The 144,179-nt window shown below is 48.0% G+C and overlaps 3 protein-coding genes, 1 non-coding gene and 1 pseudogene across 4 annotated transcripts; 3 read left to right on the top strand and 2 right to left on the bottom strand.

Annotated features, from left to right (window-relative positions):
• Nucleotides 1-36,670: 36,670 nt before the first annotated feature.
• Nucleotides 36,671-46,935, bottom strand: LOC144172102 (tubulin beta chain-like). Its single transcript, XM_077701005.1, has 4 exons — nucleotides 46,661-46,935; nucleotides 37,935-38,033; nucleotides 37,437-37,666; nucleotides 36,671-36,899 (listed from the first exon to the last, which is right to left on the bottom strand). Exons 3-4 carry the CDS (start codon nucleotides 37,507-37,509, stop codon nucleotides 36,703-36,705), a joined length of 270 nt encoding a protein of 89 aa, XP_077557131.1. The 5' UTR covers nucleotides 37,510-37,666; nucleotides 37,935-38,033; nucleotides 46,661-46,935; the 3' UTR covers nucleotides 36,671-36,702.
• Nucleotides 46,936-69,578: 22,643 nt separating this feature from the next.
• Nucleotides 69,579-69,652, top strand: Trnat-cgu (transfer RNA threonine (anticodon CGU)). The gene has a single exon. It is a non-coding gene; the product is annotated as a tRNA-Thr (tRNA).
• An 8,684-nt stretch (nucleotides 69,653-78,336) lies between these two features.
• LOC144155242 (uncharacterized) lies at nucleotides 78,337-83,895 on the bottom strand. The gene is made up of 4 exons (XM_077686566.1): nucleotides 83,769-83,895; nucleotides 82,318-82,405; nucleotides 79,580-79,691; nucleotides 78,337-78,696 (listed from the first exon to the last, which is right to left on the bottom strand). The coding sequence occupies exons 2-4, from the start codon at nucleotides 82,358-82,360 to the stop codon at nucleotides 78,528-78,530; spliced, it is 324 nt and encodes a 107-aa protein (XP_077542692.1). The 5' UTR covers nucleotides 82,361-82,405; nucleotides 83,769-83,895; the 3' UTR covers nucleotides 78,337-78,527.
• A 10,562-nt stretch (nucleotides 83,896-94,457) lies between these two features.
• LOC144155243 (ranBP-type and C3HC4-type zinc finger-containing protein 1-like) lies at nucleotides 94,458-115,545 on the top strand. Its single transcript, XM_077686567.1, has 5 exons — nucleotides 94,458-94,674; nucleotides 97,407-97,640; nucleotides 98,775-98,932; nucleotides 99,907-100,018; nucleotides 115,187-115,545. The coding sequence occupies exons 1-5, from the start codon at nucleotides 94,606-94,608 to the stop codon at nucleotides 115,541-115,543; spliced, it is 930 nt and encodes a 309-aa protein (XP_077542693.1). The 5' UTR covers nucleotides 94,458-94,605; the 3' UTR covers nucleotides 115,544-115,545.
• A 1,659-nt stretch (nucleotides 115,546-117,204) lies between these two features.
• Nucleotides 117,205-136,664, top strand: LOC144160784 (uncharacterized; annotated as a pseudogene).
• Nucleotides 136,665-144,179: the final 7,515 nt, after the last annotated feature.

Below are 144,179 nucleotides of genomic sequence, written 5' to 3'. Positions count from 1 at the left end.
GAAAACTCCAGCGAACAAATACGCGTCCGCCTCGCCGGGTCGCGTATTCCCAAACCATATCCCGTAGGGGCCAAGGCCGACCACACCCCCTTCAAACGGCGACGTCACAGCGTGACGTCACTTTCTCTTCGTGCGCGACTTCATGCAACGTGGATTTTTTTTTTTTTTCTCGTTTTAGGCGGCGGCCGATGGTTTCGCTCCGTGCACGAGGCTGGAGCTGAGGCGCTGGGGAGCTGACGCACATTTAGTAAAAGTTAAAGGCCCAACCACATGCAGCCTACTTTCGGCGTTTTCTCGCGTGGCGACGCGAGCTGACGCGCGAGCAACGCTGATGTCTACGCTCTCCAGATATCGGCGTCGACGCAGCGCGAGAAAGCAGCGGAAAGCTGGCAGCAGCGGTCGGGTTTCACGCCCTTCTCATGATTTGGGGTCATTCCTTTCAGCAGAAGAGAATGAATTTCTTTTTAACTTGCGGTTATCGGCTGCCTTGAGACAAATTGCAAGCTATTTCTGTTCGAAAGAGCTCATTCAGTTGTGGCTTGTTTGGTTTTCATCGGGGAGATCGGGTATTTGCGATAGCTTTTTTTCAGTTATATAAGGGAGCTCTGGCTACGTCGCCTGTAGTATTAGCATGATGGGGCTCGGTTGCAAGATTGGTGCGTGACGACCAAGCCTTATCAACGCCAGAATGCTAGCGGCGCATGCCATTCCGTTCGTTGCTACCGTGGCTTGCGTAGGGAAGACCGAGGTTTTGCGATGGCTTATCTTGACTCAAATAAGGGGGCTGTGGTAACATCGCTTGCAGTAATAGCATAACTGCCCTCGGATCCAAGATGGCTGCGCAAGAAACAAGCGTTACCACGGCTCAAATTTCTCAAACATGACCAAAGCAAATCACTCGACAATATTCATTGGCAGCCTCTGTTAGGGTACCAAATTCTTGGGACCCACGTATTTTTATGGCGTGGTTGAGCGGTTGCGCGCTTGTACGCTGGCGTTTTGTTTTGAAAGTCCATGGTTCGAATCTTGGCGAAACCTCTTTTTTTTTTTTTTTTTTTTTTGAGCGACCGACGTACGCGTGTGCTTTCGACCGATTGGGAGCAAACGTTCTGCGCTTCGGTACGGAATCCAAAAGACCACCCAAGATTAAAAAAAAAACATTTTCGTCTTCACTGTAATTATCGAGAGTGTTCGCTTTCAGGAGCGTAAACAATGACCACATGTACGTGAAAAAGCGTCCGCCTGCGCGCGCACTTAGAGCACCGCGCCCAGCGCTAGCTTAACTAGGAACAGGATGGAAGACGAGCATCTGCAGGCTCGCAAGAGAGTGCGCAGAGTGAGAAGCGAGAACAGGTATGCAAAGGTATACTTCGTGCTTGAAGCTTCCCAGCGCGTACGTCATGCTCGCGCACGGAGTGAAACCATCGACCGCCGCGAAGCTGCGCAACCACAAAAGACCCAAAACAAATTTTGTCGTAACTTTAATGAGAGTGCTTTCCGAAACGTATAGGTACGAAAAGGTTAAAGTCCTAACCACATGGACGCGAAATCACGCGTCGCGCGAGCGTCGGCGTCGTTCGGCGGCAACGCGCAGACACGGGCACTTTCAATCGCGATTGAAGTGAATCGCGATCGAGGTTTCGAACGCGCTGGACGCCGCTGCCGCTGCTGGCACCTTTCAATCGCGATCGAGAAGTTGCACCGGTTGCATTCGTGTACGCCAGATGGCCCGCTTTCCGCTGCTTTCTCGCGCTGCGTCGACGCTGATATCTGGCGAGCGTAGACTTTAGGCGTTGCTCGCGCGTCAGCTCGCGTCGCCACGCGAGATAACGCCGAAAGTACGCTGCATGTGGTTGGGCCTTTAACTTCTACTAAATTTGCGTCAGCTCCCCAGCGCCGCAGCCCCCGCTTCGCGCAAGGAGCGAAGCCATCGGCCGCCGCCCAAAACAAAAACAAAAAAAAATTATCCATGGCGCATGAAGTCGCGCTGGAAGAGAAAGTGACGTCACGCTGTGACGTCGCTGTTTGAAGGGGGTGTGGTCGGCCTGGGCCCCTACGGGATATGGTTTGGGAATACTCCGCCGGGTCAGGTCTCAACTTACAGATCCGTTGGCTGTCGCTGCAACGGTTTGAGTCACCGAGAGCGAGACACCCACGCGGAAGGCGAACGTAATAGTAGGCTCTGCCACAAAGCACAAGAGCACTGCACGAAGCTTAAAGCACACGCTAAAATAATAGCGGCGCGCTGAATCGTAACAGCAGACAGACTTCACGGCATGACGGCACTGAACTCCTCCTCGCAGCAGCTGCCGAACTAGATCCTGAGCGCTCATTCTGCCTGTCATTAGTTAACTTCGCATGTCAACAAACTGTTCATGCGCGCTACATTCTTCCTTGAAGCTGCCCCTAGCGTGGACGCCTCTGGCTTTCCTGTCTGTTCCTGGCATGTACAAGGTACTCGCGTAGATGTCGCTGTTTTTCATCTCCAGGTGCTGAAGCTGCTTCACCTTAACGAGGCTCGGGTTTTCCGGCTGCTACTACCCACCAAGAGTGTGAGTGGTCCTTGTGTTGCGTTATCTGCGTGTTTCACTGGCAGTGGAGGAACCCTGAATTGCGCTTTGGCTCCATCACGCGAAGGTGAAACTGCACCCTCCAGTCTCAGATGCTTGCTACCGCGGCAACGTGGGAGGGACCCTGAGCTGTAATTTCTGTGCCAGCCCATTTTTTGTGTTCGGATCTGTATGGTCCTTTGATTCATATAAATAAAGCCTTTGCAATTTTCTTGGTCACCATCAGTCGGCAATTTTTCTGTTATTCGGCGCTTTGCAGTCCTTTTCTCTTCCAAACCCGGACGATTTTTCATGACCTATGTTTGTCTGTCGGAGATACAGCATGTTGTTATAATCGTTACAATCCAATGGGCCGTCATTACGGACCTTTGTTCCAATAAAATCTTCATTTGGTGACACCAGTTTATTTTTGTGATACCCCTCATTGTTTTCTTTTGTTAATCATTGTGATATAGTTTCTCTTTAGAATTTGTTTTGAATGTATTGTTGTCTTAGTGCCATGTACAAATATGCCAGAATATATCCCAGTACAAAGCAATATGAGTCCCTGCCTCCTTTAATGACGCGTGTATGCGATCACGTCGGGGAGAAAAAAAAATGCCGCAGCGTGCACTAGCGTAACAAGGCTGGAGAAGCAGCAGAGCTGGGAGTCGACCTATCTTCTCCCCGCACTGACAGCGAATCCCAGGAGAGAGGGAGCAGAAGGATTCTAGCTGTGCAAAACCGTTTTAAACCGCACTGCAAAGCAAAGACCATTAAAGTATGTACAGTCTTTTATTCTGTAGCAGTCGTCATCCCTTTCGTCGTCGTCTTTCGACGACCCAGCCGCGTAGGGCAAATCCTCTTGTAGCGCGTCCTCGCCTCCGTCGACCTCCAATTCCTCGTCAGCTGGTCCGGTTGCCGTCTCCACGTGTGGATTGCCTAGGGAAGGCTTAAGAGATTCCTGGACGACGCCTTGAGGCACGCGCTCACGTGTGCTCGCTATTTCTTTTTTCTTTTTTGCTGAAGCCACACCGCGAAGGTGTTGCCCGGTGCCTCGCGCCGGCACGCCACACGGTGGCCGCGAGGCACGCGCTCATGGAAGCTCGGGGTTTTCTGTCTACGCCGGGTGGATTTGTGTGGGCCTAAACTGCTCTGCTGTTAATTAATTGCATGAGCTGTTAATTATAATGTTAATAATTTCATTAACGGCAATAATTAATTGCATGAGCAATCTGTATATATATTGTCCTCGAGGAACTCGATCTGTAATTTCACAATATGTAATTTCACAGTTTACCGAATCGATTGATCGCAGCCTTTTCTGGTGCCTACTCCCAGAATTACGTACCAACGTTTTTCACTCGGTTCGCACCTGGACAGACAGCCGCACCGGCATTCTAATGTAACCGGCTGCGAATTCAGGGCAGCAGGGATTTTTCAGGTATGCGTGTGCGCAGACACGCACAAAAGCGGTGTGCAACAAGTTGCGGAAATCGCAAAATTCGGTGAAAAACTTTCGGTAAAACGTGTGCACCGAACAACGTGTCGATCAGTTATTGCGCAGTGCGCATTAATTTCTTACGATAAGATACACGACTCATTTATGTCCGGTATTTGCAAAATTCTGCTTTAGCTAAATCGCTAAGTAGTGCAGCCACCCAGCTCGCTTGTAACAAATCTTAATTTATCAAACCCCACAAATGAATCAATTTTGGCTGTACAGTGTAACAGAGATCAAAATTGTGCTTATTAGCGCGCTTCCATGGGCTTGAAGCAAGGCAGTTATTATAGAAATGGTGCACTACAGGTAATTGCAATCTGGCCATTAAAACGTTCCTTGACAGCACCTCCTCTGTGCCACCTTTTTTTAGATAGGCCCGACTAAATCGCGACTGGCTGCTCGACGTAATTTAAAACGGTTTTAGCACGTATATTGCTACGCCACGGGCACACGGCCAAAAATGCAGCCATCATGGTCCGAGCCAATGTGGCGACGGGAAAACTTTAACCTTTCCGCCTTTTCAAATCTTTGCACAGCAGCCTTACAACGACGTGAAAGTGAAATAAACGTGTTCTACAAGACCGTCAATGCACTAAACTGCATTGAATTGAGGTTGGGTATATGTCAGCAGTAAATACGAGTCGGAGACTGAGCGCCGCTTGAGTAAACAACCAACACAAGAAACGCGAACGCAAGAAAGTCAGCGCGACACTCGAACGGCGAAATTTGTCAATGACGCATTCTATACGGCCGCGAACCGTGCGTAAACCCTCTGTGCTGTCTTGGAATTTGCAATGCTCTCGTTCGATCCTTTCGCGTTCACGATATATCTTGAGAGGTTGCCGCATAACGCACACGTCAACACCGCGATATGAATACGCCCGAGCGGCATCCACCCCGCACAAACATCGCCTTGTACACAAAAAAAAAATACAGCAAAACGGCTTCACTTAGTGCGTGTTGCTAAAGACAGCATCCCATTTTTGTAACCCGCCGCGGTGGCTAAGCGGCTTACGCGTTGTGCTCTTGAGCACGAGGACGCGGGTTCGATTCCCGGCCACGGCGGCCGCTTTTCTGTTCAAAGCGAAAAGCAAAAACGACCGTGTGTACGATATTACGGGGCACGATAAAGATCCCCAGGTGGTCAAAATTAATCCGCAGCCCTCCACTATGGTGCGCCTCATCGCATGCGTTGCATCGGTGCGTTAAACCCTACAATCAACAAATCCAAAGCTTGACTTTGCCTGGTTAAGTCTTGGTGTCACTTGGTTAACCTTTTATTTAGCTGTAATTATTATACTATTCGTCCAAATCCTGCCTTTGTCTACGGTTGTGGTCCCGCTTCTGGCGTTTTCAGAGCCGAATGGCTCGCTCTTCCTCGGTCTGCGACGGTATGGCTCCGCTTGCCATTCCAGACACTCTCCAGTGAAGTAGCTCGCCGGGGTAGGCCAAGACAGGTTGGTAGGGCCTGAGCTTGTATACCCTGAAGTGACCAAGAGTAGTTGTGCGGCACGCTCCAGAAAGGACAGGAGCACTATACCGCAGACTGCGTCGTAGAACACTGCGTCGTAGAGCTGTAACAACGACTTCATTGACGTTCCTCACGTCTTGCCGCTGATGAGTTTCAGTACATCTACCACTGCAGACAGCCTCTTCTTTATAACATTTATGTGAGCGCTCCAAGAAAGTCCTCTGCCGTCAACTATGCCGGGAAACTTGTGATTCCTCACATAAGACACTCTTTCGTCATTATATACATGCAAAGGGTATGCATACATAGGCTTTCGTGTAAATTCAATTAAGCACTGCGCATTTGCTGCTGGATATTTCCAACCCTTGTCCATGTGGTACGACAGCGGCGAAGTCACCGGTCTCGACGCCGGAGGTCTTCAAAAAAGTCTGGCTATTCTTTAACGAACGCCTCTACGCAAGCGGCTCCGCCACTAGTGCGACAACTATTTCCACCACCGCTACCCCCGCCACCGCCGCCACCACCGCCGCCTCCGACCCTGCAGGATTCGCCGAGGTGTCGCAACGAGGTACAACAAACCTCGCCGGTTGACGCGTGGTCCGGGTGTCACCGATTGTACATCCGTCTGAGCCCCAACGCTCAGTGCCGAAGGAACTCACGAGATCTCCCGCCTAGCAACGAGATCTCCCGCTCCAGCTTCAGATCGGCAATGCGTCGTGGTCCTGAGGTCCCTCATGAATGCCATTCCCACATTGCTCACCAGTTTAGATACACCATCTGCGTTGAGTGCACTTCAGATAATGGAGGACCTGGATCGAGTACTTTCAAGCCTCGGATAAGCAACAGCCATGGCGAACGTGCGTTCTTCATTGAGTGCGGATTTTAAAAAGGCCTCCGTTTTTTTTTTGTTTTTTTTTTTTCATTTTTCAGTGGAACGCCATAGGACTATACGTATTTGTGATCTTCGCCAGTTTGTCTTTATGAAATCTATCCCTATACTAGTCATCTGCGAACCAAACGTATCCAAACCTATTCGGATATCTGGCTATTAACTTTTTTTTTATCAGCCACACTCTGGGAGCCCTCAAAAGTCGCGGTCTTCATCAGACGTGAACTCTCCTACGTTCAGCATTTTGTGCAACCTTAGAGGGGTAATCAGTACGTCTGCCTCACCATCAGAAAGCGTCAGCTCACTTTCACTCTTGTGAGTGCATACATACACCCGACAACTTGCTCTCAACGTAAGAGGCTGGAAGGCATTAAACACAACAGGTCCGTGTGTAATAACCGGTGATTTTAATGCATGCTTTGGGGAAGCCCAAACACCAACCGGCGAGATCGGAGCCTAGTAGCTTTTGCTTCAGACCAAGGGCTGTGCTTAATAAACGACAGAAGCCTCACTTATTTACGTGGAACGACCTACGGCGGTTGTTTAGACTTAACGTTTGTGTCCCGATGCCTACCGGGTCGTGCACAATGGTTCCCAAACAGAAACTCATGGAAGAGCCACCTTCCGACCTATTTAAAGAAAAATTGATTACGAAGTTCCTTCAATCCTAATGTTATTCGGGTAACCGATTAGACGAAGTTCAAATCAAGAATGGAAGACATTTGCCGGAGCGATGAGCGTGAAAATCTAGAGTCCGCCATTGGAAGCACACTCCGAGCCTGCAAGCGTTTCGTCCGGCTGTCTCCAAAAGTGACCGAGTATCACGTGGAGCTGGAGCGCTTTCGCGCTGTTCGTTGCCGCCCGAACGCCAATACCGGCGAACGAAATGCCTCGAAAATTTGAGAATTTGCAGACGAACGCAAAAGATCCAGCGAGAGCATTGCCCAAGTGCCTGCAGAACGTTGGAAATCTTTTTGTAACTCGCTCGACCCTCGCAAGCCTTTGTCGAAGATAGGGAAAACTGTGTAAGGGCTAATGCCTCCCGTACAGCAGCGCTCCCAATATAATGCTCTGGCTATTCACCAGAACCGCCGAGAGCTCGAAGAGGCTGATGACTTCTACGTGAGGATAGCCGGGGCAGCAGGCCCATCTGGACTATTGCTCGCCAGTGACATCCCTGAATCGTGGGATTCAAGGATGGACGTCCCATTTTGCATAGAAGAACTGGAGGCGGCATTGGCTGCTCGCAAGCTATATTCTTCTCGTGGGCCTGATGGAGTCACATATGCTTATCTCTGTCACCTTGACAAGGATGCCCGACAAGCCTTGATGGAATATTTCAACGAAGTATGGTGTGATGGGTCCGTTCTTCAAAAATGGTAGTCTAACCGCCTCGTTCCGGTTCTGAAGCCCGGGAAATCTATGCTGGATCCAATGGCATACCGACCAATGGCACTTGCGAGTTGCGTTGAAAAACTGATGGAGCGAATCATTCTTGCACGTCTTGAGTGGTTCGTGGAGCATTACAATGTGTACCCTGATGTCATGGCAGGATTCCGTCGAGGGCGCTCATTCGTCCATTGACTGTGTTATTGATTTGGTGACTTGTGTGCAGCAGCGGCAAAGTGCGAAGCGCTATGTGCTGCGTTGTTCCTCGACGTGAAAGGGGCCTATGATAACGTGGAACGCGATGCGATTCTTAAAGCACTACAGGCTGTGGGGCTCGGTTGCCGGGTCTACCAGTGGATATGGGACCACCTTTCCGGGAGGTCATTCTTTGTAATGACTGCACATGGACCGACATCAGCTCCCCATAATCACCGTGGTGTTTTATTTATTTATTTATTTTTATTTTGCACATACTGCTACCATAACAAAGGCTTTGGCAGGAAAGGGTACAGTAGTGAAAGGTCAACAACATACATGATCATTCACACATAGTTCAACAAGAGTAGCAGGAGGCCTTGGCCTCGGTTTAACCAATCATAACGATAAGACCTGTGCCGCGACATACACAATGCGACATCTTCTCGACAACAAACTCAAATCTAGAACTCCCTTCCCCGGCGGACACTACAGACGCTCGACTCACAGCCTTTGAAACTCGACTGGGGCGACTTCTCTTAGACATGTGCGAGCAAATAAAGACCAATTTCGCCAAGATTGCCCGACCCATCACCTCATTGGATACTCGGGTTGCTGCCCTGGAAGAAGATTGGCAAAAGCAGACGCAGCACAAGAAACCCAAAAAAGACAACCCTCCGACCATCACTAATACACTTTCCCAATAACAATGGCCGCTCCTGGTATACAGACCCTGACACTGCGTAAATCCCTGACTATCTGGCAATGCTCACTACGCGGCAAGAAATAATCCCCCACCCTTTTCGCGGGCCAACATGCACCGGACCTCATCGCGCTACAAGAAACGTGCACTGATAATATATCCTTCAGTGGATACACAACATTTGTATCTGATCCGACATCTCGCACCGCCATCCTGGTTAAATCCCCCCTAACAGCTCAACAACTCACTGCACCCACGCAACTGGACTATACCTTCGTAGAAGTCATACCACGACGCAAACCAGCCTATTTGTACTAAATATATACAGCTCCCCTGATCACGCCCTACCCGGAATTGACCAACTAGTCAGAACCATCCGCCCAAGAAATAAAGACCATAAATTACTAATCATGGGGGACTTCAACGCCCACCATACTACGTGGGGCTATATCCGCTCCAATAAAACGATGCAATACAACAAAATCAGCTGCATCTTTGCAATACCTTCCAAGTTACTACCTGCATCGGCAACAGTATATCACGGGACACGACCCCAGACTTGACGCTCACGCATAACATCAAAGAAGCTACATGGACAAGGCTCGACGAGACACTGGGTAGAGACCACTATATCATCCAACTTCAACTACCACATAATCCGAACCAGAAGTGTAAAATTAATACAGCCCGTCTCACTAATTGGAAGAGCTTCCGTGAGGCAACACCCGTAGACCCCATCACCAGTTGAGAAGAGTGGACCTCCAAACTACTCGAATCGGCCCAGCAACACAACAAAGAATTGACTCTGACTGAAGATCACCCCGCAGTGGACGCGCATCTTCTCCACCTATGGGACGCCTGCCGTGGCTTACGCAAAAAATGAAAAAAAAAACGCCGCACGTACCGCCGTCTAAAGATTTGCATCGCTAAGCTAACCACAGAAGCTGCAGCACGCGCGCAACGGCTCAGCCAGCAAAACTGGACACAATTATGCGATAAATTGCAAGGAACACTGGGGACTCGACGAACATGGCATCTGCTACGCTCCCTTATGGGGACTGGTACGTCCAAGCAAGCCACATCACACCAGCTTCAACGGCTTATGCACAACTACCAGGGAACAGAGGACGACCTGCTCAACGAACTCCGAAACCCCATTGAAATAAAACCGACCACCTCCCCCAAGACTTACAAGGCCCCGCCGTACACTGGTCAAGCCAATCCTGCCATGGACGAACCCTTTACAATGGCTGAGATCGAAGCGGTGATCGGAAAACGTACCCGCAACACCACACCGGGAAGAGACCAGATACGTAACAAATTACTTCGCAATCTGGATTACATAGCCCTGGAAGACCTCCTCAACTACATCAATGAACACTGGATAGCCGCCACCCTCCTCCACAATGGAAACATGCCGACATTACACTAATTCCAAAACCAGGCAAGCCACTCACCCCCATAAACCTTCGCCCAATATCACTGACTTCTTGCATCGGAAAGAGAGAGAGAGAGAGAACGCCTTTAATGAAAGCTGAAGAGGTCAGCCCCACTAACGGTAGGGCTTGCTACTCCAGATGGAGTGAATACAGTGAGGTGACAGCGAAAAATAGAGAGAAAAAGAAAAGGAAAGAAAGAAAGGGGAGTAAGAAGAGAAATGCACACATATACAAATTGTACATTCTTGCATCGGAAAGGTGTTTGAGCATCTAGTTCACAACCGACTACTTTCACACATAGAAGAGAATGACTACTTCCCCGACACGACACGATGTACGGCTTCCGACCACACCTATCAACACAGGACATCTTACTCTAACTAAAAGAAGACATCAAAGACAACCTCAGCAATCAAAACAAGAAATCCATATTGGCTTTAGACGTCAAGGGAGCTTTTGACAACATCTCCCACGACGCTCTCTACGCTGCCCTGGCTTCAGCAAACTGTGGCCAACGGACCTATGACTGCATATCCTCTTTCCTCAATGACCGCACTGCAACAATAGGCATCGGACACCTTCGCTCCCCCACTTCCTCAACAATACCAAAGGGAACCCCACAGGGCTCAGTCATATGCCCCCTACTATTCGACATTGCCATGAAGGATCTGCCACCTCTCCTTCAACGCATACCAAACCTCAAGCATGCAATATACGCAGATTAACTGACTATGTGGACCCCCATGGGCTCCACAGGCACCCAACAAGACGCTCTCCAAGAAGCAATACAGATTGCCCAACGATACTTGCAATCTCGTGGTTTAGAATGCGCCCCCGAAAAATCCGCACTCCTCACGCTATGTAAAATAACTCGCAAAAACAAGGCACAAACAATCCCGGATCCTGACCTGCACATAAATGGCCAACCTGTGCCTAAAGTATCTCACCTCCGAATTCTAGGCCTCAACATCCCGAAGGACAGCTCCTGCTCTCACACCATTCTTTAAGTACAACAAACTCTGAATCAGTTGGTCAGCCTCATTCGGCGGGTCTGTCATCGCCGATACTGCCTCAAAGAAGCCGACACCACGCGCATATTCCAAGCTATCCTGATTAGTCCAATGACTTATGATGCGCCATACCTAGCCCTAAAAAATGCCGAAAAAGAGAAGTTAAACATTCTGATTAGGCAGGCCTACAAAACTGCACTGGGTCTACCCCCGAAAACGGCCACACGCAAATTACTCCAACTTGGACTTCACAACACATGGGAAGAATTACAAGAAGCCCACAATGTCCCCCAGCTGTCACACCTCAAACTCACTAAAACTGGACGCACTACCCTCGCCCGCTTGGGATACATGGTCCCGCCACCACAGGACCAAAAACAGCGCATCCCTCTCATCATCCGGAAAACCATCAGAGTCGCTCCAATACCACGCAACATGAATCCCATCTACAACCAAGCACGACGCGCCGCCCGCGTCAGAGCCTTGCAAAATAAGTATGCTGGGCAACCTGACACCCGGTATTGCGACGCCTCCCCGTACCCGCACAAACCCGCTCATGCAATCAGTGTAATTGACCCCCATGGAACAGAACTAACAGCAGCAACGATTGGCACTGCAGACACAGAAACTGCTGAAGAACTAGCCATCGCATTGGCCGCAACTACTGCCCCCACCAGGATGAAGAGGAATTCCTCATGATAATTACAGATTCCCAAGCAGCATGCAGAAATTACACTATTGGCCGAATATGTCCCTCCGAGCTTAACATCCTACGCTCTGCGAAGACGAAATCTAACTTGTCTGGACCCCCGGACACGAGTCCCTCGAGGGAAATAAGCGGCGCACGCCGCGGCCCGCGCACATACACTCCTGGCCATTTCTCACGAGGGAAACGCTCCAAGACCTGAGCCGCTGTTAAACTACGCAGACATCTTGGCGCAGAAGATTCCCAGCGCAGAAGATTCCCTGCACCTCATCCCGAACTGGCCCGCCCCGAAGCCACCACCCTGCGCCAATTACAAACAAACTCATACCCGCATGGCACCATTCTACACGCAATCCACCTCACCCTCTATCCCGGAACCTGCAAATTCTGCACCCAGCCCAGCACACTATATCATATGGTATGGGAGTGCTCACAAACTCCTAGCCTCTCCCCAAACTCCAACCCCACCTACGAGCAGTGGGCGGCCCGGCTGACCAGCTCAGACCTCTCCGACCAGCGAGACCTGGTACGAAGAGCAAGAGCAGCCAGCGAGGATCTGGGTTTTCCGGACTAACGAAGACACCCCTCAGGGAAGGTGCCCCTAACATCAGCACCTAAAGCTCGTCTTAAATAAAGTTTATTCCATCCATCCATCGAAGGTACCTTGCACGATCGCTGATTGTTGGGAGCGCGGCTAATCGTAACAATACAGTTGGTGAATTGGGACGACGGTATTTGTCATAGATGGATCTGGCTGCTTTTCTTTGTACACCCTCTAACTTTGCTATACACGCTCTAACTTTGTTCCCAAAGGAGGCGCCCTGAGACCTACACTGTTCAACCTTACACTAATTGGCCTGAATTCCGGCCTTCTAAGGAGGGTTCACGTGTCGATATACGTCGACGATATATGTGTTTGGGAAGCTGGCGTGACTCTTTGGCATATGCGCGCCAGACTGCATAATGCCGCAGACTTGATGACCTCCCAACTACACGGACAAGGGTTGGAAATATACAGCAGACGATGCCTCATCGAAGAAGTGTCCACGTATGAAGAGGAAGGTCGTTGTCTTGAAGCAGATGGTGAGGGACCACTCCATGAACAAGCCGTTTGGTATTGCGCATTTATAGATAGGTAGAAACAATTGATACGTATGTTAACAGTTTTTTTTTGCACCAATGTTATATTATAAAAAGAAGTCATGTTGGCTTAAAAGTAGAGACAAAAGTAAACGCTGTAATAAACGCATCTTTTTTTTCTGAAGTTATCATCAATAGTGATAAACTGAAGAACAGCACCCAATAGTTTTTTCTTATTTATATATCTATATATTTCTTTCTTGCTTTTAGTAACACAGTGGAGCTATCTGTTTTAATTGTAATTTGGAAACTGTATTTTGTGTTGTCACGTTCACTGTCATCACCGTGTTGCTCTATCGTCTGCTGATATATGGCGGACGCAGAATATGCCATGACCATGGGAAAAAGACGGCAGTGACTATTGGTTCTGTGATGCGCTAATAATAGCGGAGAGCTTCCCTTGGCCGTACTGATGTTGCTGCTTCCCTCATCCACCAAAGTGTAAGTCGATCAGAGCGCCAACTAATAAAACCGTAATCTTGTTTTTAAATTTTTTTCTCGCTTTCGCTAATGCGACGATATAAGAGGATTCAGCACGTTGGACTCTTTATAATGAAGAGGCATGCACTGCCCCATTACGCAGGGTATCGAACTGGAACCGAACCAAACCAAAAACCGGAACCGAAATAGTATTTATGTCGGAACTGAACAACCTGAACCGTTATTTCATGAGCCCGCTGAACCCGAACAGGAACTGAACCGAAAAAAGAAATAACGGCTACCGGTTGAGGACATAACGGTTCGACTATCCTTTGTCGATAACGGTTGGTCAATGTCTTTCGGGACCTTCCTCGTTCACGAACGAAAACCTTCGCAATTTTTTGTACACTTTTCCCTTGTAGATGAATTAAAACTCTGTCAAAGCTTCTCTCTTCGTGGTCACAACAGTGGGAAATAATTTTGCAGCAATATTTCAGTGGTATGTTGCTGCTGCTAGCGCAAGCAGTATGCAAGGCTGGGCAACGAAAACGTCACAGTTTCGGCTACCTGCAAGACGTTTGAAGCACCGACTTTGTTTTAAAGCGAAGTTTCTTACGGCTGCCCCCAAGGGTTCCGTCCCGACCATTGGTGACAACAGAAAACTCCCGCGAAGAAATAATAGAAGTTACTGGCACCGCCAGGAATCGAACCTGGAACGAATGGAGAAGCAAAGCGAGAGCCCGTTGTCTTACCGGTTGAGCTACGAGCCTACGCGGAGACGGAGGAGACAGACGGTGCACTCACCGAGCACATCTGCGGTTTACCCCCTGCGTTCTCGCTGAATTCCACGTGATAGCGTCACTCGCTGCCACTGATATCGTCGCCTCCGTCGGTGGCGGTAGAGAGGGGGAGGAAGTGAGATCGTCGAGCATGGGGTTTGAGCTTCCTTTAATTTTATAAAAAAAAAGTTTCCACTGACGTGCTTCACCAATACAATTCAACCAACCACCATTCGTGGATCATGCAATTATTTAACCTTTGTAAAGAATATCTATCTCTTCGAAGTAATAAAGGGTGTAGTTCAGTGCATTTCACTTGTCTCTGGTTTCACTCTTTGTAGAGCCACGTGTGTGCATTCAAGTGACATCGCATGGCTAATCGTTGTGGGTGTCGTTTACAGCTTCGCTTTCCAACCACCTTCACAGGTTGGACTGGCGCGCATTTTTTTCCCTAGCTGGGACTGCGCAGGGCCTATCAAGCCAGGACACAGGGACAAAGAGACTCACAGTTGCAGAGCACGCCCATCCCATGCAACAAGAAAGAATGAAAAAGAGAGTGAAGGAGGTTAAGAAATAAATTTCTAAAACAGAAAACACGGATATAAGGGAGGACTCGTGCCAATGCAAAATTTCAATGGTCAATTCGAAATTGGAGAGATTCTAATCTTTCGAATTGAGAGGTGTACCCTGCATTAGGCAATAGATGTTCGAGTTCACTGATTGCCACTAGAGGTTCCGTGCTGTAGTCTCTAGTACATGATGAGCTGCTCGTCACTGGTGGATGGAACACCCTGTTGTCTTCCATTTGCCTCACTGCGCAGAAGGCTCATAAAATTCTTCCACAAGTTCTGAACGATGGCGACCACAAGCGGCTTCCCCCAACATGACATATGCGCAATCTACGTGCGGCACTGCGGAAACGAGAGTTGCTAACATGTGACGTATTCTGCCTCCACGGAAGACTTAGAATACGTTACGATGTTCCATCCTGCGTCACGAACGTGGTATATTTGTGGAAGAGCGACTGAAAAGTACACCGTCTTCTTCGGCACCTTTCGCCTAGCTTTTCAGTAACAGCCATGAATACGATACAAAAGGGAAGCCCCCCCCCCCCCCCCCCCCCCCCCAGAAAAAAATACCGGTAGACTTGAGAAATATTTCCAGGCGATGACCAGGGGTTCAGTCAAATAATGACGAGCGTGGCCACAAATTTCAACAGAAACTGCAGGAGTAGAACAACAGAAGGTACATAGCTTTCGGCTTCACATTTTAATGAAGCTCTAAGCATCCTCCATAATTTTTAATACTTGGTGAAGACACATTCCTGTGCCTTCACGAAAAAAAGTATCTTTCAGAGAGCCGGGTTTATTTTCCGTTAGTGAAGTAAGACGGTGGTAAATGACGGTGTTGTAAGATAAAACGACTTTCAACGAAACTCAACCAAAGCATCGCCCCGTACCTCCTTTTTATTCGTGTTTTTTAGTTGTATTGCGTTTCTAGCAACTGATGCTTGTAGCGACGCCTTTTATTATCGCTTGTATTTTTGAATTATGCTCTGGAAGCCAGTCGCGGCCTTCATCGCCGTGCTCATAGTTCGTTTCTCCCGCCTTCAGCCAAGAATATTAGGTTGCGCCTGGGACCGACAGATGGCAACAGTAGCCCCGCTGCCCGGCCTTACGCCGCCCTCAATTCCGCCGAAGATCTCGTTCGGCGCGCTACTTCCGATTCCGGTGCGCTACTTCCGATGACTGCTTGCGTTCCTTAACGCATTTCATTAACAGCAGAGATTGCGCATAAAATGAATCGGAGCACTGGAAAGTACATTGAGAGTGTACGCACCACTTCAAACGACATGCGTACAGCAGGCGAGGCGCATGTATACACTATGCGCGTTCCGTTACCATCTGCTCACTATGGTACAGTGAACTAGAATAACTATGGTGGCTCAGTTCCTCTTGTTTTTCCGTTATCATGACGAATTTTTAATGCGTAGCATTTCACAGATAGTAAACTGAAGTTTCGGTAGTTCGGACCAAATTTTTATCGGCGCTTTTCGTACTTCGCTGTTTTTGGTGGTTTGAAAATCGCCTTGCTTGAGCCATCTATATAGGCACCGAAAACTCGAGTTAGCCGGATGACCGCAGCACCAGGCGCGACAGACGCGCGCAACTCTGGGTCGGTCAGGCCTCGTCGTCGGCCTTTATCGCCCACGAACGTGCCTTCGAAAAGGCCTCTAGCATAACTTTTTTAGCGCGCATACCTATAAAATACTGCAGCGATGGCACAAAGGATTGTTGTAGAAGATAGAAGCCTCCAAATAAGACGACGCTGATGGAATAATATCGCCTTCCAGCCGAGCCGTAGGCCAGCGCTCTGTGAAGGTTACTTTTAAAGTGTTGCATTTCACGTATGCAGTGTTCGTGAGGACATAGAACATGTACTGTGTGTGTGTCCCCGTTATGATACCCCGCGGCTATCCTCGAAGACGACTTTGGGACTGCGTGCTGATGCACCACTGAAGCTTTGCGACGCCATTGGTCCATGGCACTCAACTGCCGCGGCAACATGGAGTACACGGGCCTTGGTGTCATTTCTCCATGACTCCGGCCTGAACGAAACCCTGTGAACGTTTGCCTTAACTTTACTACTGTGCTTGTGCTGTGTGTGTGATCCTGCGTCTGTCAGTTTCCGTGTGCTTATTTGCAGTTTCTGTGTCTTCACTTCCTTTCATTTTCACTCCTCTAATGTTCATGTGGAGTAGCAAGCTAAGCTCGCTGCCAGGCTGACTTCTCTTCATCATTAAAGGCATTCCCCCCTCCTCCTCCACAAGATTGATTCATTCAAAATATCGCCTCGTTAGAACCATACTGACGCCACTTTAACGTAAACGTCGCTCACATACCCTATATAATTAGCAAAAAAGAGAATGGCCATACAACCCACTAGCTCATTTCCCGCAGCAGAACCTATGATGTCACATGTGCCAGCTCTGCGATTGGCTGAGGCCGGCAAAAGCATACGCAAATTAGGCAGGGCTTATAACCTTGCCGAACTAGCTATCTGCGCTTCGATTTAGGGCACATTCTTTCTATAGCATTAAGAATGGTGGGATAAACAGTGGGAGTAACGAAAGTGCAAGCAAACATAGAAGTATTGATGCGTACTGCTGCTGGTACTGCGCGCACAGCACTGCGGCACTTTGGGGTTGTTTCAGACGACACTGACCGCTTGGCGTATGCGACGGTGTCTTACGTGACCATATTTGTCGAGCGAATACAATGTTTGACGAAAGGATTATTTTCTACCTGAATAAAAACAAACACGGACAAAAACAAAGCAAAGGCAGAAAACGGCCCGCGGTGGTATGGTGGCGCCATCTAAGCTGATTAAAGGTAAACAAGGCTCCGCAGCCACGGCCTCCGCGATCGGCTGCCGGCGGCGCGCCGCCGGAAGCCGACAGCCGGAAGCCGGAAACCACGGCAGAGTAAATTACAGTTGGCTGGCCACTGTAAAAAGGCGCGCTATGACAGCCCACAGCGTTCTTAATTTGCCTTGGTTGCGCGCTTTCACTGTGTAAGCGCCTCTGAGCTTCACAGAGCCGCATATCCCGCCTGCCACGGCTGCACCATGGAACGTTTTCACAAAAATATATGCTACCTCCCTCCCACCCCCTACCTCTCCTCCCCCAGGCGGCACAGAAAGTGTGCCCGAAGACCGGCCCGTCTATGGCCGCTTTCTGGCATGTCCGGCCAGCATCCAAGTTCTGGCAGCCACTGATCATGCGTTGAACGGCCAACATTCGGCAACCAGCGCTTCGGTATTTTTCCGTCCGCCCGTGTCCGGACGTACAACGGCAGCTAACCGGCTGCCAGATATTCAGTTCTCTTACGGCTGCCGATGTTGAGAAAGAGAACGGCCGAAGTACGGCCTTAGGGCATCCGTTTTTTCTTCGGGAAGCGGTAATCGGCCGAAGCACGGCAAGCGACCGGCCACAGAATATGCGTATTCTTGCGGCAGTTGGTGTTCGAAAGGATACCGGCCGGAGCGCGGCTGCCGTGCATTCGTTGTTTCAGCGGTGAACCGCGCGTCCGGCGGTAGAATATCCGGCAACCAGTGTTATGAAGGATACCGGCCGACGTACGGCCCCAGAATATACGTTTGTCATTCGGTTAGCTGTCCTCGGCCGAATTACGGCAAGCGAATGGCGACAGAATATTTGGCAACCGGTGTTCAAGAGGAGACCGGCCTACGTAACGTATCTGGTTATACGTCATGTTTTCGGCAAACGCCATACAGCCGAACAACGGCACGCGCCTTGGCGCCGAGAATTCATGCACAGACAAAGAGAGAGAGAGAAAATGACCTTTATCAATAAATCCTGCGAGGGGGGCGGGATTCACCACGCAGGGCTTCACCGCCCCCGCCTACCCTGGGCCTCAAGGGGTACCCAGGCCTTGGCTTCGGCTACTAGGGAGCGCTCCCCCAGCAGGAGGGTCTCCCGTTCGCTTCTGCCGGCCCAGGGCTTCCTCGAGCCGCTGGATCGCGTATAGTTGGTCGCCCTCATCCGTCGAGCGGATGCACTTCTCGATGTCCGGTGGTAGCGGGCCGGGGCCCCGCACACCCCGCACAGGTTCGTCACAGTTCCAAAGTATGTGGGCCAGGGTGGCCAGTTCCACCCCGCACACACAGCACACACCGTCGCCGGGAATGTCCGAGCACATGTGCCGGGCCAGTGCCGGCGTCAACACTGTCCCGACTTGTAGCTGTCTGAAGAGCACGCCCTCGTGCCTCCCCAGCCCCCGATGGGGCCGGGAAGCTCGCGGCGTCCCTCCTTGTACCACGCCAGTATCTCACTGTAGCCGGCTAGGGGCTCCATGTTGTCTTCCGTCCGCAGGGCTTGGGCACGGGGGGGCGTCGCGCGGTGCACGATTTCTCGCGCGACGGCGTCCGCGCCCTCGTTGCGGTTGGGCGTACCGCCGGGGAGGGCTCCGACGTGGGCCGGGAACCACCTCAGCGTTGTTACGGTCTCCTTTCCTCTCGGGAGGATTCTCGCAGCCGGTCTTCCGACGCGACCGCGGCTGTAGCCTGCCACGGCGGCTCGGGAGTCGCTGAGTATTGTAGTCATCTCTGGGCAGTTTCTTAGCGCCAGCGCTATGGCTGCCTCTTCTGCCTGTTCGCTCGTGGCCGCCCGGACGCTGCCGGCTGCCACCATCTCCCCGTCGGACGCCCTGACCGCCACGATTGCGTAGCGTCCCGGCTTACCGCCGTACGCCGCCGCGTCGACGTAGGCCGCCCGCTGGTCTTCCTTGTGCGCCTCCGCCAGGGCTCTCGCCCTCGCGAGTCTTCTCTCTTCGTTTCGTTCCGGATGCACGTTCCGCGGGAGCGGCGGCACCCTCAGTGATCTTGCTAGCTCTGCGGGCAGGTCCTCGCGATCTTCCCCGGTCGTCGTTGGACTCGCCCCGACGCTCTGCAGTATCATTCTTCCCGTCGCGGTCGTTCCGAGGCGGGCAATCTGCGCCGCCCGTTGGGCCTCCCCGATTTCCTCCAGGGAGTTATGTATGCCCAACTTTGCCAGGGCCGCGTTACTGGTACATTGCAGCAGTCCCAGCGCCGCCTTGTAGGAGCTCCTGATCGCCGCATTGATCTTGTCTCTTTCGTGTCTCCGCCACGCGTGGAAGGCTCCTACGTACGCGACGTGGCTCAGCACAAACGACTGCAGGAGGCGTAGGAGGTTTGCCTCCCGCATGCCGCTGTGCTTCGTAGATACCTGTTTGACGAGACGGGTGGCCACCCCAATCTTCGTCAGGAGCCGTTCTAGGGCCGTGTGATTGTCGCCCCCAGAGTCTAGGTGCATACCCAAGACTCTGAGGCCCTTAACGTGCGGGACTTCTGTACCGTCTGTTGTTCGAAGCACGATTTTCTCGGCCTCCCCTCCGACGGATTTTCTCCAGTATCCGGTGGGTGGCAGGATCAGGAGCTCGGACTTTTGTGGCGAGCAGCGCAGTCCCGTGCCCCGGAGGCAGTCTTCGACCGTGGCGATTGCCTCTTGTAACGAGTCCTCCATGTGCCCGACGGTTCCCCCCGTCGTCCATATCGTGATGTCGTCCGCATATATCGTGTGACGGATCTGCTGCATTTGCGACAGTCTCTCCGCCACGGGGATCATCACTGCGTTGAACAGGAACGGGGAGATTACCGCTCCTTGCGGGGTTCCGACGCTGCCCAGCTTGCGTTCGTCTAGGGTCAGGTGCCCGATCTGCAGGTTAGCCGTCCGGCCCGACAGAAAGGCTCTGATGTAATCGTACGAGCGCTTTCCCAGCCCGAGTTTCTCGATCTGTTGCAGTATCGCCGAGTGCTTCACATTGTCGAAGGCACTCTTTAGATCCAAGCCCAGGACCGCCCTCGCATCGGTCTTGTGGGGGGTCTCGAGCAGATCGTGTTGGAGGAGCAGCATCGCGTCTTGCGTGCTCAGCCGGGCCCGGAAGCCCAGCATGGACGGTGGGTACGCGCCGCTTCTCTCCATGTGCGGTTGCCATCTGTTGTTCAACACGTGCTCCAGTACTTTCCCCACGCACGACGTTAGGGAGATCGGGCGTAGGTTCTCGAGTCCCGGAGCTTTGTTGGGCTTCGGTATAAGTATCGTTTTGGCGTGCTTCCATTGTTTGGGTAGCTCGCCTCTCCGCCAGCACTCGTTATAGTAGCCGGTCAGGGCCGTGATGGCTCCGTCACTCAAGTTTCTCAGGGCTTTGTTGCCGATCCCGTCGGGGCCGGCGGCCGACCTGCAGTTCAGCTCCTGTACCGCTCGGCGTACTTCCCACTCTTCTATGTCGGCGTCGAGCGCGGGGTTGTCGGGTCCGCCGTACTCGGGGTGCCGTGCTTGCTCGCCTTCGGGTAGGTATTGGTCGTTGAGGCGTTTCTTTACCTCATCCTCCCCGTGATTCTTGATGGCCACGTGCAGGATCTGCGCGAGTTGTGCTGCTGGTAAGACTTGCTCGCCGTTTCGTCCCGCACGCGCCGAAGCAGTTTCCACGTCTTGCCCGCGTGCAGCTGGCCGTTCGCTTCGTTACACACGGCGTGCCACTGCTGCTCGCAAAGCTTCCGGCTGTGGCGCTCGATTTCCCTGCCCAGCTGCGCGATTTTCTTTCCTAGCGCCCTGCTGTGCCTTCTCTGTTTCCACCTGCGCTGCAGAGATTGCCTCGCCTCCATCAGATGCGCGAGTCGGGAGTCCATGTTGGGTATTGACTCGTCGATCTCGATCTCGGTGCTCACACGCTCGACCGCGCTCGCTAGCCCTTCGGTCCACTTTCCTATGTCATCGATGACCGCCGGAGTTTCCTGCCGCCGGAAAGCCTCCCAGTCGGTGATCTTGTGCTTTCGCTTCGGTTCTTCACCCGCGTTGACCCGCAGGGGGATCTCCACTTCTATGATCTGGTGGTCGCTTCCCAGGTTCAACCCCGTGTTTCTCCAGCGGACGTCCCTCGCCTCCGGGAGATAGACGAAGGCGAGGTCCGGCGTGGTGTCCCTGGCCGTAGAGGTGCCGATTCGCGACGGCTGCTGCGGGTCCGAGATCAGCTCGAATTCCGCCGCCTCTGCCTCTTCGAGCAGGTTCCGTCCCTTGGCTGTCGTGCGGGGGTAGCCCAGCTCCTTGTGTGCCGAATTGAAGTCGCCCGCGACCAGCGCCAGCTTGCTTCCGATCTTCTTACGCGTCTTTTGAAAGAGGCTTCGGAACCTCTGGTTTCGGTGTTGTGGGTTACTGTAAGCGTTCACCAGGAAGATGGATTCTTGTTTCCTCCTGCCGATCACCACTTCGGTCGCACACAGCTCCAGCGCCGTGTCGCAGTCCAGGAACTTGTCCAGCTCGACGAGGGTTATGCCCCTGCGAACGAAGGTGCACACCCCCTGAGCCGCTCCCTTGGTGCTGCTCCGGGCGCTGGGTGGCACGGCTTGCACGTTGTAGCCCTGCAACTTCGGAGTTTGTTCCATATGCGTTTCCTGAATCATGATAACGTCCGGTGGCGTTGCCATTGAACGGATGTGTTGTTGCAGTACCGCTTTCCGACACCGGAAACCGTTGGCGTTCCAGTGCCAGATCTTCAACTTGGTGTTATTCTTGTCCATGATCGTTGACCATAGATCTCGTTGATGTGCGGTTGCCTTGGCTGAAAGCCCTTAGTTCCTCTCTCAGGAACTGGACAATGAAATCCTTCATTTCCTCGAATCGCGTTTCCATGCGCTCTTCGAATCTCGCAAATTCCTCTTTCATCTCCTGCTCCAGCCTGCCGATGCGGGCCTTGGTTGTGGCGCCCAGCCTATCGACCCGGTTGGACAGCTCCTCTATTCTCTGATCTTGCTTGTTTAGTCGCTTCTCGATCTTGCGGAATCTCGCACCGCAGTTCAGTTCACCTTGCGAGGCCGGTGCGGTAACCGACACCACCGATGCCGTTTCCTCCTCGCCTCCTTCGTTCATGGTCTCCTCTTCTCCATTCTCGGGTTCCACCTCGGAGATTTTCCTCGCCTTCTTCTGGCGGCTCGCGTCCTCCTCTCCTTGGGTCGCGCTCGTCGCAGCCACCGCCGCTGGCGTCAGCGTGGCCGGTCTTGGCGTCGATCCAAGTCGCCATTCCTCCGGCCTCTGCTGCGTGCTGAGTCTTGCGATCAGCTTCTGCTGTTGTTCGATCGTTGCTTGCAGCTGCCTTATCGTGCTCTCCAGCAGCTCCATTCTCGTTTCCGCGGGCGTCTTGCTCGCTTTCCTGGCCGGCGTCGCCGAGCGTTTCCGCCCCTTGGCAACCTCGGACCAGGCCACTTTGTTGTCACGTGATGAGCTGCGCGCGCCTTCGCGCCGCCCCTTCCGGCTTCCCGAGCGCCCGCGACTGGCGGAACGCTCTTCCCTCGAAGAGGAGCAGCCGCGACTCGCGGAACGCCCCCTTTCCTTCTCTTCGGGGAATTGTTTTCGCGTCGGTAGTTCCGGGAGTTCGTCTTTCCTGGAGAACCTGACTTTACCCTCGTTCGCCGCCGGCTTCCTCGCCGCCATCTTGCGCTCGTGCTCCTTCTTCCTGACTTGGTAGGGGGTCTTGAATTTGTTGGGGCAGTTTCCCGTGCCCGTGGGATGCGGGCCTCCGCACAGTTTGCATCGGGGTTTGCACTCCTGCTCGTGCTCTGCACCCGGGTTCGCCTTGCCGCACGCAAAGCATACCGCCACGTACGGTCTCGGGCATACGTCTTTCCGGTGCCCCAACTGACCGCACGTTTTACAGACCTCTTTGTGCTGGCGGTAAATCCTGCACTTGATCATTGCACCGCAATACTTCACGTAAGGCGGGACTTTGTCCCCCTTGAACAGTACGATCACCGAGAATGAATTCCCAATTCGGTGCGCTTCGAGCGCCGTGCCGTTGTATATGTTGACGATTTTCGTCCGGATCATCTCCGGTGATTCGCTCAGCGGAATGCCGCCGATCACTCCTTTCACAGTATTTTCGGGTGCCGCGGCGTACGCGAACACTTCGTAGTCCTGATCTCCGATTCGGAGACTGCGGATGGCCGCGTAGCTACTCACCCGATCCCCGCTCGGGGTGCTGATCACGATAATATTCTGGGCCACGTTAGGGCAAATCGTGTCCTCGTGCATCACCTCGGGACCGATTCCCGCCGCATTTGCGATCGCCTGTGCCATTACCGGCATCATCGTTTTGGCCACGATCAGACCCCCGCGAGGTCTAAGCACAACGGTGCATTCGCCACGTGGCACGCTCGGCATGCGCGCTGCCCGAGCAAACTGTGCGTTAACTTTCTTAATCACTTGTGCCCGAGTTGGCTGGGTTGCCTTCTTACCGGGCTTGGTCGTCGGCGCTTGCTGCGGAGCGCCGGCGATGGTCGTACGCTTCTTGCCGCGCTGGGTAGCCACCACCCAGCCGGCGACGCTCTCTGAAGTCTCGTCGAACGAGGTTCCGGGGACGGAAATTGCCATCCGGCCCGAGCTGCGGTCCAAAACGGGCTGCGGGTCTTGAGCCGGCGTAGTGTCCATGTCGGGAAGGTCTGTCGACGACATTCCACCCGAGGCCGAGCCGCCGCCGCGGTCCGGCGTGGCCGATGTCGACGCTAAGCCTAGCGGGCCGGTTAGGCCTAGCTGGCTCGCCACGTTGACGGGCACTTAAATTGTCAAAAGTCCGTAAAAATCGACCGGACTCACCAAAATTTGGTATTGCCGTGTTCCGGACGTCAAGCTGGAACTGCCTGTAACGTTTTTGGAAAGCTGAGGCCGACTTGTCCGCAGATAATAATCTTCATTGACGGAGCCGATGCGAAGCACGAACGCACGTTGGCGTAGCACGCCGCACAGACAAAGGAGACCGACCGGTTTTCTCCTGGGGGGAGAAAAAGCCGTTAGTGAGCCGAACGACGGGGACGCGTTTTTCATCCGCTCCGTGTTTCTACGTTTTAAATGAACGAAAACCGTTTGTCAAACAGTAATGAGTGTTCTCGGTGAACGGGCAAGGTGCAAGGACTCACTGGACGTTAGCAGGCAACTTTTTAGGCCAGCGAAATGTCATTTATTGCCACAAGAAGACTGTGCCACACCGACGGGTGAGCTAAGCCTCGCCAGTCATCGCCGCTACCACGCCTCTGCCGCCGGCTTCGTCGACGCATCAGCTCGAAGCTATTCGCCCCCTCAAGAAATGGAGAGCATTGGAGACATCGACCCGGCAGAGATGTCCTATCCGAGATGGAGATGGTTCACCAAAATAACTGGCCTTCAAGGGCGTCGAGCAAGCGGCCACCATGCAGGAGGTAAACCGCCACCATGTCAAGGACTCCCCACCGAAGAAAGGCAAGTGCGAGCAAAAGCGCAAGTTATTCTGCTGACAATTAAACTGCGACAAGAAATATTGCACTATGTTGTTGGTGATAAACGTAGAAGAGACTCCCTCGTGCATTGGTAGGATCAACTTCATGGCCTGCGCTATGTTACTTGATGGGATTTTACGACTGCCTATTTAGAAAAAAAAATTACTTTAAATTTGCGATAACATCAGAGCCTTGTCACTGACGAAGCCTAGCTGTTAATTTAGTTCCGATGTTTGAAGGTGAGCTCAGCTACTCTTGGGATATGACTCATTTGATTAAACATAATCGCCAGCATCCTAGGAAACATGGATTTTGTCAGGATTTTCTTGCTCAACGCAGATTGTTGAGTTCACGTACGATTTGGCTCTTGCAATATATAAGCTTAAAGTGATTGACTGTATATTCTTGGACTGCAAAAAAGCAAATGATGGTGTCACAAACTCGAGCGTACGACGTCTAAAAGTACCTTATAAATTTTTCATTTCATTTGTACAGCGCCTAATTCTTCTTGCAGTCGTTCGATTCATTCAGTTCGGTTCCATTCGCCCCGAGACAATATGGAGCTTTCTCGAACGAAGAGACGGTAACACGATCACTCGCCGGCTCGCCGGCGAGAAAACAACAAAAATAAAACCTCCGCCGCTCCGGTTTCGTCGAAGCTTCCAGTACTTTCGAGGAGGTGCGCGTGGCCTTGCCAGTGCTAAAGAGCGTCGATGATTCTAGAAGGGAGAAGAGTGAAGTTATTCGCTGACGGCGGCGGGCGCGTTGTGTGTTGTGCTCTCCATCTCCGCGCCGGCACGGTTATAAAAAGAGAAGCCGCGCCTAAGCAAACCAGCTACGTTTGGCAGTCGTGATGTGACAACGGCACCGGTCAGTTTGTGCATCACACCATCGGCGACCCGCACCCTTGAGGACTCCAACGTACTCCCGGGCATCGAATCACCGTGATCGTCCCGGACGGCCTGGCCTACAACGAAGCCGCGCTTCCCAGGTAGCCGAATCGCCTCCGACAGCGGTGCATCGTCCGGCCCGGTCGGTGAATATGCTGGGACTCTGTCTCTCATAAGCATCGAACTGTTCGTTTTCTTTTTTTGTTAACTGCTACGCTTCGTAATATTCATTTGTTAGCGCTCCTGTTTGTATCATTTTGTCTAATTGGACTGTTTCTTGTATTTGAATTCCATCTAAGTTGTCTGTCATTATCGATCCGTTACCTCGGGCTTGTGTTTGTAACTTGCCTGTCTAAATATAAGTCTTTGTGCTGTTTTTCGTTCAGGGCTCTTGCTCATTCTTGTCGCTCTGGTCGGCGAAAGCCGCACATCAGACGGCCACCCCCTTTGTCACCTGTGCCCTGTGGATTCGGTGGGGTTTGTTGGCGCTCTGTTGGCTCGACTCCCCATATCTCCCGACAGTGCACCCTAATTTAAGGAACCGGGTGACAGATGGTGTTCCATATCACCTTCTGCGTAGTACATTTCATCCTATGAACTGAATGAATCGGTTTTTGCATTGTTATTACTATTGGCCGTATAGCTTTGTTCAAAAATACTGTGTAGTTTACCTGACTATAGCGAATGAACATGAACGTGATTCCGTATACCTGCAGCTTTATTCGAATTTAATAATATCCTGGTATGCTGATTCAGAAACGTTTTTGGGTGTTAAACAGTGTGTTAACGGCACCTTTACAAGAAAACCTTCATTCCAATTGAATAAGTATATCGTAAATTATGCTGCTCTGACAACGGCCGAGGAATATAAATACCTAGGAGTTTATTTAGGGAGTGGTTAGAGGTTAAATAGGCAGGTTCACACCATAAAAGTTACGGTTGCATATGTTTTTGGCTTTCTGAAACGAAATTTCAGTGAACCTCTATCTAACTGAAAAGAACAACCGTATTTTACTCATGTGCGCTCAATCTTGGAGTACGCATGTGTTTTCGTGGATCCCTACACCAAAGAGCTGGTTGATACGCTCGAAAACATACATAATATGTCAGTGCGATTCGTATTAGGTAATTGGCACGCTCAACTTAGCATGAGAGAAAGTAAAAGTAAACTGAAATGGCAGGACGTGGAAGATCACAGACGAAACCACAGGTTGAACTCTTTTCGTAATATCTATCATTCGAAAACTGGAGTAGAAGGGGATAAGTATGTCCAAGCGCCATTCTACATATCGCAAAGTGGGACCGCTAGCTTAAAGCAAATGATTAACTTTTCTGTAAAGGTGACGCCTTGCGCGATTCATTTTATTTTACATCAATACTGCAGTGTAATTATCTTGCACGTATGATTTCATTACCTGTTTATATTGACGACTTTCAGCGCGCTTTGTAGAATTATTTTGTTATTTTGTCTCATATTTAATGCTTAGTGTTATGTATCTCCCTTCTGTAATGCATGCAAAGGCAAGCAGGCATCAAATAAATAAATAAATAAATAAATAAATAAATAAATAAATAAATAAATAAATAAATAAATAAATAAATAAATAAATAAAACAATGAATAAATAAATTAATAAAAATAAGCAAATAAATGAATAAATACATAAATAAATAAATAAATAAAAATAAAAAATAAATAAATAAACTTCCAGAGGCGCAAGTCTGCCTCCGATAGGTTGAGAACCCTACGCATTCAACCTTGACCAATAAAATATTTATTGCCCTATTTGTTGCAGTATGCAAGGTTACCTATATGCATGCTACCATTGCTATGTTATTGGTTTGAAACAAATTATGTAACTCTAATTTTACGCCTTTCCTTCCGTGAACACAGAGGGATACAACTGCAGCCGCCTGAAGCAGGGCGTCATTCGCAACGCGTCTAGAATTTTTGGAACGTAGTATGACATTAGATGAAAATTAAGTTCTTTTGTACTATTAAGTGGTCTGGACGTAACTCATGAAAACAACATTAAAATAGATTGAAAATGAAAGTACCTGTTCACTCCATCTTAGGATCAGCCCTGCGCAAGATCATCAGAAAAGTTGATCGAGTAGAAAATGTCTTGGCAAGAAAAATGGGCAAAAAATGGACATACTTTTTTGTGAAGGAGTTATATTAAATGCTCCTGAGTGTTTTGTTGAGAACCAAAACGCTTCGTAGAGGCATTCGCACCGGTGTTATATACATCAAAATTGGTCAAGCAACTGTTATAAAATAGTTAATGTAGTCATAGCATGAAAGTGTTCCGGAATATTGCCCTAAAAAAATTGGCTAAAAGCGGCGCAATTTATCTCTCTGAAATTCAACCCACTAAAGTATGCGCCCTCCGCCCCCCCCCCTTCCACCTCCTCTTTCCCCTTTTATTACAGGTAAGCCGCCCCACAGTGGATATCAGGACCTGGACAATACATCTATTCAAGCTCTACAAAGAACTGAATATTTTCTGTGTTCGGCAGTAAAAGAGGCACAGCAATTAAAGGAACGACAATTTGTGAGAACTGTTTAATAAACGAATTTTGCTGTCAACTGAGGCTGGTAATTAAGCAAGGCTGCGCTGAAAGCTTGACGGCTGGTGGTTGCGCGCGAGCTCACTTTGATGTGGCTGCATTGGACCCAAAATGCTGGGTTTGTGCTGTTTCTGCACTGCGCGAATGAGTCATCTGCTTGCGCGACATGCAGTGACCGGCCTCAGTACAGTTAACGTACTGTGGCTGAACTCCAATGCCCGTAGCACGGCCGTATTTCCGGCAGCTTTTGTCCGGCTGGAGTCCGACGACCGTATCTCGGCTTTCCTCCGGCGGCCGTACTTCGGCCGTACACGGGTGGCTTTGGAATGGCCGGAGCCCTACGGCTGGAATCTGGCCGTATGGCCGTAAGCCGGTCGACTGGCCGACGGACACTGGCCGTTGGACAGCCATGGGAGTACGGCCGTATACGGCCAAAAGGCCCACATTTGGACATGGGCCGAACATGGCTGTTGGAAAACGGCCGGACAGAAAATCACCGGCCAAAGTACACCGGCCTGTTTTAGGCCAAACAGTCCTGTGCTGCCTGGGCCATTACCTTGTAAGAGACAACACAAAGAATTTTCCCACCAATTGTCTTTTTTTTCGTTGGGCAGGAAAAAGGGAGGCGACGCGGGTAATGAGGACTTTGAACGTTGAAGTTGCCCGCCGGGCTACTGCCCACGGGCGCCTAATATTTGAAGGGCTGGGATAGTTATTAAGGCATGATTGAAACCGACTGGTATGCAGTTCTGAACATTTCGCTCTTGTGGTACTTTGTAAACTTATGCAGAGGTGAACTGGTTATGTGGCAGGTTGTAGTGGAGAGGCGGGAACTTATTTGGACATCGGGAACTTATTTGAACACATTGGATATTCTTGACAAAAACACAGGGACATTTTCGTTTTCCGCCTCCACTAAAAAAACTGCTTTAGTATGTTTTACGTCGTCTGTAGAGAGGTAGTATTTTGTGTGTTCTACGTTTGCTAAAAATTGCTCTACAAAATGAATTGTGCAACTCCGCCATACAGAAAAGGAATGCGCAGCATCTGCTGTGGACCTGCCCGGAAATGCATCAAACCCGACTCCGGTACCTTTGTGCAACCGGCCTTCACCCTGGCCGCCCTCCAGACCAGTAGCCCTGGGGCAACTTGTTCGTATACCTGTGAACTGGTGTATGGTTATGTCATAGGGCGAGAGAGAGAAGCTCTTTATTAGAAACAGAGTGTTTAGCCGGCGTACAAAATCGACTTTATGCTACTGTGTTAGGGGAGGGGGAAAAGGAAGAAAGGCCCTAGAGAGAGGAGGGCAGAAAAGAGATAAAAGCTTCGAGAGGGCCAACGAACTTAGGTAAAAAAAAGGCAAGTGCAAAAGTCTCGGAGTGAAGAGATTTAAAGCTTTTGAATTAAGCCAGTGTCGCTGAGGTATGAAAACAGAAATGTTAGAGTTAGGCGTTGCTGAGAAGAAGAAGGCCAGGGCCCTAAAATGGTTTTTCAAGTCCCTGGTCCTTGCGTATAACCTATACGTGCAATGTTGTGTAGCAAGGTTGATCTAGAGCCCTTGTAGGCAGGACAGTAGAGTAAAAGATGCTCAGTTGTGTATTCCGATGCACAGTTGTTGCACCTGGAATCGGGAGATAGTCCAATGCGGAAACGGTAGCTGTTGGTGCACGCTGCATTAAGTCGGAGACGGTGAAATAATGTTTCTAGATGACGGGGGAGCTTGTGAGGAAGTCTTTCTTGACGACAGCTGAGGGTCAAGGGAGTAGAGAAACTTGTGGTGGTGGGTAGGATCTGATTAGATTCTGTTTCTCTCTGAAAGGGCGTAGCGTGTGGCCACGGTGGAAGCGTCGTGTTTGGTAAAAAAAATATCCTTCGTATATTTCGGCAGGTGTGGCCTGCAGAGGCAGCGTCATCAGCTTTTTGGTTTCCTGTTATCCCACAGTGACCAGGCACCCACTGAAACACAATATTGTGCCCAGCGCCTACTGCAAGGTGGTGTAGATAGAGAATATCTTGAACGGCAAGTTCATATGTAAGGTGCTTGCCGCTCTTAAGCAGGCACTGAAGGGCAGGTTTAGAGTCGGGGAATATGGTCCATTCATTGGCTCTTAACAGAGGATGTAGTGGATTGCCTCTTTGAGGGAATGTAGTTCAGGTGATGTCGAGGACGTTGGTCTTTCTAAACGGTACGAGAAGAGTTTACTGGTCGACGGGACGAATAATCCAGTGGAGGAACTTTGAGGCAACGGAGACCCATCAGTGAAAATATGAGCCCTGGTGGAATGCAACCTGTGCATGTAGTCCAACGCCACTTGGAGCCGTTCAGCCTGGGGCGTTATCTTCTTAGTTGTCATCCCTGGGATGCCTAAACCTATACGAGTAGACGCTAATGTCCAGGGCGGAAACTGAGATGGCATTGCTCGCAGTGGTTGCGTTGTTTTGGGAAGGGACAAAGCTCTGATAGCATCTCCAAACCCAGAACTCTGGGCCGCAGTGATCCTGTTCAGACAGTGGGGTGTAGGTTGAAGTATATGCCGTTAATGGACACTGGGCGACTCCTGTAACATGAGTGCGCCCAAAGGCAAGCAACGAGCTTCAGCGATGGTCCTTGCACCCGAGGAACCTCTGGGTAAACCAAGACAAATACGCAGGCTGTTCCGTCGCGCCGCTTCTAGCTTCATTTTGTTAGTAGGCGCTGCATGGTGTAGTAAGGAAAGGCTATAGCGTATGAAGCCATCGACATAAGCTTTGTGAAGCTGTAGCATCGAACCGCAATTGCTGCCCCATCGCGAACCGACAAGGTATACCAGAACTTGAGACGTCGCAGAGATGCGGGCACACAGTCTTTTTATCTCAGGCAACCAGGAGAAATTACGGTCGATGATTACGCCAAGATACCTGTGGGTCCGGGCGTACGGGAGGGCTCGCCCACTCAGCAGAATTGGGTACCCATCCATGCGCTTCCTTGTAAACTCCATTGCTACGCTTTTCTCCTGCGATAGGTGAAGTCCACGAGCAGCAAGGTAGGTTGAAGAGTGGTGCGTCGGGAGCGTGCTGCGTACCAGATACAAATGTCGTCTGCCTAAATCGGGATGTTAACTCTCCGCGGTAGGCAGTTTAAGCTGTATGAGAGTCAAATTAAAGAGCAGTGGACTTAAAACGGCTCCTCGTGGAACGCCTTTTTCGACGGGGAAACGTGTTGTGTCACCGTCCGAAGTGCGCATGAACAGCTGACGTCCACCGAGGTAATCCTCGATCCAGGCGTAGAGTCTTCCTCCAAAGCCAAGTACTGCAAGAGCAGTAAGAATGGCTGTGTGTGTGACAGAGTCGTATGCAGCTTTTATGTCCAAGAAAATTGCGATTGGTATGTGGCTAGAATCCAATTGCTCCTGAACTGACGAGATAAGGGTAATTATATTATGAATGGACGATCTGTGCCTACGGATACCATTCATCTCTTGCGGCTAAAGGCGTCTGCTTTCGAGAAACCAGGACATTCTTTTATGTACCATCTTCTCCATCAGTTTTCCAATAGAGTTCAACAGAGCTATAGGCCTAAAAGAGGAATAAAACGTGGGCGGCCGGCTAGGCTTTAGAATAGGAGTAATTTGCGCGAATTTCCAATCACAGGGCAGCTTACCGCTAACCCAAGAGGAATTGTATTCTAGGAGACGGAGCAGGGCATTGTGAGGCAAGTGCGTGAAAGTTGCGTAACTAACGCCATCCGGACCTGGAAAGTTTGCCATAGGGCAACTTTAGAATCAATACGCTTTCAACTTTAAACTCAACCCATGGTATAGCTTGACAATGGCATAATATTTTAGAATTTCTTTGGTTTTCTTCTAATTTGTGAACGCTCTGGTCACGATACCAAAGCGTGGGTATTGACCCTTGCCAGCACATTTGCTAAGGATCAGCGCCTTATATACAGAGTGCCTCTCTCGAGTGCTCTGAATACGCAAGCTGCAAGTAGCTATAGCCATCAAATAAGGATGAAATCGCAGGTTCAGCGCAGTTACCGCTTTGACTCAGCAAAGAACGCTATGCATTAAAACTTAAAAAAAAATTCTGAATGCAGCGGGTTTTCCGATTCTCTTCACATTCCGATTCTCTTCACATTCCGAGAACCTTCCGATTCTCTTCACATTCGTAATCTTCGTAATCTTCTCTTTGTTGTCTTGGTGCGTCGCTGACGACGGAGAAGGAATTTTGGAAAAATCCTTATTTGATGGGCAATCAGTGAGTGGCCGCGTGCATTGCGCACCCACCTCCCCCTTGAAGTGCAAAAATTTTAAGACGAGGTGGGAAGGGGGAGGGGGGCGACCATTACCCTTGCGCAATCTGGTGCACTGATCCAAGTAACACTTTCGTGCAGTGGGCTTGTCTTTATCCAACCGCTTACTGGGAAGCGTACAGACCACAGTTATGCTAGTTTGTTAGTGCTGCAAGCATTTCGCTAGTACGGTTTCAAAAGGCCTATTCTCTTCTTCGTGAATTCACCAAGAATTCGCCAGGTTATTTGAATAGGTGAAACGTAAGTAATCAGGGGCGTGTGCACGTATAACTCTTGCGAAACGTCGTGTACGTCGACGCTAGGCTTACAAAATCAGTATATGAAAATTAACACATTTTGTTTTGTTTGAATTAATCCAGTAATGCTGACCCAAATGCGAGCGATAGGCGTGTGTTCAACTGGAGAACACCCCACAATCGTTATTTATTTATTTATTTATTTATTTATTTATTTATTTATTTATTTATTTATTTATTTATTTATTTATTTATTTATTTATTTATTTATTTATTTATTTATTTATTTATTTATTTATTTATTTATTTATTTATTTATTTTCACCGCTTTGTGAAACATAAGTGCGCTTTTTGCTTTAATGTAAACTTCCAAGCTGAATTCTGCGTTATCGCTTTCACCGCCGTCACCGCCGCCACGCTACGGTCTGCTGCTATGTTACAAGTTCATGCCGTAACCATAGAAAAAAAATCATGCACCCCTCCGTCTAACGATGACGATGGTTGAACGCGAAGCTTTCTCCTGAGGGATTCCTTGGTCGTCGTCTGAGTTTGGACTTCGAGTCACAGACGATCTTGACTTTGACTCGTTGAGGTTGGACTTTAACTCGCACGGATTTTGGACTTTTGATCGTAGTAGCTTTAACTTTGCCCCTTCGTCTTTTGATTTCGCACGAAGCAAGCTTCGCGTTCAACCATAATCGTCGTCAGTCGGAGGTATGCATAATTTTTCTTATTTTGCCCGTCCATATGCACCCCTCTCCAAATCCAAACTGCTTCGACCGTGTCGGAATGGTGAAGTCGGATAGACGTCGGCTTCATAACGCCAGGCACCCAGGTTCGATGACGACCACGGGAAGTGTTTTTTCTTCCACTTCACCCACAATCATCATCATCGTCAGAGAAAGTTGGCTTTCCTGCAGTGCGTTTTCGACGTGACATACGCCCTCAGTGAAACAGAAAGCTTCGCTTTGAAACAATGCCTTCATCATCGGTTCGGTAATTTGGTAAGAAGAGCGAGACGCAACATGACGCTAAATGGCGAGGTGTACTCATTCCTCAAGATCGAAGTCGATGAACGTGGTACATGTCATTTTGCTATTGTTATTTTGCCCTTGTTTCCGATCATGTCACCCACAAGCTTACTAGAAGGAGTATGGATAAACGCAGCGGGTTAGGCTCTATGTAATGAGGCATGTACTGCCCCCTTCTGTAATACACCGAACCAATAACCACAACTGTATTGCGACTCGCAAAACAAAAACATGAAACGTTATTTTTACGCACTCTTATCTCTGACGTTAGTAAACAGCGTTAAAGAGCACCCCATGCAATACGGAGGCTCCTGCAAATTCGCGGAGTCGAAGTTCCGCGAAATTTTTTGCCCCATTTTGAGGCAATGGCAGATGTCATGTCCTAGCTCTTGCCTAATATCACTCGACTTTTACACAGGCCAAAGTTGTCAATGAGTGATCTTCCCGCTGTTTACATGCATTAGGTCTTTTACGCCAGTTACAAGAAGGGTGTGGCCTACAAGGCATGTTTTTGTTGTAGTAAATAGCATAACGCTTCACAAACCGGTTCGGAAGCTGCATTCATTAGGTCCCTGCAACCATGTTTTCTCTAATACAATGGGCTATAAACACTAGCCCTGTGACCGAAACTGGAAATACTGCATGGTCATGTCTACAGACCGGAACTTTAGTCAAAATGCCTATTTTTCTTTGAGTTCGTATCAAGGCTATTTCACAAGCACGAACTGAGGGAACTGGAACATTTTAAGCAATCATTTATTGTGCCTATAAGTGCCTATTTGGAGGTTCCTACGGATATGGGCTTATTAGCACCAAAAATGCATTTTTTTTTTGTGCTTCTGGGTTTCTAGCCTATGCTTTCTGGGTTTATGGAGTATGCTCTGCTTGGACTGTTCTCACTTCAGAAGCCTGAAACTCGGTGGTTGTCGCACCCTGCCAAGTACACCGAGAAGCGAAAATCGTGTTCGAGCCACCGCCACTTCAAGCTGACATCATCCCGAACAACTAGGCCAACAGAGGCACGTACGCAACGACACTGCACAGCCAACCTCTCCGCAGGATGGGCTTGACGCCACCCCTGTCCGCACGAGCTCTTGCGTTCCGTTTGCGTATTTATTGCTAACGCAATAAACATTAGCGTATTTATTGCTAGAGCAATAAAAACGAGCAAAGAAGAAAATTCACGCGCCACTGCCGTGCGCGCGTCGCTATAGTCCAAGACGTATCGCTGGGAGATACCACGGGAATATCTAATGCACGGAAGTTTCAAGGTGACGTCACGAACACGTGCAGTCAGCTGCCGATCACTGGTTCTCCGCCTCACACAAAGATACAGCACGTGTAACACGAAGAAGGAATGAGAGACAGGTTAAGAACAAGCATCTCCGCACTTTTCAAGTAGTCAAGTAGTCAGGTCGCGACAGCCGCGATCTGCCGTTCCGGGTAACCTTCAAAAGCTTTGTGCCCTTGCTCGAAGAGTTAGCTGGAAAGAATCTTGCGTTATGTCCAATGTTGTTGATCGGTATATATTTCATAGTCGCAGGGTGGCGTTATTGCCAGCAGCTCCACTGGTCATCCACTTCTGCAAGTCAGGATGACTCAGGCTTGTTGACCAGAATTATGGCACTTGAGTGTACTATCACTATCCATGAAATTCATCGATGTTTGGAAGAGCTGATAAGGTAGTTCTGTTCCGTCAACGAACAAGTAGCTGCAAAGTGCTCTTCGAGGCACGTTCATGCCTTCAAGCTGCAGTTATCGACTGTGCCTCTTGCACCAGAGCCCATTGTTACCCCTTCAGGAACTTGGCTAAGGGTGGAAAACTATAACAAGTTCCGAGATATTAAGAGCTTTCCAGTAGACAAAACCGCCGCAGCCCAAACAATTCTACACCACGCTACACTTAAACGTGACTTAGCACATTCATTTCGCATTCTATAGCAGAAAGCATTCGGCATGTGGAAGCTTGGGCGCCACTCCCTCCTAATAATGCAGGCCTCATTTCGAAGGCCCGGTACAGGTACGACGCAGTACCCTAAGGACGGGTTGCTGATAAAGGTATTCTGAAGTTCAAATCAGTCTCCGAAAAAAGAATTCCCCTGTTCTATGCTGAGCGCCAAACGTTCAGACATTCTAGATTGAATTGGAACACTGACTATTCTGAAGTACATGCCCGCTCCGCCCACGTTGAGCGTTTTTTTTTTTGGCACACAAATATGAACTAGGAGGAGGTACAAGAAGTAATAAATCAGATGGACCAGGTTTGTCACTGTTGAGGTTGTAATGTCAACTGACCCATAAGGTCACGCAAATTTGTTGAATGGCGACACTTGCGTGGTATATATTCACGAGGAAAATGAAATTACTGTTCTACAGCACAACATTTGCGCGCTTTTTTTTTTAATTAAAGTCAAAAAGTTCGCTCAAATACTGACTTTAGCTATGAATTTCAGCACTATATCTGCCGAAACGGGAGTATTTGACCGCTATATGTATGCCTCAATGCAGCTTCAGTGCCTATTAGAAGCGCCCAACTGATTTTGCATGCCTAAAGTTCCAGTCTGGAGTCGACATTAAGGGGCTGCATTAGTAGCCAAGCACTTGGCGACAATGTGAACTGCTGAAACGAAATTTATTGACAAAACTCAGGAACAAGGGCAACTTTGCGTGTTGGTGTCATTTTCGTCCTCAAATTCTCCATCCTCATCGACCGTTGCCTCCTGGTACTGCTGGTACTCGGAGATCAGATCGTTCATGTTCGATTCGGCTTCTTCCGTGAACTCCATCTCGTCCATTCCCGCGCCGGTGTACCAGTGCAGGAAAGCCTTCCGCCTGAACATGGCTACACAGAGAAAATAGAGCGAGCAGGGTTAGAAGAAGGAAGTACAGGAGAACGCGGGGTAAACAGGAGCATGCACCCACACCAGGAGTTTGTGTGTGCGAGGTGCTGCAGCCGGACAGATTTGCATTTTAGAACTGAATTGGAGTATCTCCTGCGGGGAAAGTAACTGCGCAACGTGGGCACCGCAAGTGCATGCAAATAGGCTATAAAACTGGCTGAGCAGAAGGGTTCATGTGAACATGGGTTCCCGAGCGCGTGAGGTGCACTTGGAGCGTTTTGATAAGTGGCGCTGACGGATTGAGGAGTAGTGGCAGGATTGCCGAAGCTACACCTCCTTCAGGGACCAACAAAAACTTATACGACTGCGATGAAAGCTAAAGCCAAAAGTCACGATAGAATACCACCAAAAACCTTTGTAACTATGTCGACTGGGAAAAACAAAGTTGCGTGCCGAACTGCCGAGACACGCACTGTCTTGTTTTGAACACCGCGTGATCACGGAGGAGAAAAGGCCGGTGCAAGTAAGCCACAGCATACCACTGAACTGCTTGGAGATGCGCTTGAAGAGCTCCTGGATGGCGGTGGTGTTGCTGATGAAGGCGGCGGACATCTGGAGCCCCTTGGGTGGAATGTCGCTCACAGCAGGGCGCACGCACCAAAGACGAAGTTATCGGGCCTGAAAAGCATGCCGAAAGGTCCCGACCGCACGGAGTCCATGGTGCCGGGTTCCAAGTCCACCAGGATGGAACGCGGGACGTACTTGTTTCCTGCAACAAGGTAACGAAAGCACGGCAAGACCACGAACTCAACTGTGGAACCCCGAAACAGCCAGATACGAGCTGTAGTGGGCGACGCTGGGCACGGAAGCACGGCTGCAACCAGTGCAGCACGGGGGAAAAATAGTACGGGCTGTGAGGGATGCCGAAACCGCTTGGGAATTCGGGAGTATACAGCCAGACGAATCGGGATACGGAGCAAGCGAAGATGAACTCCGGGCCACAGTAGAAAGGAACAATGAAAAAAAAAAAGCCTTACCAGAGGCATCATTATAGTAGACGTTTATGCGCTCCAACTGCGTGTCAGAGTCGCCGTGGTGGGGTCGATTCCATGCTCGTCCGAAATCACCTCCCAGAACTGCATATAAGCAGAAGTGAGGGGGGAGGATCTTTCACAACCATGGACACGTGAAGCATAAAGGCGCAATTTGAGCAACAAGACAACGAGGGCACCGAGGTGAAGAGCAATGAAAACTAGAACGGGAAGGGCACTTACGCAACGTTCACTAAGAGCCATCGAATGATTACAGATGTATTGTTATAGTGGCAGTGAAGGAAACTACGGCGAGGACAAGTAGCTCAAAGTGGTGGCAATGACTAACCTTAATCCAACTCGCTGCACCAGCTTGGAGCTGTTGGAAGCCTGTCCCCACGTAACATGTACGCGAGGACAGGAAGATGGCAGAAGTTACTACACACAAAACACAAGTTAGCCTGAATGGGAGTTTCTTGGCTGGAATACGTCTTTTAAACTCCTCACGACAGGCGGCCTGCTCCCACGTGTGGTAGTATGATGGTGGAAAAACTGCCAGTTTACACCGGGGGCCACAAGCCGTCGTAAATAAGCGCATTTACCACGGTTGTACCTCTTCACAAAACGCAGTATCTGGCTGTGATTACTGCGTTTGTCCTAATGGGAGTATTAAAAACTCCCACGCCGCCTCCATTTCCTTCTCCTCCTCCTTCACCCCTTCCTTCTCTACGCGTCCTTACAAAATGGCTGCCAGTTGGTGTCGTGTGAGCTCCAGCGTCCCCGAAAATTTCTTGCCAGTGTGAACTTGCGGTCGGACGAACGGATGTGAAGTGCGTCCCAACAACCGAAGCTCGTTGCGAACATTGTGGAACCAGCCTGGACTTACGTGCGACGGACTGCAACGTCGCCTCCGTGTCACCGACTTTCGAGCCGACGGAATACGCCAGCCAGCCGACGCGAGGCCTAAATGCAGTGATCGCTGAGAGTGGCTCGTTAAAAACAACGTGGTTGTGCCTCTGCGAGGTGGTTGAAGGTAAGATTTTCACGTTTTTTATTGTACGCAACATTTTGGGAGACTTGTGCCCCTTCTAGCGTCAAATAAACTCAACGTGTTTCCCGCGCCACTGCACGGGCGATTCTCCGCCACTGGAGGTGAGCGTTGTGCGTGAAAGACGGCACCATGCCCGAACGTCATTGGGGAGGCCGAACGGTGTGAAAGCAATGCGTATTTGCGCGGGTCTCGAGCGGAACACTCACTCATTCACACTCGCAAGCAGAATGAAAACTGTCCGAACTGTGGACGGTTGTTAGGTGTTTTTGTTAGGCTGTGTCTGTGGCTTACTGGCAAGCGAGGGTGAAGTTGGCCGGTCAAACGTCGCAGGGCGGCCGCTTTTATTGAGAAGTAGGTGTGGTGCCAGCCGCGCCTGCTACGAGGAGGGTGACTGCCGCGTGCCGCCGGCGATTAATTGCTTTCACTGGAAAGGGAGAAGGTCGGGGCCCCGTGGGAGCTCTCCTTTCTCCGTGCGTGTAACTATAACCAGCAAACTCCATTCGAGGGAGCATTCTGTAGAGTCGACAGACGACTGCTTATTTTATTATTATTTATTTTTTTTTTTGAAGGGGGGCACGCGCAGGTGTCACACCGACCGAAACTTTTCCTTAACTTTCGGTGAGGGGAGAGAGGGGCAGTGCGGGGGGTAAAACCTGTAGCTCGTTCCCAGAACACTACACGCAAGGAAAAGAGGGAAAGGAAGCATTTTGAGAAGTTGGTCGCCACAAGGGTCGCGCACCTTTTTGAACAGCAGAACACTTCGTTTTGACGAACTAGTGAGTGCGCAGGTGTCTCGGACAGAAGTGCAATTTTGCGTAGCTTTAAACAAACATTCAGACATTACGGAAAGTTGGACACAAGAGTGACAAGTTCAGCGTCTTTACAGTGCGTTTCTTTTTTTCTTTTTTTTTTTCAGGTCAGATGCACAATATGCTTATGTATTTGTTACCGCAGATTTAAAGCGTTTTGCTATCCCCCTAATCAATGTGCTGTTGTGGCTTCCAGAAGAACGTGCCAAGGGGTGCGGCAACGTCAGCGTTTGGGAGGCAGGTGCAAGCAAACAGCGCACCGACAACATGCTGACCTCATTGTTTGCAAATGGCTTAAATTTTTTTCGTTGAGGAGTGTTGTAGTAGATAAAGTTTTTACCAAGATACCTTGTGTTCTCGATGTAGGTGTTTTGTTGATTCAGTGTTTTTATTGTCTTATTAACGTGTTCACACGTGTATCGTATTCATGTAATTTTTATGCAATAAATTGACTGTGCAGAAAACAAACTTTTCACGTTTCGCCATTCAACGTTTGAAGCGGAAAAAGACTAGAAATTACGTGATCCCCAACGAAAAATAAAAATGCGGCCTGTGCCCTTACTAAAAACTCCCAAATGCAGTAATAAATTCAACTGCAGCGCATATATATGAAGCGCACAAAAACACACACAAAAAAAAACCTCGAATGCGCCCCCTGAAAACTACCAGTTGGAGGAAACAATACACTCCCAATGGTACCCCTGTAAACTCCCATTGTAGTGGCAGTAAAATGAAACTCCCATATGCTACTGAAAAAACTGCCGAAATAATGGGAGTAAGGCGAAACTCCCATTGGAAGGAGTTTTGAAAACTCCGAATTGGTACTGAGTTATGACACAAGCCATTTACTCCCATTCCGGCTTATTTGTGTTCTGTGTGTAGAAACCGAACACCCGACATCGTTTTGTCGTTCCCGCCGTGGAACTAGAGGCCATTAAGGGCCGATGTACTCTGAAGTGAGAAACGCGGGCAACGACAGCTTTTACATAACCCCCCAACAAGTAGACAATTGCCGGAGCATCGCAGCACAAGCGGCAAGTCGGAACCGAACCGATAGGCTACAGGTGATTCCAGCAAACCGACCAAATTAGCTGCAGTGACAAAAAAATCAGTGCCCTTCCACCCTAAGGAAGGATGAGCTGCGAAGGTGGACGCACTCCACGGAGTGCATGAAGGAAAAGTTTTCGTTTGCGAGTGAGCATACTGTCCATTAATTAGCTGAACGAAACGTTGAAGGAGCCGGGGAGGAGGAGCAAACTTTATTAACAGTGAAGTCGAGCGGGATCGTGGTCGGGGTCCTCATTCCAGGACTCCGTTGGTGCGGCCTGCCGTCTTCGCCCTTTCAGCGAGCCGAAGCTGCTTACTCAGGTCTTAGCTGGCAAGCTCACTCTCCCACTGCTCGTGAGTTGCATTAGGGATTGGATCAAGGTCTGGGTTTGACTGGCAGGCCCAAACCATATGGTATAGCGTAGTCTGGCATCCGCAGTATTTGCACAGGGGGTAGTATAACGTGGGGTGGATGGTGTGTAGCCGCGTGGGGTGTGGAAATGTGTTGGTTTGAAGCCGTCGAAGGGCGACTTCTTGTTCTTTTGTTAGCTGGTCGGCCGGCAGCGGGAAGGTGAGTCGTGTGAGCATGTAGTGTTGGGTGATGTCGTTGTATGTGATGAGTGAGTGACGGGTCCTCTCATCATCCTCTTGCGGTGCCCGGCGAGCAAGTTCTCGGGCGTAAGCGTGCACCGCTTGATTACCGCAAAGAGACGAGTGAGCAGGTGTCCAGATAATCTTGACTGTTCTCTTGGGGGGGTTCTGGGTTATGATTCGTGCGGCTACCTTAGAAATTCTTCCAGCCGTGTACGTTCGACACGCCGCTTGTGAGTCCGTAATGATGGTCGTGGCTTGGGTCTGCGTTATGGCTAGTGCAAGTGCCACTTCTGCTTTGAGGATGGTGGACTTACGAAGGGCGACACTTGTAATGAGAGAAGTGGGGGTGGCGACGACCGCTGTATTGGTGTTTGCACGCGCGTAGTCCGCTGCGTCGGTGAAGACTATCGTACTCGAGTCGCCGTATTGTCTTTCGAGGGCCAGCGCCCTGGCCGTGGACTACCATGGAGCTGTGTTTTACTCCCGCGTAGTAGGCATTTCACCGTGTAACACCAATCCTCGATCCCCGAGAGGACACCGGACAAGTCGCATGGGGCAGTTTGACGTCCATGTTTTTAAACTTTCTACCAGCACAACGGACATGTCATCAGTAAGAACATGAACCTATAGCTTCGCGTGCACCCCCGCCCAAACCGTGCACGCCGGCAACCGTGTACCGTAATTACCCGATTATAACGCGCACCTTTTTTCCGGAAAAATAGGTCGCAAAATCGCATGCGCGTTAGAATCGGATACGAAACTGAAACTGCCGAAACAAAAAATTTCGTCCCGCCCATCGCCATCTCAAGATGGTGCCAAAGCTTTTAGCAACGATTTTTCAGACGCAGGATGCATAGGCGCCCAGGCTTTTCTATCGGCGTTCACACAAATAGTCAAATCGTTCCACTTGCGCACTTGATAACAGCAATGGCAGCAGCGGCTCTCACGCGTTCAAAACGAGTGGTCGGCTGAAGCGCGCGCCTCTGGAGAAGTTCGCAGGATGGGCGTGCGAGGCGTGGGCCACGATCCCATCGATCACGGTTGAACGTTCGTTATGAAGTGTGGCATCGCGAATGCGCTTGACGGCACCAAGGACGAGATGTTGTGGTCAGCGGAGAGCGACGAGGAGTGAGATGAGCGAGATTACTTCGAGAAATAAATCGCCCGTTTCTCTCGCATTCGTTTTTCTTGCTCAAAGTTCCGTGCGCTTTACAATAGGAAGTGCAAGTTTTTTCGGTTTTTTTTGCCAGGAAAATCGGGTGCGCGTTAGAATGGGTAATTACGGTATGTGCGCGGATTTAGAAGTGAACGAAACCGTCGAAAATGTCGCTGTAAAAGGCCTATAAGCTAGCAAGTAATATTGGCCCACGTCGGAGGTCCAAGCGGGCAAGTCGCCGTTAATCACGGAGGGATTCGCAGGAACGGGAAGAGCCGGAACTGGAGGACGCTGCACAAGTTGCGCTACTTGTGAAAGAGGCACCGGTGGTGGCGAGGGGAATAGCAGTTGTGACAGAGCGGTCGGCGGTGGTGAGGAGGAGCCCTGGAGCGGCGCCGAGTAAATCGGCATTACCGCAATGAAAACGGGAGTGGGTGGGGTAAAAAAAAAAAGGCGGGGGTATATTCCTCACCGTGCAGCGGCACCGAGGAAGTGACAAGGCGAGAGATTCGGTGGACGCACTCAGGTCCAGCAAGAACATGTTACCAGGGGTTGAGAGAAGGCAAATCGGGAAGAATTTAGTTGACGCGTGCGCGAAGCAAACCTGGATTGTTCGGGCTATACCGTTTGAAATCCGTCGGAACACGGCGGGCAAGAAACTAAGGGAGACGGAAAGTCAAAAGCTTTTACACGGGAGCGCGTTCCGCTGGCTGCATTCACAGTGGTCGAGCGACGGGCTGGCGTGCTCTCGCAGATTGTACGTTCAGCCAGACTCCGTCAAGAATTCTGGTTCAGCGGACACTCGCCAGCGCTTGATCGCGCTGTTGTCGATTGCGGCAGTGACGTCACGATATCTGGAAGTGATTACAGGGAAGGCGCACGCAGATCAGGCGTTTTTTAGCATTTTCAAAAGCGCTGAAATGTACGCACGCTGGAACATAACTACCCCCGCAGATAATTGCACAACCCGGCACTCGTCAGGGATGGTGTCCGCTAGAGGTACGAACTGGGAGAGCGCACCCTCTCACCAGAGAGATGTGCACGTTCTGGAGCGCGTGCCGCACCACGTGTGCCGCCGTAAAGCTTTTGACTGCACGTGCAGCTGAGTAATGAAACCCCACCCGTCATCAGGACCGAGGTTGGTTCTAGAAATACGTTCGTTGTGCCGTTTAAGGAGAAGGCTACGTTCGTGGAAAAAGGAATACAGCGGAAACTAATCGGGCTCGGAGTTTGGGAAAGGGGGGGGAGGGTGTGAATTGATTGTAGGGTTTAGCGCGCCGACGCAACGCAGGCGATGAGGCGCGCCGTGGTGGAGGGCTACAGATTAATTTTAACCACCTGGGGATGTGTAAAGTGCGCCGAAATCTCGTGCACACGGGCGTTGTTGCTTTTCGCCTCCATCAGAAAAGCGGCCGCCGCGGCCGGGAATCCAACTCGCGTCGTCTAAATTTGAAGAGTCAAGTGGAAGGAACTGCTGAAGTGCGAATACCATTACACTTCCCCGGGAAAAATAGTTGTGAATAACGATGTAAATATAAGTAGCCGAAGTGGAATGGACTGGTAGACTTGAAAGATACCGATCAACCTCGTCCGGTGGTTATTTGTAAAGTCTGCTGCCCCTATCGCCGGATAGCAATGCCCCATGGATTTTATTTTGCAATGTTATAACGGCGAAAAATTTTCAGCGAGAAGCTGGCATGTGTACCGATGCGTAGTGACGAAGTTGCAGCCTCGCGAACAAGACGCCAGGCTGGCGCAACGTCCGGAGAATAGACAGCAAGACTGCATTTCGGTCAAGGAAGCACCTCCGCACACGTGTACGTGCGTTGGCCGTGTAGAACCTAAGCTTTATTACTAGTCTTAGACATACAGGGCCTGTATTTGAATTCAAGACCTTGCAATCGAAATTCTACGTTGCAGACTGGCAGCACATTTGGGGGAGGGGGCACTAGAGAACGCTGCGGCGGTAGCAGAACAGAAACGAATTGTGCAGATATGCAGTTTGAAATAGCATAAAAGTTTATGGTGTCCAAATACAAGCAGGGTAACACTGTAGCCGCTGGCATAAATAGAATAAAACCGGCCGCGCATCGCCGTGCTGTGCTACGAATGTCGTCGAAAGACTATCGTGTCTTGCCGCCCCGGTTACGGAACAGACGAAAAGAGACGCACAGAAGCGTCGGTGGGCACTGAGGGTGGAAGTGCGGCGGCGCCCAGAAGCCGAAAGAAGTGGCGGAGTAAGCCGCCGGGGCGAGGCATAGGCTTACGATTGTTTCGTTGCGCATGCGAAACAGAAATATGGCGAAAAGGGGCTGTACAGTGGTGATCTCGCTAAGGGTGAACACGGGAGCACGTGGCCGCCGGTACTATCAGAGCAGCCTAGCGTGCCCAGCGCGAACCATCACGCATGCGCTGTGCGTGCCGAGAGATACTTTTTTTTCAGCGGGCGCACCGCGTCATCGGAGAGTCTGCTCGTCGTCTGCTATGTTGCGTCTCGTCTGCTAATGGTACCTTGCTTTGATCCGAGATTCCGGGATTCTTGCATGAAAATGCCCAAATATAAGAAGGTAAAGGATGATAGTTTTCTCCCGTATATTGAATGAAGGTCGTAGCGCCTGCGCCCCCTTTGAGTGACCACCTTCGAAGCCTTGAATTGCGTGCTTCTATGTGCATTTAAAAGACTTTTTGTAAGCACTTGCGAAAATAAAGCGCTGTGAAAATCTGCGTGATCTTTTGATTGAGTCCGTTTGAAACAAGTGGGTGAGTTACGCTGCTGTGCCGAAACCATTGTACTGGAGCTAAATAACGAATTACCGCTCGCACGGAAACATTTTTCATGTTGATTCTAGCCCGTTTAATAAAGTTTCCACTCATTCATACAGTGGCTGATAGCTCCACCGCTACACGCGCGATAAACATAGCAGGCGACGCGTAGACGCGCCGATGGCGCAGTGCGCGCGCTGAAAGCATAGTCTCGCTCGGCACGCATAGCGCATGCGTGATGTTTCGCGCTGGGCACGGTAGGCTGCTCTGATAGTACCGGCGGCCACGCGCTCCCGTGTCCACCCTTAGCGAGATCACCACTGTACAGTCGAAAGCTTCACAACAGTAAACACGGGAGCGCGTGTCGCTCAGTACATACAGAGTGGTCTAGCGATTGGATGGCCAACTGCCGTAGTTCGTACATTTGGCGGATCCACTCCCCGACAACGGTTGATTGCGCTGTTGGCTGCTGCTGCAGGGGTTTATGCAAAATTTCGATTTTTTTTTTTTGGGGGGGGGGGATGTTTGGGGGGGGGGGGTTGTATAATCCGTAGGCAGGGTGCTTGTGGAATCTTTTTTGGGGGGTGTCGAAGTCCTTCTGGGGGGGGGGGGGGTGTTGGGGGAGTGTGTATAAATCCGTATAAATCCCTGTGCTGCTGTAGCAACGTTAGATACAAGGACACGATTTCAGAGAATACAAGTACCGATAAGGGGCTTTTTTATCAAGCGCGGACGTCAGCGAACACGTTGAAAAGTTTGCTTTTCGCTGCCCGATTGGGTGATAAAACGTGTCATCCTCGGTGACGCAACTAACGCAGCAGGCAGCCGCGCGATGAAGCGCTTTCATGGAGTGCGCCCGCCAACCGCACGAACTGCGAGAGCGCGCCAGCCTCTCACCAGAGCGCTCTGCGTGCATGGAGCAGCACGCGCTCCCGTGTTTACAGTCTTAAAGCTTTCGACGGTAGTACATGGAACAATGAGAAAGAGAAGGAATTGCGGAAATTACAACGCCCACACACGAACCTGCGTTTGCTGCAATGGTCGGAACCAGGCCGTAGCACAGGCATTGTTAATTGGCGTGGCTCGGGGACACCCTTTCGGAACTTTAAGGAAAAGAACAAGCGCTAGCTTGTAGGGTACCGTGAAGCGACTACACGCACTCAACATTAAACCGGTAGCAATGACTGCTCACGCTCGCAAAAAGGACGTGGTCACAAGCCCGCGTTTGCTTTTCGTTATAGGGTTAGCAGTACACCGCCCCAACGGAGGCTACAAGAGCGCCAAAAATGGCTGCAGAATTAAGTAGTCTTACCTTTGCGCCGATTTGGTTACCGCACTGGCCAGCCTAGCCTGGATGTACACGATCTCCCGCATCGTGAATCTCGAAGAACGAAGCAGGGTAGTAAGCACGGGTAGCAGCAAGGAGCGTAGCACAGGCTGGCAAACAATGCGAATCCAACGGCAGGATTCACTGCCGCGGCCTGATTGTGCCCGCTTTTACAGGCACGATCCATGCAACTGCGCAGGCGTCAACCATCAACCAGTGCCCGCGAGCATTTGTACTATTTTTTCTGACCCCTGTAGTGTTCGTAACTGGGGGATTGATAAGCTTGTAAGATTAGCTCTTTTCTGCCGCGGAACTGCGAACGCCGCCCCCAATATTCCTACCACTTAAAAATTGGTTGTTCAGACAAATGAGGCGTTTTTTTCTCGAAACAAGCCAGATACAGAAGCCGAAACTAAATCGGATAAAATTGCAGCGGCAAGAAAAGCTTGGAAACCTTCCCCAAAAAAAGGTGGCAAGAAAATAGTTGAGATAACGCGTGAAAACGTGTACGCAGATCAAAGTTTGTATCGAAAATGAGCCAGATCCTGCTGTTTCACGGATCAAAATGAGCCAAATCCATTTGCCCAATGGGAGTTTGCTTTTGGCTTGACTGTTATGACTGTTTTGTGGGGATTTTCGGAAGTTTTTCTTCTTCTTTTTTTTTTTTGGCTTTTCGGAGCTGGCTTATTATGAATTCAGACGGCAATTAGGAGATAGGCAAGAGATCTGTCCCCAGATGTCAACGACGAAGCGAACGGAAGAAAAAGTGAACGAAATGAAACTGACAGATGTGAAACAATCATTTCATTCCGTCTCACCCGTCCCTACGAAATAGCTCTGGTTATACTTATTTTTTAACTCCAATAATTAGCATTTTAGTACTTAACTAAATAGCCGCCGCTTACAAGTGCTGGCTAATCTCTGTCCCCCCCCCCCCCGCCCCCCCCCCTCCTCCGAAGAGTACAAACCACTTCATTAAGGTGAAGAAGCTGATATGAGCAGCCTTCTTGTGAAGCGTTTTGGAAATTCATGGCAAAACAGCAATGAAAAGCTTGCTCACTTCGTGAGTGCCTTCAGGCGTGCCCAAGAAAATGATCCTAGGGAAGAATTCGAAAAGAGCTGCTAATGGTGCCAAGAGGACTCACCTGCTCTCCATGTATAGTTCTATTGTTTTTGAAGCCCTTTTGCATACTTTTAACGCCTTTTCCACCAAAACTTAATCGCCCAATGCTTGAAAGTCAATTTAAATAAAGTTTTCGTAAGAATGCCGCATAAACTTGAGTGTTTCAATTCAATATGAGCCAAATCCAAACTTATCCCTCCAAGATTGCTGAAATTTGCGGCATAATTTTTATTACTTGTGGCCATAAAGTTCCCCTAGCTGACATGTAAAATATATGATATGGTACTATAACCTCGCAATTCCTTGGGTAGTGGAAGCAAGTGTACGTCTTCGAATGGGATGAACTCCTTACAACTCCCGCTGTGACCTTTGGTTTCCGGCATTTCAGAAGGGGACGTGCCACTTAATAAACATTGAAACGCCATATCAGGTAATGGACGAGTTCGAACCTGCTAGAGATGCATGCATTTGAGGGGCGTGTAATCTGCAGATTATAGGAGTGTTTCGAGACAATTATGACTGGCCGTTGCGCTTCTCGCAACCTTTTTTCGCTTTTTATTGCGTCGCAACCGCGAACAGAAGCTGTGGAGGCGGAGTCGAATTCGCCGTGGTCGGAATAGCTCACGACCTTCCGTTGCTCTGTGGCTGGACTAATGGGCTCGGACGATATTGCGGAGTACACATAACGACGTCAAATGAATAATAAGACTGAGCTGCACGCACTAAGTGGAACAGATCCAGGCCGAAAATTACTTATCGTGAGTGGTATTCCACTGGTCTTCTCCAAGCTAGAAGCGGCAGCAGACTGTACGTACCCATGGGCAGAAAAATGGCACAATTTGCTAAGTATTTCCCGTCCAGTGCCTGACGTTCAGATCTTTCGGGCACATATTTCGCCTACACACATGTAATTAACTTTGATTTGCATGCGGGAGTTTGTAAAACGAATGACGTGTAGTGCTGACAGGAAGAACATTGAACATTAACCTCAGGCAGACAAAAAGCACGAGTTAATCGACACTTGAAGTAAGGGGTGGGACGGAAGCGTGTCTGGTCTGGATGCATTTTCATTAATAATAGGCCAGGACGTCGACCACAACCAATAACTAAGAATGTTTACCGCCCCCCTCCCCGGGAGCCTTGGTGTCAATGAAAGAAGACGCAGAAATGTTCTCCTTATGTACGACCTGCATGTGGCGCATTTACAGTGTTCCAACTCAGCGTGTGCTACGTCGTCTGTATACGTGCAGCGATTCCAGATAGAGGTGTGAAGCAAAATTCTTCTCCCGTGCAAGCACACGCGCGTTGCTTCAGTGTGCCATGTGATGTCGCAATGCTCATAGAGGGCGCTTGATGACATGTGCTTCTTGTTTACATCGTTTTGATGCTGCGGCAGGCGTTTTTTGACGTTCCCGGTCCCTCGTGTCTATGGGTACTGGCAGTCTGCGCAAGGAATGACGTAAACATTGTCGAGATATATTTCATTTTACAACTTTTCCTTCACTTTCAGTAGCTGGTTCCGAAGTTCGCGGGACGGCACATGCGCAGTTTGCACGTATATAATTACCACCCACCGCTGACCCCCGACGCCGAGTGCATGTGCAGGGTCGATGAGATATCGTTGAACCGAGTCAATGAAAGGCTTAGGATGGCTGCGCGACGAAAGTTAATACCCCCCTCAAGGAGAATCTGCCACCCGGTGCCCTGGTTAGTACAAATCCTCTCGTCTCTGCGGAGCGGTAAAACAACTGACCGCTTCTGTGCTGCCTGGTGCACTGAATGAAAGTGCCGGTGCATCAGCTGTTTTTGGCCATCTATTGGTCGTGGTAACTATTGATATTGTATCACTGAGCTAGAACGGGCTATAGCCTTCTGTAATGGTAACTGAACAGGCGAAAACATTTGTTTAAATATATATCTGTTTTAGTTGAACTAACGTAAGAGACTTCAAAAATCTTTTTCGGTTTGGGGGCCCAATATATCCTCCTGACACCTCCCTCATTCCACGTCTTGCTGTATCCTTCTCATCCACAGACACCGTGATGGGCAACATTTCGTTTTGCAAAACCAGGAAATTTGAATGCAAAAACAAATATATGTGCCCAGGTTCACAAAACTGGAAGCACGTGCAATAACGTAAGAGCATTTGGTGATTGGCCGATGCCGTGGCTATCTCGCTTTCGAGGGAACCCACCGCGAAATAGGCACCAGCCAACCACAAACTGCTCTCGCAATATCTTATGTGTGACTTGGTCCACTGAGCTATATAAAGAAGCTATGTGTTCTTTGTGATCGGGGATAGTTTCAATTACACACGTATATATATCTGAAGGGGACCTTCTTTTTAACCCCCGGGCCGTAACGGCCCGGGGGTTAAAAAGAAGGTTTCCTTCACCCCGAGTAATCCGAGTGGCGCTGGCTACCACCCTTAAGTGCAGGAAACAAAAATACCTTAACATAAATACCCGTGAAAGTGGTGGGGAAACAGCTCCGCCGGTAGCGTAGTGGTTATCGCACCACACCGGTATTCTGGAGGTCGTGGGTCCGGATCCCACCCGGCGGGCATTTTTTCACCACTTTCTTTCTGACTCAAAAAATTCTTCATCGCTTTCTATGACCTAACGCATTCCCCCCTTTGCTTTCCGAGGTTTTCTTGACTGCCAACCCTTATTCTATATATATATATATATATCAGTGTGTGAACCGATGACAATACCGCTTCGGTTATGGTTCAGGTTCGGATGAATTCAGTTCGTTCCGGTTCAGTTCCGGCTCGTGTAAATCATAACCCGAACCGGTTCGCGAACGGTTTCGGAAGCTTGAACCGGTTTGTGAACTGGTTCGGAGAGTTAAATTATTAGCGAAGAGAGAGTTAAATTATTAGCGAAGAGCGAGAAACCGTTTTGTAGTTTAAAGCGACCGTAAAAAGTAAATACAACCCTGGTGCATTCAAAATACTGCTTTTTCCCTGTAAAATGTGTGCAAATTTAAATACCACTGTAAGCAATTAGGCCATAAAAGAAATGAATTCAATGAAAATTTACAAGCTACTTCCCTACCCAGCTGCTGTGTTGTCCTTGGGACTACTTATAGCGACCACCGAGGGTCATGTTTGTCTGTGGGAAATACTTTCTCTTGATTCCTTTCCTTTGTTGCTGTTGTTGAAATCGCCCATCACCTTGAACGTTGAACCCCAGAGCTAGGCCTGTGTTCCGACGCGTCACCTCCGTACATTAGCAGAGGACGTGTTTAAATATCAGTATACCAGTGGTATACCTTTTTCACCAGGGGCGGATTTGTGTATGGGGTCTAATGTTGCGGTGCAAAGTTTTTTCGGTGTTGATAATGAGATTTTAATAGACGATATTACTAATAATATTATAATAACATAATAAAATAATAAGAATAATTAATCACCTTTTTTACGCGCCCAGGAACAGGCAATAGACCATTATGAGCGTCCGAACATAGTAATTTCTTGTGTCATTTAAGGTCGCCTAGGGGGGAGGGCTGCCGCGCCCAACGCCCCCAACACGTTCAAATCCACCACTGGTTGTAGCAGAAGGAAAAAATCCTCCAGCAGCCACGTAAATGCTACCTCTGAACTCAACTGCTTGACCATGTAGGGTATTTTTTTAGAAGTCCCCTTCTCGAAGGCGTGAGAAAAATGTTTGTTAAATGTCAACTTTAGATAACGCCCAGTCACACATTATTACTGTGATCATTGGAAGTCATTTTCAGATAGCTATTATGAGTGCGTGCGTCACCATGAATAAGTCTCCGTTCCGCTTGACCACTGCCCTCGCTCCGTCCGCTACGTCGCTGAATCTTCTTACAGAGTGTTCGATTACAAATTGCATGCGATGGAACCCTGCTGGGAAAGCGCTCTTTAATTTGTCGACAGCATTCCTCCCCCCGGAACCAGTAGCTGCAGCAGAGTAGCGAGCTAGATTAGTCAGTGAAGTGCATCTCTGAAAACAAAGCAGCCCTGAAAGAGGCAAAAACAGCAAAACAATGGCGCAGTATGATCGCTGGGCCAATGGGATAAGGAGGGACCTGCCAGCTTTTATGCATGTATCATCTACTTCAGCGCACTTTTTAAAACAAAGCTTTTTACCTCTACCCCCCAAGGGTTCTTTCGCGACCGTACGTGTCACCAGAAAACTCCAGCGAACAAATAAAAGAATTTACTGGCACTGCCGGGAATCGAACCTGGAACTAATAGACTAATAAAGCGAGAGCCCGTTGTCGTACCGATTTAGCTAGGAGCCCACGCAAAGACGGAGAAGACAGGTGGTGTACTCACCAAGCACATCTACGGGTTTACCCCCTGCGTTCTGGCTTAATGCCACGTGAAAGCGTCACGCGACCACTCACACCCGTCTAGCGTCCCTGTCCGCACCTTGCTCATGTGATAAGAGTTACAAAAATTAAAAGAAGCTCACACCAATGCATGGCACGTCACTTCTACGCCAATGTGCTAAAGCCTGTGGTCTCCAGTGTTCACGTAAAAAATCACAGCTCCTTGTCGTCCGCCCTCACGCCAAATCAAGGAATACATTCAAATACTCCTTGATGGCCAGGCTATCATTCCAAGCCCCAACATCAAGATCCTGGGCCTACATCTCGAGGCTAACACCAAGAGTGACGTCTCCTTGCAGCGCCTCAAAAGCAGCATTAATCAAATCATACTCATGATCAGGCGAGTTGCCACCAAGAAGCGAGGCTTAAAGGAATCCGGTACCTTTCGATTAATTGAAGCTTTTGTCCTCTTGAGAGTCACTTATGCGTCAACCCCCTGTCTTCTTCTCGACAAGGAAGACATAGAGATGCTTTATATAATAATTAGAAAGGCGGTCGAGCAGGCCATTGGTCTTCTCATGAGTGCATCCACACAGAGGCTGCTTAGCACGGGGCTCCACAACACGGTGGAACGGCTAATAAAAGGCCATCTTTCAAACCAGAAGGTCCGACTCAGAACTGTGGTGGGTAACCGCATGCTTCACCAGATTGGCTGGGCAGCCCAGAATGTCACTCCGCTTGACGTACTCTCAGACTCTTGGCGACTAAAACTAAAGATGCTCCCTTTGCTTAGAAATATGAACCCCTCACATGACGAGGGTCACCGAAAAGCACGGGCTCAAGCGCTAAACACCACTCTCGGTGGGGATCATGCAGTTATCTACACAAACGCCTCCAAACATTGAGGGCAGCAATACGCCATCATTGTGGCTACCTCCAGAACCAACCTCTTTGCGTGTACCTCGCTTAGGACCCAAGAAATGACGGCAGCAGAAGAGGCAGCCATCACCTTGGCTCTCACTCAACCAGGGGTTCGGAGGGCAGTCACCGATTCCCAGCAAGCCTACTGGAATTACCAGCCAGGTTGGGTGGCCTGACCTGCACTGCGCGTGCTAAAAAACCACTCCCCAAGTGGTTCCATTCAGCTCATCTGGACACCCCCTCACGCTTAAATGAAGGGCAACAAATACGCCCACCCAACAAGCCTGCGCTTTTACCTACCGTGCTATGGAGCTGCACGTGGACAGTCACCCGCTTGTCACGTTCAGGGAGATAACCCAGCATTATCGCCTTCTGAGACAGACCGTACCTTCGCCTTACCTTGACCTTTCCAGAGAACAACCAACTACCCTATGGCTCATACAATCCGGGCTCCTTGCCACAGCCTACGCGTCTTCACTTAATGCATCCGAATCGCTATGACGCTGAATGTAAATTTTGCTCAGAAGCAGGAACAGTCCGCCCTGTAATCGGTGTGTGCGACTTTAGCCCTGAGCACCCTCCTCTCTTCCAGTCAACTACCCAAGTAGAGCAATAGGAGATGCTGCTGTCCAGGCCCTCTCTACTTACCCAGCTTCAGCGGGTGGACAGAACATATGCCGCGCGGACTGCATATGGGCCCCACAGAAGAAGGAATCACTCCCCAGGGCTGCACTCTAGGCCGTTCAGAAATCTGAACAGAAGTATTTCTTCCTCCTCCTCCTCCTTCTCCTTCTCTGCCGCATATCTCGTCGCCTCCGTCCACGGTGCCGAGACGGAGAAGTCAGATCGTCTAACACCGGGTTGGAGCTTACTTTAATTTTATATAAAAAGTTTCCACTCTTGTGCTACACCAATACAACTCAACCAAACACCGTTCATGCATCATGCATGCACTGATTTAACCTTACCAAGAATATCTCTTTGAAGTAATAAATGGTGTGGTTAAGTGCATTTCACTTCTTTCTGGTTTTACTATTTGTAGAGCGATGTGAGTGAATTTAGGTGACGTCGCATGGGTAATCGTTATGGGTGCCGTTTAGTGCTTTGCTTTCCAACCACATTCACGGGGTGAATTGGCGCGATTTTTTTATCCAAGACGAAATACCTAACACTTGCAAGGTTCAGGGATACTTGTTCCCTGAAAAAGGAGAAAGTGCATGCCACATGCTTGCAGTTACAAATTATCATAATTTGGATATGATAAAAAAGGAGTAGGTGTCCACTGTACGCGTCCTAAAAAATTGGCGGCGTATCCGCTCCTTTCGCTGCACATTTCGTAACTGCCATGTAACTGTCTTTTCTCTCTCTCTCCGGCCAACCTCTCACTCTCTTCTTGCCCTGTCTAGGTCCTCCCGATGGTAAACACAAGCAGGATTTACCGAATACAGCTTAAACTTCCCGCGTTCGCTCTGCTGCCGGGCCATCCGTAGGAAATTTTGTTATGGTTGCGAGCCACGAGCCCAAGGCACCAGCGCGATCACTTTTTAGATTTTGTGGTTAAAATAATGTTTTAGCGCCTTGTTTCCTGTTTCATTACGCAAAAATTACGCCTACGTGTATTTTTAATTCAAAGAACCCTGCAAATATCAGTTATGTGTTATTGTCTTGCCTGAAATATCCCTGATGTTTGCTTTTTTTCTGAACAATGTTGACAAGCGTGAAGCATTGTTCCAGCTTTGGTAGTTTGAAATTTTTTTGCCTATATTTCGTGTCATTCAAAAGTTCTCTCAAAGAAAAACTTTTAGCCGGGTGGTTGAATCAACGGATGGACGGACGGACCGAAATTTTTGCGTTTAAGCAGCCCAAGAAAGACTATCGTCTGTAAAACCGACTATTATACCAGGCACCACGGTGCTCGCTGCCTTCTCTGGTAATGACACCTTTCGATATGTTAAGCCTTGGTAAAAAAAAGTATGTTCGAGCAAAATCTACCTTCCCGTGTTTTGCTTATTTGATGGATGAAGACAAAAAAAGAGGAGAAATTATTCTTTTTGGAACTCGGCGCGGAATAATTTAAAAGTACGTAGTGGGCCTTTTTTTATTTTCCCCTGGAAACACACTTCTCAAAAAATAATGTTGCCTTTGATGCCCTGAGGCCACTCCTGTGCTGAAAGGTGCACCGTATATTTGAGGCCGGCAGAGCAATTTAGACCGCATAGGAATCTTTAACCTGCGTCGAAATCTCGACACATAGAAATTATCTTTTTTCGTATACGTCAGAAAAACGACAGCTGGGTTCGGTGATCAAACCCCCATCCTTGGGGTCGGCAGCCAACGACTCTGCCACAGAGCAGCTCTTGAGGGTCGTGCTTGTCAAGTATTTACACTTTCAAGCTGTGCGTCACTTTTTAAGCAAATTAAGACATGCAATAAGCATGCCAATCTTCGTCGTTAGCCTTCGACGTTGCCCAGTGCAGCAATCCTGCGGTTGGAGGGTGCCAAAGCAGTCGCAGCGAGGGAAATGAAAAACCGATGTGTCGTATCGCCTGCGGGCTGCCGAGAGTGTAACACTACGTAACAACGAAGATAGCGTTGATAGTGTTGTGACTGATAAAAAAAATGAAAGGTGAGAACTTACGAAGTCAATAATGCGTGAAACAGAGAGGCCCCGAATGGCGTTGACCGGGCATTATCAACAGCGTATTGGTGGAACCGTTTCGTCGTGAACGGGTAACCGTTATTCTTTTCGGTTCAGTTACTGTTCGGGTTCAGCGGGCTGACAAAAATAACGGTTCCGGGAAAAAACTGAACCCGAACCCGAACCGTTATTTTTTCAGCACGCTGAACCCGAACCGGAACTGAACCGAAAACATAAATATAGCGATTACCAGTTCACTACAAAACGGTTCGACCATTCGTTGTTGATATAGCGCGGTGAATGTCATTTGGGGATTTTTCCTCTTTACGTACCGTGAGCTCCGTGATCGCCCACGGACTTTTACCCTTTAGATCAATCACAACACTATCAACGCCCTAACTGTTCGTGGTAGCAACTGAAGGAAAGAAATGTCCATGAATATTGAAACCGTATTTTTCTACAGACCCCCCCCCCCTCCCCCCCCGGGAATATCTTACTCCCGGTTACGTCCAGGTGGTATGAAACATACGCTTTGCGCTTCAGGTACAGGTCTCGCTGCGGCTATACAAGCACCGTACATCAAGACAAACAAAACCACAAAATCTACGATAAAATAACTAAAGAATAAATCTTTGATAAATATGTTGCGAAACATTTTACTTTTATACATAGCACTAGAAACGAAATTTTACGATACAATTTTCTTGTACCCTTTACACTTTGTTGGCAAGGCAGTGGTCCCATGTGTATTATCCCGCTTAATGGTGATGAATAGAACTTTGATTTCGTCAAAAATGGGCAAGGTATGGTGGGTCATTGGTCACGAGTGGTTGCAATAAGACCATACTTTCCAACGACCTCCAGGGCTCTTGTCATGGTCTAAACTTACATCGAAGGGTCGGTGTTCAACATCGAGCCCTCCCTCAGCTCTGAATGAGGTCATTGCAGACCTCTAAAAGGTGGGTCGTTGGGGCAGCCATACCAAATATGGGCTAAATCTGCTCGCTCGGCATTACATAAGGAGCATTATGGTATCTCTCCTGGATATTTATTTATTTAAACACACTACCAATCCCTCACTGGATTCTCGCAAGAAGGGCATATGCACAACACATGTCATAGTTTTTCAAGCATTGTCGGGTCACGCAATAAGTGGACTATAGTACGCATTATACACTCTACTCGACAGTTAGTATGAGACATTGTGTATGCAACAAATCTAAATAAGGAAGGCATACATTTTACAAAACTAACATACCGTACAGGCTTCGATAATACAGGTTACAGCATTCATCTGCGCATGGGATTACTGATTTAATACTCTTCATTACCAATTTTCTCAAAAATTCCTGCTTGCATGACAAGGAGATACACACATTCACAGGGTGATAACAAGTTATAGTCATATCATGTTAGGTTTTTTTACCAGTCTTAAAAACTCTGTAAAACTCGCCGGTTATATCATAGATATAACCTGCTAAAGCTTTTGAATAAATCAATGATAGTTTATAGGTGTTATCGAATGTATTAGCCTGGAGCTGCCTCCAGGTGCTTTGCTGAATTTCGCTGAGTGATCTATCGGGTGGAGAATATTGAAATCCCTCAAGGAGATTGTGCATAGCGATCTCATATACGTTTTCATGCGTTCCCTCGCCGATCTGAGGGAGAAGTCACCCACTGCCTGGTTGACCAAAAGCCCGTGTAATGAGCAAAAATATGGATGGGCAGGCAGACCACAAGATTGTGGCACATGCAACAGCTACCCACGCCCTAAAAGTGCCTAGTTGTTGTATTCTATTATCCCTCGGGATGCAGAGGGATACTGGGTGATTTCATACTGTGATACGAAACTGCTTACATTACTCTTGGTAATGTATCTTCCCACAAATTCACTTCTGTGTAGAGGTGAAACCGACTTTACAGAGTCTCGTTACATAAGAGAGCGGCTGGAAAGAATGTTTACGCATCAGTAGAGAACTGTCAGAATTTTCGTAGCATTTTTTTGTACATTGTTAATGGTGTAAAAATTCAGGTAGAAGTTGCTTTTTTTATTGCGCCCTTCTGCCACAGGGCATAAGAATTTGTTTTTCCTGGGCGTGAAAAGCAGCTACATACTGAAGTCGCCTAAGTTTGTGGTCGGCGCGATTCCCCTGCTGCAACTTTTCATGCCCATATCTTAAGCCACACAAGCGATGATGTCCTCTGAGTTTCCTGTTAAATGGCAAATGCAGGAACGCCGTTTAAAAACGCGGAGTAACGCTACCGCGTCATACATCCCATAACCTAAACGTAGATGTCACCTGAAACTTTTTTGTACCCTGTATATTTGCATTCGAAATAGTCATTTTCCCGTCTGTCTTGGCTATCACCTTACGATCGTCATCACCATAATCTCGAATCATACTTGCATCGTCTACTGTCGTGACGCAAGGCCAGTGTTTGGAACTCGAGTATGATCCTCGACATGCTTGCCCGGAATTTAATTTTAATTTTGCTCGCATGACTTCACCCGATTAACCGGTTAAAAAATTAATAGCGACTAAAGCATTAATCGATTATTCGGAAGATTCATTGATCAATCTCCTACCCCTAGTTAATATTGAATCTGTTTGAAAGGCTCGGTTAGAAAGAGCCTCCCATAAGTGGCAACACTACAAGGACCCTTACATAAAAAAATAAGTGAGAAAGGCAGCGAGCCATCATTATTCGCCGCGAGCTCGACATGTAGGTGGCGACACCGTCGCGCTGCTAGTGTGGATGCTCCGCTGAGCGGCCCGTAAGAATGCACACTGTGGGCGCGCTTCGTGCTTTTTTCTCGCAGTATGTGCGCACGAAAGGTGCAAACAAGAGTGGTACGCTGTAGTTCGGTTCCTCAACGTTCAATGTAAAGCATGGAAGCGGCAGTCAGTTTTCATTACTACGCCAAAAAAAAGCGACGGCTCATCGGGAATCTCAGAATTGCCGTAATTGTGACAATGAAATTGTACGCTGTGGCTCGTAGCAACCTCGATCTTTCCAGACAATGGCTTTGAGCCTTCAATAAAAGCATAATTAGAAACAAATCAGGAATCCTCGATCTCTGAAATTCAGTTTACAACGGCAATCTCAATCGCTTTCACTGGTAGCATGACGCATTCTTGCATTTGTGGGATGCCCTGAAATGGTAACACTACTTAACTGCCCCGAAATTCTTTCTAAGAGCTTACGATATTTTTTGTGGGTTCAAAAGGCAACATAAAATTACTGAATTTTGATCAACGCAGAGATATAGATGTAACCGCTCTAACGGGTCTTTTAAATTAAATTTTAGCGACTCTGAAGGTTTGATGAATAACGGGTTCGATTCCCGGCCGCGGCGGCCGCTTTTCTGATGGAGGCGAAAAGCAAAAACGCCCGTGTGTACGAGATTTCGGCGCACGTTAAAGATCCCAAGGTGGTCAAAATTAATCCGGAGCCCTCCACTACGGCGCGCCTCATCGCCTGCGTTGCGTCGGCGCGTTAAAACCTACAATCAATCAATCAAATTGATGAATAACGGTTTCAGATCACTTATTTACGGCTTTCGTCGCAAGTGAACTTGCGAATTGAATTGTCAACGCACGCAGTACAATCAACATCTCATGTTTAGCTAGGTTTTAGCAAAGTGACAAGCAGGTTTACAGTGTGCAAACCAAGCTTCTGGGACCTCACAGTGAGCACAAATTTTCTGTTACGGCTGCTCTGTTGACCATCGTTCCTTTTAAAATCTAACAGGTGCCTGCAACAGCGACATGTGTTTGCATTCTTGCGTATAAGGTCACTTACGAACCCTAAAGATGGCAATAAATGATCGAAGTTGCGCTTTTGCAGATGTAGTAAAACATTTCCTTTTTATTTCTCGTTGCGAATCAGCGCAACGGGTTCCCGGTAACTACTTTGTTTTGTAAACTGAATATCGCCTTTGGCTTGGCATTTAATTCTTGAGGATTGGTTAAAAAATGAAATTCTGTGCATTTCTTTTTTTTGTTTTTTTTTTTCGGGAAGAGGGGGGGGGGGGGGTCCTGCCAACGTTGCAAGAACAGAGAGAAGAGAACGCATGTAACGCGAAAAGCCAAACTATGGTTATCAATACTGACAATCGAAACTACACTAGGAGTTGTGTTCTGTAGCGGTGAAAAAGCAGTACTTTAACACGTATTTTCGAAATTAATTAACCCCCATTTGGTCCGAGATTGTCCAGAAATTGTGGTTCGCCTTTTTCAAAAATGTATTGAAAGCAAGCATTGTGGGAAAAAATTAAGAAAAAATCAGCGAGTCAAGGCACACACCCCTCACACATGTGGGCAACAACGTGCATTATATTACACGTTTTCTCCTCTTTCTTTAAACTTAGGTCCACCTTAAGAGGTTAAGACGTGACCATATTAGGCATTTGGTTATGCTGAGTGAGACACGTTTCTGGACAAGGTGATTCATGTCGGATTTGAAAATGATATATATGAAAATGACACACGAAATGCCACATGACAGACGCAAACTCACAACTGCTTAATTTTACCAAAAATCCCCCCTAAATACTCTAGCGCATCCATAGAAACGTATTTTAAATAATACGTAAAATTAGCAACTCGATACAGTTGAATAAATGTTTATTCCTCCTCCTCAGTATAAACACGACTAATGGTATTTATTTTAGAAATATACGGGAAGGACACGATCACACAGGCGCTTGCTGGTGTAAAATACGTGTCCGGTAATGTATGGGCGATAGCTTAGGGGTCGTGTGCAGTGTAAATGTTTTTGTTTGTTTCTTCTATAAGGACACAGCGCAGTTTTACAAGGGTGTGGAATTTGCACGCGTATGCACAGGTCTTGTCGCTTCTTACCCGTTTCGCGTACTAAACTTTTATCCTTTAAATAATCACCACGCCACCTTCAAAAAGCACCCTTCGACGTTCCCGAAACGGCAGACGACTGCACTCAGGAATAGGAAAAGTTCAATGTGTGGAAGCAATTGATGTTCACACTCAAGCCGCGGTGACCACGGCGAAGATGTTTCGCGGAATTAAACCAGCGCATTAACCCGCAACGGCCGCTGATTATTGCGTTTCTAGAGGAAATGCACAAGCAGAGGTAACTATGTCATTGCTTACTGCCAAACGAGCACACATATTGGTTGTTTCGTCGTGTGCAGCACGCGTCTTGCGCCGCACGCAACGTGAAAAAGCAGACGACGCGAGAGCGCCATCCACACTAGGAGCGGTTCGTCCCTCCGCCGCCAGGAGCCGACTCTGTTCGCGCTCGGGGCGAATATTTGCAGCAACTCAAACTATTAGCAGGCTGGGGTACCCAGCAGACTGGTCCCCGTAGAAGTCGCGGGTTAATGTGTGAGTGATCAGCCTCACATTCAAATGCTATGTTCCTGCGCGGCAGGCTGAAAGGCCGCAGCTTGCAACAACGCCAACCTGACAGCGACGCCATCTGGTGACACTTTTCCAGACTCTATGTGGGTCGGCGCCAAGTTCAAAAAGTTCCATTGACTACCGCATCGTGGCACTGAGAAACAAGAGGAAAATAAAACCACATGAAAGCCAAGCATTTCCTTCTTGCTACCGTCGTCACATTTCATGACAATCGCAGCTATACCTGATATTACCTATGCCCATTGGCGGATCCAGAGGGGGGGTCCGGATGTCCTGACCCCTCCCTTAATTTTTGAATTTAAACCTCCAAGATGACCACTTAGACCGCAGAAAAAGGAGAATTGATGACTTGTTGTATTCCTTGTGTTTTTGCTTTCCCGAAATTATAGTGAATAAATAAGGCTCCTCATCCTCCTGCTCATCATCATCATCATCACCATCACTGATAGGAACTGACCCCCCTCTCAGAAAAAGCCTGGATCCGCCCCTGCCTATGCCTTGACACCAAACCATCCTAATATTCAAGTTGCAGGATATTCTCGTCCAGAAATGGCATAATGCATAAAGGGAGAGAAGGCTGAACTGCGGGGCGGGAAGTGCGCAGTATATATAGAAGAGCTAAAGGAGGTGGAAGAAAGAGGAAAGAGCGAACAGGAAAGAGAAGAAAGAACGGGAGGAAAGAGGAGGGCATATGTTTCGCGCCAGGTGAGTGAGTGGGTGAGTGCGTGAAGCGAGATGCGCTCCTCATGACAGCCAGGCTTGGAAGTCAGCTTGGTGGCGACTTCACACGAACGTTAGATGCCTATACGCACCGCAAGTGGGTACACGCCTTCATTTTACTGCGAAGCAGGATATGTATCATCACCTCGCCTCCTAGTTTCCGTTCAAGTGAAGCCGATTCACTCGGCTTCGCGTCGGCGGCCCTCGTTGACCAGCTGGTGATAGTTCTTCTGGCGGAAGAATTATAATAGATCTTAGTGTGACCGCATATAAAGTCTTCCTCTCCCCCGTTCGCCGGTGTACTTCACGCCTAATTATGCGCCCATCCCAGGTTACCGGGTTTGGGGGTGGAGGGAGGGGGCATGCACGCACAGCAGTGCTTAATGCCGCTACCGATGACACACCCGTTGTGGTGGTGGGAGATTTCAACCATGACCGGCTTTATAGATAGCGACCTGCCCATGGGCGCGGATTCCGCCGGCCGAATTTGATATAGCTTTTTTTTTTTTAGTTCTTTCGCACGCCACTGCACCGGCTGGCGCTGCGTTTAATCCTAATTTCTCCGCTGTATACGCATTTGCTCGGCCTGCCATCGTTGTTATTATTATTTTTTTTTTTCGCACGGTGCGTTGTGGTCAGTCTTTGCGATTCACACTGGGGGAAGTGCACACCTTCCGTGGGCTCGACGGCGTGCTCAATTAAGGGTTTTTTAACGCGAAATTATTACTTGGCTAGGATGGTGAAAGCACCCACCCGGCCGGTGTCCACCGAACGCGCACACACACGGATGTCGCCACGCGTTCCTTGGCTTTCCACAAGTTTGATAGCGCGGGTATATCCGAAAGAATAAAACTCAACAAACTATTCAGCGGGTTTTATTCTATAGCACGGAACAGAAAAAAATGAACAGGAGGAAGCCCTTTGTGCTCCAGGATTCATACAGTGCATCAAAATCAGAAGGAAAAACAGGAAGAAGCACTCGACGCGCGGTCAATTCCCACTGGCTTACGACGTATAGCCCGAGTATAACAAAAAAGCTGTAGTTGATTTCTCTGTCATAGGAATCGGTAAAACACGAAAGTGAAATCTGCAGCGAAATCTGCAGCTGAGCATAATTTGCGGGTCGGCGGCTGTCTTGTGGGTGTGCTTGGCGAGCGACGTCCTGCTGGCAGGTCGCTTCGGCAAAGCTGTACTGGCGTGATTTCCGTGACGGATATAACGTCCGTGAAATCTTGGTGTATCGCGGCACAAAACACTTTCGTGTTAAAATATAAAACACGAAAACGAACAACCCTAGGTATAACGTACGCTTTAGTACTAAAGGTTGCTTCCACGCAAGAAGATCCTGTGTGCAAGGCTGCAACCTTTACAGGCAGCTGGCTTCGTTGTACTGGCGTCCCTTCCGTGACGGATATGACGTCAGGGAAATCTTCGAGTATCCAGGAATAAAACACTTTCGTGTTAAAAAATACGAGCGTGCGTCAGCAATTTCCCGCGCAGTCATGGTTCGCCTTCAGCTTATGTAGAAACAGTGTAGTAGCAGCATGAATAGTCATTTTTGAAAAAGTAGATGCAGTGAGTCTGATGCCGAGGTTTTAGGTTATAGTCGACTTAGGCAGGAGGCTCGGCAACAAACCTAGCCAAAAAAAAAAGTAAACCCTTTCGCAAAAGAATATGCCGAAAGATCCTGCAATACGTCTGCATTATACATTCATTGAACATATCGCACACGATTGTATTTGTTGCGTACAGCTGAGCAAGCTTGGAAGGTGTACGGTAAAGGCAATTTGTCTTCACCAGGTTCCGATGGCTTCGGTACGGGTGCAGTGACTCAAACAGATATCGCGAAGATAACGGGGCTTCTAAACGGAACCATTGACAGGGGATGGCTGCCATACTTAAGTTTGTCATTACTCGGGTTTGCAAGCCACCCAGACGGAGCTCCTACAAACGTGGCGCTTTAGTTATGGTGCAAGCGCCGCAGTCGCCGAAAAGGTTGCCGTCGATTAGTGCTTCGTTTGCTGGAAAAAAATTGTGTTTTTCCGCAACAATGATGGCGCGTCCACGCAAAGAATGGTCCTGTTGCGGTGTTTATACAAATTCGAACCTTCCCTGTGAAATTCTGCATGCATCAATTGATCAGCTTTTTCACATGTAGAATTTTTTTTGTCGTTTGCCATTCTTTGTTGGTGTTTTCTAAGATAGAGATTGTACAATTACATGTGCCTGATATGCTATGTTTTTATCTTTCCACTCCTGCTTGGGCCTAATTCTGGCCTGCAGTATTGTCTAAAAAGTAAAAAATAAATAAAATTCGCACGTGCCTGGGTGAGCTTCACGTCAAAAGAAAGCTCCTCAATGTAAAGCAAAACTACAGTTTCCGCATGTTTAAATGCACGAAAATGCTCGAAAATGAAAAATGCTAGTCGAGCAGGCGGATATGGTAGCAGCCTGGTTTACTTGTGAACGTTGGCATTTGCATGGCTAAGAAGCGGTGCTTGATATGTCTGAACGTTGGCGTTTGCATGGCTAAGAGACGGTGCTAGACTTAATCATGAATTATCGTTGCTGCCCGATAGTATAGCTAGTGATCGGTACAATCGGCATTGATTGGTACGACCGCTACTTTTTATGCGAGCAGTCGCAAGCCACACAGCGTTCGAAGCGAAGCTGGCGTGTTTGGGGATTACACTTAGCCCCACGTGACGGAGCGCCATCCCTACACGGCCATTTTTTGGCGTGCCGGCTACCATTGTCGTCGGCTGCGATGGGTAGGTCGCTATCTATAAAGCCGGTCGCGATTTAAACGTGGGAGTCTCATGGCTCAATGTGCCCTGTCAGCTGTCCTCCGCAATCGAGGTGTTTGGGTCTGGGTTGAGTGCTGCACAGACAATAAGATGCCTACGACTTGGCAGTGAAAGGGACACCCACGTGTGTGTGTACGATTCAACCACACCCTTGGCGACATGCTTTCAATGTACAGACCGCAACACACTTGCCTATAACACTCGATCGGCGTGCCGCGGGCTACACGGACGACGCCTATCAAGAACACGCGGTTCGAGAAGGCTGGCTTCTCCTCCTGCGCGGCCACCCTAACACGACCAGCCTGTCGTTGTTCACAGGTTTGGCCACCGCTGCGACCGAGGGTGCTTGAGCCGCCAGGGGCGCTGTCGGCGCAACGGCCGCGAGTCGCACGGACAGCGGGTGTTGCCGTGCGCGCGCCGCTGCTGCGTCATCGTTCATCTGATGCATGGTCTGCTGCGTCTTTGCTTGGCAGGAACTCTGCCACGTTCTGTCAACCTGCTACGCGTCATCGCGTGTATCGCACTGTAAATTTATATCCTGGTGTTGGTAATTTGTCGACGGCGGCGATGTCTGTATTTACTAGTGATGTTTCCATAGTTCAAGTGGCCATGCTTCGAGGGCAACGAACCCACCGAGCGGAGCGCGAACAGATGGTTGTGCGCAATAATGTGTATTTTCTCCCATACAGGGAAAATTTCTCCATGCCTAAGCGGGACGTTGTTACGGTGGTAATTGTAATATAATCATCATCATATTCATTGATGTTAGCATATAATATATGATAAAATTAATGAATATGATTACGATACCTAAGACATAACTTAAAAGTCTTATATGACCTGTCATTGAGCGAAAACCGGTATTAAACAAGCGTCGTATTAAAAGCCCCTTGACGCCATCAGCGAGCCAAAACAGGAATGGGCATATGTGAATGAAACTTCAAAGTAAAAAGAGCGACTAAGCTAAATAAGAGCAATCAAAGTGAATTAAGAGGTATAAGATTAGAATATCAGGAACAAACGGAAATTAGGGAAACACAGCAAATTAACAGGAATCACTATGAGTTAGAAGGAATCAAAGTAAATTAAAATGAACGACTGTGTGAATTAAGTTAGACCGAAGTTAATAAAGAGGTATCAAAGTTAGGAACAGAAATTAAGGTGTATTAAGATCAAACAAAGCTGATTAAGAAAGAATACAAGAAAAATAAGAACAACGAATGTGAATTGTGAGGTATCAAAGTAACTTACAACGTGAATAAATAAGTGGAATAACTTCCATGAAAGTGAATTACCAGGAACCAAAGTAAATTAAGATGAATCAAAGTAAATTACAAAAAAGGCAAAATAAATGCATTGGTACTAAGCGGAATGAGACTGAATCAAAGGGAATAAAAGTATGTCGCTCATTTAATTAAGGTACGTTAAAGTGAATTAAGGTGAATCGAAGTGATTCAACAGCAACGAAAAGTGAATTAAAATGGATCCAAGTAAATTAGTAACAAGGAGAAAGAAAATTGAAAGGTCCAATATGAATAATAGGAGTCAGTGAAAATTAAATTAATTGACTAAGTGAACTAAGTCAGACCGAAGATTATTAACAGGAATAAAAATAAATCAAAGTGAATAAAGGATAAATTTGAGAGCAAATTAAGAGCAATCAATGGGAATTATAAGGAATCAAGGTAAGCTGAAGGGAATGAATAAGTGAATTAAGATGGATGAACATGAATTAGTAGCAACCAAAGTTAATTAAACGTAATATGCAATGCTTGCCGCAAAATTTGAGTTAGAGCGAGTTTATATAGTTTCTCACACGCTGACTCCGAAAATTACATTGAATTTTATCGTACATGAGTCCAACCGTAATTTATCTCGAAAAACGCGCGTGGGTACCGCCAAACCAGGGCAGTATGTAAAGCGCTGCCGACACCTTCTGCCTGCGCAAGAAATGTGCAAGCGCAAAGCACCACGCGCTTGAACAACAGCACCATTGGTCACTTGCAAACGGGTGCTGCATTTGCGCAACTTGACACCACGTGCTCGGCAAAGTTCGAAGACTGTATTACCAATGAGCGACAAAGTGCCGCCAGTGTCAATCAATGCGTAAACATCCGTTCCAAGCACGTGAACAGAAACATGTGGTGCTATGGGCTGTGCGTGCGCTTCAACACGGCAAGCTGTGGGTAACAAACCCAGTCCTCGGCACCAGCCAATTATGGGACCCTCCGCGATGGGTTAGTCACCATCATCGCCTCGGGCTGCATTTTCTCATCTCGATGGCTATTTGTATTTCTGTGACCAGCCATCACACGTAGACACTCACGACGAACGTGTCCTGGCTGTCCACATTGGTAACAGCCGCCAGCTTTATTTCTGTCAGGTACGTAGCCTCGCGACCCTCCCGTCTCGACAACTGGACAAGAAGGCCGTCTGGAGTTCAGGGGATTCCGTTGCCGACCACAAAGGGAGAGACTCGGGTCGGGGAGCGGTGAGCCTGCCAGTAAAGAGGGTCTGTTTTCCCAACGCAGGAACCCTGGCTCAAACGACTGCGGGGAGTTCCCGCCATGGGCTGCACCATCTAGTGGTCTTCCGCGCTCCAACTGCCTGTCGCTAAGGGCAGAAAGGGCAGAAAGACCTCGTGCGCGAGGGGAATTCAGGCCCGCCGCTGCCGTACGCGGCTGTGGACTTCGCTGCGGCGAAGTCGCTGAGGTGTCTCTCCATGTGCAAGCTGGCTCAAGTGCCTCCCCTACTGGAGGAGGCGGTACATAATTCCGCTCCGATATGAGAGCTTCCTCGATTGACCGGGCTGATCGTGCCATCTCCTCCAGGCTCGAGTACTCACGACCGCGTAAGTAAGGTCGGAAGCGCGGGTGGCATCGTCGTAAGACGTGAATCACCATTTCTGCGTCAGACGCACCCGGAATAGATGATTTGAAGAGCTACTGGATAGCTCGAATGTACTCGAGCAAGCCCTCGCACGGGTGCTGTGTACGTGCCTCCAACTCACGGTGGATGCGGTAGTCGTAGCCGGGAGGTAGAAACTCCTCGCGGAAGCGCGCCTCGAAGTCGGCCTAGGACGTGAACGGGGCCTGCAGACGGAACCAGCGACCGGCAGATCCCTCCAGAGCGACCTGCAGGACGCGGGCCAGGACCAACTCGTCCGAGGCACCCAACGCCGCCTTGTATACGGTGAAGTCGCACAGGAAGTCCGCCATTGTCTTGCAATCATCGTAGCCCGTGAACCGTGGCACCGCAAAGCTCGGCTGGAACGATGGCCCGGGCTCGGACCCACCGCTTTCTAGCCCGAGATCTGTCAGCCGGTTCGTGAGGTTCTCGCAGAGGTCCATGGTCGGGTGGAACACGCCGACGAGCCAAGTGGTGTCCGCATCCCTTGCGGGCTCGCGCGAAGCAACCAAGGGGCTCCGACGGGTAGCGGCTCCACGGGCAGAGATGTCCCTATAGGACGAAATGCTCTCGCGCGCCGCGAAGTGAAAACACGGGAAGAAAAAATGGTTATAAGCAACACAAGCCACTAGAAAGGCGCCACAAAGTACGAGTAGGGCTACCGAAAAATCCCGAGAGCCGCTAAAAAACGCGTAAACCGCAGCGGTGGCTCAGAGGTACAGCACTCGCCTCGTATGCGGAAGGTACTGGGTTCGAATCCTGGTGCCGCCGGGCACCCACTGGTTTCTTTAATGGGTACAGGCGTCCCTGGTCGAGTGCGGACCCTTGAAAGGGGAATGCACGCCTGGAAAGCTGCCTTTACCCCATCGAGGGGCCCCTGACCCTTGTTCATCTGGCGGGGCCCCCGGCCATCATGCCGCGTTGCGCCATTGCCGGGGGTGAAAGAGTCTGGCGGCATGTCCTGCCACAGGCGGTTGCGAGTTGAGCGTCCATCGTGGCTGTGGAAGGCACCATGTGAATTCGTGTTCCTTGGTGGCGCCGGGCACCTACCGGTAAACTAGGTACAAGCGACTCCCCGGCCTGGCGCTCGGCCCTTGTGTGGGACTACAACGCTTGGGAAGTTCACCCGGCTTGCACGGGAAATCGCCCCTATGGAATGGGGTGGCTGCAAAAACACACACACACGCGCACACGCACACGCACGCACGCACGCACAGTCTAAAAAAAAAAAACTCAGACTACTCGAAGTGAAGGAGACCTTTTTAAACCCCGGTCCCTGACTCGAGCGTCTACGACATGTAGCTGGCTACCACTCCCAAGCACAGGAAATAATTACCTTAACATAAAATTCACCCGCATTTCCCCGAAGGGGAGCATGGGGAAGTGCGAATGCACGGGTGATGCTATGAGGGGGAGTTATGTTGAACTGTGTTGGCATTCGCCCGTTAGTTGCATTTAACACCCCCGCGTGATCAAGTGGGGATTCACACACCCCGTTAGTCGTTCTCTGGAAATCTTGGCGAATTAAAGTGTATGTTCGAGGAGATCACACACACACGCAAGTAAAGTGAAACGACAGTATTCTTTACCACTCGCCGCCCTTTCGCACGTCCACGTTAAAGTCCCCAACAACCACTACCGGGTCCGAGGGCTTTACGCGCCTGGCCACACTCTCCATCGCCGCGTCCACGTATTCGACGACGTCGTCGCGCGAGATGTTTGGCGCGAGGTAGAGGGTGACGACCACGATTCCGTCGCCCGAGTACGCGTCAGTGTAGACGGCACTGTACGGCGACTCGTCCCTGACCGGCGAGGTGGACACGGCGTGCGACACGAGGTTCGCGTAGACGTGACCGACGAGGTAGACGCCGCAGTACTCGCCCGGACTTCCGCTCCTGGCGAAGCAGCAGTCGTCGATGGGGAAGTGGGAATGCACGGGTGATGCGAAAGAATTCTTCTTGGCCAATCGCCCTAAGTGGGTATGTGGTGCGGATGGACGGACGGCGGTGGACGCGTGATTCAGGGTCGCTTAAGAAGTGCATTCGCACTTAAAATAACCAAAAAAGTGGATGGAATCACAGCCTCGCCGGTAGCGTAGGGGTCATCGCACCAGATGCGTATTCTGGGAGGTCGTGGGTTCGAATCCCACCCGGCGGGCATGTTTTTCTCCACTTTTTTTCGTCCTTTCTTTCAAAAAAATATATCTTTTTCAAGAAGAATGAAATGACGTATCCCCTTTGCTTTCATGGCTGCCTACCCTTATTTCTGTCTTCATTCAACGAGCCACTCATTTTCTATTCTGATTTGCTGTATGCTGTATGCATAAGGAGGGTCTCTGGTCTAGGAGTCTTGGAGCCATAGGTAGCTTAATAAGAGGGTTCAACGTTGGTCCACCGCTCACAACAAGTCATAGACGTTCGAGTCACGGCCCGGGGTAAAAATAAAGGACTCTCCACCCGGTGCAGTCGGAGAGGCGCTAGCTACAACCCCAAAGAACAGGAAATCATTACCGGTTCGGATCCCACCTGGCGGGCATGTTTTTCTCCACTTGCTTTCTTTAAAAAAATATGCCTGTTTCAAGAAGAATAAAATGACCTACCACATTTTCCGCTTTGCTTTCCTTGGATTCCATGACTGCGTACCCATATTTCTGTACACTATATATATATATATATATATATATATATATATATATATATATATAGGTCATGGGTTCGGATCCCACCCAGGAAATTTTTTCACCGCTTTCTTTCTGACTCAAAAAATTCTTCATCTCTTTCTATGACCCAACGCATTCCCTCCTTTGCTTTCCGAGGTTTTCTTGACTGCCAACCCTTATTCTCTTTCTCTCTCTCTCTCTCTCTCTCTCTCTCTCTGTCTATATATATATATATATATATATATATATATATATATATATATATATATATATATATATATATATATATATATATAGTTTGGAAATGAGGGGCTCGTTAGGAAATACAGAAAGAAATGCCGGCAGTCTACAACGCCAAAGAAGGCATAGGGGAATGGTTGTAGACTTTGGCGTTGTAGACTGCCGGCATTTCTTTCTGTGTATATATATATATATATATATATATATATATATATATATATATATATATATATATATATATATATATTAGCAATACGGAACATTTTACCCCATTGCAGCGCAGCTGTACACCAGATCAAAATCTCTCAATCGTGACCATAAAGCGTAGAAAAAGTTGACATTGCAACAAAGCCAACTAACTTGCGAATGCTCGGTCGCTCAATACAATACACATATCTGAAAAAAAAATGGTGTACTGAGTTCCCCGCTACGACGAATCTATCATTACGCCGGTTTCAGTTTCTAGTTCAGCGTAAAGTTGCAAACAACGGGTAATTCCTGTCTGCTGTCGATATATGGGCTTGTACTGGAGGAGTATACATGGTTACAGAAAACGTGTGTGCCTGGTGTTTTCTTCTAAATTTTCCTGACACAAGCGTGACGTTGCTCGCCTCTATTAACTCACTTCTCTGTAAGCTACTCATCTTGCATTACGGGAGGACGACTCTTTCTCTAAGAGTAAGAAAATTTCCTAATGAATTGGTCTGAAATTGCAGTAACTGCACAAGATGCACAGTCCCAAGGTGACTGATAAAAAGCAACGGCTAACATTTTGTACAATAGTTGCATTTATATAACCTGACGTCAACCCTTTTCTTGCTTTCGATGTGTGTACAAGAAATGCGAAAACGTTTAAATATGGGCATCTGAATGACACATGTTCTGAATTCGGAATGATTTTGAAGTGAAATAAAAAAAAGTACATTGTTCTTATTGCCCACACGGTGCTACCGGAGTATGTCGAGCCATCGTTAAACCAAGCAAGAGCAGACGAAGACAGGAAAAGAAAACAACAAGAAGCACACTTGCAGACGATTAGCGCTTTGTTTGGTGCAGCCGTGCTTTTATGTCGTCGTATGTTCGCGCTTCGTTAAAAATACACCAACAAATATCAACTGACCCAGCTTTCTATTCTAGGTCTTCATATAATTAGACGCATAACCAAATTGGTGGCCTCAACTGGTGTCTTAGTGGTTGCTGTAACGGCTAATGTATTTTGATGCTCAAGGGGTAGCGGTATTCGGATTCCGGGCGTTATAGCCGGGTACTTACGGATATAAATACATTGCGCATTTTTGTATAAGGCGAAGCATTCACACGTGTGCGGGATTTCTGCGCACAGTGGAAAGGTAAGGGGGGGGGGGGGGGGGTGGATAAACTTCCAGTAGTCCACTGCGGTTCTCATCAAGCCCCAGCCTGTTCAACGGATTTTAACCCAAAGTTCGAAATTTTATGTTCAAAGCATGAATAAAACTATTTTTCTTACCTTACTTCAAAATAGGTTATACTTACACCCAGCAAGAATAATAGAGGGGAGCAAGCAAGGAACGACGAAACTTTTTTACAGGGTTTAGGGGGGAAGTGTGCCAGGATTCCACTCGTACTTTTTTTCTTATTTGAAAGACGATACGCAGTCTGTATGTACAGTAAATAAAGATATGCGCCTAAAAACGCTAGAAATAGCAAAGCCCTATCCAGTCGTTATGTACACTAAATTAAGATATTCACCTAAATAGATGAGACGTGACAAAGCTCTATATTGCCAAGGGCAATTACTTTGTAGAAACGCATCAGTTTTATAATAATGCGTACTGTGACATGAATTATGACAAAACGTGTGTTGTCCATGTGTCGGTGACAACTGCCGCTTACGCCTGAAAGTAAAAAGGCTTCAATATGCAGTGCTCTAGAAGCTCTCTGCACGGCGCGCGGCCAGCGGAGCCGCCGCTGCGCGCAGCGTGGCTTCAGGTGCTAGCTAGCTGGCGCCATCTATCGTAACCAAGCGCAGCCTGTGGTGGGCTGGAAGCGCGAATTATGAATTTACCTTTTATTTCAATGAAAATTTTTCCATTCTCGCGTAAGAACTTACACATATTGGGATCTATCAGTAAATATATGCTGTTTTTCCAATGCCATGAAATTACAGGAATATGTCAATTTTTTTCTCTTTATCATTATTGCATTTTGCTTGCGGATGCCATATGCAATTGAAAGCCCCCGACGGTAGATAGACTGTGACTCATCAGAGGGCGCTTACATGAGGCTTTTATAACTTTCTTTCTTTCTTTCTTTTTTTTCTATTTATTTATTTATTTATTTATTTATTTATTTATTTATTTATTTATTTATTTATTTATTTCCCACAAAAAGTGGGAGGTTGCCAAGGTAAAAGCCGTTCTGCGACGGCTTGAGGGTTCCTCGGCCACCCGCGGCAACGACGGGCGCCGATCACAAACACATATAGCCGGCATGAACAATTTCAGAAATTATTCAAAAGTACGCGAGAACAATGATCAAAACAACATTTACACAGCTACAACTATAACTACAAGTACAGTATATACGGTTTGCACATACGGTTTAAGTTTGCAAATACCAGCAATAACAAGTTTACATGCTTAAGTCTAACAAGTTGACGACATCAATGAAACAAATCATAATGTATATCCAGAAATTTGCAAAAAAAAAAATACAGGAGCATCTTGTTTAGGTTACAGAAGGGTGGAATAGTAAAAAGAAATACAAATACTATAGGAACGATGCAAATACTACACAGAAGTTCCGCAAAAATAAAAATAATGCTGCTTTAATGCTAATCATTTTTGTATACATTTACCTTATGGGCCCAAACAAACTCGGTAGGCAAGAAAAATTCGAAACTTGCTTGTATGGATTCCCCAGAATTTCGTGGGCAGGCTTATATATCGAATTCGTATTAGGTCGCCGGTTATCTATAAAGCTTCAAACACTACTTAAGATAAATTTCAAGACAGTGAACTTTGTTTTAGTTCTGTTGTATAGCCCATTTACATATCTTGCGTTCACCAAATCAGCCAATCACTACAGCTCATGCCAGGAAAAAACCGCGAGTCCCAACTCATCATCGACGCGGGTAAGTGGTCAATTGAGTTATGACGTGCAAGAGGGGCCGAATTGATACCGGTTACCATCCGTTCATTTTTGTGAGAGAACACAGGTGTGGAACGAACACAAATCACCCTACCCAAGGTAGCCGTTGAAGCACAATGTTTAAATGATTCTATCTTTTAAGGCTATGCCTCTAGTTTTTATGGTGCGGAAACGCAACTTTAAGCAATGTTTACTGCATTTTTTTCTTGAGAAGGTTTATACAATTTTGTTTAGTTTAGTTCATAGGTTTTTTGTATTTTACTTGTACTTCCCGCGTTTATTTTATGGTTTCTCATAGTTGTCAGATTCGGTACAAAGTTCTTATTACTGTAACAGAATGGTGAGCTGGGCAAGTTGGCATGGCGTCATTCTGGGTAACAGCGCGAAAAAAGACGTGGACGAAGGTAACGTACAGGACGAGCGCTGACTCACAACTAGTTTATTCACGCGATCCGTGCGGAAAATAAACGTTTACAACAGAGAGAGAGAGAGAGAGAGAGAGAGAGAGAGAGAGAGAGAGAGAGAGAGAGAGAGAGAGAGAGAGAGAGAGAACAACAAAATATTCAAATCCAACACACTCCCTTGTACCCCCTCTCCTATATCGTCAGCACTCAACACCTTAACATGAAACTCATGAAGAATGAACAGTGGGCCCCACCGGGCTGATAACTGGGATACAAAACATCGGAACCTCAAGAATAACGGCACGTGCTAGCCAAGTGCGCATATTCTTTGTCACACAGCGCAATCGACGTTTGGCTTACACAATTAGCTCCCAATTTCCTGATCTGAAACGCTTCAATGATTTCCCGGCCTGTCTGCCTGGCGTGTCTGGAAAGAACGGTTATTTCTTTACGCTGTGTCTAAAGGCACGTCGGACGTACCCGCAATATTTCTTAAAGATACGTCGGACGTACCCGCAAGATTTCTTAAAGATACGTCGGACGTACAGGGCCCAGAGTGGCTCGAAAGCGGCGTTGCTCGAAACTATCGTGGTTATCTCGAACCATCGACGGCAAAGCCATCACGCGTTTGCTGTATATAAGCCAAGAATCTAACGATGCCTAACCTGACGCAGAATGTATTTTTTTTCCTCGTGTTCTCTAGTTGGACCCTATTTGAAGGGGCGGTTAGAGCCTTCGCTGAGGTCAGAGATGGAATGCGAACCACTACGGGTTCTCGCAAGAGAGAAACAAAATCATGTGCGACGCGAGTATCTTTCTTTTTTTCCCCTCATATGTATCTGTTTAAAGCCATAACCACATGGACGCGAAATCACGCGTCGCGCGAGCGTCGGCGTCGTTCGGCGTCAACGCGCGGGCCCGCAGGAGACCGGCGAAGTCGCGCGCCAGTCGCTGCGTCGGCGGGCGTTGCTGGACACGTATGCCATCCTCTTGAAGTCGTTTATGAGCAGTTATTGTCGCTTCTTGAACTGCAATTATCAAGACTTCAGCTTTAGCAAAAAATAAATCACTTGGAGTCTTTATTTATTGCTAAGTATGTTGGCGGGCAAATATTGAAATGCTGCGAAATGTATCTCGAGCCATCACGGTCAAATCAGAACAAAATAAGATAGAATGATAAACGAAGACGCACCTCGCACAACTGCTTTAGTTGCTACTTGATTTAACCTTCATGTTGCGTACCGACTGCACGTTCATGAATTCAAATTGTAAGCTAAACAAATTTCAGCGCTGCCTTGATACTGAGGTTACCGTCGAACGTCATTTGTAGGTTGAAAGGCAGGGTACTCTGGCACCCTGTCTGTACCCTTTAAAAAAAAACTGATCCAACCTTCACCGCAAAAAAAAAAAAAAAAGAAAAAGCGTCTTTGCTAGGATTTGAACCACGGACTTTCAAAACAGAAGCCCAGCTTTTAACCGCTCGACCACGCGAGGGGACCACGAAGTATAGAGAATTCCGTGTACCAACTGAGGCTGCCCACGAATAGTGTCGGGTGTGCTTTCTTTTGGTCGTATTTGAGAGATTTGAGCAGCGGTAGCTCTTGCTTCTTGCTCACCGATCTTGGAACCGAGGGCAATAATGCTAGTGCTGCAAGCGATGTAACCACAGCTCCCTTATTTGAGTCAAAAAAAGCTCTCGCACATCCCCGGTCTCCCCTGCGCGAGCCATGGGAGCTACGAATGGAATGAATTCTGGCCGTGATAACGCTTGCTCGTCACTCACCGATCTTGCTGACAAGCCACATTTTGCTAATACTGGATGCGATGTAACCAGAGCTCCCTCATTTAACTCACACAAAGCTATCACAGATCCCCGATCTCCGCGATGAAAGCCGAACAAGCCACAAATGGATGAGCGCTTGCGAACAGAAATAGCTTGCAATTTGCCTCAAGGCAACCGATTACCGTAAGTCAAAAAGGAATTGATTGTTTTCTGCTGAAAGGAACGACCCCAAACCACGCGAAGACGGACGCTGCCGCTCGCTTTCCGATCGATGCTCTCTCGCGCTGCGTCGACGCCGATATCTGGCGAGTGTAGACATCGGCGTCGCTCGAGTTTCAGCTCGCGTCGCCGTGCATTTCTGGCGACGCGACGTCGACGCGAGAAAACGCTGAACGTACGCTGCACGTTTGGGCCGAGTGAAACCGCGAATACACCGACGTACTTAAAAAAAGTTTCGCGGATACGTCCGAAGTATCTTTAAAAAATCTTGCGGGTACGTCCGACGTATCTTTAAGAAATCTTGCGGGTACGTCCGACGTATCTTTAAGAAATTTTGCGGGTACGTCCGACGTATCTTTAAGAAATGCTGCGGGTACGTCCGACGTACCTTTAGACACAGCGATTTCTTTAAGCAAAGGATAGCAGCCGCATGCGCGGCAGGGGTGTGCCAGCCGGGAGTAGGTGGTCGCTTTTAGCGACCTTCTATGCTCACATAGGCGAGTGTTGACACAAATTGTTGACACACTTGACATTGTTGACACAAAATTGTTGACACAATCGTTGACACAAAAGTGTTGACACAATTTTACACAATGTTATCTTTGGCCTTCGTTCTGAGGTTATTCTTTGCGAATACTGCAAACGTTTAAGTGTTCTTAGTGTTTTAAAGGAGCCGGGACGCATAGGCTTACTTCTTTATTTAGTAATAATTTCGGTACAACATCCCTTGGGGAATTTTTTATTACACATCTTCAAAAACATTGTACATTCTTCTACCACATCTTTTTTAAATCTTAGAAAGCACAGCGTCAGAAAAAGGCTCCGATAAGATATAATTAAGCGTGCGATTGGTAGTAAAATTCAACACCGAATTTGTATCCTTGCTTTATGACTCGACAAGGACAGAACCCTGAAAATTGTTTGTAGACATTCATATTCTTTAAAGCAATACTCTCTATAAATATCCCAAACTGAGCGAAATTTGTAAAACATTTTTGAAGCAATATTAGGCTTTGTAATCGCTTGAGAAGGAACTTGTGGAAAATGTGTTGTTTTTTGTCCTCCGATATCATGGAACGAATAAAAAATTCTTGTCACAAGTTTTGCGCGCCATCAAAGCACCACATCGTATATCTGGGTACGCCGTGGTGCAGTACTAGGGGTTAATCTAGTCCACACGGTGTTTTTTAACTATGGCGGAATTTTATATTTCAGCGACTATCAGCTACCGTGGCCGGAAATCAAACGTATACGGAAGCACAACGTATTAGTCGCTAAGTCACCGGGCTCAGCAGAAGTAAACGTGCAGTTAGATCTAAGCGTTGATGGGTCGCTCAGCAATTCACATGTTTTTAGCTTACAAAAACACATTGGGGAGTCTGCGAATATATTTGCAAAATGGCAAAATACCTGCTGTGGTTGCGTAAGGCTTAGAACGTATAGGGCCACTGTACGATGTTGCTTCCCAGTCATGGAGGCTGCTATTTCTGCGGAAGGTGAAGCCCACAAAACGTCTGTGCGCATGATATTTCAGCATACACAAAAGGACCCCGTTTGCTGTGAATGAATTCATAAGGCGGCACACCTCCTAACCCAGGTGTATCTTTAATACAACAAGTCCAATTTGATTTTTGTTGATTTTTCTCATCAGAACTTGGCTATTCAAGAGTGCACCGAATATCGAACGCTGCACCTAAAGTTGTCTGATCCTGAAAAACAGGCGTAGGAAATTTTCTCGTTATGCTAATCGTTCCTCTTTTATTTCATAAAATTGATTCGGTTTTCATACATAGCCAACGCAAAGAACTCGCAACTTAATGCTACTTGTGTTGCCATGAACCTGGGAAGCAATGCACAGGCTGAGGCTGGACAACAGCACTAAATGACGAACACCTGCTGATGAACGCAGGATATGAACTCCAGCCACATCGCCGTCTTCCGTGTTTGGTATCCTTACGATCAGAGCGTATCGATGTCACTTTGATACGTGCGTTTGCGTTGACGTGTTATCTTAGAATTCGCTTTTCCTTTACATTTGGCTCTTTGGCGAATGATGTTTTCTAACACCGGGAACAATTTTTTTGCGGCTGCTATTATTGAACATGATTTTGTCTTCTTTTCAGCCCTGTCACATTCCACTTTATGACATTATCTTTATGTTTATACGTTCAAGCAGTGCGGTATTCTTTACTGGAAGGGTTCGGACAAGATTACGGGCAGAACTGAAGCTGAGGCAGCCTCTCATGTACACAAATCGCTGTAAAACGATCGTTTTATGACCTAGCACCTCAAGTATTGAACGACAGTAGTTCGCTCCCTATACTATACTTTGTGAGGCCCGACGTCTAGACTTCCTGTTGGCTTCCAGCCCTTTCAGAAAGCAATGGGCATGTATTCAAGCACACGATAGTGAAGAAATCGACATGTGATACTGTCGTGTTTATTGCGCACGGAACGCGTATGCGATGTAGCGGCGCTTGTCTGGATCCTTTTCCCCTCAAGGTGGATACGTTGGAGCGTATGCGTTGCCGTATATCCATTGCGCCGAGTAACAGCCATCGCGCTGACACGGCGGGGCCCTTAGTGACACTCAGGTGGCTAGCCCCTTCTGGGCTCTTCGCCGCACAGCTCTCGGCCGCCCTGACACTGGTTCGGTTGTAGGCGGCTGGCTTGTCGAAGTTCCTGCAGCTCCTGCATACCGTACGCCTGCGGACAATCCGAGTAACTGGACGCCCGCTTGAGACACTCCGACAACACGTAGAAGGCGCTGAAAAAGAAAATCAAAACAGTCAGCGGTTAGCACAACTAGCTTCCGCCGTTCTCACCATTCGTGTATTGTTTATTTTGCCCGGTCGTAGAGCCCTAGAAGTGTTTCTAGGATATTCCAAGGTTAGATGTGATGTCGCGTAAAAAATATCATCTTTATTTTTTTAAATTATCCTCTCTCGTTATCCCGGGATCGTTTATGTAAATACTACATTTACTCGGTAGCTGATTTTCTACCATTCTCGGCTCTTTGAGCTCGGTCAAAAAGCGTCGTCATTCTAAAAATGCAAGACACGTGCAATTCGATCAGTTTGCATTGTTGAGGTCGTAAATGTTATTAAATTCATTGTGCAATGCCATAATGCTATTACAAATCATTTCTAGAATACGAACGGTAACAGCAATGCAGCAGCACTATCGCTAAACAAGACGGGATGCAATGCACTGTGCCTCACCGAGTGGTATTAGCAGCCTCGGTCACCCGAAATGCAAGAGTGGAATATAAAAGAATTATCACTCTTTGATATACTCGAAGCATGCAAATTTCCGCGAATGGACTTTTGCTGGTGCAAGCGCTGTTGCGGGCGCACCTTAACCGTAATTTTGCAGCCCTTTGCTTTGGCTGTCCCCCAAAGATATCCGAGACCATGCACGCAGCGTTTAGTTATTTTCCGCGCATGTTTGCAGGCGGCCGTCTGAAGACAAGGGCGCTTGGTGGCGCCATATACGCGGCCGCAACATCTGTCCCCCGCCAGTAATCGCCGCACGCGCTCTTTTGTCTCGAGTCGAAATAGCCAGTTCATGAATCCGCCGAAAAGAAGGCGCGGCGCGCATCCGGCATGCGTGCGCGCCAAACGACGCCGAGGGTGAAGTAGTGCTCCCACCAGCAGCTCTGGGAAACGGGCGCCTGTCGCAAATTGGTTTCGTGATTCTTCTTGCAGCGACCCGCATCCCGGTGGTAGCCCATGTGGTCGCAGCCGTAGGCGGTCGTGCACACTGCGAGGCACAAAAGAGGAACCCGCTTTTGTTCGCTCGTGAGCGTTTATCACAAGCAATGGCGGTGGGTGCACAGCGAGAGAATCGTCTAAAAATAAACATAATGTCAAAACACTCTGCCGCAACAGCGAAAACGGCGAGATAAATCGGTATAGCGTTCGATCTGCATTGGCATGAGGAAGGGAATGTGACAGCAGAAATATAAGCCTCTGTTGTTTATAGAGCCCGTCAGGGACGTTAGAGACAGCTGATTCTAGCAAGGATAATTTGCCCGCACATTCTATTAGTTGGGGGAAGTTATAATGGCAGGCGGTGTTCTTAGAAAGGGCCACGTTTCGCGAGAATCGGCCATCGCATGTGGTCGCGAGAAATTACCACCATTAGTTATGAGGTTGCCGGTGCCCTCGCAGAGCTAGGAATGCTTGATTTGCATCAAAAGTGACCTTCCGCAACAATATCGGACTAACTGTGAGGTGGTGCGAATTTTCGTCTTTGTCTGTGATACGGCGTGGGACAATGGACTCTGACAAGGAACTGCATACTTCTCAATGTCACTGTCAGCGTGTCAACCAACACTGCACAAGTGAAAGTGTCATGGCGAACGGTAAAATTCCAGCGTATCTCTATGATCGTCAATTATTTTTTACTAAGTGCACAGGCAGCGAAAAGCTTATAAAATTAAAAATAAATACTGACTCTATAGCTTCTGTTCAGCAAATTACAAGAGTCTTTTGTAAAAAAAAAACCGCTGTAATACGTCTTGCGTGAAAAAAGCCACAATGTTGCTTTAACATCACCATCTTTTAAAGCGGTTTGGTGGAGCCAATGAGATGTAGGAATACGCCATCTAAATTATTCCCAAGAATTACGCTATTCACGCGGCGTCAAAATATGTACACAAACTCGTTGCAGTAAAAATAACAATCGGGTTTCATGTGCACGGCATAAATATGTTGCCTCAAAGACAAATACAGAATTAAAGACACGGGACAGCGCTGACCCGTAGCTTTCCGTTGTATTTGTTTAACGCTATCTTTTAGCACTTCGTATTCCAAACAGAAGTGTGTCACTGTTATTTCACTCCCTAGAAGAGTCACTAAAGGGACGCAAAACAGTTGCATATACACCGAGCAAATTGCATTGGAGGAGGATGTAGAAAACGCACAGAACCGCCTCCACAACTTCCCTCCAAGCCGTCATTTACAACGGTTCTATTGTACACGCTGCTTGCTTCCGTCAACATTTGTTACAGTATGTCTGATCTGCGCACACGTTACTGCGACAGTCTTAAGGGTACGTCAAACCGCGCACTTGATTTAGTACTCTCGTTTTTCTAATTTATAATAATGCAAATGAAGACTACAACCGCAACTTTTTTCTTTCGCTTTCATGGATTCTTTTTCGCCGTGCACCTCTTCTACAGGTCCAGAAATCACGGATATAAAAAGAAATTTAACGTCGGCCACAAAATCTTACGGGACCAATGGAATCGTACGAAGGGAGTGGGACGAAGGCAGTGGAGAGGGAGTTGATATTAGAGAGCCAACAACTATCAGCACACAAAACACGTCTTGCAGGCCGCCAAGACATGCTTTATTGTGAACAGGGAATTTTTCGCCCCTCAAAAAATCACATACAGTCACTGCTCCTTGGAACACTAAACGTCTATAGCCCATAGTGCACCATTTGACGGCACAATCTTCCCACCTTTTTTTATTAAAACCAAAATGACTGAAATTTCCTGCTCAACTAGAGCTACTCATGAATCCACTAGGGAATAGAAAATTGGTTGTCGGCACATGTTTCGAACTCACCTTACGTTATATGTACTTTAGAAGCTTCAACATTTTTTTTTTTTCAGTGAGAGCGAGTTGTCCGGGTTTCGTGTCGACGTGCTTAATTGTGCATCCATACGCAATACGATGAAGCGTACTCACGAAGCCAGTTCAACAAAGACTACGCTTCTGGAAGATGCGAAATACAAAAAAAAAAAAAAAAAAAAAAATTGGTGGGCGGTCATGGCGACGGGAGACGAATCTACAGCGTCAGCTTTTCTGTAATTTGTTCATGTTGTCTCGGGATTTGATTTGACATTGCGTCGATATTACGACTTGATTTCTGTGCACCTTATAAATCGTTGTAATTGCGTTCATATTTCGTCTGTGACGAGAGAGCGGGTCTTGCGATATTAACGTATTACTTTCTTCACGCCATCTGCTATTAATTGACTAGCTCGTTCGCCCTTTCTCTAGCCGTTCTTCGCATGTTGACATACAAACCGGCTGTGGTGCTGATTGCGGATGCGGCCACGCCTTTACCTTCACAGTATGCCTTTGCCACCAGTTCCGGTTTCATATAGATTGAACTCTGACGCTGTTGATTTTTATAATGTTGCCGTGAACGCTCGGAAATTGGGGTGGCACTTCCATTGGGAAATGTCTTTGCCCCTAAGGGTGCACTAAATAAAATTACATTCGATGAACGGTACAGTTATTGAAAGAGAAGTTTTTGCTTAGGGATATAGATGTCATCTGGAAAACAAAACTTATGAAAGGATGGCTTTATCATCCACGAAAGATTTCATTGGGGCTATTTTTTTGTTATAGTAGCTTAAGATGTTACTTACAGACCACCAAAACGACGGCACCGAGGATAAAGCTCGCTTGCATGGCGCTAGGTGTTTTCTTCGAAGGCTTTGTTGTATAGAAAAGTATCTGAAATGAACACCAAAGTTTTGACCACGTTCAGTACCGAATTCGTTCATTCACGCGCGGCCCTCCAATATCGTTTCCTTTCAAGCAACTGCAGCCTCCCGACGAGAAAGTTTCTGCTGTTGATAGCCATTTGATCGTAAACGGGGAGTAGATGTTCCTGTTCTCGTTAATTTATTGTGGCTTTCCTTCGTTTCACAGAAAGGCTCAGCGGAAATACTAGCGTTGATTGTATACCTGTGTGCCTCATGGGACGCGCAACAATGCTCGAAATTGCCGCACAGGTGATGCTCTATTTTGAGGGAAGAGAGACGAACAACTTTTGTACTTCTGACACGGGAAATTTAATGGGGATCGAGGCTGTTGTCATTGATGTCTTCTATAGTCGTACGCGCCGTAAAAGGCTAAGCTCTGTGCCACAGGCGAATCCCGAGTAGCTGATGGATTCCCGCGGCAAATAAATTGCGACATGCGCCACTAACAGCGCCGTGTTGAAGCGAGCGACAAATGAAAATTTTATCGACTACCGGCTCCATGCTGATTTAAATTGCTCTTCTCTCAGGGTACTAGACGGATGTAGAGAATTCGAAGCCGAAACGCGACGGTATTTTTGCCGAGAGCATTGAATCAACTTTCGAATTCGGTCATCTACAATCATCTTGAATAAAATGTGCTCTTGGCCGACTGCGCAAGAAGCTTTTCAAGGGACCCTGCAACCCTTTTGATAAGCGCTTTCAGTCTTTCCTTCACGTCTGGAACGTGAAGGAAACGTCTGGAACGTCTTTCCTTCACGTCTGGCTATAGTTATCGTCAGCCCACAGCGGCACTGCGCGATTGGCTCGTCGCACCAGATACGCCTTCCATTTCTGCTGTGTTCTTGTGGCTTTTTTTTTGTTGTTGTTGTTGTTGCTATCGAAAAGCGTTCATTGCTGCAATTGAAGGAAAACCGGCCTACAGCCGCTACATGGTCTCAGTGACACGATTCGAGCCGTCGAAGAACGTCAAGACCGGAGAAAAATCTTTTCAAGAGAAAAATCTTTTGAGCGAGTTTACAAGTTATCTGATGGGCATAGAGCAGTAATTTTATGGCTGAGGTACTTTGCGACCCCCTAATGTAAGTACTGGGTGTGTTGGGGGTATACCTTGTGCAAGCATTCAAGATTACAAAAAAAAGTTTAAAAAGTGTTGCAGGGTTCCTTTAAGAGCAGCGCTGAAAGCTGCTCCTACTATGTCTAACGCGTAACCCATGGGGAAGATTAACTTGTAGCCAAAGCCAGCCGTCGTTCAGAGCGCGTGTCGGAGATCAAACCACTTACAGCTCTCTCACTGCCCGCACGTCTCATCGCAATACAGCACAGCACCTTACCTTTCGAGCTCCGAAGAACCACTGCTGCTAGGAACGGCATTCTGCCTAGTGCATATGGGCTGGGGAGCGGTTATCCTTGGCAAAGAATGACACAGAAATCAGGAAGTCGGTTCGTGACCGCTTACTCTCCCTCTTTCCAAAAGAACCTGTTCCGAAGACGACGAACGTGGTTTGAGGAAGCGCCGCAGCGGGTGGGACAAATGAACGTGCAGCCGCGGCATTTGGCGTAAACGTGTCATCAATGCACCTACAATCACCTTTGCCTCCTCGTATACGTGGTCGGCGTACAACCGTAGGTTAAACAGGATGTTCGCAGTGGCCGTGGCCAGGCCAGGCCTTGCAAAATACTTTGTCTTCCTCGGCTAGCTTCCATTCGCTTTCACGTTTCTCCCGGATATTTTTTTCTTCGCATTACGTATCTACCCTGTCTGCATTCTTAAGCCGCGGCGTTGACACCTTTTTGTATTAACAGCATCCCGTTCGCGCTGTGGTATTCCAATTTTCACATCTTATGCTGTTTTTTCTTTAATTATTTTTTTTCGTCATACGGATTTCTTACGAAAGTATAGATACGGACCGAAGCCGAAAAATGAAGCGCCCTTAAAAGGCTGCAAAATCTGTTTCTTGCCCTCAGCGGGCCTGCTGTTTTTGTAATGATTCATTCCGGATCCCGATTAACGTTGCTGGAGGCGAACTTTTTTTATGTTGAGCACAGGAATGTACGGAGTTTCATGAAGAACTTCAGTCTGTATGTCACAGAATTTTGTGCGCATCGTCTGATACCTTTCCAACTTTGTAATTAGTTTTTTTTTCTTTTTTCTTTTTCTTATCATCTGGCGTAGCAAGTCAGCGCCATGGCTCGGCTAACATTGCCGTTTCCTTAAAATTCATTCTCTCTTTTATTTTAAAGCTGTAAACTATAGGAGGGTGTAGACATTTGCCAGACGCCGGACAGGATACCAGGATACCCTTCGTATAGTACAGTTTCAGAATTTTGTTTAGTAATGATAGCCAAGTTATCCGCAGATAGAAAAAAACAGTGGCAATGATTATTGCTACTAATGAGCGTTACAGCGGCTAACTTTCCAACTAATTCTTGAAAATCTGTGGAAGGTAGCACAGAGAAAAGAACAAGGACATGGCATAAAGACTAAAATGCTTTTCACGCTGGACAGCATATCTTTAGTACATGCATTGCTAACTTACATCACAGCTTCCACGTAACTTTATTATGTTTACTGCTTCCCTGTAAGTCGATACAACAAATCGTTACACCCAATCGCTGTAATCAGTAGCTGAAGTAAAAAACTGAATATCATTGTTAACATGCAATTTATAACTGAGCGGCATAAACGTGTGAACACTACACCAAAGGCAGATTAGCCACAAAAGAGCATGTCCTCATGGAATAGCGTATTTCTTAATTCTTTCCAAAATTTACTTGCCCTGCTGTTAGATTCAACGAATTTTTTACAATGTACTAAGCTAATGTGCCAATTGAGACGGTTGGTTTTGTGGAATTTTCTTGTTTCCTGGGGGTTGGTTGTATGGGTAGTCGGAAATATATCGCTTCCAGTACGTCAGTATAGCTGTGTACATCTTTGTAACACCGTTGAAAGAAGTTCCTGTTTGTATATATATGAGCGCCTTGGTGGGATATATTCGATGTACTCTAAGCGTAAAAACCTGATTGCAAATTGGGGGTGTTCAAATGTTAGAACTGTTGACGCAACAGTTGAAAAAACAAAATATCAATAATTGTAACGCGAAACCCTTAAATGGCTCATTGAGTGAAAAAGCCGGCGTAAGCGGTAGCGATGGCGTTGGCGTTGGCGCTGGCGCAGATGCTGGCGTCGGCGCCTGTGACAGCGAAACAGCTCCTAGACTACGGGTGTGTGAAGCGTCCATAGCTCGCGGCATTCCATTGCACGCTCTTAAACTCGGCAGTAGCGAAAGGTTGCCGTCCACCCCACTGCACTACAGTTAAGGGGAGGTGGCCGAAGAACGCAGCCGAGTGAGTGAACAGGCAGGCAGCGAAATCCACCACATCTTCGTCAATTCTATCATTACACGTTGACAGGACGGAGCGGAGGCGCAGCGCGTAGGGGACAGATCGAAGCCATTCGAGGGCGTTAAGGCGGACGGCGAAGCAAAGCTTCTGAAGCGGCAAGAGGACGACGCCCCTAGACAGCGCGAGGCGGCAGCAAGCTGTCCAGAACATTCAATTGGACATGACTGCATTGACATTCACAACCAGTAAGAAGTGCTTAGGGGCCCTCGCAGTTATTTTCGCTAACAGAAGTAATTTGTTCTACTTGTATTTCCTCGTCGTGTTTCATACATCCCCCCAACAAAGCTTTAAAAAAATCCTAATTACGCGCCCAAGCTACACCTGGGTTATCATCAGGGTCGCCGTAGTGGAGGGTTACAAATTAATTCAGACCACCCGGTGAGGTGATCTTCAAAGTACGCCGAAATCTCTAGACAAGGGCGTTACCGCTTTCGCATGCATAAAAAAAAGGGCGGGGGGGAGGGGGAGGTGAGGGGGAGGGTGTGATAGACAGACCGCTGCGGCGAGGATCGCACACGGGACGCGGGGCACGGCGGGTACTAAAGCTTAGCCTCTGAGCCACCGCGGCGTGTTCAGAAAACCTTGGAATATATATTCCTATTAGCCAATGAAATGACATTTTTAGATGGAACAAACAGCTGAAGTGCTTAGCACAGGTGACTTATGTACCTGTTTCAGTTGATCCATTCGTTTTATTAAACATTAGTGCTTGTAATTAACACTTTTTCAATTCAATTCAGTTAAGACTTTTTAAATTCAATTAATGCTTTCAGGTCAATTAAGTTAGCTCAGTGCGCCAAAATGTTGTAAACTCAGACCAAATTGGTTTGTTAACGGCTCAAAATAATATGCAAACCTTTTCTGTTGTGTTCAATTCTACTATATTTTCAGCCAAACATTCTGAAAAAGAATACAAATGTTTGTTTGGAATTCGGTGGGAGTTCAGGGATATTGCTAGGGGAAAAAATGGATTCACATCACCTGCCTACATTAATTGTCAACTTAGGTACATATATGAGATCATTTTGATATATATGAGAGTGTGTGTGTGTGTGTGTGTGTGTGTGTGTGTGTGTGTGTGTGTGAGAGAGAGAGAGAGAGAGAGAGAGAGAGAGAGAGAGAGAGAGAGAGAGAGAGAGAGAGAGAGAGAGAGAGAGAGAGAGAGAAGGCTCTTTATTGAAGAAGCAGAGAGGTGTGCCGGCGTTTACAGTTGCCTATATGCTTCTCTGCTGAGGACTGGGGATAGAGGAAGAAAAGGCCCAAGAAAGAGCTGGGCAGGAAAGAAAAAAGGGGGAAAAAACTGCCGTGGACTTCGTGCAATAACGGACTTACATGCATTTGATTTTGTTCTGAGCTCTGGCCCCACAATTAACAACTTCGAAATTAGGCCAATATCATCCAAATGAGAGAACAAACTATTAGAGCTTGGCATTGCTTCGAGGGACGTGACCATGGTCCTAAAAAAATCGTGCGAGTTATTGGTCCCTCTTGTAGACGTTCGATGTTTTCAAGGAAGTGTGATCTCGGTTCCATGTAAGCCGCACATTCTAATAAAATGTGTTCAACTGTTTCAACACAAAAACAATTATCCCAGTGCTGATTTTGCGTCGCTCCAAGCCGAAATAGGTAACTGTTTATGTATGCACAGCTCAGCCGCAGACGCTGACATAACGTTTCGACGTTGCGAGGGAGCTGTTTTCTGAGTCTTGACTTTAATTCTGGGCCAATCGTGTGTGAAAGGCAGCGGATATTTTGCAAGTTATTCGATGAGCAGTTTCTTTCTGTCACCGCAAAGCGGTGAGCCATGGCAGAAGCTTCTGGTTTCGTAAAAAAACCCTTGCGGTATTTGCCGTGCAGAAGGCCTTTGCAGGCCGCTTCGTCGGCTTTTTGGTTCCCTTCGATGTCGCTGTGTCCAGGTATCTACTGCAATTTGATGTTGTATCCAGCAGAGCAGGCAAGGGGGTGAAGGTATGAGATGTCACAGGCCGCGATTTGGTGGGGGGAAAACCTATTTCTCCTCGATATAATTTGCAGAGCTGCCTTGGAGTCCGTGAAGATGCTCCACTGGTGCGGCACATGGCGCAGGACGCAAACGAAAGACGAAACGGCCGCATTTCACCAGTTAGTGGTATGTAAAATGCAGAGGAAGAGTTTTGCATGGTTGATGAACCATTGGTAAATATGAATGTTCTTGCTGAATGCGCTCTATACATGTAGTCTAGAACGATGTGGAGGATTTCTGACTGGGCATAGTCATCTTAGGGCCAATTCCTGGGATACCCCATTCAATTTCTAGGGGAGCAAAGTTCCAAGGAGCCAAATGTGGCGGCATTATTTGTGAGGGCTGGGTTGGAACAGGCAGCGGTATGCTATGCCAAAAGTGCACTCGAAGACTCTCCTGTTGTCTAATTACTTCCAAAGGCAAACAACGTGCCTCTACGGTTCCAGCGCTCGAAGGTCCCTTTGGAGGTACAAGACAAGTGCTTAGTTTGTCATTTTTTGACGCCTCAAGGCTTTTCTTCCTTGTGTCAGATATTTTACGCAGGATACGGAGGCTGTAACGCAGCACTCCATCCACATAGCTCTTGTATAGCATAACCATTGAATGGCAATCACTGTCCCAACGCGAAGCTGCAAGAGATTTAAAAACCTGAGCGGCCGAAGAAATGCGGCTCCGTATCCGTCCGACTTAAGGCGACCAGGTCAAGTTTTGATCTATTAAAATCCTAGAAATTTTTGAATTCGTGCATATGAAAGTATGCACCCGCCTAGTATCGATGGATATCGATCCATATGTTTTCGGTGAAAAGTCCATGACGACGCTCTAATCTGGAGAAAGTTGAAAGGCGCGGGCTGCGAGGCTGCTGTGTACATCGTTCTGATCGAGCAGCACACCACACACAGATATCATTTGCGTGCAGCGCGATGTTCATTCCACGTGGCAGAGAGAGCGAGCAAACTTTATTCGGCATGCTCAAGTCGCAGCCGCGGAGTTATGAGTTCTCGGAGGAAGGGGGTGTTCCACGGCCCTCCGCCGATGGCGGGCTTTGCGGCTGTGCACAAATAGTTTCAATGTGGGCAGCCAGCAGGGACCACAGGGCGACCCGTAGGTTTTCAGCAGGATTCTCTTGAGTGAAATGAGTGTCAGGTTGCACACCAACGGTCTTAGTGCGCCACCTTGTGGTGCACTCTTTTCTGCGGCGTAAAGCACTAATGGAGCCTAATTAGAACCTTGTGTAACGGCTTATTGTATTGTTAATATATTATACAATATGCTTCGAAGCGAGCGAACTTTCGCCAGTCTCATACATAACTTCATAAATTCTAATGTAAGTCCACTGGCTTCCCCATGAATTACACAGCTTCTATACTAATTTATTATTGCTTCATGTATATTCCAATAAATTGCCTTCTTCCAGTATAAAAAAATGATGTTTGACATTTCTCCAGGAAGCTGCCAATTGCACAAAAGGCGAAAACTAGGCCGTCTGACTGAGTTAACAAGCAAGTTAGCAAGAACTCACTTATTTATTCTTAGTGCATTTCTCACGTGGCTATGAACAATTTGTTAGCACGGATAAGTGTTCGTTTATTGCAAAAACATTAGTTGACTCGGATTGTGTACTAGCTGTCGGCATTGTAACCAAAAGATGCACACAAAATGGCCGATGGCGGAAAAAGAATAAAAGTAAACTAATTAAAAAGTAGAGCCTTCAACTTCTGTGAAGATGGAAGACCAGCAAATATGTATTGGTGGATAACTATATTGAGTTGTGTACGGTGACTTAGTACATTGATTGAATAAGGACACATACACATAACTTCCTGAAAATGAATTCGAAATTAGTTCTTACATAACGTATTTCGGGGTAGTATTGATGAAAGGAGAGTTACAGCGGGCACCCGTTGCCTTTATATCTATAACAACGGGACGCCGCAAACACCGAAACGTCTTGCAGCCGTGCATGACGTCAGGTGAGCGGAAGGAATTCTAACTTTGGCTTTGAGGGTTAGATGGGAGCACGAGAGCGATTAGGGACCATGGTTTCGTGGCCCCCAACCATCCCTCGTGCCTACCCCGGCTTCTTCTTGCCTCTGACTCCGGCCGCGGGTCTATGCCACGTTTCTCACGGCCGACAAGTTCGATGGTGAGCGCGTTCACTGCAAGCACGTGACGCTCGGAGCGTATGCCTCGCTGATATCGGTGAGGCTCGTGAACCGTGCAGAAGCGGCGTGCGCTCGTGGAACGAGCGAGGACAAAGCGTCTGCCCAGCGGTTACAGCTTCTGCTCGTACAAGCGCGGTCTAAAACTATATAAATAAGAATTTAGAGCCATTCTACTACTGCGAAGATGAAAGACCAGGGAAGCTGTATGAGTGGGGATAACTATATTCATCGAACACATACATATAACCTGCTTGGAATAAATTTTTCCTTATTTCTCATATAATTTATTTCCAGATAGTGTCGATAAAACAAGACGTTTTCTGTAGACATGCTCCCTTCATGGCCTTGTATACACTGACGGGAATTCTGTAACGTTTACAACTTCACTGTGAACTAATTACGACAAGTAAATGAAACCCGGTCCCTTTGAAGAGTCGTCATAGCGGCCGATTTCAGTGCAATTTTTTTCCAAGATACCTGTATTAAATTTCGAGGTACACAGAATTTTACACTACCTCTGGAGCGAGCACGTGCAGTTTTTTGTCCCCTGGTCTCGATAGACGCACGCAATTTTGGTCAGAACCCAGCGCAAGCCAGCTTCGCTGTAAATCAACCCGGTAAATGTGGGTCTGTATGGGTATTGAACGCAGATCCTCCACAATTCGAATGGAGCCGGCATCCACAACGCCAGTATGGTTCCATGGTTATAGCTTAATAAAGGTTGACGTAGGGGTTGGGTTGCGGCCTTCGACTTGAAGCGTGTCACAGACATGTACAGGGGGCTCCAGCAAACCCCTGCATTAGCAGGCTAAGGACTAATGCAGCTATTAGACGAGATGCAAAGTACGTTGCCATTAAATAACCCGTTAAATGCTTGGAGGTGCGAACGCGAGTGTGTGCTGGCCTGACAGCAGTAGCCCTTTCATGTAGTATCCACTCAAACCTGCGATTTCTGGGTGATGGGCCAAAACTCACAGTCACAGAAACGAAAAGAAGAAGGGCTAAATTGAAGAATGATGATACTGATGACGACGATGACAACGACGATTGTGATGGTGATGATAGGACACATTGGGAAATTGTGCACTAGCGCTTTAGCACTCCCTATATCCCAAGGGAGTGCTTAAACGACCTTGCAATTTTTGTGATCTAGTAATCATGTTTTCAACTCGCGATTGCCTCGTCTGTCACGAATCTTAAAAAAATAGGGTTCATAGTACGAAAGTTTGCGCTGCTTAGCAGCGAAACAGATACAGCGCTTTTCCTCTTTCTTTCGGGCCTAGAAACACTGCGGAAACCAAAGTCATCGCCATCACAGTACGGCACTCAGCGATTTGCTCACTGCAGCACCCACCGTTCCTTACAGCTCATGCTAAAACAGTCAGCTGGATTTTAGCCATGCTCACCCAGAAACTAGGTGTCGTGCAGTTGGTGACACTTGAGCAGCCACGGTGGAAGTCTCGGTCTCCGAGGTGGGGTGACCGAAACCCCCGCCGCAACAGCCCCAGCCGGGTCGCCGGACACGGTCACGAAGGAAGGCGGGGTAGTGTTCAGTGAGGCAGAATATGAAGTTCATTTTTCTCCTAAGTTCCTGTAGGCATAGAAACCATATTTCAAAGGAAATCATTGAGGTGTTCCCCATTAGAAGGATAGGGGAGGACTTCGATCACGCTCACTGCTCGGTATGGTGTCCGTGAGCGTGACACGTTCACACACCAGGAATGTGACTTTTTAAGGTACCTCCTCTGTCTAATGTTTCCGCCATGAATGTCCCGGAGGGGGAATCCTGTTCTGTGCGTCACGAGTGGCGGTTTGAAAACGGCGAGGTGGGACGTTTCGATTTAATGTTTCTCGCTTTCTTTTCCTGCTTTTCTAGAACCCCCCCAAAAAATCGACTAGATGGGAGTCAGCGGTATGGTCTCGTCTGCTTCTGTTGCATTCGACCGCTTTTGTGCTGTTGTTAAGATGTCATCGTGCCATCTTGTCCATGTTACTCCAACTCGACCGAAAAGAATGTTCATTTAGTTCCAGATTCAGTGTAATCAGGTACACATTTATGTACCCCAAAGAATAGAAATTTACGGACCACGGAAGCAGCAATTCTGAGTTATTTCTCTGCCGCACGGCAGCCCGGAGTACTATGCGCGGTAGTTTTCATTAGTCCAGTACTTATACGAGGTCTCGCATGCATCCGACAATTTGCCGGGCTGCTATCGGAAGAGAAATAACCTAAAATTTCCATTTCCTGGGTCTGTAAACTTTTGATCGTAGCTGTACAACCAACACTGTCAGCTCTTATTGAACGATTAAAAAACAAACCACCCCTTGCTTGACCCTGGCATCCGCAGTCCATTGTCGTGACTCACCCGTCCAATGTTTATGGACAGGACGAAACGCTCCCGCCAGACAATTATATCCACCCTTTGCCTTATAGCTCAGTTCATCGCGATACAGGCAATCCCATAAGATTTGCGGTGAAACGCTTTGCACACAGGCAACGCGAGGTTTACCTACGCGTTTAGGGCTATCAAGGGAGTACCAACGTGGACTTCAGAAACCCCCGATTCAATCGTAGCGAGTTATTGTTTGTTTTGTTGTATCGCATGCCCCCCTACTTGACCGTTTAGGCTGCCGCCACGCTACAGTGCTTTCGACGTCGTCTGTCCCACTCGGCGTAACTCAAATTCGATCCACCGTCGTAATGATGTCGTCGCGCAGACGCAGTTTACGGTGGATACAACCTATTGAAAGCTCGGGTTCTGAAACAATAGGTTATTCGGGGGGGGGGGGGGGGGGGGTCGAGAGATGTATAGAGAACATGTTCCCGCTTGCCACCTTTATGTCAGAGGACCGAAAATAGACAAAAATGGACAAAATAGAGCAATTTGTGTTTATACTTGCTCTTTGATTTTGATGCAGTTGATATGCGTTTGGGAAGGTCCTTCTGGGTTATAATAATTTCGGCTGAATTAAGTCACGTTCTTCGATTTTACAGAATGCACCATTAAAAGTAACCATTGCGGGTAGAGTATGCACAATCTGTTCGACTCAAGGAAAGAACACTCTCACGCACGCCCGCCCGCTAACACACACAGTGAGAGAGAGAGAGCGCGCGAGAGAGAGTTGACCAGTGTTTAAAATCATTTATTTTATTTTAATTATTTATTCATGGATACTGCAATCCCTAGGAGGGACTTAAGCAGGTGGGCACAAATGTCCGCAATGGTTACTTTCAATGGTGCATTCTGTAAAATCGAAGAACGTGACTTAATTCAGCCGAGATTATTATAACATAGAAGAACCTTCCCAAACACATATCGACTGCATCAGAGAGCAAGTATAAACACAAATTGCTTTATTTTGTCCATTTTTGTCTATTTTCGGTCCTCTGACATAAATGTGGCAAGCGGGAACATGTTCTCTATACACCTCTCGAACCCTCCCCCGCTGAAAAACCTGTTGTTTCAGAGCCCGAGCTTTCAATACACCAGGCCAACAGATGAAACAATTACTGGCGTTTTACAAAAGTAAGCAAATTGTATGGTGTTCAGTAAGCGTACGTGTTAAGATGACTTTAAAGCAGCAAATCATATCGGAAGAGGAAATGACAGCACACATCTGGCTATCGCTAGCAAAAGCATTCAAGACAAACAGTTCAAATCACCAATATCTCAGTGACAAGTGACGAATAGGTAGTATTGCCATCACCCTGTCCTGATAAAAGAAGCCCCACTAATAACCTTTGTTAGCTTTGCGGTACCAAAATAAATGAAATTTTTGAGTTGCATAGGTGTGTTGAACCCACGCACCTCGAAAGTCGGCATCGAATTGGGCTATTTGTAAGCGCCTTTTCAGACAGGAGAAAGGTGGCGCGAAACACTCGTGCGCCCTATCCAGCCAGGCGACGGTTGCTTTGAGAGGAAAGATGAAGTTTCGACGGATACTGACCTTTACCTTTTCTAAAAAATAATTTACCATTACGTATAATTGCGGCGGAGAAAAAAATAAAGAAGCAATAGGGACACAACAGGAAGTCTCCCACAAAAGCAGTCACTAGGAACACTACACTCAAAGGTATATTACACAAGACGTTCCTACACATTATTGGTTTTTAAAAGATCTTTCTTTCCTTTTCTCTTAAACGTATTCATAGAAAAAAAGAATTTTGTCGATAATCACTGATTCTCTCGGCATCACGCATGTATCCTCGCTTCAAACTTATTTTGACGGTTAGCACCTCTGGTTGACTGGGACGCGTTTAGCAGGTGAGCTGTCGCACTGGGCGGGGGCACTGTGTAAACACGAGTGACGGGGAAACAAGAACACAAATGCGTCGCCAAATTCCACGTTGGCACCTTTGCCTTTCACTTCTATATATTCACCAGGCGCGGAACAGCCTCAGCGCAGGCAGAAACGGGAACCAAGGGCAGCTGGCCTGCATCTAATAGATCACGGCCGCCTGCCAGCCGCGTTCACATTCGTTCGCCCTGCCCTTTCGAAAGGCTCCAAAAGCAGCGCACCCCGTCCGCCCGTGGCACGGTGCCCGCTGCGGAGTGCCGACGGCTTGCCGCGGTCGCCATCGACGACGGCGACGCAGTCATGAGCGCTGCCGCCGCGTCCGCGTCACCTAGCGCGGGGCACCTTCGCCTCGATGGAAATTTTTCTCAGGTGAGTGCCGACTCAAGAGACACTTTCACTAACTGCACGCGGACTCCGCCATGGAGCTGATCGGTGAGCAATCCTTGGCTTTCTTCAAAGGAATGGTCACTACCTCGCTCACCGCGCCGAGAATGTAGCGTCGGAGAGCCCGACAAGTAGGCTTTGCAGGTTTACAACTCTGGAGATCCAAATAAAGATGTTGTGAGCACCTTGCACTGTAGCCAACGCATCGTGTGCTGAGATCGTGGGAAGATAAATCTGAGTGCTTAAAAATCAGGTGGGAGGGGAACAAGGAGTGAAAAGAAAACAAGGCGTTCCTCTTAATTTAAGATTATAGGGGGAAATTATGAAGAGGGATGGCTCGTCAGGCGCTAAAATCTTTCTTTTCTCTTCTTTGTTTTCAGCTTGTGGAACACTTAAGAAGAATGCAGAGATGCTGACTAAGTGATCGAATGTTATGGGCGTCGGTTAAAATGCTTTCTGACCGATCCGCTGCTCCCGCATTTGAGTTTAAATATTTTCAGGGTGGTGTTTACGAAGAGAAAAAAATATTTACGGGCAAAATATTCACAAGGAGAAAAAACGCAACTTCGTGCGTTTTTGTTTTTCTAGCATCATAGAAATTCAATTTGTAGGGCTTGGCTCGGGACGAGCCGCATAATAGAGTAATGCGAGGTCACATTGAATATACTGGCGTGCACAGAATACCCAGGCCGCCTTCAGGAAAATTTTCTAAGGTAACAAAGATTTTCTTTGGACAAATTTTGACGAGATTGTCGAAAAATGTATACAATTGGCTCAGTAGTGCTGCTGATAAACGCTTTCACTGCTTTCCTTGCTCGGAAGCTTAACGGAAGCTATAGTCATCGCGACCCCAGAGAGGTTCCTCATGATGTACTCACCAACGCAGGTACCCATTTTAGCCTGTTCATTGCTTTTGTTGCGATATGTTTAAAGTGCTTTTATATCGGTCATCGAAGGAAGCCAACCAATAGCGGCTATATTGCTTTAGTGGCGTCTTATAAGCACAAAAAGCACATAAGTATGCCGGGACTTTGAAGAACACCTGCAAAGAGAGAAATATTTTTTCACCAAGTTTCTAAGTTGTTTGGTGTGCGCAGAATAGTATTATTTGTTTCGTCTATTTTATACCTAATCTAAGAACTAGACATGGCGATATTGTAAAAGCTTCTCAGACGTTGTAACTAAAACAAAAAGGGCTACAGAGCCCCTTGAACACAAAAATGAGGGCCACAAAAACGGCATTAGGCACTAGGTTTAATTTGAATTGTTTCGAAGAACAGTCGCTATCCTCGAAATGCGCCATTTAGCCGAAACGGTCCGCAGCAGTCTCTGAGCAGTCTCTGGGCCGCCGCGTTTTGGCTGTGGCCTGTGTGCCACAGCCGTGGGTGCATGCGAAACGCCGTCATGCGCGTCCTGCGTATTGGCCCTGCGAACACCGTATTTTTAAGCGAAATCGAAGGCCTTATAATTTGCCGAACTTCTTAGAGTGAAGTGCGTGTGCTTCCACGCTAACCGATGCCTGCCAAGTTTGATGCTCGCTCGGAAGATTTAATCTGGACTGTCTATCGCCCAATGTATGCTAATTGTGTCTGTTTTTCGGGTGGCAAAAGGTAAAAATTGCGGCTTGCAAACTTTATTACGTGAAGGATGTTTGAAGGGCCACTGTACAGTTAGGGACAGCCAAATTTACAACTTTTATTGCCTTACATTACGAAACATGCTGCTTACGGTAGCAGCTGGCTACAGAGTTGTAAAATAAGCATACGGCATTAAGTGTGACAGTATGCACTGTGCACAGTTAGCAATGCGCAATATACAATAAGCAGCGTAGACACAATAAAAATCTAAATCTAGCCGTATCGATTTTACAGTGTGTGATATAGAGTGTTAACAACGCAGGTTTCGATTTTGTGGATGGGTGACAGGTTGTATAGAGACAAAGAACCATTCTGATTTTTAATCTGGCGATGAGGGGTTCGAGGTTTACCTATTCAGCTTTATGCTTGCGAGCCAGAATTCTCCACACATGCACCTCGTTAACCTTCTTTGATGTACGGTCCCGTCCTTGAACTAGTTTACAGTGTTACATTTTGTTTATAACTTGTTGGTTGCAGTGTAGTGTCCCTGAAGCTAGCTGTTGTGTGACTTGGTAGTTTATAGTTCGAAAGGGATGAGCAGGGGCGACTCCACTCACTTTCTACGTGTTCTTTCTTTAGTGGGAACCCAGTTTTTTTTTGTCACTTTTTTTGCTAACCCCCGCTGAAACGTATTCTTTCTGCGTTATTCACTCAAATGGATTCCTCTTGGGGCTTTAGATAGAAGCATGCGCAAGCGCGTAAACGGGTATATGAGAACGCCACAAGAATATTTGTTTCCCCTCTGCACCCCCCCCCCCTTTTAGCGTAGGTAAAAAACAGCCCCCTACCCTCCCATATTGCTAATAAAACGTTGGAAAACCTCCACTTCTGAGAAACGAAATCCTGGTTACGCCCCTGCTTACTCTATGGGATGAATTCCCTGCGTGAAAATGCTGTCTCTGTAACTTTAGTGAGTTTATGGGCTTCGTGAACGTAGGCTAAATTGTCCCGGAGTTTTTTCGGCCACCCGGCGGACGATCGCTCCATTAGCGTGGTGTGCGTATATCTGTTTGTTTGCACGTCCAACTAAAAACCACGAGAAATGATGAACGCGTAGTTATCTGTTTCACTCGTGAACAGAAGGAGCTTGGCTCGGAGAAGGGCCGCAGGAACGAGCAGCTGTCGCCCCTGTACCGCTGCGTCAGAGCCGACTGCTCCGGAAGCTGGCACTGGGACGGACCAGCCACCGAACCCGTGCGCTGCCCGCAGTGCTCGGCGCTCAACTGCCTCGCCTGTCGCGCCATACACGATGGCCTCTCGTGCGAGCAGCACATCATACGCATCATCAGGGCCATGGACAGCGGCGCCTTGGAGGTGAGCGCTCAGGACATCGGCAACTGCGACCTCTCCAATGGAGGGGAGGCCGTTATTCCCACCGACTTTCCCCCTCTCACCGTTCGAAGAGCGAAACTCACCTGGTGGAAAAACAGGAAACAGTCAGCCCGGTACTTTGAGCGGAGGTTGCTGCTTTGCTTCTAGTCCAACAAAAGCGACCCACTGATTGCACCGGCGCCAGAAATAGACCCACTCCTGATTATTTTCGTGTATGTCACTTTTCCTTCGTCCCCCGCGAACGTGAATGCAACTGTTTGTTCTGTCTCCCTTGGTGACAGCGAAGAACTTGGATGTCGCCCTGGCTTGGCACTGAATTAATGTATAGCAATAACCAATCTGTAAAGCGTCGGAGCTGCGGCGGAGTGCTTCCGGTTTTAGGAAGTGGCGGTGCGTTTGCTGTCAAGATGTTTATTTTATTTTAAGCGCTCATTTACCTGTTTCGAAATTGTTTAAAATGAGGAATCTTGTAGTCCTCTAACCGGGAAGTCTCCTACAGTGCAGTGGTTTCCTGAATTGCCAGACGTAAACTGGGTCACTAGCTGTTTTTTTTTTTTAGTTCGGCATGTACGGAGCACCAGCCTGCTTTCGTTTATTGTAGTATGACCGTAGAAATCTGGCCAAGGTCGAACCTTACGGAATGCTAGTTTACTGTCGAATCTGTTCCTTGCCTTCTTCCGAGGGAAATATTTCTAAAATGAGCTTTACGTCGTTTTAAGATAGAATTTCAGTAGGCGGAAAATATTCGAGGGTGGGAAGAGAGGACAATAAGGGGACAGAAAACTGCTGCGACCTCTAAAAGCTTTCCCTAAAGCGGAAGCAGCAGATATACCTGCGCACTATTAATCACGCATGTAAGTCAAGCATGTGTAGCTGCACAAAACACTTGTAACATGTCAAGACCGATTTTTCAGATAGCACAGAGCCGAAAGGGAGACATGCGTTGTGCTAACGCAATCATGTTCCAGTGAGGGAACTGTTTTCTTGCTTCATAAATTTCATGTGTCAGCTTTCGACAAATGATAATATAAAAGTTGCACGCGCGCGCACACAAGCTCGCACTTTCGTACCTTTAGTTCTACTTTCCCGTCATTTTCCCTCTTTCTCATCTGACAGGACTCCAAGGAGAAGAAAAAGCGGCTTCAGGAGCAACTCGATTTGTACACCAAGGACATCGTCAAAACTACGGCGCCTTTCATGTGCCCGGTTTGCAAGTCTGAAGTAGCAGAGGAAGGCGGTGTCTGCTTGAAGAGCTGTCACCATTCGGTATGCAGGTAAGAGTATACCCTGCAATGGTTTATAAGTAATCTAATGTGCATGGAGGACTAATATTTGGCTCATTCATTTAATAGGACATAATATAAGGACATGGTGTGTTAATAAGCCTTTCTGTTACATTTCTTGGTTATTTTATTACCATGCCAACTGAGCAGTAGCCTGTGGCTAAACATGGTTTTCACAGTGAAGACTTTGTCGGCACGGTTACCTTTTACCTTCCGCTGCATCAAAATGCACGTCCCGGTGAAGAGTAAATCCTACTATGACAATATGAATAAGCTGAACGTCGTGCACACCACATACAACGGAGAGCGGAAAAATTGGTGCGGGTTCACTAAAAAAACACAGCGGGCAAAAGACCACGGAATAACACGAAACATGCAGCGCTGTCCTGTGTGGGCTCTTTCAGTTCGTGCAGCCCATTTCTCGCACTGGTGTTTAGCGAATCGTATTGCGAAGATGATACAGAGAGAGCGAGAGAGAGAGAGAGAGAGAGAGAGAGAGAGAGAGAGAGAGAGAGAGAGAGAGAGAGAGAGAGAGAGAGAGAGAGAGAGAGAGAGAGAGAGAGAGAGAGAGAGAGAGAGAGAGAGAGAACAAATAAATGGACAGAGAAACGAGGCAGTAGAATATGCATTCAGCTCGTCCGCCTATAGCTCGTGCAGTTATATATGGATGTCAATGACATCCAAAATCAAATTTGCTTTCCAACTTACCGAAGCAACGGGCTACGCTATAAGGCGCGCGAATTTGAGGGATGTGAATTATAGTCTATAGGGTAAAAGATGCGATGTAAGGTACCTTTCATGCACGCAGTAACACAGTGCACAGTTTATTTTATATTGTCTCACTATAAAGACGCCGCAGCCTATTACCGGACTTCAACCATTGCGCCGCCGTGCAGTGTGTTCGCTGGCTTACGATGGAGCGCCGCCATAATATTCTGCTCCTATTTTTGCCTCCTTCCCTTTAGAACGTGCGTACTACAAGCCATTGAACGGTCAGGAACTGTGGCGGTAAAATGTCCATACTCTGCGAACGGCGTCATTTGTGACATCGATATCCAAGACTCTGAAGTCAGAGCGGTACGTTGCCTTTCTGCTTCCTAGATTATCTGGTTGTAACTATGTTTGAATGCTATCATATGAAAAGCGGAAAACGTGTGTAAGTAAGAAATTGTTACAGTTGTATTAAAACAAGGCGAGAAGGTTACTTCCTTTCCGGGAGGCCAAGGGTATCCTGTGTCATTGTTGGCCACTAGAAATTCTAGCCAAGCTGCTAGATAGCAGCTTGAGTAGAATTTCTATTAGCATAGTATTAGCAAAGATATCTTTGCTGTGCTTGGTGTATAAAGGCCTGTCATAGATGTAAGCATAGCATATTTTGTAATTTGATTTATTACCATATCAAGGAAATCGATAAATTGGCGAATTACACACACGCGCGCACGCCCGCGCACACACACATGCCCCCAAATCATGCCTAATTACTTGCAAAATCTACCTTAAGGCAGCTGCCAGCCAGATGGAGCTATCGTTATGTCATATGTGTCATAAGGAGTAACATGCATAACAATTGAAGCGTTTGTTTAAATTACTGAAAAAATGCTAATATCATGCCTTTTGCATTAGGCCAATGTCGTAACACAGTAAAGCTTCTGGTTCATTTTCACAAACTTTTGATCTATAAAAATTCAACCCAGTTACACCCAGTGTGAAATCTGCAGAAACTGTGGAGCTATGGTTATCTTGTGGTTATGTTACCGCCGGCGAGGTGGTTCCCAGACCCACAAATAGAGGCCGTTGGCGTGTCTTGGAACCGTAGCTTATTGGCTCTTGCTTCTACCCCGGCGTGACGCACGGCCTTCACCAGACGGACGAGAAGGCTCGACTTACAACAACTTTCAAGCGTACCATTACAATTCGAGAAACGTTGGGTTTTTAGCGTTCTTTGTGCGCCCATGAAAAAAAAAGGACTCAGGTGACTTATATATGCTTACGCATTTCGAATGAGAAAGCCATATGACAATGAGAATAGATGAATCGGCCGTAATCCCCTTGCAGAAAGTGTCATCTTCATTTGCCTATTCGCCCCGAAATCGAACGCAGTCGGCCCCTGGCGGCTGTGGGACGAGTGTGCGTCCCGCTCTGGCGTCGTATGCTCGTTGACGTTGCGGACGACTCAGAACCCGTGCCGCGCACGATAAAAAAAAATGACTATGTGTACTTCAGAAGCAGTAAGCAATTGCATAGTTACCTCTGCTTGCGTATTTCATTTAGGAATGTAATAATCAGCGGCCGTTGCGGGATAACAGTTCAGTTCCACGAAACATCGTCGCCGTGGTGATTGCTTGAGGGTGAAACGTATTGAAAACATTATTTAGATGGTTTACATTTTTTTTTTACTGATGGGTGCAGACGTCTGCTGTCTTAGGAACGTCAGAGCGTGCTTGATGAAGGTGGCGTGGTGGTTATTGAAAGGACAAAAGTTCATTACATGAAACCGGCAAGAGACGACCAGAACCGCGCATACCCGTACATTTGCCACACCATTGTAATATTTCGCTAAGTCCTTTTAAAAAGAATAAACAAGCAAAAACAATAATTCTGCACTCGACCCAGACGCTATCGCCCATACATTATTAATGGCCAGGGCGTATTTTATACATGCTAAAGAGCCTGTGTCAGGTAATTCTCAGCGTTCCTTTTAAAAAATAAATTCTAGTTTGGTGAGGCAATGGCTGACAGTGTGCGACATCCTCGCTCATTTTTATGAATAATTTAAAGTATACTTTTGAGAGTATTTCAGGCGGATCATTCGGTGAAATTAAGCAGTTGTGAGTTTGTGGTGCTTTGCCCTTCGTGTCTCATTTTCGTGAATTTTATCTTTAAATCACGACTACAATAACCTCACCCACAAATGCGTTTTTCTCAGAATAGCCGAATGCTTTAAACTCTTGAGATGGACCTAAGTTTAAAGAAGTAAAGATCGCGTCACTGAACATAACCCGTCCAGCCAAGCAAATCACGAATATTTTGTACAGACTTTTCATGTGTCAGCGGTGATATGACGGAAGCATAATTGCAAACGTGTCGAGATGAAATGCATTCTCAGAAACCACTCTCAGCTGGGCCCATCGTCTGCTAGGCTGTTCCGGCTTCAGAGCGTCATGAGAAAGAAAAATCGCCGTTCGCGCACGCTAGTTGAAGATTTGGTCGACTGCACGTTGTAGCACGCATGTGGGCAGTGTGTGTCCCACGACTTGCTGGATTTTGTTTTCTCCCACACTGCTGTCTTAAAAAACCATTTAAATAAAGCGAGTCATAATTTCTTGACAATTTCGTTCCAAAAGGAGGGTGATTAGTTTTCGAAATACTGATGTTTATGTTCGCTAGTTGAAATGCTCCTTTTTCACCATTACGGAACACGATGCGTAGGGTTGGGTTCGACCGTTCTTCAAAATATGTACCAACAGGCCCAACACCAAAATACTCTTCCATGAGATGTAGGTGGACTGCCGTCGTAAGCCACATTATGCAAGACTGCAAGCACATCTCACTGTTCTAGGCAAAGGTTAGATTTGAAAAAGAATACGAATGGTGAACAGCCCAGCATTAACAAAAAATGTGTGCTCACTGTAAGGTGAGCGTCTAAAAAGCTTCGTTTGCAACGTGCACAGTAACCCTGCTAGTCACTGAAAAAATCTATAGCTAGACGTGAGGTGTTGACTGTACTGTGCGCGTTATTCATTTGATTCTCACTTTCACTTGTCGTGAAATCCTTAAATAACTGACACGGCGTTGTTATTCACAAAACCTGTCTTGAATGTCTCTAAACTAAGGCTGCACGTAAAAAACCCGTTTGAAAGTTTGCATTTATATCTTTGGGCTGGTTAAAATTCAGAAACCCTATATTGCCTTCCGATTCTAAAAACAAAAGCAAATCGAAGCTGTTATAAAAAATGGGGGGGGGGGGGGGGGCAGTTTCAGCCTTTCAGGACATCCCACAAATGCAATCATGCCTCATGTCACCAATGAAAGAAGCTGCTGTCGTCAACTGAATTACCCTGACTTGGGCTTCCTTCTTTCTCCATGTTTCTCTTTTTATTTAGTGTTCAAAGTCATACTCTGGGAACAGCTTGCTACAAACTACGGCATATAGATTCCGCGCCATTATTTCGGCTGTTCAGTCATTCCCGATGTGCCCCCACTTTTTCAACGTAGTAATGCAAGCTTATTACTGCATCCATGCACAAATTGAACATTGAGGAACCGAACTACAGCGTACTACTTTTGTATACAGGTTCCATGCGCACATACGGCGCGAAATAGGCACGACAAGGGCCCACGGCGTCTATTCGCCCGCTGCCGCTAGTCGAGCATCCACACTATCAGCACGACGCTGTCGCCACCTACACGCCGATCTCGCGTCGAAAACCCTGTTATGGGGGAATTGTGGGTGGATATGTTGACCTCGTAGCCAAATTGGAACTGACCATGGACTTGTAACGGCAGCAGTCACCGTCATTGACCTTTCGTTTGAGTGGGTACGTGACCGGTCCGGCGGTTATTCGGCACACTACCAGCACTACGCTGTCGCCACCAACACGCCGATCTCGCGTCGAAAACCCTGGTATGGGGGAATTGTGGGTGGATATGTTGACCTCGTAGCCATATTGGAACTGGCCATGGACTTGTAACGGCAGCAGTCACCGTCATTTACCTTTCGTTTGAGTGGGTACGTGACCGGTCCGGCGGTTATTCGGCACTCCGTACCGACCTGCTACGAATCTGTAATGGTAGCTTAATAGAAACAGCATAGCAGTGATAGCACTTACGCGAAGTAGAAGTAAAATATCGGCAGGGGAAGCCACTAGGCTTTCACAATCAAAGCACGGAAGCAGCCGTATGTGTACCTCGAAGCCGTGTTTCGTGTGTCGCAGGTGTAGAGTAGTGAGTAGGTCACTTGCCCGTCTTCGCGCGTCCCCAAGTCGTTTCCTTTTCGTGGCTAAGGCGTTGCGCTGCTGAGCACAAGGTCGCGGGTTCGATTCCCGGCCGCAGAGGCCGCTTTTCTGATGGAGGCGAAAAGCAAAAACGCCCGTGTGTACGAGATTTCGGCGCACGTTAAAGATCGGCGCACGTTAAAGCTGTGGTCAAAATTAATCCGGAGCCCTTCACTACGGCGCGACTCATCGCCTGCGTTGCGTCGGCGCGTTAAACCCCCTCAATCAATCAATCAATCAATCAATCAATCAATCAATCAATCAATCAATCAATCAATCAATCAATCAATCAATCGTTTCCTTTCCCACTGCCGTTTTTCTTTTTCTTCATTTTTTAGTTGAAGCGACTTACCTTGGGACCACCCACCGCTCACAACGCCGGACTTTTCGCATCAGGGGGCACATATGGTTTCACATTAATAAAATAAAGTTACAGTTTGCCGCCGAAGCTCCACCACAGAACGGCGTTCACGGTGTTATTACGTTGCTCGTACCGAAGCTGCTCCTTATAAAATGTTTTGAAGCTTATTGTCAAAATCTGTGCGTGAGGCTTCTCATGCGATATAAGACGGCCTTGGTTTCGCCATGATCTGATTCCCATTTCACTAAACTGCTACGGAGTCAGTACGGCTGTTCGAATGCTTCAAGCCAAAGCGCCATACCGTTTGTTTCCGTAGAGGTTTAGCAATATGATAACCAGATGGCGCCGCCTGTCTGGAGCGGGAGTGAGGAGCCGGGAGCGCGAGCAGCGCGAGCGCTTTGGGCGTCCGATACGGCCGTAACCTTCAATCGCGTGTAGGTTTAGCAAGTGGACCGATTAACCAAATTATGTGAACTTATCACTGATGTAAAGCAAGTGTCCATTGCAAAATAGATATAGTCAGGGGCATTCCTTGATACGGCTTTGGGCGACCGAAACGGCCGTAACCAGTGGCGTACGCAAGTCGGGGGAGGGGTGGGGCATGGCACGGGATCGCTAATATATATATATATATATATATATATATATATATATATATATATATATATATATATATATATATATATATATATATATATATATATATATATATATATATATATATGTATATATATATATATATATATATATATATATATATATATATATATATATATATATATATATATATATATATATATATATATATACTCATCATCATCATCATCACCTGCCTATCTACGCCCACTGCGGAGCAAAGGCCTCTCCCATTGATCTCAAATTACCCCGGTCCTGTGCTAACTACGACCAATTTATCCCCGCAAACTTCTTGGTCTCATCTGCCCATCTAACTTTCTGCCGCCCCCTGCAACGCTTGCCTTCTCTAGGGATCCATTTTGTTTCCCTTAATGACCAACGGTTATCTTGCCTTCACAAAACTGTCTCACGGGCCAATTTTAGTTCATACAGAAATATCCCAGCGGTAACGGACAAGTTTATTATATAAGCTATGACATCGTTAATTACATCACTAACATGTTTTCTTGGGCGCGCTCTGATTCCGTCTGTTCCTGAGACCGCGTGGTTTTTTAGTTTCCTTATCGACGCATCTACTTCAACTGCATTGGTTGGACGCAAAAAAATTGATTGGCGTACGTCTTGGGTAACCGTAACCAGTTCAATGTTTTCTAATGATGTTTCAGCTGGGTAGGTGCCTGCTTTTATAAAGTTCTCATTCATACTATTGGCTAGGTCGGCACCTTGCAAAAAGCCGCCATTCACTGTTATCACCTGTGGAATTTGTCTAGTTGGCTCTGTGTTTGTTATTCGATTGATAGCGTGCCGAACCTTTTTCGGCTTGTTTTGAATGTCCTAGAACATGCGCGCGTGGTATTTGGTTTTAGCCGCTTTTATGGTTTTGTTCTAGGCGTTTCGGTATTTTTTAAAATTTAGATAAGAGATCAGCCTCTCTTGTGTGCACAATGTCGCCATACATTGAATGTTTTTTCTTGTTTTGCGTGCACAAATTTGCGTCAATCCATGGCTTGCGTACTTTTTCATTTTTTGTGATGCCTCCCCGGGGAAACGCGAGATCATAGCATTCCAGAATATACTGAAGAAATTTTGTTTACGCTTCATTCGGCTCTTTTGCGTTATATATATCTGACCAGCAATGGCTTCAACAAGCATCCTGAACTGATTGAGTGTGTCACCTTTTATTTGCCGGCGCAGAACGCTAGCATTTTTTTTAGTGTTTGGTGAACTTTTGAAGTGGCGAAGCAGAAAATGGGAAGATGGTCGCTAATATCGGCAAAAGTATGCCGGAGGTAATATCGTTTTGATTTAGGTTAGATACGCACATGTCCAGAAGTATTTGACAGTTTGCTGTGAGCCTGCATGGTCGGCATGCTGATATAATTTGTGCAACCATAGGTACAGAAGAAATTGTTAATTTCTGAAGACCAGAAGTCACAAGAGCTCATGTCAATGTTAATGTGCACCCATGAGGATAAAGGCATTATTATTGAAGCAAACAAATGTAAGTAACTTTTCTATGAATTCGGAAAACTCTTTTTTATCTCCGGTTGGTGGTCTAGCTGTAGACTACAGAAATTGTGGTACAGAGAGTTCAGTTGTAGAAACGACACTTCACTAAATACACAATGATATGCTATACGGATAGCGATGCAGCTGTTTTAAGAAAAATAAACGAATTAGTAAACAGAAGACACATTTCTGGATTGTACAGTGTGACGGGCATAATCGCGCGGGATCTAAAAGTGGTGTGACTGGAATTAAAGATGTCAGTAGTAGCTTAATAAAGGGTTCTGCTGACACATGAGTAGCGGTGGAATGAAGGCACCCTGCAGCTGAAGTGAGGTGGAAAAGCCCGACTACCGAAAATCCAGAAGGCAGTTACCGGATGGGCTGGGTAAATGCGGCAATCGCAGTTCGCGTGCTGAACATATCGTTATTAACATGTACCAAAGGCGTGAATGCTTGCAATGGGGCTCGCCCGCCCCAAGCACCGTGGGCATGGAAATGGAGACGTCGATTTGAGTTCCGGTGACGGCAAGGGATGGGCCATAATTAACTAGACGTCGGGGCAGTGTCACCTTTGCATTGCAGTCCATTGCAGTGTCACCCAGTAAGGAGCGCATCCTCCTGTGAACACTTCTCGGGGCGCCGCTGCATGTGTATACGGCATTGCTCGATCCATTCAGGGCTTCCTCCCCGAGCTCCAGGAAATGGGCAAGATATATAATCACAAGGGAATTCCCGGGCGGTTTTTTTGTTACTTGACAGACGCTTCTACGTATTCATTCTTTCACCGCATTTCGTTTTCATCCTCACTGATTTCGTGCACCAACATCTGTCTAGGAAGCCTTGAAGATAGTTTCCACTGACAAACAATGACTGCTTAGGCTTTTCTAGCATCACAATGGGAAAATGAAAGATACCAATCAATGGGGACATTGCATTAGTGATCGCCGATATTGATATTAGTGATCCCCAGAGCGTTGGGGAGTTTTAGAATAGGGGGCCCCAACGCTCTGGGGCCCCCAAGCGTCTTGGGGCGTCGTACTGCGCATGCGCAGAACCCAAGCCGTCCTTGGGGTTTTGGGTTTGCGTTTAGCGCGCACGCTATTTTGCTGAAATAGCGGGCGCCCCAAAGCTGGAGTTTGCGTTCTTGTGTCGCTCTCGCAGCCAGCGAGACTATGCTACGCCTGACCATGGCTGAAGCGAAACCTGCGGCTCGTTCCTCGACTCACCCGATCAACTACGACGATCGCTGAGCTGAATTTGTTGATTCCGCGCGTCGTTCGCTAACAATGGATAAAGCAGGTAATCGTGAAGCGTTTTCTGCCTTCAGAAACAGTCCGCGCACACGCCGGCCGCGCCTGCCAGCTCGGCACGCTCAGCGGCTCGAACCGGCGCAGACCACGGTAGCAACCGCTTGTCGCTGCTCTTCCGAATCAATCTGATCGCTAAAAAGAAGTTCCACGTACGAGAAAGTATGTGTTAGTGTGATGAAAAATTGTACTAGGGCTTGTTGTCAGGGCTTATTTTAAAAGCGGCGATCAGATATCTGCCGCGATGCTAAGCCTACGCTGACCGGACGCGGACGTCGGCGATCCGACCGATCGCCGCGGCGCGCGGTGCGCGGAGCGCCCGAGATGGCGCTACCCGCGCGGAAGCATCGAAACAGGCAATGCAGATGTCTTGGTCACCGATCGCTCAAACGGCAGTTATAGCTGAAATACACTTCAACATGCGAGAAAGGGGATGATGGTGCGGTGAAAAGCTGTGTTACGGATTGTCATTCGCAGTTGCACAGATAGCGGCGACCAAATTTCCGCCACGCCGCTAAGCCTAAAGTTCCCATCACCCGAGCCGAGCTGAGCAATGCAAGCCGGTTGCGGGCTGTCGGGGGCGCCCCTCTTCTAAAACCCTCCGCGCGCGAGCGCCTTGCGTTTGGGTTCCCCTAACTTCTTGGGGTCCTAACTCCGGCTTCCCCTCTTCTAAAACTGCCTATTAAAGAAGACGGGTCGCAAGAAACGTGTTACACGTCCGAGCATGAGAAAAGATGGACAGCTTCCGTCCACGCCAGTCATTCACTTGGCGTTGCACTTTCAAAGCCTGCTCAGACCAATGCGATTCAGTATTGCGAAACTGTGAGATGGGAACTCCTAAATACGTCAGGTCCCTATTCCAATCGATTCCCGCGAAGTGATTTGGTGTCGTTCCCCATTCTCCCAACCAAAAGCCACATATTTCCTCGAAGCCCATGTCAGCAACTGAAACCTCGCAAAATTCTTGTGTAATGTTGAGCATTCTTCACGCTTGCCTTGTCAGTACAAAAAAGCGACATCGTCAGCATATGCTAAGATTTTCCCCTCGAAGGACGATAGCGTAAACCCTCAAACATTATTGTCCTGTATTATGCCCATACATAATGGTTCCAGGTATAAGCAGAACAGGAGTGTATAAAGCGCACCTTTGACGAACGGATGAAAGAAGGTGAATTCGTCGGGTTAGTCGACTGTTGACTATCACTCTTGTAGAACCATTGGCATAGCATATTCGAATACCATCGGTAATCCATGATCCGGCGTTCACATGCTGTAGAGCACGGAACCGGAATTGGTGACTGACACGATCAAAAGCCTTTGCCAAATCTAGTTGTACTCGGGCTACTTGGGCTGAAGTACCAGAAACACACTCTAGTACATATCTTGCTGTGTGAATGTTAGTGTGAATAGATCGCCCGCAGATGCCACCTGTCTGGTGGTCACCGACCAGGAGCTCAATGACATTTTACACGCCGCATTTCGTTGGGGTTCGTAGCGCGGGCGTTGACTTTGGACTTGCCCGCGGGTTCTAGCGCGTGCTAACACGGTTCACTTTGGGAGAGATGTGAAAGCCTGCGGACGAAACGGTCCGGGCCGTCCAGTCATGGAGAAATTTCAGCGGAAAGTTCGGAAATAAACAGCCGGGTCTTTTACGAAGGCAGAGAGGCCGCCAGCTCTGCTGTTTCTCCAGCCTTGCACCACTAGTGCAAGCTGCACCAATCTTTTTGGTTTTCAGAGCATGGAAGTTATAACGAGTATTCCCTCAAAGCCAAGAAGTTTCCCTGGTATAAACAGGCTGCAATCGAATAACAATTTAACCGTCGCAGAAGCGCACATAGATACACATATTCGAATACCATCGGTAAGTCATGATCCTGCGTTCACATGCTGTAGAGCACGAAACCGGAATTGGTGACTGACACAATCAAAAGCCTTTGCCAAATCTAGTTGTACTCGGTCTGCTTCGACTGAAGTTCCAGAAACACGCTCAAGTATAGACCTTGCAATGTGAATGCTAGTTTGCATAGATCGCCCGCAGATGCCACATATCTGATGGTCACCAACTAAGGATTCCATTTCTTCTCACTATTCTTTAAGTATAACTTTGGTTATTCTAATCAAGAATTGCGTACGAATAGAATTTTAAGTTTCGTGCCAAAGTCGTGACCATCATTTCTTAAATTCTTTTCAGCGCATGATAACACCTAATTTCATTAGGATTATCAGAATTCTTCAGCGGCTCCTTGCTACCATCTGTCCTGTGCGTTTACTGTATAATCAAAGGAAACGATTTATTACCAATTTCGCTTCTTGTGAGCAATTTCGGTATTTGCTGGGTAGATATGCGACGAACAAAGCACTTTTCGAATAACTTCACTGAATCATGTTTCCGCATTTTCTTGAGAGCAAAATGGCTTTGACCCCCACTCCTTAGGACGCCTGGGAAAAAGCAAATACACTCGATGATGTCGCCGGCCGCAAGCCAAGACGCTCCTTTTGCAAGTAGGGGGGGGGGGTTGCAATATCATGTTTCTGTTTACGCAGTTAGATGGGGTTGGGGGTTGTAGTGGCACAAGTATGTGCAAAAGTACATGACCATGATACACACAAATCATTCTTTTTCAAATTTTATATGTGCCGCTCTTACTAATAGCTGGCAATTAAAAAGACACTCAAGTGATTTTTTTGAGGGCTTATTTATTGCTGCGGTGGGAATCGCAGCTAATGCAATCCTTCAATAAACAACGAGTCAGCATTCCAGAACCTACATTTATACATAAAGCTAGGGAGAAGAGAAAAAATCATGCGTCCTTGGTGGCTGCATTACCAAGTGACGTCTCACTGAAGTGCAATTGAAGTTTGATGATATGTGCACGCAGGGTTTCGACTTACATGAATTTCATCGTATATATCAACGTTTGGTTTGTCCACATGCTGCCGTACAGGTTAAACACGCTTCGACCCGTTCAATTTCGCCACGCGGAGTTGCGAGCGCACCATCACAGCCGGCGCACCGTATCGACGAGGCGGGTGGTGCAAGGAAAACAGCACTTATGAAGGTGCTTTATTCCAGGAAAAAAACTGCGGAAAACAATAAAACTGCGCAAAAGGACGGGACGGAAGAAGAGGACAACAAACCAGGCGCAGACTCACAACTAAATTTATTCAGAAACAGCCTACGCACCTATATACCCTTCCGTGCACATGCGCACAGTCGCATGCGTTTAATCACAAGGACGCGTTTAAAAATTCATACTCACTACAATACAAAGATAGTGACGCTTCGCTAACGCATTTATCACCATTTTTTCGTATATGAAAGGCCTCTATTAGTTCCCTTGCCACCTTTTCCTTGCTCCGGCCCAGCACTGTGGTTTTTTCCAGTTGCGGCTTGCAGGACTTGTTTTCACATTTCTTGCAGTGGTGCGGAAGGTGCGAGCCAGTTCCATTCTTTATTGACAACTGGTGCTCCCTTAGCCAGTCGTTCACACATCGGCCAGTTTGGCCAATGTAAACCTTCCCGCATACAAGCGGAATCATGTATACAACCCCAGTTGCGCAACCCACATACGGTGTGGTATGTCCCTTCAGGCAGTCTTTTTTGTTGTCCGGTCCTCTCAGGATTTTGGGGCACAAACTAGCCAACTTCCGGGGGGCAGAGAATACAACCGGCACTCTGTGCCTGTTGGCTACATTTTTGAGGTTGTGTGCCACCCTGTGAACATAGGGTACAACATAGGGTGCGGAAAGGCCTGCTTCCGTATGGTTCCGCGCACTCCAAGACTGTTAAAAGGGCCATTGCGAGTTCTTGTCTACAAGGTGCTCTGACGAAGTCATGCCATCACAGGGTGCAAGAGAGCTTCGTCGCTCAGGTTGCCAGGCTGCAGACGGCTGGCTTTCCTGTGGTCGTTTTGACTGCGGTAGCCGAGTCGTTGCTACAGAAGGTGAAGGGCAGGGCCGCATACACGACGGACACCCCTAAGCGCAAGAGACCGGTGGTTGTACCCTATGTTCACAGGGTGGCACACAACCTCAAAAATGTAGCCAACAGGCACAGAGTGCCGGTTGTATTCTCTGCCCCCCGGAAGTTGGCTAGTTTGTGCCCCAAAATCCTGAGAGGACCGGACAACAAAAAAGACTGCCTGAAGGGACATACCACACCGTATGTGGGTTGCGCAACTGGGGTTGTATACATGATTCCGCTTGTATGCGGGAAGGTTTACATTGGCCAAACTGGCCGATGTGTGAACGACCGGCTAAGGGAGCACCAGTTGTCAATAAAGAATGGAACTGGCTCGCACCTTCCGCACCACTGCAAGAAATGTGAAAACAAGTCCTGCAAGCCGCAACTGGAAAAAACCACAGTGCTGGGCCGGAGCAAGGAAAAGGTGGCAAGGGAACTAATAGAGGCCTTTCATATACGAAAAAATGGTGATAAATGCGTTAGCGAAGCGTCACTATCTTTGTATTGTAGTGAGTATGAATTTTTAAACGCGTCCTTGTGATTAAACGCATGCGACTGTGCGCATGTGCACGGAAGGGTATATAGGTGCGTAGGCTGTTTCTGAATAAATTTAGTTGTGAGTCTGCGCCTGGTTTGTTGTCCTCTTCTTCCGTCCCGTCCTTTTGCGCAGTTTTATTGTTATCATGGAACACCAACTAGCCCAACAACGTGCTTTACTCAACTGCGGAAAAATTGTCAGAAAGAACGTTAAAAACAATCTCCGCTTGCGAGGTCGAATTTAATCAGTAACACTAAGTAGACGATGTTGGCAACTCACCCTACTGTCCCTTTAATAGATTGTTGAAGTTTCTTCTCTAAGAATTCCCACCGTTAATTGGTCATATTGGGATACCACTACACAGCTATAAACAACGTTCAGGAGCCAATGTTTTCATGTCAGTTACATCAGTAATAGAGAACAAAGTTCGAAACTTTTCCTGCTGGGAAATCAGGCGCGGAACGATATTAGCCGGTACGGGTGAAAAGCACCGGGAGCCGCCATTTAGCAGAAAACACCGCCCCCTTCGACAGTCATATGGAGGAGAAATGATTGTAGTCAGTGCACTCTATAACTCAGATATTTCGGTTTTACAATTTTCCCAAAATATAACTTTTATGGTGACGCAGTAACATGGAGGGCTTTTGTGGGTCTGTTGTGAAAATTTATTTTTTGAGGTCTTGTGAGAGGTAACTTTGCGTGCGTGCGTGCGTGCGTGCGTGCGTGTGTGTGGGTGTGTGTGTGTGTGTGTGTGTGTGTGTGTGTGTGTGTGTGTGTGTGTGTGTGTGTGTGTGTGTGGGTGTGTGTGGGTGTGTGTGGTGTGTGTGTGTGTGTGTGTGTGTGTGTGTGTGTGTGTGTGTGTGTGTGTGTGTGTGTGTGTGTGTGTGTGTGTGTGTGTGTGTGTGTGTGTGTGTGTGTGTGTGTGTGTGTGTGTGTGTGTGTGTGTGTGTGGCGGGGGGTGCATCAATCACAAGCTCCTTCTTGTTGACCCCACTACAAGGAGAAGCAGGCATCTCTAAACGTCAGTTTTAGTTTCAGTTTATTAGTCATTCCAAAAAATTATTACAGTAATAGTATCATACAGACGAGGGTCCCAAAGTTAGCAACTTCTTCAGAATTACGTGAAGCCGATCAACACGCAAAATAAATTAAAATAAAACTACTATAATGTCTACAAATTGCTTCTTTCCACGGAGGGCCTGGCAAAAGCAGCAATATGCATAAAAACAAGACATTTGAAATAAAACAATGTCTACGTCTATAGAAAATACGCCTAACAGATGTGATGCATAATTTATCAGATATTACAAGGCAATGGTTAATGAAGTCCATTGTTTGACGGCATTCCGTCTGCTCAAGCAGCGCAATTGACTAATTGAAACACGGGTCACTGACAAAGTCGACCAAACAAACGATGTGTCGGGAGCGTTCCGGGTTCTTCTTAGGTGCAATGGCTACATACACGTTCACCAGTGATTCTGAAACATATGAGTAAGGGAAAAATAAACGTATGCAACGCAGGAATAACTACACCATCATTTTTAATGCACCTTGAACAAACACAAGTAACACAAGCAAAATGGCTTCCTAAAATGGGAGCACAAAATTTTGGTGTCTGGACATGAAGTACCATAAAGACCTTACAGTTCGCTGGTCGTCCCTTCAAGCAAAATTGTCCACACAAAAACAATCGTCGTGGAATAATTACTGTGTATAATTGCCGGAACCTTTTTGGCAACATTATTGGCTGAGGTTTTCGATAGCATGCGTATTTATGTAACTGGCTCCAGCTTTTCATCTCGTCTTTTCATTTTTTAGGTGACAAAAAATACTATTTGGCCGCTGTTTTGTCACGCTGGAAAGTGCGTCAGGCGTTTTAATCATTTTTCAGGGTACTCATAATAAAATGCGTGTCGGGCCGTTCGAGGAACCGAGTGCCTGATGTTGAATTATCTGGCTTTCCCACGAGAATTATTCCTGCGCAAAAAAAAAAAATACTGGCTGCCGATACTACTCTATAGAAGCATGCATCCAATGGCATTTGTATCATTGAGAAAAGGATCACAGCTACAAACAGAAATAACTATTTTCTTAATTTTACTTCGGACGCTGGTATTAAAACCACTAATTACTAGTTTTGTGGACGAGTGTTGATTTTCTTCTCGTACTTAAAATCACAAGTTATGTGGTTCAGGCAGTCCACACTCACGTCCACAAACCGTTATTGCAGCTTGAGGCACCTGCACTTCGCCGACATTAAGTTAGACACCCTGCCAGTGAGGGCCCAGCGCTAGTGATGCGCGCGATTAGGATTTTCTCCATGTCTCAAATTCTTAATCATGCTCCTCCTCGTGTTAATGAGAAGTGCTGCTCCTCATGAAGGAGGATAACCACTTTTGACTCAATTCCTCACGCTACTCAAGAGCGGGCGCATACCCAGTGCAACGTTTCAAGCACTGAGTATTCATATTGCTGAGACGTATACAAAGTTCTGCAAAGGTTTGTTGAAGGTTTCGAGTACCTCGAGTAGAGTTTTTGCACAGAAGATACCACGGCGACTGAGCGGAAGGTGTCGTGTCACTGATCTCGAGGTCGCGTGTTCGATTCCCAGCAGCGGCGGGTGTTTTTCCGACTGAGGCGAAAAACAAAAACACTCGAGCGTCCGAACTGTCACGCACGTTAAAGATTTCCGGGCGGTTCAAGATAAACCAGTAGTCCCACACTACAGCGTGCCTCAAAACTCATGTGAAGCTTTTGTCCGTAGAATCCTTTTTTAACTTTAGGTTCTTGAAGACGAAGGGGAACTTGACTAACCGCCTTTCTCAACGCTGTGTTTTTCTGCAATACCGCATGGAGATCCTTTTGAAATTAATGGTCGTCAGCCATCATTTTACAATGCAAGCTCGAGTCGTCAAAGTTGCTATTCTGTGTTGCAGTTGTTGACTAAAGAGGAATATGAAGACTACCTGCAGAAAGGCCTGCTGGAAGTGAAGGTCTCTGCGAAGAACTTCTTCCACTGCAAAACTTCCGACTGCCCGTGGTGGTGCTTCATCGAGGCAAGTGTGCCTGAAGTCGAGTGCAAAATTTGCGGCACAAAGAACTGCGTTAACTGTGACGCTATTCACTCGGGAATGTCATGTGCCGAGTACCAGGCTTGGCAGGCCAGCATGAAGCAGCTGGTCCCGGTTCAGTGCTCCAGTGACAAGGGCATGGACAACCTCATGGCATTTATGCTGCACGCTGCCTATATTGCATGTATTTTGTACCTGTTAATAAAATGTGTCTTCCCGTAGTGTTTATTGCGTTATAGATGTCTTCCACATTGCATTAAGCAATATTTAAACTTTGTATTTTGTGAATTTACGGTGGTTAAAAACTTTGCGAGGTTTTATTATCGTTTCGATACATGTTGCAGTCTGCATACTGAATTTGGGTAGGTGTATTTTCCTTTTGACATCAAAGTTCTGCCCATGTGCTGACACGTCCATCACCTTGCTTCCTACTGTGCGGGGCTCCCAAAAGCATCGTTGGCACCAAGTAACGGCTCTATACAAGCACGTATACAACAAAAACAACAGCATCCAGATATGCCTGTCAAGATCGAAGACAGTCTTTACTTTCTAAAGGTATGTATGGGCTTCTGTGCATGTAAGATGCCTGAGCCTCTGATCAGTTTCACATGCCATTGACTATATGGTCAAAATGTCATTATTGACAATTGCAAATGGCAAGGCAGTAGCTAACTTGGCGGCGGGATTTGAGAGTGAACGAGATAAGTTAGCTATGACCTGGCAAATTCATACAGGCATAACGTGAATCAATGAGATGACCTATGAAATACTTCAAACAAGGTAGTATTGTTTACCTGCAGAGGCAACTCGCTAGCGGGATACCTGGTTGTAAAAAGAAATAATGACTGCCTAATAAAATTTAAGCAGCGCATTTACAACAGCATGGCCACAGCACCACCTTTTATTTCAGCCGCGTGTCCTGCTCATGTTCATGCTGAGATGTCTGAGTAAATGGCATGTCGAACACCAGGAATGCGGGAGAGGATTATGGGCAGATCTTTCATGGCGACGTTGAAAAGTGTTGGAGACACGATGGAGCCCTGCGGTATGCCTCTTTGAAAGCCGTAGCTCGTGTGGTGTAGGTGTAGATTAGGGGTTAATTTACACCTACGCTGTGTGTACAGTGCATCTATATTTTATTTAAATAAGCACTACTACTACTACTACTACTACTACTACTACTACTACTACTACTACTACTACTACTACTACTACTACTAGCAAAGGCACTTGCCTTTCAATGCGCGTACCTCGGTTCAGTTTTCGTGACTGACATGGTTTTTATTTTTCTTTAGTTGAAAGCACATAGAATTCTGGGGTCATCCGGTGCTCATAACCCTGGGGTATTCGCTTCTTGGGCCAGTAATACTTTCACAATATTAAACGGCGCTGGTACCTTCATGCTTCGTCATGCTTCCTCATGTTTCCTCCTTCGTCAAGATTCATGTTTACCAATAAAAAAGTTCCTATTTCTTCCCAGCCATGCACTTACACAGTAGCGAAGCCACAAAATTTGGACAGTTTTTCTTGTTATGAAAGCCAGATACCGCGACAAGGTTGCTGAGGCTGCCTAGGTCCATGCCTGGATTCTTCCTGTGATGCCTAAAATCCATGTCTTGTAGGGACGCAGCCACTACGTGCGCCCGCGTAGGGTGATTACAGTGCAGTGAGCGCGCGTCGAACACCGATAGTGACGTCAGTGTGTCATGTGCCCGTGCGCGCGTGTGCGATGAACAGTGAGCCGCAACAGACACGTTGTAGTGCGCATAAAACCCGGAACATGCGCACAACCAACCAAGTGGCTTAAAAGCGGCGCTCACAAGGGGAGTTGGACGACGCAGCGCGGCCGCAACGGATCGCCGGGATGGGAGCGGAAAGAGGCCATGAACCGCAACCCCGACCCTTGGCCATCCGGGACTAAGCGGCACATCTGGTGGACGTGGACGGTGTGGCTTAGGACAATGTGCTCGGACACGTTTGTGAGTGTTGGTGAAGCACCGTCTTATTTTTTGCACAGGGGAGGCAGTTGACTTTCTTATGTCGCGATGCTCCCATAACCATTCTATTCTATGCGGATGTTTTTTCCACATGTCTTTCTGTTGCCGGGAATAAACCGGTGATTTCTATTCCTTGTGTGTCGGCGTCGCTTCGTCGGGCGGGGTCAGGTTCGCGAACCTTTCACACCGGAAGGAGGGTCCTTCAGTCTATATATAGGGAAGTACGCGCAGCGTTCGACCAGGTGGACTCCGAGTTCCCGGGAAGGGTGCTGCAGAACTTTTTGGGTACTTCCCATTGGTTATTTTATGGACAGCAGATTGCCGGACCGACTGCCGAACAGCAGCGGCCCCTTTATGAGCATGCGATCAAAACATTTAGGAATGGGCGGTCTACCTTGCCAAACTTAAATTTCAAGGATATTACGGCAGCAGAATTACGTGAAAAATTGGCAATAAATGAGTGAAACAATCAAGACCTTCGGCTGCTACCCCGATAGCCGCATAGTTTGCCAATACCCCGAATGATTCCGATACACCAAAACAAAGCCTCTGAATCCAACTGGATGACTCAGGTCATCGTCTTTATTGACCAACACTCGTGTGGGAGACCGAATCAACCAGGCGCTGTATCGCTGAAGCATTCCGAACTACAACCTGGACTACATCTGTCCGAATACCTAAAATCTAACCCTGAATAAAGTTTACTCCCTCCCTCTCTCCATTCCTCCCTCTCCTTACTTAGCGTCGAGTGGGAGTGGGACACTTGCGTTTTCCAAACTTATGACAAAGAGTAAAGCGGTTATATTGACGAGATCGAGAGCCGTCCCCTGCCAGTCGTCTGGCTATGCCCGGTAGGCAAAACCTAGGGCCGTCGTGTGTACCGTGTCGTTGCCGCTGAGCGACGAGTGGGCTGGCGTCCATACCAAGCTTACCTTTCTTCCCGGTAGCTCGGCCGTTCTTGATATTCTGCCTCTTAAAAAAGTACGACAGACCTTCTCTGAGTCTGTGATGACCATTCAGGATGATTCGTGTGCCATTGCCGAGGCAATCACCGCGCCCTCTGCCAGAAGAGGGGCTTTAGCAACGGGGATTCTCGTGTGTTTGAAGCTGCAGTGACCACAGTCATCCTGGCACTCAATCGGGCATAACCTAAAGCGCCCTTGTAAACCATCACCGCTTTTTTCGCGAATCTTCTCTAGGGCTCAGACTCTACGCTCCCGCCTTCCCTGATTGAACTGCGGAGGCATATTCCTTGGCAGGAGAATGCTCATTTAGGTTTGACGACTGTAGGGACATCTGCCATGTCCTGACACGGCCATCGTGGGACGGACATGCCCAATCTGCTGAGGTTCGTGTCCGCAGCGGTGCCCGCCATTCTGTTTCTGGTTGGCCAAATAAGTCTCGCTAAACTCTCCAGCTGTGTTGTGTGCTAATAGCTCGAGAAATGTGTACGTGGAAATGCGCATGGGAGCCCCAGAGCCCATGTGTGTACGTTATCCGTATTATAACGTATCGAGTTTGACCAAGTCCGCTTTGGAGAGTGTGGCGTACGGGATGACGTATATGATCGTAAATACTGTGAAGGCTGGGGGAGCCGAAGCATTTACACCTTCCTGGCCCCCTTGCTTTGGCGGAAATACGTCGTAGCATGTAAAAGATATCTGCCGCAAAAGTTGGAGCTCCTGGTCATCCGCTAGTGATGAATGAATTAAGAAGTCACAAGTCCCCGTGATCATCGTGAACGGAACACTAATCGTACCAGAATCCCGCACCAAGATCTTGGGCCTCACTTTTGAGGGCTGCAGGAACTGTGCCTTGCTGCAATACTTTGCGCTTGAGAGGCCTGAAGGCATTTCTTGCACTAACTGCTTGATGACACTACGCAAGGTCACACGCAAGGCTGAGTTTGTGGATTGCCGGAAACCATATAAAACAAACGCATGATTGGCTAAAACGTGGCTCCATTTCTACGTGGCTCTTGTAACAGCGCTGCTAACTCTACTTGGTCCGTGCGCCGCAAAACTGCATAAAGAAATATCCAGAACTCAACTCTTCCGTTTTCTCATGGCAATGTCTAGACTTCATTTAAGATTTAGCCGTAAAGTCCGGTCAGCAGTTATATTAAAACCTCAGCACGATTTGTATCGCGTGAAAAAAAAAGCACGGTACCCGCCAGAAGCGCCAACTACGGGGGGGCAGTGGGGCTCGTGCCCCCCCGGACGGCTTTACGGGGGGGCAGAGCCCCCTCCGGCCCCGGCTGAGGATTTTTTTTAAGCGCTTGGCTCGGCTCTGCGCCCGTCGACATCGGACTGTTGGCCGTCCTGTCTGCCAACTATTGTTTACAATAAGGGTTATGATCTTGAAAGACAGTTCCGTCCTCCCGATGGGCAGGGGGAAACGCAGGGCCGTGTCGCTTTTTTTCACGGTGAGTTAGACGTGCTCAGTGTGTGGATTGTTGACAACAATGTAGCGCTGCGCTTGGCTATGGTGGCTAGGAGGGTGGCCCTTCTAGCCACCATAGCTTGGCTTCAGCAGCACGCCAGCAAAGCGACATTTTGTCGGGAGCATAGGTCGGCGCACTCGATCGTGAGTACACTCATTTGTACTCATTTGTACTCAAGCTCACGAGTGAGCACGATGATGAGTGAGTACACACCCAGATTAAAAAAGTTAGTATGATGACGATTGAGTACAGGGGTAAATCCACTACTCGTGAGTACAGAACTCATGCTTGCACTCGTGAGTACATGCACTCGTGAGTACAGCAGTGCAAACAAGTTCTATCACAAACTCAAGTCTGGACGTACGTGTACGAGTTTCAGACATTTGGCGCTGTAACTCTCAAGGATGGTAAACTCAGGCAACGAAAACTGCACCTCCCTCCTTTGCCTGTCCTTGTTTGGCGCTGTTAGCGTTTTGCGGCGGTCGCTCGCTAAGCGGTCGCGGTGAAAAGAGAAAAACGAGGGGGCTATACGCCTCGAGCGCGGCCTGTAGGGGCGCCACTGAAATCCCCCTAGCGGCCCGTTTTGAAAGCAGCCGCGGGAGTCCACGGCCGGACTGGAGCAGCGGCGAGCGCGCACTTTCATACGGCCTGCGCACCCAAGAAGGAACCAATACAGCAGATTCTTTACAGTGGGGGCGCTTCGAACCCGCCTTTCTGTTAGTCGACGCATCGCTTCTGGCCGAGCGCAGCTGTGTGTTTTAAGAGCGAATGCTCTTTATAAGCGACCCCAAACCATCCACCGCCGGCGTCGGCGGCGGCGTCCGCAGTGCTCTTTAAAGAAAAAACAGCATCTGGCGCCAGGTTTCGATCCGAGGACTTTGCGGGCCGCAGCGCGACGCGCTACCGACCAAGCCACAGACGCGACGGTGATATCAGTGTTAGACGCGCCTTATATCTTTAACGCATTCAAACTACGTCGTCAGCGGCGTGCGTTGGCGACTCAGCGGCGTTATAGCGGCTTGATAACTGCGTGGTGTACACGTGATACTACAAACCCGATGGAAGAGATGGAAGAGAAGGCGGCGAGGGGGTGGGCTGCGGGGGCCGAGCGCAAGCGCCGCAAGCGGGCCGACAACCGTGCATTCGCACTTTCACATTCTCCCCCTCGGGGAAATGCGGGGGAATTTTTTGACAGTGCGCTTCGCTGCCGCCGGGCCGCTCAGCCCGACCGGAGCGTGAATAGCAGAATCACGTTTAGCTAAGCGATAACCCTATCTCCCTCGACGGGAAATCATTCGCGTCACTGGTCGTGCTCTGTGCGTGTCCAAACCAAGACATCATTCGAAAGGAAAAATAAAAAAATAAGAAATGATATTATAGTCACGGAAAGTGCCGTGTTTATTTGCCTGTCTCACCATTTTCATATAATACAGTCGCTGATAAGATATGAAGACCTCGCATATTTTTCGTCATGCGCCCCGCGTTGAAATGTTTCTTTCAAATGTTTGATTCGGCGCTTCCGAATGATAATGTTAGGCTGTTTGACCCTAATAGACCCAAAATTCAGAAGGGGGTAAGGAATCAACTATTTTAAGAACGCCCATGTAAATTAACACTGGCAGGTATCACCTGTAACCACGGCAGGGCTAGGGCAGCGGCAAATCCGCGCGCACCGCTCATCTACCCCGCCCGTGCTGTGGGTCAACTGGCGAGGGTTGGTCCGAAGCGCCACGAACTAGCGGCGGTGAAAGGTGGGAACTATACCCGAAGCGCAGGCCGTATGAAACTGCGCGCCCGCCGCTCCTCCAGCCCGGCCGTGGGGAGTCCGCGCCCCGCTTCCCAGTGCCGCCGCTGCTTTTGCGGCCCCTTCACGACTGAGATTTACCGTTTGCGGGCGTTTGAAATCCATGTTTATGTGGAGCAGTCACTCTGTTCGCAAATGGGGTATGTTTACCACAGTGTAAATGTTTCTGACGCGATCTAAGTGTGGTATATTCGGTCTGTATAAGCGCCAGGTGTGTGTCACAGGCCAGCGTCGCGGAACCGGCGTATGATGGAGCCGATTGAGTTACACTGACCTGAATTTACTAACCGTGTCTCCGTAACCACCGGTTCCTCAGGTGTTCATACGGCTATAAACTACGATTTAAATCGGTTTTGTGCGCTTACATAATCAGCGGAGCACTCATACCTGACAGCAAGCCAGTTACGTTACGTTTGCCGATAATATACCTCAGATATTGATCACCACTATTTACAAGCCAGTCTGCGTTAATTTCGGGAATATTCAACAAAAGTACAATGGACTATGCATAATTATACTCGGGGATCAGCACACGACAGAGTCGCCTTGTCGTGAGCGCCCGCAAACATTTATCTGCTACATATATCCTCTGCGAGCAGCGCGGAAACGGGCTTAAAATATAATCCATGTCCGTGGCTAAATGCTTCTTTAAAATATCGTCATATGGCACAAGAAGCCTGCAGAATGAAGCAGAAACTGAAATCAGAGGTCCTTATCACATACCACACTCTTCCAACGACACCTTTCATCGCTTGTTGAACAGCCTACCCTGTATACTTCCAAAAATGCGTGCGCCGTACGATCAGCTCTTCGTTGAAGTAGAAAAACGAAAGGAAAGTGAACGCGAGATTTGTGTGTGGGATTAATAAAACGTTCATTGCTGGATTCCGTTCCGCATTTGTACACAGCGTCCCCCCCCCCCCCCTTCGATGTCTCGCGAAATAGCAGTGCATTTCGTGTATTTGTTGGTCTAGTGAACCCTACCTGGCTTGAGTTTCGACGAACGTATTTAGCATGTCAGAAGCTGCACTGTTTCTTTTTTTTTTTCATTTCCGTTAGAGCTATTATGTTTCTTAATTCCGCACTTGCACAGCATTTATTTTTCCGTGGTTTCATTAACTTGCTTTGGTTCTTGCTATATTGCGTGTGTGGGCACATATTTAACGACGCACAGGCTTGAAATATACTTCACATTTTCGCATGGTTTATATTCTTATGAAAGGTATAAGTCTTTGTCCAAGAATGGTTAATCACATCCCCGAAAAATATTTTTCTGCGACGTATATATTCTAAACGAAGCCGCATTCGTTGTCCACGCTGCAAAATGAAGCCAACCTCTCATTGTGCCAGCATCAGGTCTAAACGAGGCGACAGTAGAATTCATTTGTGCCTGCTGTTTTGGAGGTGACATGGGTGATATGTTGCTGCCGCCGCCGACGCACGGAAGAGCGGCGACGAAGCGCGCAGAACCGCGTCCCCGGGTAGCTCTTGGAGGCGATCGCGTACTCTACGAAGACGCAGCTGCTTTTTAAGTGACCTAACGTACTCTTTGCCCATAGACGTCACCATAACAAGTTTGTTTTAGGGCGCGGAATGGCGAAAAGAAGCGAAACAGAGCCCACACACTGAACGAGCCCCTATCAGCCACGCAGCGCAAATCCCGTCAACGCCGCGGAGAAGCGGCGGCAGGCGGCGCAGCGATCGCGAAGCTCGAGGCGTATAGGTCCCGGTGGCAAGCGCGGCCACAGTTGCTCTGTTTTTACAGCACCTGTTGATTGGAGCAGTTATTTTTATTTACAAATGCGCGGCCTGGGAACGCGTAGCTGCTTCGTTCCGCTTGCTTCATTCAAATTGTTTTAGGGGAAGCGGTGCAGGCTGCTCACAATGCATGCACTACGCGCACCGAAGTCGCTCTTTTCCGGTCTTAAGCAGTTTCCATGGATGCATGTCATGCTCTGGAGTTGTTTCGTGAGCGGAACCGCTCATTTAAACAGTCGCAGTTAGTTTACGTGATTCGCGTCAAATTGACTGCATGGTTTGCGTCAACCACATGGTTTTATTAGGCTCCCGTTTTGAAACTTTTTGCTCAGGTTTGGTAGGACTATGTCCTCGTGCTGTCCATTTACAAGTGAGCATATAGCCCCACCGTGCAGGTTGTGGGTTGTTAATCGGACATCATAATGTCCAGTCGAACGCGTGTAACGCCTTGTTTCGCCTCGCATACTTCGAACAGCTCTGGCATCTTGCTGCTGGAGGAGCGTTTTGCTTTCGAATGGCAACCCGATGCGCTGCTTCTCATTTATGCCACCGTGTAATGATGAAGCTGACGACGACGGTGAATTTCGGTGGTTGTTCTTCCCCTACTTTCATCTGCTGTTTACTGGCGGGGCGACCACTCCTCGCTAGCAACTTGTGCAGAGTTTAAGCTCGCACTGTGGAAGGCCTCGTGAAAGGGCCGTTTTATATGATGAACGCCAACGCCAGACGTTGGGTTTTTACCTTTAGCTCGCGTCTTGGAACGTCTCGTAAAACATGTTGCTTGCCCATAACGACGCCACCGCATTTTTTTTATCGATAGCTCTCAGCTTCATCAGCGCTTCTCGAACCAAGAGCTGTAGATTTCCACTGTGCAACCAACGCACCAACACGGGAATACAGTGACGTCAGTGCAAGCTATGACATCTCCGAAAAGCCTGTCTGCAAACTTTGTTTTCGAGGTCACAAAGCACGCCAGAGCAGTTGGGCAGTGCTGTAACGGCTGCCAAGCACCGGCAGCAACTGGGTTCACTGCGGCCGTCGACTGCGAGCGATACCCGCTCCAAGCCTCCAAAACACATACACTGTTGGGACTTGGCCATCCCAGCTCAGTCACTACTGTTGCGACGTTGCCCTGCCCAGTCCGCTATCGACGTGGCGCAGACCATAGCGACGAAGTAGCCGAGCTTACGGTTATTTGAAGCAGCATTTATATACAATATATACAAAGGTAGCAAGAGCGTTACATGGCTAAAACAAGCCCGAGAGCACTTCTCAACTCAGGGCCTTCGATGAGATGCCGCCGCACGACCGCTGCTTCCGGGCTGGTTTTATACCCCCAGGGTTCGGTTGCAGCCGCGTGCAGTTCTAATGCCTCTAGTCGGAGCTATCACTGGCCGAATTATGAGTCTGGCGAATGGAGGTGAAGCGATTGCGTCAGCCGAGCCGCCACAACCGGGAAAGGGAAGGCGACTCTGCGGCAGCGTATCCAGGCGCTATTTGCTGCCTGTCCGCAGGGATTAGTTCGTCCCAGGCATGATTTGGTCCAGCCGTCGCGATGGGAAAGGGAGAGCAGACTCTGCGGCGCCTTTCCCTCTAAAGGCCGACCTCCATGCAGCGAAATGTCGGCGAAAAGGCGGCGAACGTCGCCCGGCGGCGGCCGCTCCGCCGCCCGCGTCGAAAATACGGCTGTTCACCGGCGATCTACGCGAGCTAGATGTCGAACGCGCGGCGGCGAACGCGACCGGAAGCGGCAAACTGAATTTTGAGGCCGCAGCCAATCACAGCCTCGTACTTCGTTGTACTTCCTGTCCTGTCTTCCATCGGCGGCGTTCGCCGCGTCGCGTTGCATGGAGGTTGGGGTGGACGAAAACTGAGCGGCGCGTCAAACACCGGCGTCCGCCGCGCCAAGTTCGCCGAGAAACTTCGCTGCATGGAGGTCGGCCTTAAGTCGCGGCACGTCTGACGCGGGCGCTTTGACCTATGCGCGAATCAACCCCGCCATCGGCACGTCGCCAGGTGCAGCGAATTTGTGTCGGGCGCTTTGGCACAACACACTCACGGATATAAAAATGAGTGGTCAAAGTCAGACCCGTTTCGGGGGCTCTTAACGAAAATGAACTTAGCAGCACGTAGCGCCCCGGTTGTGTCCCTTTCTTTTTACCCCCGAACTGCCCATTAAAAAAAACAAATCGACTCGTTTTTTTGTGCTGATGGTTCAGTCATGCAATATTTTTGAATAAATGTGACCGGTAAAACACGTATTCAAAGAAATTTGTACTGGATGCGTCAAACCGCTGAAGTTCACGGTTCATAGATTTGCGGGATGTCTTATTTGGGGACACCTGGTAGTTAGCCGACGCAATGTAAAAGGCCCTCACTGCTGAAGGTGCCCCTTATGATGATGATGATGATGATGATTAGTGGTAGCCTCTTTGTTGCGGGGTGATGACGTGTCATCTCATAGGGACCCCCCCCCCCCCAACCGCTTGCTCCCCCCCCTCCCTTCGCCGCTTCGAGGCGCACTCCAGGTCTGCCCCCCCCGGAAAAATAAGAAGTCTACGCCACTGGTACCCGCGATCAGGCCATTGCAGAGGTGAAACGCCCCACAAAGCTGTTACTAGGATTCCAATTATACTTTCCTATCACACTGCGTCTCTTCATGCGTAGTCAACACTTACAATCCTATTTTGCATGCTCCCCCAATTGCCTACCAAAGAATTTTTTGGCCCGTAGATGGGGTTAGGGAACGAAGGGGTAATGCAAAATTTGCCCTCTTAAGGGACACTAAAGTTAATTTGTCAAACTTCCGTGTTTGTTTGCATTGCATAGGCAGTGGCGTAACTAGGGGGGGGGGGGGGGGCGCAGGGGGATACAAGTGCCCCGGGCGCCACTTGGGAGGGGGCGCCGAGCCGAGTCTGCCCAACTTGTGGCCGAGGGGGAAAAATGGCAGCGGAGCTATCTTTCAATAGCAGGCCGGTGCAGCTGCAGAAGTCACTGTTGGAGAGGGTTCTTTTTTGGGGTTATTGGTACGGCATTGTAACACAACGATAGCCCTGCGGAAAACGAGGACGAAGAGAAGGGACACAAGGTGGTGGTGGACACACACGAGGCGTCGGCGCCCCCCGCATATCCCGCCAAAGCGCCCCGGGAGTGTCCCCCTCTCTTCGTCCTCGCCTTCCGCGCAGCTATCCTTGTGTTACAATGCCGCTGTTCAAGCAGTTAAACTGTTCTCCTTCTCGGGAAGCGCCGCACACATGTATGAATACTTAGGTACGCCCGGATGAGAGAGTTCGGCAGGCAACACGGGATGATATCCGGTGTACTTGCGTGCGTGCTTTTCGCATGTGTTTTCATGTGTTCTCGTTTGTATTCCAGCAGCGGCGAGAGGGGGGGGGGGGGGGTGCTTAAAATTTGTGCCCTTATATTTCGGTTAGCCCTTTGCAGGTATTCTTACAAGGCGAGGTGAACAACGTTCAGGGAATTGTAGAGATTCTGGTATTTAAAAGTCGCGGAGCCTATTGTTGTCAAGTATGAGTCGGAGACGGAGTGCAAGGGTCAAAGCTGTAATGCCAGTCAGTAGGTACCGTAAAGACATACTTGAAGTTTTCTAAGTTATGGCAAATAACGACAAAGAAACGAATTAATGAAACGAGAAGTGATCGCACACTAGCTATTGCACCAGCGGATGTTAAGATATGATGTTTTTCTTTTGCTCGGCTTTTGGAACACGATATTGTTTCAAATAGATCCTGTTTAAAGGCTCAAGAATTAACTTTTACGAGGCTGCTTTAGACATGAACGCTTTTAGAGAACAGTTTCATGACGAAAGGGAAACGCTGGTGAGTGAGTCACTCGATGAAGGGCTTGGTGTCTGTGAGTCGTGGGATGTAAATGTTGAAAGGCGTTCGAGACGAAAAAAAAACCGATGGCTGGTGAAAAGTGGAAAGGAGAGGCGTGAACGGCTAAGCAGAAAATACAAACGGTCATGAAATCCACATTCGACCGTCTTCATTCTGAAGTGGACGAGACGTTTCTGGCCTACAGGACACCGATTCCAACTTTGGCTTTCTCCTGGACATAAACACGCTGTGCTACGGTGACGACGAGAACGAACTAAGAACAACATTACGCCCACCTCCCCTCGCGGGAACCCTGGTGTGATGCGACGCTGGGGGGGTTCAAGCGCAAGCGGAGAGCGACCGTCGACCGAAAAGCCGCCGGAGAGCGGCACACTGGTTATATTCTAGGCACTATATATGCGCAGCGCGCCCGAAGGAGAGGAAACCGCGGAGAGAGAGAGAGTACTGCACATGCGCAGCACCGCGCGCAGCACCGCGCGCAGCACCGCGCGCAGCATTGCCCACCGGCGGAGTGAGAGTGCGCTGGGCCGCACACGCTCTCACTTGGGCACGCGCCGGCGCCAGTGCGTCTGCCACGGCTATGACGCAACACAATCCAACACAATCCACTTTAATCCAATCCAAATCCAATCCAAGCCAAGCCAAGCCAAGCCAATCGAATCCAATCGAATCCAATCCAATGCCCCTCGCGAGAGAGTGTTCGTTATCGGAGAGGAGAGCGGGAGAGTGGCTGCGGACAACGGACGCACGCCGCGGACAACAACGGACGCACGCAGGAAGGACAGGGTCGCCGACAAGAGATGCTCTGAGCGTCGCATCTAAAATTGTTACACCTTTGACGAGTTTTACAGTTCCGACGGTAGCGCGCAGGACCTCTATGAGGAGACTTTAGATTGCCCATTGCTGCTTTCACGGCGTGTTGACGGGAGATTATCAAAACCTGAAGAACTTCTGAAATTTATCCTACAGTATGGGGAAGACAACGTATTTCCCAACCTTCGCGTCGCGATTCAGATAACGTTAGCCATAGCCGTTTCCATATCGCTGGCTGTAAAAAGTCGTTCAGCAATCTAAAACTAATACTTTCCTATTTGCGGGCCACAGGGGCCCACGACAGACTTTCTTATGTTGCTCTGCTGAGTGTGCAAAGAGAAGGAACTGTAAAAAGAAACTTTGATGACATTATAGAAGTTTTCTTTATTTGCGTTATTGATTAATTAATTATAATTAAAGAGTTTCAAACTCAACGAATGCGTTTCTCGACAACTTGTTCACGATGAACATCATCAGCACTGGCGTCACAAGAGGCAATGGATGCTACCAGGAGACAAAAGTGATTGCAGGAACGAGTTTTTGAATGCATCATTAGCATTGATAACAAAATGTGGGCATACTATGCAGATTTGAAGTATGAATAAATATTCTGCGCAATCCGTTTAACGGTAAGGCAGCGAAAAACGATAACAACTTTGTACATGCGTACTTGGTCATTTTCTTCTGTGTGTTTGTACATAATTTATGAGCGTCGCCTTATTCGTGTAATGCGAGGCCACAACAGCGTACCAGCAAACTCCATTTCTTCTTTCACTTATTTTTCTACGCAGTGACTAGAATTACCTCCAAGGGATCCCGACATTGAAAACAAAAGTGTTTTCCTACGGAACGTTTAGCCAATGTCGACTGTTACGTTCGACGAAACGCAAAATTGCCAATTAATGTCACATTCGGCGTAACTTCAACCGAATGATTTGAGTTACGCCGGGCCTAGCCAGGTATTTCACCGTAAAAAAATACAGTGCGAAAATAAAACAAGCACATCGGCCGTACGGAACACTTCACAGGCGACCCGGAATATCACAAAGGAGCAGAGGACGCCGCACCTGGCAGTCGGCGCCCGATAAAAAGGGAGGGGCCGCAGTGTCGTACCATTACCTCCCAGACAGTAATGGTCGTACACCTTCCTCTCAAACAGGAACAAAAGCTCGTTCCTCGTTCTTTCCAAAGTTTGGAACGAGCTCCAATTGCAAGTTCATTGTGAAAGGAACGCGTTCCAGTTATATTTCCAACATTGAAACTTGTCGCTACGTTAACGTTACATTTGATTTTTTTTTATTAAAATATAGTGCCGGATAATCCTGAGGCGAAATAAAGTGAGCAATTCAAAACTCACATCGAATTAAGTATATTATACGAATATGAACACCGCCTGAAGCAGATTATCTGGCGATAAAAAGAACCAAAATCAACGCTGCCACACAAATCTTTTGTGGTAGCACCCGACATACTCCAGACATTCTAACTGCAACATCCTATGCGGCATGCCTGCATGGGAGAAGGAAACTACAGGAGGGAACGTCAGGGGACAAGCTTGAAACCTATCCAGCTCCCTCTCGTGTTGCCTAGTCATAAAAATATAACAGAGAACTCACGAAAAAAAACGCACTATAGTCAAATAACAGGCAAGCGGTAGTACTTTGTTGCGCCTCAAGCGGTCGCCAATCCTAACTGTATATTACGCGCCGCTTACGTGCATGCCACTTCAATGCCGTGTGCAGCGCGCGCTTCGCGGCATGTAAATCCGAGACGCGCAGATGGACATGCCGACGAAGTGGTCGCACGCACCTGTCCAATACTTTCGCACCGCGCCTTGGCCATAAAGTGTCGCGTGCCGACGCGTTCTAAAGTAAATAATGACAGAGGAGGACATCCGGGCCTTTCATATTGATTTTATTTGATTTCACAAAACACACCATACTTGTATCGATTGCTCTATATGCACTGGACGCAATAGCGACCTTTTTTAACTGTTTCTGCCCAGGTCAACTTCTAGGTTACTAACCTTCGATTGCCAAGACCGCAGGCAGTCCTGAACTCACCGCAGTCTTTCCCAGCCGCAATCCGGCATTCGTTTTTCACATATATTCCTATGGCGCGATTTAAAGGGGCACCAATGCCCGTTTCTCATTGGCGTCTGCACCCGCCGTTGAGACAAGGCCATGCGCACCAGGTGCATGCAGCCTGCCGACAGGTGCGGCCCGCTGCGGGGTTATTCTTCTTTGAGGAAGCGCGTTTCGTGGACGGGCGGGAAAATTTGGCAGCCTATAGGACGAGAAACACAGCAGCGGTCTCTGGCTTTTTGTACTAGCTTCAGCGCCCTAAAGCCTTGGTGTAAAAAGCAGCCAAATCTTATAACTATGGCAAGTTTACAGAAGGAACGCCGTTGTTCCCTCTCTGTTGCGTGGTAACCATAACGAGTTACCATTATTGTTCCGGGGCGCGGAATAAATGGCCCCGGAACAAATGGTCCCGGAACTAACGGTCCCGGAACAAATGGTCCCAACTTCAAACTAGGAAGAAATGGTCCCACCACTACTGCTCCTATGCATGAGCGCCTGTATGAGGGAAGGAAGGGGGTCAATGTATTTATGTTTATATGTTTGTATTTGTGCAATGTATTTTGCATCTGTTGATATATTATATATTTGCTAAGGCTGAATTTACTTAAGTGAAATGCGGTATACAATTTTTTTGTCGCACATGTACGTCCTCGCGTGCTTCCTTTGCTCGCCTTGTTGTTTGTTATTCCGAATAGCAGGCAAACCATTGGCAGACATTTCAATCAAAATCAGCGCGTACTGGGCAGCCCTCGGCCGGTGTTTGAAGCGAATACAATAACGGGCTGCCATAATTTTCTTATTTAGTGGCTCTAAGCGCACTTGCTTCGTAACATATTGCTTTGCTTGAGGTGACCCTCATTGCCCTATTTAGAAGAAATTGGCCATGGTGCTGACTGTCGCGGAAGCCTGGCTTGACCAGTGGCTCAGCCGATGCTCGCGATCAGACGTACGCATGTCTCGGGACTGTGCCTGTCACCAACCTCGCTTACTAGCGGCGTCCCGCGACAGGTGCGGCTTCCTGGAATACGGCCGGAGGACTCACAAACTATCTTGAATAGGAAGGGAGCGTGGGGTCTGGCCGTGTGTGGAAATAGTTGCGGTGACTGAGAAAACTTCCGAGGAGAGGGAGGGGGCAGAGAACTCACTTCGCACTCACCCGTGAAGTGCTTGCTCGCAAGAAATTAATTGCGCTTCTTTCTGAGGCATGCCTCTACATATTCTGTAAATCATGGATGTAGCCGGATGTTTCCAACGTGGCTTCTTTTTCCTTGTGTTTGCAAGTAGCACATTCATTGGTTATATAGTGACAAGGCCGATAATTGAAATAACGATATTTTGATAAACCAAAAAAGTCGAAAACAGTAAAAATGAAAACATACCAAAATCCAATAACGGAAGGGAGAGAGAAGTAATAAATAAGAATATTCGTCTTCAAAATATAAAAAACGCGAAGACAAAAATAAAAAAGGCCGGAGAAAAGCGGCAGAAATACGAATAAAAAAATTCCCCAAACGGGCCAATCGTGTAATGCCCTGCACTAGCACAAAAATGCATGGTTGGCAGAAACACCGCGCTTAATCGTTAAAATAGCGTAAATTGAGATAACCGGTTTAACGGAATCTGAAAAACAAAGAAAACAAAAATTGAAAAACTAAAGAAAATATAAACTGCACTCCAGAAAGATACAGCAAATTTGAACAGATAACCCACGTAAAGTTTTATAGAGTTATTTTGCCCCAAGAGGTGAGTGGGACCATTTGTTCCGGGACCGCAAGGCAGACAGCCTTGTAGCAGCTTCCTCGAGAAATGCGCGTCAGGCTTGCCGACAAGTAGAGAAACGAATCAAAAGATCGCCACATAACTCTGCACTTTAATATAAAGTTAATTTTCTGCTTTACCATTTACCGCGTGCCCACCTATGTATTTTCAGTAGAGCGTGTACCCCAATATACAGTTTGGTACTAATATACCTGTTTCAGTGTGGAACTCTATAAACACAAAGAATAAAGCTTGGAATGTTCTTAATTCCCGGACAAAAAATGCGTGCGAACCATTCCTTCAAGACAACATTTCAGCTTTATACTTCAATGGATATCAGCGTACTGACATATGCATATAAAGTGACTGCTTGCGCCACAATTAAATATGGCGTAATAACCACCCCGTCTGCCCATAATATTTGCCGCTTTCATAAAATACATGTTTCGTTAGTCAGCCAGCTATTATAATTAATTTCTTGAGATTTCTTCTTTCCTGGGAAGAATAAGAGAGTACCAAGGCATTACCTTCTCTAACCCGCATCAATTATTAATTGTATTTGTAAAAAACTCTTGGCCCATGTAAGCTTTGTTCTCGGCACGAGCTGCAGACGCTATGAACTGGAACTTCGCCGCCCTCGACAAGAGGTTCTATTTTGTAATTTCCCACTTCTCCTTTCCTTTCGTATGTTGGATATGAAAAGAAGTGTACGTGCATACGGATAAAAAAAATTTTAAGAGAGAACTTCAGTGACCCAGGTGGAATTCTAATGCACATCGCCTCATTGTACGGCTATAAGTAACACGTTTCAAACCGCTCGACCAAATGTTAATTGTTCCTCATTATTGCATAAAAAACTAGTCCTAAAATCTCACCCTATATATCTACGATGACAGGACGAACCTACGTACGCGTTTCAACTATTATTTAGCAATTCGCCCCTGTTAGTCCGTATATCAGCAACATTCGTGTTGTTTGCCAATTTGACGTCACCTATCGTACAACGGACCCTTGCAATAATGTTGCATAGATTTCATTGAGCCTGGCGGTATTTAGCACCGACAGCTGTAAACATTTTTCAGTGCTTACCTCACGTCGAACGTCGGTTTAATTTTCATTTCGGACTTAAATTTTTCTGTGGCATACGTCGGACGTAACTTCAATTTCATTTACAGGCTATTACACCGGAGGTAACTCAAAACACTGCCATAAAGTTCTGTCGCACATAATTTTAATTTCAATTTCGGGTTCGTAGGACATAACTCAACACATTGGCTGAAAGTTTTGTCGGTTGTAAATTTAAATTTAAACTTTTGGGTCCATCGGACGTAACTCTAAATAATATCCTTAAGTTCCGTAGGACATAACTTTAGTTTTAAATTTTAGTTTCCGTCGGACTTAACCCTAGACACTGCGGTTTTTGTAAGCTTGCGGACATCTAGTGTACTGTACGATGCATGGATGCGCTGTAGGGAACAATCAATCAAGTAATCACTCATTCGCTTGCCCAAAACATCCAAATGGCCGTTATCGCATACAGATAGTAGTAGTAGCAGTAATAATAATAATAATAATAATAATAATAATAATAATAATAATAATAATAATAATAATAATAATAATCGCAATCATTATCATCATGTGGGGCGCGAAAACATATTTGCCATGGGCGCCGTCTTATCTAGTTACGCCACTGTGCATAGGATGTCTCAAATAAACACAATTTTAATCGTTTATCGGGCTCATAAAGCGGCATTTAATTTATAAAGCCTAAAACAAGAAAGAAATAGCATGCGACATTTGCGGCGGTGGCAACACCTGACAGCAGTGACGCGTATTCGAGTTGAGATGTGATTAGACGATATCCAAGATTGGAATTCAAACCAGTTTCCCTTTCGGTTCTGTTAAACAACATGCTTGGCACCCGACGTTATGTTTGCTCGCGCATTCTCGATATCTCTGGAATCGGCATACTGCGCTTCTGCCATGTTTTCGTCTGTAGAACGCGTCGGATAAGCCTGCCAACACCGCTTAGACTCGTGACGTTCACTAGCCGAAACCTACGCAGTGGCTGAACGCCCTACGTGTGACGCTTAACTGCGACAGGATTCTCCCACACCCTTGGAGCTTGTCTGATTTGTCCCTGTGCGGTAAGAGGCGTGTTCGCACCAGGCCGAGAGTCGGCTGTTGCGGCACTGTGCCCGCAAGCAGTCGGTGCTTATGTCAAACCACCCCAACGGGAACTCGCCAACACGTCAGTGTCAGTCTGTACGCTTTCTGTCAACTCGCTCGTGTAGCGATGGAGGTTGCAGCGCAAAATAGTGAATTCAGCATAGAAAAGATAACGTAAGTACAAAAAAATATACTCCCCCAAAAAAGTTCTGTCGGGGTTTTGAACTTGCTATTTGCAAAACAGCGCCCTCATGGCAGGGCGTCAGACCACTCGGACATAACAACAGCGCTGTCGGGGGTGGAAATATAAAGTCTATAGTGTATAGCCTGTTTATTTCTTTAGTTTCAGGATACCGTGCAGATTAGGTGACTCTTTCTTGAATAAAGGGTCCCCCTAATTCCCACGAATATTTTATTGTAGCGACTGCAGTCCTTAGGCAGCAAAAGCGATCAAAAATGTGTGGTTGTGCTTCTGACCGAGCTCACCGAGCGTATAAAGTGCTTTCTTCCCCGTGGTTTTACGCTTTACAATAAAAGTTTAGGTTGATTTTAATTGCTTAGTACCTATATTCACTTCGCTGACTCTTCTACCGCATTCCATTGGTCTTAGGTTTTCTACCAGCGTACTATAGTCAGCGAAGCATTGCATGTGCACTTGTGTGGAGTTACTTTGATTTCACAGACTGATACAGTCTATGATACAGTCTGAATACAGTCTACAAACTTACAAACTAAAGGCACATTCTCCCTGGAACAAATCATGTCGGGGCTTAGTTTCAACTGAGTGAACGAATTTAGACGACCCGCCGCCGGCCGGCCGACTGACTGTCGGAGGGTCGGCGAGCCACCCAGTATCGCAGTCAAGCCAAACCATCTCGAGTCGGCAAGGAGGATAAAGGTTGGATTGATTTTTCTACTAAATAAAGTCGCGTAAACGCACCGAGAGGGCTCGAAACATGGCCTAGGTACTCGAGACTACAATTTCCCCAAGTAATCCCACGAGGTTTAGGAATCAATTCAGTGTCCCTTTAATGCAAATTCCTGCGTGATTAAATCATCATCTCCGCAGCACTCAATTGTATCGAAGTGCAAAATGTTCCCAATCACGTAAAGTTGCATGGGGTGCTCATGGCCCCTCTAACGTCTCCTTTATCAAGGCACCATGCTCACGATCAATTTATTCCTATCAGGCCTGCGTAAACAACTTAATCATTCCGTTTTTCTCCTCGTGCAATACTGATCAGGCAACGCACCACACCAATATTCGCTTATAAAAATTTTGTCATGAGTCGTAAAAAATCTTTTCAAACTCAATACATGCTTTTCTGCGAAAATAGCTATGGTAACTTCAGTAGATTTGGTCGTATTATATTTTCCACTTCCAACTCAGCGAGTGGTGCCCTCCAATCTCCTTCAAATGAATGAATTAACAAAATTAACTTTATAGGGATATGTATAACGCGATAACTTTGTGCAAGGGCTAATAGAGACATTTTCTGGCAGGGGAGGATATTAGGCCTTGTTACATTGTTAAAGAGTAATCGTTTATTGGAAGAGATGGCTGATTGGCCTACAAAAAAGGGAGAGGGGGGAAGTTACACGCAGTATCCCCCCCCCCCCCCTATCTGGGTCTGGTTGGGTCTGGCAGGACATCAACCAGCTCGTGGCACAGGGTAGAGGGTGCTCGCACCAGTGGGCGCTCAGGATCTACAGAGCCTGCGCTGTCTCGCGTGTTCTTTACGCACTCCCCCTGGTGAACCTCAGGGACGCCCAATGGAAGACCCTGGAGCTGGCCCATCGAAAGGCCCTTCGGCGCTGCGTCGGCCTCCCAAGAGACTCCCCAGTGGCCAGCACCCTGACGGAAACTGGAAGCTGGCCCATCCAGCTGCTCGCCACGCAGACAGCGCTGCGACATGTGGAGCGCCTGCACCGAGAACCTGGAGGTGACCACCTCCTCGCCAGGCTCCGCTCGAGAGGCCAATCCCGCATGGGCAGCATGGCCGCTCTATTCGAGGACTATGTCGAAGTCCCTCAGAGGGCGTGCCTTCTGCCCCCACCGCCGCCGGCAGCCGCACCCCTAGACATAACTACCACGCTGCCAGGAGTTAGGTCCCGGGCGAGACTGCCGGAGGTCGGGATTCGTCAGGAAGCGGCTGCCCTCATAGACCTGGAACCGCCGGGACAACTGCTGGTGTACACAGATGGCTCGGTCCTTCCAAGTGAGGGCCGAGGTGCTGCTGCCTGCCCTGCCCCGGCCAGGGGAGCTCATCGGCAATGCCGGCTGCCGTTCCCCACCAGCTCCACAGCGGCCGATCTGGCAGGCCTACACTTGGCCGCGGACATGCTGCGAGAAGACCCACCGCCAGCGGCCACCATCTTCTGCGACTCCCGGCCGGCGCTACTTCGCCTGAGGGAGACATCTGCACCACGGGGGCGAGGTGGCCACCTCGAGATGTCCCTGGTTGCCAAGCTGCGCGACCTGCAGGGACAAGGCTGCAACCTCCGACTGCAGTGGCTTCCTGCCCACGTCGGTATACCGGGGAACGAGGCTGCAGACGATTTAGCCAAAGCAGCCCACCCCTCCCCAACGGCCCCAGTTTCTGCGTCCCTGGTGCGCTGTGATGTTGCCAGGGACGTCATCAGGCGTGAGGTGACCGCCCGCCACCCCTGCAAACGAGTGGCCACCGGCGAGGCCCCGCGGCTCCTTCCCACCAGAGGGATAACCCAGACTGAGCGGTCCCTCCTCCTCCGGCTCCACACCGGCTGCTACAACACAGCAGCACGCCTCCACAGGCAGGGCCGCAAGGCCACACCCACCTGTGCCCACTGCCCCGACCCCGAGAAACTGGATCACGTCCTCTGCTCCTGCCCTGCGTACGCTGGTGCCCGGAACAAACTGGTGTCTGGATACCGGCGGCTGGGGCTACCATTAAGCACCGCAGAGGACATCCTGCGTCCTAGGCGGCCCTTCATGCTGCATTGGGAGGCCTTCAGGCTGCTCCTCTCGTACCTCGACGAGTCAGGCCTCAACACCCGCCCATGAACTGTTAAAACCAGATCCCACCGGCCATCCACCCCCTGTTAGCCCTCTTGTGTGCGTGGCTGTGTATGCGTGAGTGCGTGTGTGTGTAAATAGGCTGTAGGTAACCTGAGAGCGTATGTATATAGTCTGTACATAGCCTTTTATACATAGTCTGTACATAGCCTGTTATCATACTTAATCAACAATTCCCTCTCACTCCTTCTTCCCCCGGCGAGACCTGTGCCCTCTACCGAGAGGCAAAACTTCGCCCTGTAAATATTTTCACATTAATAAACACTTTCTATCTATCTCTGGCGAAAGCCATGAGAGAGCCCAACACTACACGGTGATCATTAAAGGCCAACTGCACTCAAATTTTTCTTTTGTCCGAATTTAATAATTAGTGTATGCTCTTAAAATCACCATGACGAAATCCAAATCATCGTAATCTCTGAGCACGCTAGGTACTGTCGCTCAAAGTACCTCCGAGCAGACGACGTTTGCACCTGGCGGAGAGTCGCCGAAACAAGTTCCGAGCGGGCGGTGACGGAGGTAGGGGAACCTGTCCCGTGAACCTCGCGCTTTTCCGACGACTTGCACGGCGCTCCGCCGGGCGCAGGGACGCGTTCGCCCGAGGTTCCTCTGCTACAACAGCGCGCTGTACCGCCGTCGCCATCACATGTTTAAAACTAACCGCATAGGTAGCAATATCCGCACTTTTTTTTTTAAATTCAATATAAGCGATTAGAAGCCTACAATCACACGCTCGTGAACGTTCTGGAGTTAGCAAAATTTTTTTACTTCAAAATAATATTTTTACTCAAAGAAAGAAATAGCGCGAAATGCGTACTGGCCTTACATTTGTCATTCCTATTGTATCTACCACAGAAAAAACGATATTTTATAAATTCTTGACCACTAGCACTTCCGCGTCTAGTATTTGCCATATTTTGGCTGCCCCAACGCCACCTCCATCCTTTAGACCTTTCCAAAAGTTTGACGACCTAACTAGAGTTGTTGTACACGCGGGTATAAACATTTGAGTAACTTTTGCCTCACTTGCTAAGGGAACCAAAATCAGCCTTTCTCGTAGTAACAAATACATCCGCGCAGATATCGGCCGTCGTCTTCGCGAAGTGCGAAAGCTAATGAAACTGCTACTCTCTGAAACAATAAACTAGCTATTTTTTTCAATTCCCAAGGGAAGTATTTACTTTTCTAGAGCGTTAGATTTAGTTTACTTGAAAGGAAAATGTTTTCAACCACACGTGTCTCCGGCGAAAGTAGAAAAAAGTGGTATAGAGGTAACTTTTTCGTGTTTTAATGCATCAATTAGCTGTGGAAGCCGGCTTATAGTTTCAGACCACTTTTATAATTCGATTCTCGATGTGCAGCAAGGCGAAAAATACTGGGCCGATATTCGTGAAGCTGATTGTACGTAATGTAGAGTAGAAATAGTGCTTGATCTCCGCCAGCATATGGTTTGTTCCGTTCAAAGAGAGCGATGTGATAGCTGAGGCGCCGGCTAACGAAAGCTGCTTTCCAATATCGTAAGAGCTAGTAGCTTTGTAAATTAGGGCCCGTTTTTTTACTCGCATTGCTTAGGATATTTACTCCGGCAGTTATGCAAAAAAATTACGGACGGTCTACTTCATTTCGGTTGATAGCAACGCGATGCCGGAGTTGCGCCTAACTCCATTGTCCTGGGCAGACGTTAGTGGAAGTTCTTCTGTGGAAACAACAGTGCGAAACGCGACGCTACCACGCGCATTTGAAGGCGACTCTGAGCAGCCGCCGCTTCTTGCGCGGCCGCTTCCGTTCCATCACGTACGTCACGTCCGGCCGCCGGTAATGGCCGCCTTTTCTGTTCAGTTTCGGTTCCGAAAACGCCAATGTCGCGTGCCGCTTGCGTCGCGCGCGTTGATGTTTGAAACGCAGAAATTTGGATTTCGCACCCTTTTTATGTGTACTATTAGGTGGCATTATTTTTACGTTGTCGAAAATTTGAGTGCAGATGGCCCTTAAGCCATCGTCATACCGGCGAGATCAATTGCTGCAATAAATTTCTTTCTTGAGCAAAAGTCTCCGAAAAGCTTCAAAAACTGAAATAAAGTTTAATTATGTTGGGTAATGCCCGGATTCGTCGGAAGCGCCATAATGATATTTTAGCGATTGCCGACAGCGACCCCGCTTCGACGTTTGCCGAGGTAGACTCTGGGTAAATCCCGACGACAACGCGTGGTTCCGTCTTTGTCGGCCGCTTTTGTTCTCACCTGCTCAGCCTATTTCAGCGCCATGTCAGGCAATCACTTCAACAGAGACGCAGTGGCGCCAATCTCCGATTGCTGATTTCTGATTGTTCCCGTTAGCGCACCCGCTTCGCTTCTTCTGGAAGCCCCGAGGAATTTTAGCATTATTGGTATTTCTCGCCCTCGCAACTGACGCCGGGAATACAGCCCGAACGAGGAAGAGAAAAAGAGATGTGATCTGAACGGGACGCAAGTGACTCAATTATGTTATGAAACGTAATCGAATTACCGTTAGGCCTTTAGCACAACAAGCCGAGGATCCAGTGCGCCCTGTTTGCTTAATGTCGACGCCGCTTGTCAGGCCCCTCTCCATGCATGCTGCCAATTGTCGTTCCGCCGTGGCAGGCGGAGTAAATAATTCCCGCCAAAGGGGTTTATTAATTACTTAACCCTATTGTCTCGATTCGCAGTCTCGCGTGCCATTCTCCCTTTCCCGGCTCCCCTCCCAGTTATGTACGTGAGCCTGGCTGTTTGTGATGACGGAAAGGTCGTCTGCCGCCACCGCCGCTGCCTTCTTTCCTTTCTTTCGTCTGCTGTTTCTCGAGCCTGTGCTCGCGCTCCAGCTCGATGCTTCGGCGCTTCTGGCCGACTGAGTATTTTGACAACCGCTGCCTCCCCGCGTCGTAGTTACGGCTCCTGTCTCCCAGGCGCCTGCCACCCTGCGCTAGTGAGTGCAAAGTGAACGCCTGCGGTAACCGGGCAATCTGCGCTCTGGTTAGCCTGTATACTGCCTTTCCGTTGCCTCTTCCATTGCGAACTCTTTGACTCTCTAACTTTATTGGTCAGAACGGCTGCAAAGAAAGGCTCAATACGCTCATGAGAAGACCGTGAGAGACGTTGACGGTACACGTGGCATTCTATCAGCGTCGGTACTGCCAACTGCCCTTCGACTTTCTCGAAATCAAGGCAGTCTTCGTGCCCCTTCAGCTGTTTAGTGAAACATGCACAGCAAACTAATCATTTCAACTGTTTTATTGTGCCCTATAGGCATCTCAAACTCAGTAACAAAAATCAGGAGCGTGTTCTTGATCATGGGAACAGGTTAAGCGCCACGCACAACTTGAGGACGGAAAACAGACAGGAAACGGGCCAACGGGCGTGCTTTCCTGTCTGTTTTCCTTCCTCCAGTTGTACCTGGCGCTTAACCTGTTGCCGTGATGGAGTACCAACTAGCTCGCATCGACACATTATTTGTGTGTTCTTGATGTTTATGTTGTTATTAAAAGAACAAAAAATTCTTTGTGAGGCAACAGAAAAGTTTATTCCTCCATTGTTTCCAATTATACGCACTCTTTATGTGCGTATGTATACTTATGCTTATGTATAGTTGTTGTGCTTATGTATAGTAATTTGCTTATGTATGTTAGTTGTGCATAAAGTGGTAATAGCCTCTTTAACACGTTTTCTACATTTGTGGCCGTCTAGAGAGGTAGTCAGTGGGAAATGATTTGATTGACTAGCGGCAAGCTAATGTGGACGGTGTGTAGGGAATCGAATTATCTCTACTGGAATGCAACCCAAGATAGGACGCCGCTGTGATGCATATACTACAACATAAAAATATTTTTTTTTGCTTGAAAGCCATGATACGATTTCCGACTGTACCTGCTAAACTTCTGCTGACGTTTGGTCCGTGGACGACTGTTCTTAGCTGTGGCCTCCAAGGGTGGCAAGAACACACGAAAGAGGGTTGATACTGTATACTGTGTGCGTGTTTTGTGGTTTTGATTTTAAGTGAGGCTTATATGGCTAGGGTTCCGTGTATCTTTCACATCTACAAACAAAAACTTCCGCGGCTCCCCGTGTCTTTGAAGCACGACCCGTTGGAAAGCGAACGTCCTCTCCTGAAAGCGTGCTATTAGCACGCAGTCACTATCAAACTCGAACACATCATTTGGACATCGAGCTTAAACGTCTCATCCCTTGAGTTGAATGAGCATCTCGAGCAGATTAGTTAAAGGGAGTTTGATAGATTCGAAAGATTGCCTCGTTAGAATAACCCTGACACCACTTTTAACGCAAACTTTACCCGAATAAACTACATAATTAGGAAAAAAGAGAATGGCCATGCGACCCACTACCTCATTTCCCGTACTAGAACCTATGACGTATTATGGGCAGCTGTGCGATTGGCTGAGGCTAGCAAAAGTAAACGCAAGTTAGGTAGGCCCTCTAGGGTTGCATAAAAAGCTATGGGCGCTTAAATTTAGGGGTTGTTACTTTTATAGCAGTAAGAATGATGGGGTAAACAATGGAAGTTACGAACGTACACGTACACATAGAAGCACCAGTGCGTATTGCGCGCACTATGCCGGTTATAGATGCACAGCAGTACGACGCTGTCTAACACGAGATTGACCAATTGGCATAAGCGACATTGTTTTACGTGACTTTTTTTGTCGAGCATACTCAATGTTTCACAAAAGGATTCCTATGAAGCGTAACAAAAACAAAGCTAGTGCGGACAGTGGGCCTGAGCGGTATTGTGGCGCCATCTAGAGAACGGACGGTAAACGAAGCAAGACGTTTCTTCGACCTCTGCAGCACTAGTTGACATACTTGTTTCAAGTACTTGCCCTGGATACGTCATCACTGACGTCGCGAGATACGATTTAGCGGAAGAATCATCATTTTGACTTAAATTGAGGAATTTCTCAGTAAATAAAGCAGCGTTTGCTGCTGGACAAGCGCTGCACATAAAACATCTAAACTTTCGAATAAAACACTAGTATTTATTCTTTATGTACCTTTAAAGGGGCCATGCAGACAGACAAAAAAAAAACAAGTTTGCTTCATTCGAAAGGTTACGTCGTTAGAATAACACCAACACCACTTCTCATGTAAACTTCTCTCAAATAAGCTATATAATTATGAAAAAAAGAGAATGGCCATGCGACCCACTACCTTATTTCCCACACTAGAACCTAGGACGTATTATGGGCAGCTGTGCGATTACTGAAGCCGGCAAAACCAAATGAAAGTTCGGCAGGGCTTACAATCTTGCTTCACGAGCTATTTGCGCTTAAATTTAGTTCACATTCTTTTTATGGCAGTAAGAATGGTTGGGTAAACAATGGAAGTTACGAACATTGATTGATTGATTGTAGGGTTTAACGCACCGACGCAGACAGACAGACAGACACTGAACTTTATTAGGTCCGGAAGGTCTAACCTAGCGGCCCAGAGGACCGTCCAGAGTAGACGCGGGCCGCACCTGCGCGGGTGGCGGGAGGTTTAGGACCTCCGCCCTAACGCAGGCCTTCTGGACAGCCCGGAGTTGTGTGTAGTAGTCTTCGCTGTGGAGCGCCATGATCCATTCTTCCTCTGTGATGAGTTCGGCGTCCTCTTGTAACGCCGGGCACTGCCACAGCATATGGTCTAAGTTACAGTAAGCTGCGTCGCAGAGAGGACAGTGAGGGTCAATGTCCGGGTGAAATAAGCTAAACCGGCTCCTGGTTGGGAAGGAACCGGTCTGAAGCATTCTAAAGGCTGCTGACTGTGGGTGTGTGAGAGCAGGGCGGGCCAGCGGGAGTGTTCTTCGCGTAAGTTGGTATTGTGTGACTACCTCACTGAACGTGAGCAACGCGTCTCGGAACTCTCTGGGGGCCTCGGGAGCTCGGCCTGTTCGATCGCCGCGGCTGACGGTTTCTCGCGCGCGATCGTGAGCGAACTCGTTGGCGTTGGGGAGGGTGTCGTGGACTCCGTGGCCCATGTGGGCCGGGAACCATGGGATGTTATGGAACGTCTCTTGTTTTCTTCCATGTAGAATCCTGGCTGCCACTTTGGCAATAGTTCCTTTGAGAAAGGCTCTTGCCGCCGAGCGGGAGTCCGTGTAGATTTGCTTAAACCGGGTTTCCGTCATGGCGATGGATAATGCGATTTGTTCGGCCGTAGTGGCCTTTGGTGCATAGAAGGACGCTGAGGTGACAATGTTTCCTTTGACATCCACCGCTGCCATGCCAAACCTGCCCGAGCGGCCGTACTGGGCGACATCCACGAACAGAGCTTTGGCCGATCCTGTATTTGCGAGCTGTAAGATGGTTCGGGCCCTGGCTCGCCTTCTCCCCTCGTTATATTGGGGATGTACATTCCTCGGTAATGGGTCTACCTGGAACGTTTCCCTCACCGTTCCGGGGACCTGCGCAGTGTGATCCATGAAATCTTCGTTCACGTAGCCGATGTCTCCAAGGATCTTCCTACCGGCCTTGGTGGAAAGCAGCCTCTGTTCTTGCGCGGTTCTTTGCGCTTCTGCGATTTCGACCAGTGAATTGTGGATGCCCAGTTGTTCCAACTTTTCCGTGCTTGCGGATAAGGGGATACCGAGCACCCTCTTTATGCTCTTCCTCATGAGCGTGTCGACTTTACTCTCTTCCGTGCGGGACCAGTCGAGGGCACCCGCCACGTAGTTAATGTGGCTCATTAGGAAGGCGTTGTACAGTCGCAGGAGGTTGCGCTCGGAGAGGCCACCCCTGCGGTTGGAGACGCGGAGTCGGATCGTCGCTTCCGTTTTACCGGTCATGTTCTCGATGGTCTTGGTGTTGTTCCCTCGACTTTGAATGAGCATACCGAGTATCCTGATGACATCAACCTTCGGTATGACGGACCCGTCTCTCGTGCGCAGCTCGCACCGAAGCAACGCTGGCGATGAGGCGCGCCGTAGTGGAGGGCTCCGGATTAATTTTGACCACCTGGGGATCTTTAACGCGCGCCGAAATCTCGTACACACGGGCGTTTTTGCTTTTTGCCTCCATCAGAAAAGCGGCCACCGCGGCCGGGAATCGAGCCCGCGACCTCGTGCTCAGCAGCGCAACGCCTTAGCAACTGAGCCACCTCGGCGG

This window comes from Haemaphysalis longicornis, unplaced genomic scaffold (assembly GCF_048455015.1).
Source record: "Haemaphysalis longicornis isolate Haplotype H1 unplaced genomic scaffold, Haemaphysalis longicornis Haplotype H1 scaffold_1, whole genome shotgun sequence".
Classification (NCBI taxonomy): Eukaryota; Metazoa; Arthropoda; class Arachnida; order Ixodida; family Ixodidae; genus Haemaphysalis; species Haemaphysalis longicornis.
The sequence above is the reverse complement of the archived record's forward strand: the minus strand, read 5'-3'. Positions and strand labels throughout refer to the sequence as shown.

Excerpts from the sequence above, each read along its gene's own strand:
- LOC144172102 (XM_077701005.1), bottom strand. The coding sequence starts at position 37,509 with ATGTCCGCCGCCTTCATCAGCAACACCACCGCCATCCAGGAGCTCTTC. Across the intron at positions 36,900-37,436 it reads CATCTCCAAGCAGTTCAGTG|CCATGTTCAGGCGGAAGGCT; the intron begins GTATGCTGTGGC and ends TTCTCTGTGTAG.
- LOC144155242 (XM_077686566.1), bottom strand. The coding sequence starts at position 82,360 with ATGCAAGCGAGCTTTATCCTCGGTGCCGTCGTTTTGGTGGTCT. Across the intron at positions 79,692-82,317 it reads TGCCGTCGTTTTGGTGGTCT|TGTGCACGACCGCCTACGGC; the intron begins GTAAGTAACATC and ends TGTGCCTCGCAG. Across the intron at positions 78,697-79,579 it reads CCCGTTTCCCAGAGCTGCTG|CGCCTTCTACGTGTTGTCGG; the intron begins GTGGGAGCACTA and ends TTTCTTTTTCAG.
- LOC144155243 (XM_077686567.1), top strand. The coding sequence starts at position 94,606 with ATGAGCGCTGCCGCCGCGTCCGCGTCACCTAGCGCGGGGCACCTTCGC. Across the intron at positions 94,675-97,406 it reads TCGATGGAAATTTTTCTCAG|AAGGAGCTTGGCTCGGAGAA; the intron begins GTGAGTGCCGAC and ends ACTCGTGAACAG. Across the intron at positions 97,641-98,774 it reads TGGACAGCGGCGCCTTGGAG|GACTCCAAGGAGAAGAAAAA; the intron begins GTGAGCGCTCAG and ends CTCATCTGACAG.